This window comes from Photinus pyralis, unplaced genomic scaffold (genome assembly GCF_008802855.1).
Source record: "Photinus pyralis isolate 1611_PpyrPB1 unplaced genomic scaffold, Ppyr1.3 Ppyr1.4_LG10, whole genome shotgun sequence".
In the NCBI taxonomy this organism is placed as follows: domain Eukaryota; kingdom Metazoa; phylum Arthropoda; class Insecta; order Coleoptera; family Lampyridae; genus Photinus; species Photinus pyralis.
Window position 1 is genome coordinate 10,165,391 of NW_022170250.1, and position 139,389 is coordinate 10,304,779.

Below are 139,389 nucleotides of genomic sequence, written 5' to 3' on the forward strand. Positions count from 1 at the left end.
GCGTGCCGCAAAATAACGTGTGGCGGGCATGCTCCTTGGAATTGTAGTACAAATTCGGAAGGTCGGGCAGAGGGGTTTTGGTGACGGGGACGCTCTCGCCTGAAACAAAAATGTTTGTTACAGGCGCGTACGTTTTCGGTTTTCCGTTACCGCGTGTAAATCGGTTTGGAAAAGCAAGACCGTTCTGCGCAAGCGCGCACTTCATCGTCGGATGTGAGGGATACATTCAAGCGCTTCGTATGCAGGACACTAGGAAAGGGAAACGAAATATTAGCAATAGGAAATCAAACTGGGCACGATGGGTTACGGAAACTGGAACCTGGAAACGTTGGGAACTGTGAACTGAACACGGAAAGTTGGAATCCAGAAGCTCTTTGGAAGCGGATAATTAAAAACTAGGTGCTGGAAGCAAGAACGTGGCACCGTAGGAACTGCGGACCTAGTGTGGTAGAATCTGGAAGCGGGAACCTGGAAACGAAATTGGAAATTGAGAACTAAACGCTCAAAAATGAACACTAGAAGTTAGAATCTGGAAGCTCTTTGGAAGCGGGTACTAAAAACTGGGTGCTGGAAGCAGGAAAGGGAAACCGGACATAGCGCGAAGAATCTGGAAGCTGGAACCTGGAACGAAGTTGAGAACTGTGAACTGAACGCTCAAAAATGAACACTGGAAGTTAGAATCTGGAAGCTCTTTGGAAGCGGGTACTAGAAACTGGGTGCTGGGAGCAGGAAAGTGAAACCGAACATAGCGCGATAGCATCTGGAAGCTGGAACCTGGAAACGAAGTTGAGAACTGTGAATTAAACGCTCAAAAATGAACACTAGAAGTTAGAATCTGGAAGCTCTTTGGAAGCGGGTACTAGAAACTGGGTGCTGGAAGTAGGAAAGTGAAACCGGACATAGCGCGATAGAATCTGGAAGCTGGAACCTGGAAACGAAGTTGAGAAATGTGAATTAAACGCTCAAAAATGAACACTAGAAGTTAGAATCTGGAAGCTCTTTGGAAGCGGGTACTAGAAACTGGGTGCTGGAAGAAGGAAATTGAAACCGGACATTGCGCGATAGAATCTGGAAGCTGGAACCTGGAAACGAAGTTGAGAACTGTGAACTGAACGCTCAAAAATGAACACTGGAAGTTAGAATCTGGAAGCTCTTTGGAAGCGGGTACTAGAAACTGGGTGCTGGAAGCAGGAAAGTGAAAGCGGACATAGCGCGATAGAATCTGGAAGCTGGAACTGGAAACGAAGTTGAGAACTGTGAACTGAACGCTCAAGAATGAACACTAGAAATTAGAATCTGGAAGCTCTTTGGAAGCGGGTACTAGAAACTGGGTGCTGGAAGCAGAAAAGTGAAACCGGACATAGCGCGATAGAATCTGGAAGCTGAAACCTGGAAAGGAAGTTGAGAACCGTGAACTGAACGCTCAAAAATGAATACTAGAAGTTAGAATCTGGAAGCTCTTTGGAAGCGGGAACTAGAAACTGGGTGCGGGAAGCAGGAAAGTGAAACCGGACATAGCGCGATAGAATCTGGAAGCTGGAACCTGGAAACGAAGTTGAGAACTGTGAACTGAACGCTCAAAAATGAACACTGGAAGTGAGAATCTGGAAGCTCTTTGGAAGCGGGTACTAGAAACTGGGTGCTGGAAGCAGGAAAGTGAAAGCGGACATAGCGCGATAGAATCTGGAAGCTGGAACCTGGAAACGAAGTTGAGAACTGTGAACTGAACGCTCAAAAATGAACACTGGAAGTTAGAATCTGGAAGCTCTTTGGAAGCGGGTACTAGAAACTGGGTGCTGGAAGCAGGAAAGTGAAAGCGGACATAGCGCGATAGAATCTGGAAGCTGGAACCTGGAAACGAAGTTGAGAACTGTGAACTGAACGCTCAAAAATGAACACTGGAAGTTAGAATCTGGAAGCTCTTTGGAAGCGGGTACTAGAAACTGGGTGCTGGAAGCAGGAAAGTGAAAGCGGACATAGCGCGATAGAATCTGAAAGCTGGAACCTGGAAACGAAGTTGAGAACTGTGAACTGAACGCTCAAAAATGAACACTGGAAGTTAGAATCTGGAAGCTCTTTGGAAGCGGGTACTAGAAACTGGGTGCTGGAAGCAGGAAAGTGAAACCGGACATAGTGCGATAGAATCTGGAAGCTGGAACCTGGGAACGAAGTTGAGAACTGTGAACTGAACGCTCAAAAATGAACACTGGAAGTTAGAATCTGGAAGCTCTTTGGAAGCGGGTACTAGAAACTGGGTGCTGGAAGCAGGAAAGTGAAACCGGACATAGCGCGATAGAATCTGGAACCTGGAAACGAAGTTGAGAACTGTGAACTGAACGCTCAAAAATGAACACTAGAAGTTAGAATCTGGAAGCTCTTTGGAAGCGGGTACTAGGAACTGGGTGCTGGGAGCAGGAAAGTGAAACCGGACATAGCGCGATAGAATCTGAAAGCTGGAACCTGGAAACGAAGTTGAGAACTGCGAACTGAACGCTCAAAAATGAACACTGGAAGTTAGAATCTGAAAGCTCTTTGGAAGCGGGTACTAGAAACTGGGTGCGGGAAGCAGGAAAGTGAAACCGGACATAGCGCGATAGAATCTGGAAGCTGGAACCTGGAAACGAAGTTGAGAACTGTGAACTGAACGCTCAAAAATGAACACTGGAAGTGAGAATCTGGAAGCTCTTTGGAAGCGGGTACTAGAAACTGGGTGCTGGAAGCAGGAAAGTGAAACCGGACATAGCGCGATAGAATCTGGAAGCTGGAACCTGGAAACGAAGTTGAGAACTGTGAATTAAACGCTCAAAAATGAACACTAGAAGTTAGAATCTGGAAGCTCTTTGGAAGCGGGTACTAGAAACTGGGTGCTGGGAGCAGAAAAGTGAAACCGGGCATAGTGCGATAGAATCTGGAAGCTGGAACCTGGAAACGAAGTTGAGAACTGTGAACTAAACGCTCAAAAATGAACACTAGAAGTTAGAATCTGGAAGCTCTTTGGAAGCGGGTACTAGAAACTGGGTGCTGGAAGCAGGAAAGTGAAACCGGACATAGCGCGACAGCATCTGGAAGCTGGAACCTGGAAACGAAGTTGAGAACTGTGAACTGAACGCTCAAAAATGAACACTAGAAGTTAGAATCTGGAAGCTCTTTGGAAGCGGGTACTAGAAACTGGGTGCTGGGAGCAGAAAAGTGAAACCGGACATAGGCGATAGAATCTGGAAGCTGGAACCTGGAAACGAAGTTGAGAACTGTGAATTAAACGCTCAAAAATGAACACTAGAAGTTAGAATCTGGAAGCTCTTTGGAAGCGGGTACTAGAACATGGGCGCTGGAAGCAGGAAAGTGAAACCGGACATTGCGCGATAGAATCTGGAAGCTGGAACCGGGAAACGAAGTTGAGAACTGTGAATTAAACGCTCAAAAATGAACACTAGACGTTAGCATCTGGAAACTCTTTGGAAGCGGGAACTAGAAACTGGGTGCTGGAAGCAGGAAAGTGAAACCGGACATTGCGCGATAGAATCTGGAAGCTGGAATCTGGAAACGAAGTTGAGAACTGTGAACTGAACGCTCAAAAATGAACACTCGAAGTTAGAATCTGGAAGCTCTATGGAAGCGGGTACTAAAAACTGGGTGCTGGAAGCAGGAACCTGGACAGGGAGTTAGAAATTGTGAACTGAACACGGAAAGTTACAATCTGAAAGCTCTTTGGAAGCTGGTAACTAGAAACTGGGTGCTGGACGCGGGAATAGGGAACCGGGAAAGTTGCGGTGAGGTAAAATCTGGAAGCTGGAACCTGGAAACGGATTTGGGAAGTGTGAACTGAACACTGAAAGTTACAATCTGGAATCTTCTTGGAAGCGGTAACTAGAAACTGGGTGCTGAAAGCGGGAATCGAGAGAACTGTGGACGTAAATTTAGATGTATGCCTTTTGCGCTAACGAACGCCCCCTCATGTTGGCGAACAATGGAATTACCTGTGAGCATAGATTCGTTCAGGATGCAGTTTCCGGTCAACAAAACGGCGTCGCAGTGCAAAATGCAACCGTGCGGCGGTATTTCGATGACATCGCCCGGCACCAGCAGCTCGGTCGAAATGACCTCGGTGACGACCTCGTCGTTCTCCGCGTGATCGTCCAGGGCGCTCTTCGGCTTTGAGCGCACGACGCTGATGACGTCCGAGCTGTGAACCGTCGACTTCAGGTTGCGCTGATTCTAAAAAAACCGGGACGCAATTAAAATGGCAACCGCGCGAAGGGATTAACCCACCCGTCGCGTCTGTATCACGGTCATCGTGATGCCGAACACCGACATGATCATGATGGCGGCGGCGTAGTAGTAGTAGCTGTCGGCGAACCAAAGGCAAAAACTGAAAAGCTGGAAGATGTAGAACGGATTCAGGACCTCCAGGAAAAGCAGCGTGACCACCGGCAGCTCCTTGACCGTAATCTCGTTCGACCCGTAGACCAACCTGCGCATGAACTGCTCCCCGATGCTCAGGCCTTTGCTTCTGTGCAGCGTCTCGCTGAGCACGTGCTGGTCGAGACCGCGCAGCTTCACGAACTCGGACACCTCGCGGTTCCAAATATACGTGACCTTCTTGCACGTAAATATCAGCAGCCTGTCCAGCTCCCGGAAGATGCCCTCGCCGAAGTGGACCGAGAGCAGAGAGTTCTCGAGCTGGGGCACGTAGTGATTGTGATGGTTGAGCCGATTGTCGTCGCTCTTCAGCTTTCGGACGCTTTCGGGCGTCAAGACGCGCAGCTGTTTCACATGGTAGATCTTGTGCTTTCCGTTGTAGAGCTCCTGAAATGTTTCCAAATAACTATGGTCGGAAATGGTTCGAAAGGGCTTACCGTTATCAGGAGCTGTTCGGCTTCGTTTACGGGGCACGGGACGCAGGTCGCGCGCAGGTACAAATGCGGAATCCAATGGAAGAGCAACCGTAGCAATCCGCACGTTAGCACAATAAAAAGGTACGTTACCGCCAAACGAAGTTTGCTAGGTTTGTAACCGCAAATTTCCATTTGGTCGTCCTTCCCCTTGTTGATGAACATTGTGTTGTCGGGCGCATTTATGGAGAGACCTAATAGAATGATGCGATGGGTTAGTGCAAGTGGTTTTTTCAAGTTTGATAAGAAAATTTTGCAATAGATAAGACGCCGGAACGGAGCGACAAGTCGCTGTCTGGGAACGCATAGAAGGTACCAATGTCGTCGTTTACCGTTCATGGAAATTCATGATACTGGCTGATAACCGTCGATTGCATAGGCTTTTACTAACGAGCAGCACGATAGCTTATCATCGAGTGCTGCCTATTGTTTTGTATACATCATACCCAAACACTCAAGGACTAAAAATTTCCGTTAGTGCCAAAAAACGTCGACTAATGGTTAACCGGCCTAAAAGTCACACTAATTTTTCCAAATGGGCACTTTGTGCCTGAATCCTATAGATCGATTTCAATTGCGCAATGGAAACATATTTCGGAAATGTCAAGCACAAAAATTTCTTTAGAAGGAACATAAATTGTAGGTAACTCTCGTGACGGAGGGTGGGGGGACCGATCGAGGGCTTATTTATTAAAATTATAAGTTTTCGAATTTTTTTAAAATATTTTTAGAATTTTCTAGATTGGTTTAGAATGCGCTAGAATTTTTTGAGAATGTTTTAGATTTTTTTTGATATTTTAGAATACGTTTAGAATTTTCTAAATTTGTTTAAAATGCCCAAGAATTTTTGTTTCTATTCTTGAATTTTCTAAACATTTTTCAAATTTTAGACATTTTCTAGATTTGTTTAGAATGTCCTAGAATTTTTTCAGAACTATTTTTAAATTTTTTCCAAATTTCTAAAATATTTTAAAATATTTTTAGAATTTCCTAGAATTGTTTAGAATGCTCTAGAATTTGTTTAAAACTATTCTTAAATTTTCTAGAATTTTTTCGAATTTTCTAGTATTTTTTTTAGATATTTTCTAGATTTGTTTAGAATCTCCTAGAATTTTTTTCGAACTATTTTTGAATTTTTTCCAAATTTCTAAAATTTCTTAAATATTTTAGAATATTTTTAGAATTTTCTAGATTTGTTTAGAATGCTCTAGAATGTTCTAGAACTTTTTAAATATTTTTAGAATTTCCTAGATTTGTTTAGAATGCTCTAGAATTTGTTTAAAACTATTCTTAAATTTTCTAGAATTTTTTCGAATTTTCTAGTATTTTTTTTAGATATTTTCTAGATTTGTTTAGAATCTCCTAGAATTTTTTTCGAACTATTTTTGAATTTTTTCCAAATTTCTAAAATTTCTTAAATATTTTAGAATATTTTTAGAATTTTCTAGATTTGTTTAGAATGCTCTCTAGAATTTGTTTGAAACTATTCTCAAATTTTCTAAAATTTTTTCGAATTTTCTAGAATTTTTTAGATATTTTCTAGATTTGTTTAGAATGCTCTAGAATTTTCTAAAACATTTTAAATATTTTAAAATATTTTTAGAATTTCCTAGATTTGTTTAGAATGCTCTAGAATTTGTTTAAAACTGTTCTTAAATTTTCTAGAATTTTTTCGAATTTTCTAGAATTTTTTAGATATTTTCTAGATTTGTTTAGAATGTCCTAGAATTTTTTTAGAACTATTTTTGAATTTTTTCCAAATTTCTAAAATTTTTTAAATATTTTAGAATATTTTTAGCATTTTCTAGATTGTTTAGAATGCTCTAGAATTCTCTAACTTTTTAAATATTTTAAAATATTTTTAGAATTTCCTAGATTTGTTTAGAATGCTCTAGAATTTGTTTAAAACTATTCTTAAATTTTCTAGAATTTTTTCGAATTTCTAGCGATTTTTTTAAGATATTTTCCGAATTTTTTTAGAATTCTAGATTTGTTTTAGAATGCGTTCTTGAGAACTATTCTTTGAAATTTCTAGAATTTTTTAGATCATCTTCTCCGAACACAAAGGACACATTAATCGTTTTATACAATTTTAGATTTTTATTTACAATTTTAGTGTACACAAAAATTTGAAGTTTGGGCTTTTAACTCCGAGGCGTAAAATCCGCTATAAGAGTTTTCGTGTCCACCACTAGGGCATCTTTGTTACTTGCAATAAATTGATAAACTTTCGATTTGTCAAATTTCAAGACGTTCTGTTGAAAGCCCCCCTCCCCCAAAAAAGCGATTTAGCCTTTTTTGGTGAACAAAAATACTAAAAATCGCACTGCAATCGACTTTGATGAAATTTGGGTGCATGCAGGTTTCGGTTCCCTTGCCATCTTTCAAAGGTTTTTGAAGGTGTCAAAGCCATAATGTTCATGTTTACAGTTGTGAGTTTCTTGGTTTTTGAGAAATTTTTGAATTGAAGAGTTAAACTAATTATTCTGTTTCTGGAAAATAAGCTCCCGACGGCACTATAGTAGTGCTGATTTGCGAGGTGATTTTGTGCCCAACACACCTTCGGCCATTGAATAGTTTGGTACTTATTTAACTGAAATGCACCCCCAACCAAAACAAATGGGTCATTAATATAGCGCCAGTTCTGACACTGAAGACTCGGCCGGCACTATGGTATTGACACTGCCAAGCGAGCCGCAGACGAGTTCGGCAGAAAACAGGACCAGTTATTGAAACTGAAGCTCGGCGGCACTAACAGATTTGTGCCGCGCAAGTAGTTGGCACTCATTTCGCTTGGATCTCGACTTGAATGTACCTCTAAACAACAAAAGGTGTCACTGTCGAGCGAGCCTCAGACGAGTTCGGCCCAAAAGAGGACCAGTTCCTGAAACAAACTCGACGGCACTATCTGATTTGTGCCGAGCGAGTCGTCGGTACTCATTTAGCTTGAATCAGGACTTGAATGTACCTCTGAACAGAACAAGATGACACTGCCAAGCGAGCCGCAGACGAGTTCGGCAGAAAACAGGACCAGTTATTGAAACTGAAGCTCGGCGGCACTAACAGATTTGTGCCGCGCAAGTAGTTGGCACTCATTTCGCTTGAATCTCGACTTGAAGGTACCTCTAAACGAAAAAAGGTGTCACTGTCGAGCGAGCCGCAGACGAGTTCGGCGCAAAATAGGACCAGGTCTTGAAACAAGCTCGACGGCACTATCTGATTTGTGCCGAGCGAGTCGTCGGTACTCATTTAACTTGAATCTGAACTTGAATGTACCTCTGAACAAAATAAGATGACACTGCCGAACGAACCGCAGGCGAGTTCGGCAGAAAATAGGACCAATTATTGAAACTGAAGCACGGCGGCACTATAGTATTGTGCTTTGTGCCGAACTCACCTTCGGCTCGCTCGACATTGGATGGTTTGCGACTTATTTAACCGAAATGCACATCCAACCAAAAAAAGAAAGAAAGCGAGTTCGCCCCAAAATAGGCCCAGTTCTTGAAACTGAAGCTCGGCGGCACTATCTGATTAGTGCTGAACAAATCTTCGGCTCGTTCAGCATTGAATGGTTTGATACTTATTTAACTGGAATGCACCCCCCAACCAAAAAAAGGTGTCAAAGGAGAGTTCGGTACAAAATAGGCCCAGTTCATGAAACTGAAGCTCGATGGCACTATCTGATTTGTGCCGAGCGAGTCGTTGGTACTCATTTAACTTGCATCTCGACTTGAATGTACCGCTAAACTAAAAAAAGGTGTCACTGCCGAGCGAGCCGCAGGCGAGTTCGGTACAAAATAGGGTCAGTTCTTGAAACTCAAACTTGGCGGCACTGAAACGCACCTGCAAAGATGTCATTACGGAAAGATACGAAGACGAGGCCGGTACAAAATAGGCCCGGTTCATTAAACGTCATTGCTGAGCGAGCCGCAGACACAAAATAGACACTGTTCTTGAAACGGAAACTCCAGAGCATTATAGTAGTCTGATTTGTGCCGAACTCCCCTTCGGCTCGCTCGGCATTGATTGGTTTCGTACTCGCATAACTTGAATTTATCTCAAACCAAAAAAAGGCGTCATTGCCGACCCATCCGCACGTAAGTTCGGTACAAAATAGGCTCCGTTTTTTAAACTGAAGGTCTACGGCACTATAGTATAGGCACAAAATAGACACAGTTCTTGAAACTGAAGGTTGACGGCACTATAGTACTTCGATTTGTTGTGATCGGTTTCGTACTCGCATAACATGAATCTACCTCAAACCAAAAAAAGGCGTTATTGTCGAGCGAGCCGCAGGCACAAAATAGGCACTGTTCTATTGACACTGAAACTCGACAGCAGTCTGTTTTGTGCCGAACTCACCTGCGGTTCGCTCGGCATTGGTTGGTTTCGTACTCGCATAACTTGAATCTACCTCAAGCCAAAAAAAGCGACAACTGAAGGTCTACGGCACTATAATAGTCCGATTTGTGCCGAACTCACATTCGGCTCGCTCGGCATTTGTTGGTTTGGTACTCGCTTAACTTGAATCTACCTCAAAAGTCACAGGCGAATGCGGCACAAAATAGGCTCAGTTCTTCAAACTGAAGCTTGACAGCACTACAGTAGTTCGATTTGTGTCGAGCTCGCTACGCATTGAATGGTTTGATAGTCATTTAACTGAAATGTACCTCCGAACAAAAAAAAAAGGTAATTGCCGAGCGAGCCGAAGGCGAGTTCGGCACAAAATAGGCCCAGTTCTTCAAAATGAAGCTCCACGGCACGATGGCAGTTCGGTATGTGAATGGTTTGGCACCGATTTTACTTATAGTACCTTCAACCAAATAAAGTTGACATAGATTCAGGTTCATTTATGCTGGCTGTTTCACGTAAACCGTTCACCTGAAAGTCTTCAGGTTCTATCATGATCGTTGCACTTCCGGTTTTACCGGATGTGGACTGCTTCCATATCTTCAAAGGACTACCCTCTATTTCGTTGCATTTTCGAAATCTACATGAAAATCTAGGGGGTTCGATACCGCATTTCCCTATACCCAGCATCGAAGATTTTGAAGTTATTCATGATTTTTGAAAATGTTGGCGGTCAAACGTCAAAATGGATTTTTTTGTTGGTGGCGGACGTTAAACGTTTTTTTTTGGTGGTGGTTTTTGGTGTAGCGGTAGTTGCGCGTAAAACCGGAAGTGAAACGATCATGATAGTATTTTCATTCGATAGATCACGAAAACTATGTTGATAGGGGGGGGGGGGGCGTACACTTACTTTTTGACTTATTCTTAATTTCTCAAGAACGTTACTGCCTTTGTGCCAGAATATTTAAAAAAACAATGTAGGGGAAACCCGAGGGGAAGGGGCGGGGATGGGGGGAGGGTTCTTACTTTTTAACATATTCTTAATTTCTCAAGAAGTTTACTGTCTTTGTGCCAGAATATTTAAAAAAAAAACATGTAGATACACCTGAAGGGAAGGGGCGGGAGTGGAGGTGGGGTCACGGGTTCGCTTTTTACAATTATTTTTCCCGTTTTTTTCTTGTGCGAGAACTTCCCAAAGGATTTCAATTGCGCAATGCAATTTTAATTCATCGAAGACTATGGTCCGAGTCGTAGCGGATTTTTTTGGCCTCGATCAAGACCTTTGAATTAATCGGCTTGTTTACGGATGTTTATTGCGTTTTTCGATCTATTACTAATTGTAGGGAATTTGGTGAGTGTTCTCACTCGCCAGGTAAACTTGTTTGCAAGGTGCGAATGAAATGGTACAATAATGAGAAATTAACCTTTTAAAAGGCCCGCCTGCTGCTCCGAATTGTTCTGGTCGCAATTTTTATTCCTCTGAAAGGAAAAATGGAAGTAACCTCTCCGCGGTTGATTACTCATTGTCACTAACGCAATTACTCACTGGTTTTACGTGTAAGAAACTAAATTATTATTAAACGTTAAAACAAACTCTCCTCCTCCTTGCTTTAAGTACCAAAATTACACTCAGAAGTTTTGTACCCTTTCTCTCAACACCACACCGTATTTTTCCACTACACACTGATTGATATCTTCGGCGTATTTCAATTTCAACAATTCGATCTGAAAAGTTAAATACTTACAATTAATTTGGGACGCTTAACGTCGCAGCGTCTTCGCGCCGAGGGTATCGTAACGCAATCCGTCGTTTCGCCCAATTTCTCCGCGAAAAAGGTGACCAAAACAAGCGATAAAATACCAAAATAAATTCGACGCAAACACTCGATATCGGTTACGTAAGAGATAATCAGCGAGTACAAAGGCTCAAAACCGCAAAACCTACCTCGACACTCGGTTCCCTCGATGACGCCGGAGTCGCGATGGCCCATGCTCTTCGTCGACCCGTCGTCGGTGACGCACTACGCGAAACGTCTCCAAGACATTTATCAGTCCAGGCGAAAAAGTGTTGACTAACCTCGCACCGCTGACCTACTCGATAAGACCGGTCATCGAAAGCGTGTTAATCCCCGAAGTTCGGACGCGAAGAAAACCCCCCCAATTCGGCGACGACGGTTTCGTGGGAGAAGTCGAACGGTCGGTTCGCCGTACGCAAAGTGCGACTTTTGAGGAGCAAGGGCCAAGGTCGACGTGCGAATCTGGGACGAGAGTCGTTCTCCCGGAACGGATCTATGCCAAGCGTTGCTTTGAAATAAGTGCATTGCAAAATCCAGGACCTTGAAGAAGCTTCTCACGAACGTCAATTAGAGCACATTGTGTTTATCAGAAGTGAAGCTTCAAACAATGTTTTTGAAAATGACCTCTAAAAAGGTCTCTGAGAGAGCCTTTGAATGCTCTGAAGATCACTTTGGAAAGCGACCGAAGGCTGTGCGAGGTAGTTTCCAAGTTTCCGAAGCTTGTCAACGCCTCCGTTCCAAACCTTTCGCATTATTACCAGCACACCCTAGGTCCCTTTTCCAAGCGTTGTAGGTACTTTCTAGAACTAGCAGCTCTAGCTCTAGACACGCTCGGGAAGTTCTGGAATGTTCCGGAAAAGGTTCAAAGGTCTATGGAAACCGACTTTGTGGTTCAATGGTAGAACGTTGGGCTATAAATCCGGAGGTCGCGTGTTCGAACCTGGGTTGAGGTTGAATTTTTCTTCTGTGGCACAGATGGGAATTACGTTAGACACGTAGATTTGTAAAATCTGTAAATCTCAGTGACGCGCTTCCAAAGCTTTCTAGCACTTTTCGGAGATTTTTTCCAAAAATTCCATATGCCTTTGGACACCTTTAAGGTCCTTTCAAGAGTTTTATAGAATATCATAGCCTATACAAGCCTCGAAAGGTCTAGAACAGTCAGAAAAGTTCCGTAAAAGGCCTAAACAGCTATAGAGCATCTTCGAGTGCTCCAGGCTATTATTAATTAATTGAGAATACTTAGAAGTAGATGCTATTTGTTCTGCTGGGATTATACAACTCTAAGACGCCGTCTCCAAATACCGAGCGAACCGAAGGCGAGTGCGGCATAAATAAAAAAGACACGTGATCTAGAATTATAGCAACAATTTCTCTGACGGATTTATGCCGAACTCGCCTTCGGCTCGCTCAGCATTCGTAGATACAGTCATAGATGACCTTATTTGGTCTAATAGAAGTATGGCCTTTAAAAATTGTGTCGACGAATGCCGAGCGAGCCGAAGGCGAGTTCGGCATAAATAAGAAAGACGCGTGATCTCCCTAGACGGGATAGCCGGATTTATGAGTCGTAGACGCAGCCTTAGATGACCTTATTTGGTCTATTTGAAGTATGGCTAGGGGGAAACAAGTACCATTTTTGGTGTACACCAAAAATTCAAATTCAAAATAATTCACCTAAATTCATGTTAATTCACGTTTATTCAAGTTAACTCACGCACGTAAATTCAAATTTATTCAGGTCAATTCAAATTAATTTACGTTAATTCAAATTGAATCATGTTAATTGACATTAATTCTCGTTAATTCTGATTAATTCACGTTAATTCTAATTAATTCACGTTAGTTCAAATTAACACAGAGGGGTGTTAGTACACCAAACATTCAAAGTTGTTTCCATCTGGAATTTATCCAAGGCAAATTTTTACCAGTACTACAGTTTGCGAGTAAAACATTTCAACGGCGGATTTTTTCTGGGGACAAATTTTTTACACAAGTATACCAGAGAAAAATTTCCCAAGAGCCATTTTTCCAATCTTAAATTTTCAAGACGAGAATTTTTCCATAGAGAATTTCCCCGGGGCGAATTTTTCGAAGACGAGATTTTAAGTGCCAAATATTCCAAGGCCTATTTTGTTGGAGGCTAAATTTTCCGTATGCGAATTTTCTGGAAATGAATTTTTCCACGACAAATATTCCCAAGGCGAATTTTGAGGGGACAATTTTTGTGAGTCAAATATTTCAAGGGTGATTTTTTTACGTTTCTGGAAACAAGTTTTTCACGCAAGTTTCCGGGGCGAGTTTTTTAAGCGAGCATTCCAGGGCATAAACTTCCAACGCAAATTTTTCTTTGACGATTTTTTGGGGACCAAATATTCGAAAGATGATTTCTGTAGACGAATTTCCTTTTCTGGACGAATGTTTCAAGGGCAGTTTTGGGAGCCTAGATTTTCCGTAGGTAAATTTTTCGGAAGAGAATTTTCCATAGCGAATTTTCCCAGAACAATTTTCCTTGTAGTTTTTGGGAGTCAAATATTCCAAGGACGACTTTATTCGGTAGGCGACTTTTTTAGGAAAGAAGTTTTCCAGGAAGAACCCTCCCGAAAATTGTTGGGGGTGAAATTTTCACGCAAATATTACGGGAGGAAAATTCTTAGAGGCGATTATGCCCTGAATGAATTTACGGGTTGAATCTTGCACGGAAGCATTTTAAAAAGATTTTTTCAGAGAGAATTTGTCTCGTATATTTTTTTCGGAGGACAAGTCTTTAGGGGTAAAATATTCCAGGGGCGATTTTTAGAGCGCATCAAATTTTCTGGAATTATTCACGCAAGTATTCTAGCGAAGGTAGATTTTTACGAGCTTTTTTTATGAGAGTGATTTTTCCTAGCGAATTTTCAGGAGATTTCTAAGGGCAATTTTTTACAGGAATCGGCGATTTGCGAAAAACGAATTTTCCAGGGCAAATTTTTACAGGACGAGTGTTAGTGGGTCAAATATTCCAACAGAGATTTTTTCGAGACTAATTTTCTGGAGGCAAATTTTTCACGCAAGTATTTCAGGGAAAAGTTTTCCAAGAACGATTTTTTCGTGTTTAAATTTTCAGGACAAGAATTTTTCCATAGCGAATTTTTCCAGGGCGAGACGTGTTTTTAATGTCAAATATTCCAAGGGCGATTTTTTCGTGGCTAAATTTCCAGGACAAAAATTTGTTGTTCCAGGAAAGAATTTTCCGGTGCGCATATCCCCAAGGCGATTTTTTCAAGCCTACATTTTCCGGGAACAAGTCCTTAAAGTGATTTTTTCGAGGCTACATTTTCAGGATGAGAATTTTTCTATAGCGAATATCTCCAGTGAGAAACTTTTCCGGGAACAAGCCTTTAGGGATGAAACATTCCAAGGGCGATTTTTTAAGCGCAACCAAATTTTCTTAAGCGAATTTTCTGGGGATTTATAAGGGCAATTTTTTCAGGAATCGATGATTTTTTAAAACGAATTTGTCTTGAGGGGAACAAGTACCATTTTTGGTGTACACCAAACATTCAAATTCAAATTAATTTACGAAAATTCATCTTAATTCCTGCTAATTCAAATTAATTCACGATAATTCAAATTAATTCACGTTAATTCAAAATAATTCACTTAAATTCATGTTAATTCACGTTTACTCAAGTTAATTCACATAAATTCAAATTTATTCAGATTAATTCAAATTAATTTAATTAATTCAAATTGAATCATGTTAATTGACATTAATTTTCGTTAATTCTAATTAATTCACGTTAGTTCAAATTAACACAGAGGGGTATACACCAAACATTCAAAGTTGTTTCAATCTAGAATTTTTCCAAGGCAAATTTTTACCAGGACTAGAATTTGCGAGTAAAATATTTCAACGGCTGATTTTTTCTGGGGTCAAATTTTTTACACAAGTATCCCAGGGAAAAAATTTGCAAGAGCAATTTTATCAATCTTAAATTTTCAAGACGAGAATTTTTCCATAGAGAATTTCCCCGGGGCGAATTTTTCGGAGACGAGATTTTAAGTGCCAAATATTCCAAGGCCTATTTTTTTGGAGGCTAAATTTTCCGTATGCGAATTTTCTAGAAATGAATGTTTCCACGACTAATATTCCCAAGGCGAATTTTGAGGGGACAATTTTTGTGGGTGAAATATTTCAAGCGTGATTTTTTTACGTTTCTGGAAACAAGTTTTCCACGCAAGTTTCCGCGGCGAGTTTTTTAAGAGAGCATTCCAGGGCATAAACGTCCAACGCAAATTTTTCTTTGACGATTGTTTGGGGACCAAATATTCGAAAGATGATTTTTTCAACATTTTCTGTAGACGAATTTCCTTTTCTGGACGAATGTTTCAAGGGCAGTTTTGGGAGCCTAGATTTTCCGTAGGTAAATTTTTCGGAAGAGAAATTTTCCATAGCGAATTTTCCCAGGACAATTTTCCTTGTAGTTTTTGGAAGACAAATATTCCAAGGACGATTTTATTCGGTAGGCGAATTTTTTAGGAAAGAAGTTTTCCAGGAAGAACCCTCCCGAAAATTGTTGGGGGTGAAATTTTCACCCAAATGTTACGGGAGGAAAATTCGTAGTAGAGGCGAATATTCCCCGTATGAATTTACGGGTTGAATCTTGCACGGAAGCATTTTAAAAAGGCGATTTTTTCATAGCGAATTTGTCTCGTATATTTTTTTCGGTGGACAAGTCTTTAGCGGTAAAATATTCCAGGGGCGATTTTTAGAGCGCATCAAATTTTCTGGAATTATTCACGCACGTATTCTAGCGAAGGTAGATTTTTACGAACCTTTTTTTATGAGGGCGATTTTTCCTAGCGAATTTTCAGGAGATTTCTAAGGGTAATTTTTTACAGGAATCGGCGATTTTCGAGAAACGAATTTTCCAGGGCAAATTTTGTCAGGGCGAGTGTTAGTGGGTCAAATATTCCAAAGGAGATTTTTTCGTGGCTAAATTTCCAGGACAAAAATTTGTTATACAATTATTCCAGGAAAGAATTTTCCGAGGAATTTTCGGTGCGCATATCCCCAAGGCCATTTTTTTCAAGCCTACATTTTCCGGAAGCGAATTTTTCCATGGGGAATTTTCCCAGAAGAAATTTTCCGGGAACAAGTCCTTGAAGATCAAACACAATAGTGATTTTTTCGAGGCTACATTTTCAGGATGAAAATTTTTCTATAGCGAATATCTCCAATGAGAAACTTTTCCGGGAACAAGTCTTTAGGGATGAAACGTTCCAAGGGCGATTTTTTAAGCGCAACCAAATTTTCTGAAGCGAATTTTCTGGGGATTTATAAGGGCAATTTTTTCAGGAATCGATGATTTTTTAGAAACGAATTTGTCTTAAGGGGAACAAGTACCATTTTTGGTGTACACCAAACATTCAAATTCAAATTAATTTACGTTAATTCATCTTAATTCCCGCTAATTCAAATTAAATCACGATAATTCAAATTAATTCACGTTAATTCACATTAATTGTAATTAATTCACGTTAATTCAAATTAATTCACGTTAATTCAAATTAATTCAGAGGGGTGTACACCAAAAATTCAAAGTTGTTTCCCCCTAGAAGTATAATCTTCTAAATTTGTGTCTACGAATACCGAGCGAACCGAAGGCTAGACAGGGGTTGTCGGATTTATGCCGAACTCTCCTTCGGCTCGCTCGGCATTCGTGGACGCAGACTTAGATGACATTTCATTCAAAAGACGGTCGAAAGTGAATTATTTTCAATAATGGAAAAATACAAGATCTAGGATTAAGGGATTAAGGGGTGGCCGGATTTATGCCGATCATACTCAGCGTGTGCACCCTTCAAAAATATGCGAAGATCGTCAGGGCCCCCTAACTGGCCCGTCACTATTCAATCTCCTTCACTATTTTCTCACAAAGTACGCAAACTTGGCAATAGTTCAAAATACGTATTCGTTTATATTTTTTTGGGAAACAAGGTCACTAACATTTGCAAACATTGCTTCTTTGTACACTGAATGATGTGCCACCAAAGGAATTTATACGCTCTTCAACGATTCTAATAAAATCAATTGTGTCCACTTGCCGTTGATTATTTCGGTACTATTTTGCACGCGTTTCCGTCACGAATTAATTTTTGATAGTCCCTCCGCCGTTGAATATAGAGAAGTGTCAAGGTCGGTATCTCATTTAGGATGCCTTTATTGTGCGACGCTCGCGCTATTTTAAACCGAGTTGTACTACTCACTTCTATATCGGGACGCCCAAACACGGTCGCGGATTCATTGAGCTGTGGTAACCCACATTTTCGCTCTCGAGATTTCCGTGACTTGTAGGAAAATAACCCTTTGCCGCTCCAAGTTATCGCGATAAAAACATTAACGGCCCTATTATTGATCCTTGAGGTACACTAAAAGTTAAATTCAGTCGAAAACTCGTAATGACTCATTTTTATTTCTCCAAAGACTTAATATTCGAAGGCGAGTACGGCATAAATCCGACAGCACCTGCCTAGTTTTGTAAATGTACGAATGCAGCTATGGAAAGCGCGCGGGTTTATTAGAAGGTCTGGGATGTAATAGAAGACCAAAAACTGTTGTAAATACAAGATTTTCGGCTCGGAATTTCAGATAAGCGGTATCTACGTCAATTGCTTTATAGATACATCAGATTACAGCTTTTGTCAGGATGTGCCTCTCATAGCAACGGCTAAACATTGTTGCCCCCTCCTGTCTAATTAAAAAAAATGCGTTTATTACATAATTTTATATAAAAATCTTGAACATGTGAAAGCGCCATCTAGCGACTAAAGCTTTCGGTACTCAGAAACGGCCTTACACTACTAGGTCGATGCATGGGTGTCATTGACCCAAGGGTTACAAAATTAATCTAACAGAACAAAAAAGTTACTTACCCATTGCTACCCAAAATCCAAGATAAAGAGAAACACTGCACAGCCAAACACCGCAGAATAACTAATTAAATCACGAATTGAGAAAAAAAACAAGATAATACAATTTATTGGTCCATTAAAGCCGCATTCATCAAACATGGAAAAACAGAGATCCTTCGAGCCTCTACGGAAAATTTAGAACCGGTTGACACAATTCCAAGTGAACGACGTAAGTGGTTGCGGCCGTGAGAATGTTCAGTTCTGATAAGGGCCTATTGATTGATAAGGAAAATTTGCGATCTCTGCAACAACTTTTGCCGATCCCCGATTGATAGAAGGATCGGCTGATACGTTCGAGCCGCCGGTTTATAGCAAGACCTTTCTGGTTCCTTTCCAAAACGTAAGAGGGCCCAGGTGGTTCTATAGAAGAAGATCTACAACGCTATGGAAGGGGGTTCTGAAGACACTAGGAGGCCGGACGCTACAATCCTAAACCATTTATCCTTCCAATGTATAGAAAGCACGAATTATTCCGAACTCGCCTTCGGCTCGCTCGGCATTGGTACAGACTTCAATATTGAAGTCAAAAAATTCAAACAGAGAAGATTTCTCGCCCCTGTCACATAGAAAACACGATTTATGTCAAATGGTGCTTTGTATAAGAAAGGGGAGAGCCGAATTTATGCCGAACTCACCTTCGGCTCGCTCGGCATTGGTACAGACTTTCGTCACAAAACAAAAAAGTTCAGGCAGAGAAGATTTGACCATTTATCACTGAGCCTACGAATGCCGAGCGAGCCGAAGTCGAGTTCGGCATAAATTCGGCTCGCCCCTGTCACATAGAAAACACGATTTATGTCAAATGGTGCTTTGTATATTGAAGGGGAGAGCCGAATTTATGCCGAACTCACCTTCGGCTCGCTCGGCATTGGTACAGACTTTTAATTATAAGACAAAAAAATTCAAGCAGAGAAGATTTGATGATTTATCACGGCGCCTACGAATGCCGAGCGAGCCGAAGGCGAGTTTGGCATAAATTCGGCTCGCCCCTGTGACAAAAAAACACGATTTATGTCGAATGGTGCTTTGTATATGGAAGGGGAGAGCCGAATTTATGCCGAACTCGCCTTCGGCTCGCTCGGCATTGGTACAGACTTTCGTCACAAAACAAAAAAGTTCAGGCAGAGAAGATTTGACCATTTATCACTGAGCCTACGAATGCCGAGCGAGCCGAAGGGTGAGTTTGGCATAAATTGGGCTCGCCCCTGTCACATAGAAAACACGATTTATGTCAAATGGTGCTTTGTATATGGAAGGGGAGAGCCGAATTTATGCCGAACTCGCCTTCGGCTCGCTCGGCATTGGTACAGACTTTCGTCACAAAACAAAAAAGTTCAGGCAGAGAAGATTTGACCATTTATCACTGAGCCTACGAATGCCGAGCGAGCCGAAGGGCGAGTTCGGCATAAATTCGGCTCGCCCCTGTCACATAGAAAACACGATTTATGTCAAATGGTGCTTTGTATATGGAAGGGGAGAGCCGAATTTATGCCGAACTCACCTTCGGCTCGCTCGGCATTGGTACAGACTTTAATTATAAGACAAAAAAAATTCAAGCAGAGAAGATTTGAGGATTTATGACGGCGCTTACGAATGCCGAGCGAGCCGAAGGGGAGTTTGGCATAAATTCGGCTCGCCCCTGTGACAAAAAAAACACGATTTATGTCGAATGGTGCTTTGTATATGGAAGGGGAGAGCCGAATTTATGCCGAACTCGCCTTCGGCTCGCTCGGCATTCGTAGGCGCCGTGATAAATTATCATATCTTCTCTGCTTGAATTTTTTTGTCTTATAATTAAAGTCTGTACCAACGAGTGTACCAATGCCGAGCGAGTCGAAGGGTGAGTTTGGCATAAATTGGGCTCGCCCCTGTCACATAGAAAACACGATTTATGTCAAATGGTGCTTTGTATATGGAAGGGGAGAGCCGAATTTATGCCGAACTCGCCTTCGGCTCGCTCGGCATTGGTGCAGACTTTCGTCACAAAACAAAAAAGTTCAGGCAGAGAAGATTTGACCATTTATCACTGAGCCTACGAATGCCGAGCGAGCCGAAGGGCGAGTTCGGCATAAATTCGGCTCGCCCCTGTCACATAGAAAACACGATTTATGTCAAATGGTGCTTTGTATATGGAAGGGGAGAGCCGAATTTATGCCGAACTCGCCTTCGGCTCGCTCGACATTGGTACAGACTTTCGTCACAAAACAAAAAAGTTCAGGCAGAGAAGATTTGACCATTTATCACTGAGCCTACGAATGCCGAGCGAGCCGAAGGCGAGTTCGGCATAAATTCGGCTCGCCCCTGTCACATAGAAAACACGATTTATGTCAAATGGTGCTTTGTATATGAAAGGGGAGAGCCGAATTTATGCCGAACTCACCTTCGGCTCGCTCGGCATTGGTACAGACTTTAATTATAAGACAAAAAAATTCAAGCAGAGAAGATTTGAGGATTTATGACGGCGCTTACGAATGCCGAGCGAGCCGAAGGGGAGTTTGGCATAAATTCGGCTCGCCCCTGTGACAAAAAAAACACGATTTATGTCGAATGGTGCTTTGTATATGGAAGGGGAGAGCCGAATTTATGCCGAACTCGCCTTCGGCTCGCTCGGCATTCGTAGGCGCCGTGATAAATTATCATATCTTCTCTGCTTGAATTTTTTTGTCTTATAATTAAAGTCTGTACCAACGAGTGTACCAATGCCGAGCGAGTCGAAGGGTGAGTTTGGCATAAATTGGGCTCGCCCCTGTCACATAGAAAACACGATTTATGTCAAATGGTGCTTTGTATATGAAAGGGGAGAGCCGAATTTATGCCGAACTCACCTTCGGCTCGCTCGGCATTGGTACAGACTTTAATTATAAGACAAAAAAAATTCAAGCAGAGAAGATTTGAGGATTTATGACGGCGCTTACGAATGCCGAGCGAGCCGAAGGGCGAGTTCGGCATAAATTCGGCTCGCCCCTGTCACATAGAAAACACGATTTATGTCAAATGGTGCTTTGTATATGGAAGGGGAGAGCCGAATTTATGCCGAACTCGCCTTCGGCTCGCTCGACATTGGTACAGACTTTCGTCACAAAACAAAAAAGTTCAGGCAGAGAAGATTTGACCATTTATCACTGAGCCTACGAATGCCGAGCGAGCCGAAGGCGAGTTCGGCATAAATTCGGCTCGCCCCTGTCACATAGAAAACACGATTTATGTCAAATGGTGCTTTGTATATGAAAGGGGAGAGCCGAATTTATACCGAACTCACCTTCGGCTCGCTCGGCATTGGTACAGACTTTAATTATAAGACAAAAAAATTCAAGCAGAGAAGATTTGAGGATTTATGACGGCGCTTACGAATGCCGAGCGAGCCGAAGGGGAGTTTGGCATAAATTCGGCTCGCCCCTGTGACACGATTTATGTCAAATGGTGCTTTGTATATGAAAGGGGAGAGCCGAATTTATGCCGAACTCGCCTTCGGCTCGCTCGGCATTCGTAGGCGCCGTGATAAATCATCAAATCTTCTCTGCTTGAATTTTTTTGTCTTACAATTAAAGTCTGTACCAATGCCGAGCGAGCCGAAGGGGAGTTTGGCATAAATTCGGCTCGCCCCTGTGACACGATTTATGTCGAATGGTGCTTTGTATATGGAAGGGGAGAGCCGAATTTATGCCGAACTCGCCTTCGGCTCGCTCGGCATTCGTAGGCGCCGTGATAAATCATCAAATCTTCTCTGCTTGAATTTTTTTGTCTTACAATTAAAGTCTGTACCAATGCCGAGCGAGCCGAAGGGGAGTTTGGCATAAATTCGGCTCGCCCCTGTCATATAGAAAACACGATTTATGTCGAATGGTGCTTTGTATATGGAAGGGGAGGGCCGAATTTGTGCCTATTAATTAAAATTTGAACAGAATTGCAGTTTGAGTTTGTATTTATAAAAATTTCTTTCTTGAACGACTGACTGCGCCATCTGGCGACCAATGCTTTTGAGGCTCAGAGCCATCTTTATATTGTGTCAAGGTAGCTCGACCTCTTGGTTACAATTCCAAGGTGTCAAAGACACGATTGTGGGCTGTGAGCCACCCCATCAGTTGCAAAATTATCTCGACACCGTAAAATAACAATGTTACTTACCCATAGCTACCCGAAATCCAAGAAACGGAGAGATCTTGCACATCGGCTCGCCATAGAAAAACTAATTAGATAACGAGCTGGGAAATAAAAATCAAGATAATAAAATTTATTGGTCTATTAAAGCCACATTCATCAAAGGTGGAAAAACAGAAGGCCAATTTTATTGTCAGATGCGAGGTCTCCTTTGAGAATTGTTCACGATAGGGGGACCGGTAGCAAAGTAAGAAGCCTTGAAATTCGGCATCTTAGCAGGAAGGAAATTGCGGTTCCTAGATTAGAGCCACGATTAAGTACCTTTCGTAAACAGTTCAGTACAATATTTGCTTTTAGCCGTAAAACCTACACCGATAAGATTGCGTTACGATACCCTCAGCTGAAAGACAAATACGCGCTACCTACGTACCTCAAAACCCTGGAAACCCTTCAACATCAAGTAAATGTCAGGGCAGCGAATGCATTGTGACAATTCTTGATAAATCGATGTCAGTCTCCAGGGTCGTTCTTTGCTCGATATCCTACTCTGGGCCGAGTGAAGACTGATTCTGCCTTGGACATCTTATTCGTGCACAGCGCGTTGATTTTATTAAGTCGTACAGCGGAAACGAAGGAATTGTAATTGAAACTTTCGATTGCAATCATATCGCAGGACTGAAAGAGTTTCGAGTCAAACACAACGGGTGGAATCTCGGGGAGGCTGTTCGGAGACACTTCCACTTTTTTTTAAAACGCTAAATGAGTCACAATTACACAAATTTGTTTAAATTAGTTTTGTTACACGAAAAATACCTTCGGGACTTCTAACAATCTGTAATAACGTCGACATTTTATAAATCTTCATTTTCGTGGCGAAATAATAATAATCTTTTAAGGGAGATGTCATACGATACCACCCCAATTTGACATACGATGCGCCTTTTTTTCGACCTGGATGCAGTTTGCGCGTAAACGGGGGCAAATTTCTTACGCCAAATTTGAGATTATCACGTTATTTAAAGAAAGACGAGGGGAGATTTTAAATGGAACAGCCACTGAAACGATAACACACTACACGAACGGAACACCAAGTGCGGACCTTCCGCTTTTAATTTTAAGTTATAGGAAGTGGGCTTGCGCAATGGAAATGTTCCAGAGCGGCGGCGTTGTCACGTTTACCTGGAAAGTGTGACACACGGCAATGATATGTGACGTCACGGTGGAACTTTCCACAGTACTCATTTCGGGCTAAAGTACTAGACAAAAAAAAATACCTCAATACGATACTAAAGTAAGTAGATAAATTGCGATAAACTAATTGTGAACAGTACGGAAAAGAGCAGGACCGAACTGAGCTGCCCAACTTTCATTCAAAGATCCTTAAGGAGTCCTAGAGTCAGTGCTTTAAGCACTCTTAAACGCTAAAATGCTCGTATATTTCAGGCATTTAAAGGACACTGAGGGCTTTCGAAAATGTACAAGCGCCAAAGGGGCGTTTAAGGGTTATGGGTGTTATTAAAGGATAGGTAGGTACTCAAAAGTTTTAAAACATTCTTGTAAACTTTTGGAAACCCTTATAGGTGTACGCAACGATTCTGAATGAAACGAAATAACTCCGAAGCTTTCTTCAAGGAATTAGGCGTTCGGGTCACTCGGCATTCGTAGGCGCAGCCTTAAGGTGCGTATCCACCTAACGAACGAGCATGCACGAACAATAAAATGAACAAACACGAACGAACCTGCAAGTCCGCTTTAGTTATACGCGTACCGTTACAACAATCTTAAAATGTATTAATTTATAACAGTAATTATTATTTATCACTTACTATTTATAACATAACTCAGGCGCATCGAAGTTGGAACTGACTGAAATACTCTACAATTTGCTTATGTAGTAAACGACAATTGTTCTAGAACGGAACGGAAAGATTAAGTTACATCCGATTTTGCTACTATCGCCGATAACTAATCTTTCATGGCGCCTCGATGTATATGGGACTTTCTAGAATGTTCGCTACATAACGTATTACCTACTTACCGGCTCGGCAACCACAGAATACAGCCACCTATTTTTCATCGCCCAGAGAATGCGATGAAGATCTGCACCCCTAATGATGTGAAACCTTCTTATTTTCCGCCAAAAGTAACACACACGATATTACCCCCCCCCCCCCAGGTAAAATAAGGTTTCGCCCTAAGGGGAGTAACTTTAGCGTATTTTCCATGCATTTATCAATATCTCCCAAAAGGCATGGCTATCTTGTTAAAATTTCAAAGAAATATCTCAATAAATAAGAATGTTGGCATTGCGCAATCTAGGCAGATGATAGGGGTTGATATGAGTCATTATAGTAAATTCGAAGTCCAAACTAACAAAAACCTGTGAAGGAGTCGCGCAAACCGTTTAAACTTTTCGTCGTAGTAAGATGATACTGGGAGAGAGGGTATAAGTACAAGTGAATTCGCCCTCAGAATTTAAGAGTTTCTCAGGCGGCGAACCTACGCTAGTTTGTTTCGCGCAACCAAATAGTGCGTTACCGAGCGAATCGTCTTCCTGGCGATATATAGAAGAACGAAAAGTATAAAGAGAACCAAATACCATCACCGTAGCGCCGTAGCAACGCCAGGAGAAAATTCCAACAGCATTTTTGGGAACGCGATACTCGAGAATTTGCACATCGGAAGACGACGAAACCATTCTATTAACGGTCCGTGCGAAATCTATCTGGGGCGATCCAATTTCATTCCCACATCGAATCAACAAACCACACCTACCGATTTGGCCGGTTAAAGCCGATTAAAACCCTTTTATGTCTAAGAATATGTGTACCAAATTTGGTTCCAATCGGTTCGGCCGTTTAGGCGGAAATGAGAGTGCAGACAGACAGACCGACAACGAGATTTTGTTTGATTCTGACCTGGTACTTCGAAACGTGTATTTCCGTAAAAAAGTGGGGGGTCTTTTTTACCCCCATGGGGTAGGGTGAGCCAGCCTACGGCGAGTTCAGCATAAATCGTGTTTAAACCAGAGTCGCTTATAAGTCTGGAAACGGTCGATAATTTACAAGGCATCAAAAAAAGTTTCATACAAAAGATTTGAGATTCTTTAATGTCTACTAGACAAAGGTAATTTGAATTATACAGGGCCGCTCTTAATGGCCTGGCACACCAATATTGCATTTTTTAATAGAACACCCTGTATATTATTCGATATTTTAATTTTTCCCTCAATTTTGAGCATAATTTGTAAGAAGCATTATGCCCAAATGCAAACGTTTTCAAAATAAAAGGTATAGCTTTAAAATGTATTGAACAAAGAACAATAATTAATGATATCACGAATTTCTTTTGAAAAAACTCTGGTTTTAGTGATCTCTCTGTAGATGAACATCAGGTATCTAGAAGCGTTTTATGTTGGGCGCTTCGTTACGAAAAGTGTTTAAAGTGCCGAAGGTATTTGTGCTGGTTCTAGACTTGATTTAATTATGTTTCAACCGCCGCTAGCGTAAACAAAAGCTGTAACTATTCCGCCGTTTGCAACCGTTCCCGTCAAGATATTTCAATTATTTTTGTTGCGTCCGAAAGCTCTTTTAGAAGATGAAAATTTAAGCCCGTTAGTTAATTATTACATGACTTTGATTTTCATTGTAGTATATGAAAACAAGCTTTAAACCAGTCGAGGCCGTGCAGCTTAGGTGTTTATCAGCCGGATATCGCCGACCCCGCCGGTTGATCCCAACATTTAAATAACTGTTAATTGGACTTCGGACTTTAGAAATTTCAATCCGGCCAATAAAGTAAATGTAATTAACTGTAGCGAATTAAACGTGTTGCATTAAACAACATCCGATTAAGTCGTGAGGAGTCCCTCTTAATTTTAATTTTAAGACCAATTACTGATTTTAGGACGTCATTAACCGATTACGCCGGCTCGGCCGAAATTCCCTGCGTTCGCTTTCCGCATTTGAACAAAGTTTATATAAGGTAAACGCTTCATTTAGAGGAGATGTTTAGCCTTTTGCATTTCGAAAGCGACGTCTTGTAAATACCGCAATTTTGAACTTTTCCGTCAATTATTTTATTAATTTATATATATTAATTACCCTTATTATGCTCTCTTGATTCCAAAGTGTCTGTGCAAAGGTCACAGAAACGTAATTAATTATTGAACTGTTAACGTAAACCTCCTCAAGATTACGTCATAAATCTTCTTATTTCAATACTGTATTAGGATCACAGAATCACTAACTATTCGACTTATATTCTAAATTCTCATAAAACGATTATACTATTTATTAAGATCAGTTTGTGTTGCTGTGATCCTGATATGCAAGCATAATATTTGGTATTAGGGGAACATAAGCTGAAACAGGATGGCTTATGCAATCAGGGCAGCATAACACCTGAATTTTCTATAATAATAATATATCAGATCAGGAGAACAATCCTACTTCTTCATTGAAATCTTTCTTGTCTGGTACATGTTTCATATAAGAGTAAAGAAAGAGAAAAGAAGCAATCTGTTACAGCAGAATAGAATATCTCAGCCCAATAAAAGTTTCTTTTTGCATCTTTTTCAGCCTTTTTAATGGATGTACTTAGTACAGATGCGATAACGCTTTAGATGAATATCTAATATCAGGAGAACATAATGAGTTTGGTTCTGGAAATTCTGCAGTGGCAACTTTGGTTTCATGAATGATGTGGTTTTTTTGAAAAAAATCTGTCCACATATCTATGACACAATGAGTAAGATATGGTTATTTACGGAAACGAAACTCGACTAATAATAGGTAACAAAAACTCGCACGTTTGTGTAACAGTCTAAACGCGTTTTAAACCAGAATTTCACGTTTCTTTTCCCAGTAGTAAAAAACGCGGAATTACCTGAGTGGAGATTTGCAATTATTTACAATTATGCTATAATTAAAAAAATATTTAAGGGCGAATTACCTCCGTAAAGACACAGAACACAACAACAACATAAACAAATGCGACTAAGTTTCTTGTTGATTCTAATAAGAGAAAGGAGGCACAAAAAACGAACGGATATTAAATATGCAATAATTACGCCTTCTTAATAATGTTACATAGTTATACACCCGCGGGAGATGGGTTCAAATCCGTTTCGCCTAACCTCACTTTTTCGCGATTCGCACCGGTAGGGGACGCCACTATTTTTTTTTTAAATCGCGCCGATTTCCTTCGAGAAGTTCGCGATCGGGGCCAACAACTACTTAAGAATAATTCCAAGAGTTGTTCGCATCATTATCTTTAATGCCCCCCATTAAAATCGGCAACGTCGCGAAAAGGTGGACGTGCGTCACAGATTATGCAAAGGCACGAAATTGGCCCCGAAGTGTGGGAATCGCGCCTACGTCACGAGTGTCTCGAATCGAGAAGCGAGATTGGGCAATCCTTTTATTTAATTGAGTCCCATGAAAAAAATTAGACATAAATTGGGTTTATTAATTTGTTGGCAAAATAAATTAGGCGTGCGGCGACGAGCTAATGACTCGAGGAAGTCTGCACTTTAGAGATGACCTTCACGCACAATCTCAGTAAATTGATCTATTTGCGGCTACGAGAAACTGGATCTCTGCATGGCCTTGAGGTAGCGCACTCTTTTTTTCTGGAAACTTATCCTCCATTAATACGAAAAATGTGAACCCACTGAAGCGGAAGAACAACATTCTAATGCCCTCAACCCTTCCACTCGATGATATATTAACTGTCACTTAGGCAACCAACATTCCACTACGACGACTACTAAAATAGAGGCAGTAATTAGTAGATGCACTCACGTAATTGGAGGGATTATAGGTAATCACCCCAGCTACTTACAATAAAATTGAATTAAAAATAGGGGTCCCCTCCTGGGGAATATGCTATTCACTCCAGACCCCCGGTGCTACTTTTTCCATCCAATCCAAAATGTTTCAGGTGAGTTTCGAGGGAGGGCCATCGAATTTTCGTCCTGTTTGCGCGGGAAGGGGGGAGGGATATTCAACACAACAGAAAGTAGTACCGAGGGAGCTGGTGGCTGTAGCATACCTTCCCCCTCCGGGCAAAGGAAAATTCAAGGACCTCTTAAAAATAAGGGTCCTCTTCTGAGGGTATATTCTACGCACTCCAGACCCCCGGTGTAGCGTTGGGCAAAAAAATCGATTAATCGATTATAATCAAACGATAATCGATAATCGGGTTTGATTATTCTATTAAATTAATCGATTAATCGATTATTTGATTAATCGATTATTTGATTCATCGATTATTTTTGATTAATCGGTTATTTGATTAATCGATTGTTTGATTAATCGATTATTTGATTAATAGGTTATTTGATTAATCGATTGTTTGATTAATCAATTAACGTCACTTTAAGCAGCTAAAATGAATTAAGATTGTATCATCAAAACTAAAGCACACCTCATCGGAGAGTAAGCTGCCTAATCATTTATTTTTATTTATTTATTTTTATTTTTGACCTTCATTTTCAAATGGGCAGGGTTTCAGCCAAGGCTGTTCTACCAACCAACCAACCCACTATGCATTTGCAAATATCCATGCCCGAACCCGGATTCGAACCAGGGACACTTTGTTGATTATTGATTAATCGATCTGCCTAGTAATGAACGATTTGATGAGTAATGGAATTATTTTTTTTTATTATTATTAAATAATTAACGTATTAATGCATACAAACAGATATTTATCACTCCTTGTATGTGACAATCGACTTTTGATTAAACGATTAGGTGATTAATCGATGATTTGATTAATCGATTATTTGATTAATCGATTATTTGATTAAACGATTATTTGATTAATCGATTATTTGATTAATCGATTATTTGATTAATCGATTTTTTTTGATTAATCGATTATTTGATTAATCGATTAATCAGTGTAATCGATTATTTTTCATAATCGATTATCGATTATTCAAACCCGTAATCGCCCAGCCCTACCCCGGTGCTACTTTTTCCATCCAAAATGTTTCAGGTGAGTTTCGAGGGAGGACCACCATCAAATCTTCGTCCTGTTTGCGCGGGAAGGGGGGAGGGATATTCAACAACAGAAAGTAGTACCGGGGGAGCGGGTGGCTGTGGCAGCATACCTCCCCCCTCCGGCAAAGGAAAATTCAATGACCTCTTAAAGATAAGGGTCCTCTTCTGGGGGAATATTCTACGCACTCCAGACCCCCGGTGCTACTTTTTGTTTCCAGCCAAAATATTCAACACAACAGAAAGTTTCAGTTTCAGGAGAGTTTCGAGGGAGGACCATCGAATCTTCGTCCTGTTTGCGCGGGAAGGGGGGAGGGATATTCAACACAACAGAAAGTAGTACCGGGGGAGCGGGTGGCTGTGGCACACCTCCCCCCTCAAGGCAAAGAAAAATTCAATGACCTCTTAAAAAATAAGGGTCCTCTTCTGGGGGAATATTCTACGCACTCCAGACCCCCGGTGCTACTTTTTCCAGCCAAAATGTTTCAGGAGAGTATTGAGGGAGGACCATCGAATCTTCGTCCTGTTTGCGCGGGAAGGGGGGAGGGATATTCAACAACAGAAAGTAGTACCGGGGGAGCGGGTGGCTGTAGCATACCTCCCCCCACCGGACAAAGGAAAATTCAATGACCTCTTAAAGATAAGGGTCCTCTTCTGGGGGAATATTCTACGCACTCCAGACCCCCGGTGCTACTTTTTCCAGCCAAAATGTTTCAGGAGAGTTTTGAGGGAGGACCATCGAATCTTCGTCCTGTTTGCGCGGGAAGGGAAGAGGGATATTCAACACAACAGAAAGTAGCACCGGGGGAGCTGGTGGCTGTAGCATACCTCCCCCCTCCGGACAAAGGAAAATTCAATGACCTCTTAAAGATAAGGGTCCTCTTCTGGGGGAATATTCTACGCACTCCAGACCCCCGGTGCTACTTTTTCCATCTAAAATGTTTCAGGAGAGTTTCGAGGGAGGACCATCGAATCTTCGTCCTGTTTGCGCCGGAAGGGGAGAGGGATATTCAACACAACAGAAAGTATACCGGGTGAGCTGGTGGATGTGGCATACCTCCCGCCTCCAGGCAAAGGAAAATTCAATGGCCTCTTAAGAATAAGGGTCCTCTTCTGGGGGAATATTCTACGCACTCCAGACTCCCGGTGCTACTTTTTCCATCCCAGACTTTTCGAGACCTCCTCACTTTCAGGGTAATTTCGGGGGAGGACCATTGAATCTTTGTTTTGTTTGCCTGGGGGTGGGGGTGTTCCATAATCGGAACTACCTTATCCGTAGCAATCTTTAGCGACCACAATACAACCGAAAGTAGTATCGAGGGGTCTGGGAGGAATGGAATACCCCACAGGCAAAAAAATTCGATGTCTTCTAAAAAATAAGGGTGGCTCTTCTGGAGAATATTTTATGCACTTTAGACCCCCCCTCTTCGCTCCGGTGCTACTTTTTCCATCGAAAATGATTTGAGAACTCATCTACTTTTATGAGAATGTCGAGAGAGCACCATCGAATCTTCGTATTCCATACCCTCCAGACCTCCCGGTAGTACTGCCTTATCTTTAGCAAGATCTGGCGACCACAACACAATACACAATAGTACACCCCCCCCCCCCCACCCCCCACAAAGGAAAATTCGATGGTCTCTTAAAAATATGGGCGCTCATCTGGCAAATATTCTACGCATCATTTCGAGAGGGGATCATGAAGTCTTCGCTACTGCTTTATCTTTAGCAATCTTTAGCGTCCGCAACACAACAGAAAGTAGTACCGGGGGGTCCGGTGGGTATGGCATACCCCCCACCCCCCTCCAGGCCAAGGAAAATTCAATGGCCTCTTAAAAATAAGGGTCGCTCTTCTGAGAAATATTGCACTTTGGACCCCCCCCCCCCTCCAGGCAAAGCAAATTCAATAGCCTCTTAAAAATAAGGGTAGCAATTAATTGCTTCCTTTGAAGCCTTTCATTAGAGTACCATATAGTTTGTGGACCTTTAATTAAAATACTATGACAGGTAAAAGCACCTTTGCCTCTCCCCCCCCTTCAGTCAGACGCTAATCTCGAAAATGAGTCGTGGAAGGCAGGTGTAGTTTGGAGAAACCAATTCTTTTCGATGAGACCTTTCATTAGAGTACTATGGAGAGTAGAGCGTGTATTTAGCCCCCCCCCCCCCCAATTTGCTTGGCACATAAGCAAACAGGAAACACGATTAATTTGGTACAGACTTCCATTAAATAACGAACAAATCAAGCGGAGAAAATTTGATCATTTATCCTTGCGTCTACGAAGCGAGTTCGGCATAAATTCGGCTCAACCCCCTCATTAAACATTTTAACATTAAAAGGCCGCCTGACATACATTCAAAATCCTCCGAGACTCTTCTGCAGATGTTTGCACTGAACGCTTTGACATCACCAATTGATATATTTTTTCCAGACGTCCCAATCGCCCTTTGTAAGTACCATCTTCCGACAATCCGTTCTGGGGAATATCACGATCACGAAATTTCTTTCGTTGAGACCTTTCGTTAGAGTACCATAAAGGATAAAACCAGCTACCCCCCCCCCCCTCTTTCCAACTCCCTCTTTTGATAAGGGGCCAGAAAGAAAGGCGGTAGAAAACGGTTCCTTTCGCTGGCTCCTTTAATTAGAATACCATGAAAGATGAAATGAATTTCAACCTCCTCCCCCTCCCCCCTCAGGCCGCATCACCCGCTGATCTCGAAAAAGAGTCGCACGGGAAAGTTATAGTTTGTACAAACCAATTTATTTCGATGAGACCTTTCATTAGAATACCATGAAGGGTAGAACATGCCCCATGCCCCCTCCATTTTCAAAAGTTTTACTTGCGGAATGCGTATGCAAAATCTGAGACCAACTGATTCTCGTATGTAAAAGTTATGCAATATTTACTTTCAAAAACAGCACCTCAGGAAATAATTCAACAATTCAATTCTTCAAAAAAAAGTGCTAAAAAATTCAGAGAAAATTTGACAATTGCGTCTACGAATGCCGAGCGAGCCGTAGGCCCTTGACTTTCTTAAACAAAAGCAGAATCAGCTTCAAAAAAATATGCCAGGGATGATAATCAAAAAAAGATTTGGGCGATTAAAAAAAATCAAAAAAGAGTGTTATTTTTTATAAAAAAGATTAAAATATACAGGGTGTTCCATTAAAAAAAATGAGGTTAGGTTCGATAGCTTTTTTTTTAAAAACGGCAGATTATTCAAAAATCATTATAAAGAAAGTTTTCTAATAAACGTTTTCCTGTATCTCTTTTAGCTAAGATAATATAGCGCCTAAGTTTTGTAGACCTTTCATACTTACGATATAAAATTTTGAGCTACCACAGGCGCCCTGGGCCTTTGTAGATTAAGTTTTGGACGTTTTAGGACAATCCTTGCAGTTTAAAGAATTTTTTCATGGTATATACCGACTGCATGTCGTAAGAGGCGACTAAACAACTGCTGATCGGCTGCAATACTGCGTGATTGAAGGGTGGAATGCGTCTCAATTTATATATTAGATTTCTTTATACATTAGTATATAAAAATATATATAATAATTATAATAACAAGTTATATAAAGGTAAAAATAACAATATATGACTAAGAAGTAGCACACAGCCCAGGTAAATTTTGAATTTGAATCATAATTTTCGCTGCATGTTTCACCTAAAACTAGAACAATAATTACGTATGTTTGTCATTTTGGTATATCGGAATTAGTGCGATAACAATCCTATTAGTAACTTATAATAACATTTTCATAGCCTCTTTTCTTAAAAGTACAATTTGGGTTAATTGACCGTTGTATGACTGTTTTCGTACGAAATCACCATCCCCTCTTGGTTCGGCTTGATTAGGTCGCTCTCCAGGTTGAGCTTCTGCTTGACGTCGGGCGTGAACGCTAGACTGCCGTGAGGTCCTCGGACTAGGTGGCCGATGTCGAGCCCGATGTGCTGCTTCTCGCCGAGGTGATGGTGGCCCTTGCCCGAAGGTTCCTGGCTGTCGAGCAGATTGATCTTGCTGCCACCCATTCCGAGGTGGTTAGCCTTAGCGTGGTGGTTGCCTTCGAGACCGAAAAGGTCGTTCTTGTTTAGGCTCTCGATATCGCGGTTGATGGCGAGATTGTTCTCTTGGCCCTGCTTCAGGCCCAGGCCGAAATTGCGGTGCTTCTCGAACAGGTCTTCGCTTTTCTTGAATTGGAGCAGCACGTCTTTGAGTCGCGTCAAGTCCAGCTCGAACTCCTCATTGTCGGAATTGACGAAGTTGACGAACTCGATGAGTTTCTTGTCGTTAATCGCGTGCTTACCGTCTTCGACCGTCTCGTAGAGCTCCCTCACCTGATCGCGATCGTACTCTGTTTCGTCCCCGATCTGAATACTCTTCAGCAAGTTGATTAGCTTGGAATTGAGCTTGAATTCCGCGTGGGGACCGGCCGGGTTCAGGTTCAATTCGGTCGGTTTCTTGGCCGGCCCAAATTCGAGCAGTTCGGGCACCTCCTCGGGAGGCAGGAGTTTGGTCTCGAAGGTCGCCTTGTTGATCGACTCTGGATGGAGTATTGAAAACAAGTCGCTGGGTAGCTCAGACGTCTCCCCTTCCTCCTCGCAGTCTTTGTTTTGAATTTTCTCGCACGAGGTGCATAGGCAGTTGGTGATTATCTGGATACGTTTTTTAATCGACTTTGGACCTTCCGTATTTTCGTTATCTGCGTTCAGGGTGACCTATCAGTGCAAGAGATCGTTTAAAAGCAGGTCAATTTGGGGATTATGAAGGAAATGGTGACCTTATTGCTCTCATTTTGAGTATTTTGGTTGCCATAATGTCAGAATCTTTCCAAAAAGCATAAAAGAGAACAAAAACTGTCCACTTCAAAATGACCTGACAAGGAAAGAAAATCAGGGATTGGAAGGTAAAAGAGTGAGTGGAAAGACATGAGAACAAGAAGAAAGAGGGCGAAGAAAAAAAGATGGAAACGGAAACGAGAAAAGAATGAGAGAAGGAAAAACATGGAAGGTGAGGTGGGCGTGGGAACAGAGGGAAGCGAAGCGGAAAGAAGGGAATAGGAAAGTGAAAGGACTTCAAAAGGTTGAGAAGTAGGAAAAGGCCACGCGGAAAAATATGAAGCGGAGAGAGATGAAGAGTACGCCACGAAAAAGAGGAAAAGAGGCGGGGGCAAAATATTAAAAAAGATGACAATTCACGCTCATTCAAATAAATTCGGTTTAATTCAAATTAATTCAAATTCACGTAAATACAAATCAATTCTAATTTATTCACGTTAATCCATGTTAATTCAAATTCAGGTAAATTCAAATTAGTTCACGTTAATTCAAAATCATTCTCGTAAATTGATGATAATTGACATTAACACACATTCATTCATTTTAATTAAAAATAATTCACCTTAATTCAAATTAATTCACGTTAATTTACATTAATTCTCATTAATTCTAATTAACTCGCGTTAATTCAAAATAATTCAAGTAAATTAATGTTAATTCATGTAAATTAATGTTAATTTACTTTAATTCCTGTTAATTCACGTTAATTCTAAATTTAAAAAAACCGGAAAAAATTAAAAAAACTGGAAAAACAAAGACAGACAAAGCAAAAAAGGAGAAAAATCAGAAACTGAAAACACAGAGAAACTAGTAGAAAGATATAGTGGAGAGAGAGGATTCTTCTAAAAAAGTTGAAAGAAAAGGAAATAATTTACTTAAATTCATGTGAATTTACGTTAAGTCAAGTTAACTGACAAATTCAAATTAATAAACGCTCATTCAAATAAATTTGGTTTAATTAAAATTAATTGAAATTAAGGTAAATACAAATTAATTCTAATTTATTATTCACGTTAATTCATGTTAATTCAAATTCAGGTAAATTCAAATTAGTTCACATTAATTTAAATTAATTCACGTTAATTTACAATAATTCTCATTAATTGTAATTACTTCGCGTTAACTCAAAATAATTCAAGTAAATTAATGTTAATTCATCTAAATTAATGTTAATTTATTTTAATTCCCGTTAATTCATGTTAATTTAAATTAATTCACGTTAATTCTAATTAGTTCGTGTTAATTCTAAATTTAAAAAACAGGAAAAAATAAAAAAAACTGGAAAAACAAAGACAGAAAAAGCAAGGAAAGGACAAAAATCAGAAATTGAGAACACAGAGAAACTAGTACAAAGATACAGTGGAGAGAGGATTCTTCTAAAAAAGAATCGAAAGAAAAGAAAATAATTTACGTAAATTCATGTTAATTTACGTTAAGTCAAGTTAACTGACGTAAATTCAAATTAATTCACGCTCATTCAAATAAATTCGGTTTAATTCAAATTAATTCAAATTCACGTAAATACAAATTAATTCTAATTTATTCACGTTAATTCATGTTAATTCAAATTCAGGTAAATTCAAATTAGTTCACATTAATTTAAATTAATTCACGTTAATTTACAATAATTCTCATTAATTGTGATTACTTCGCGTTAACTCAAAATAATTCAAGTAAATTAATGTTAATTCATCTAAATTAATGTTAATTCATGTAAATTAATGTTAATTTACTTTAATTCCCGTTAATTCACGTTAATTTAAATTAATTCACGTTAATTCTAATTAGTTCGTGTTAATTCTAAATTTAAAAAACAGGAAAAAATAAAAAAACTGGAAAAACAAAGACAGACAAAGCAAGGAAAGGAGAAAAATCAGAAATTGAGAACACAGAGAAACTAGTAGAAAGATATAGTGGAGAGAGGATTCTTCTAAAAAATAATCGAAAGAAAAGAAAATAATTTACGTAAATTCATGTTAATTTACGTTAAGTCAAGTTAACTGACGTAAATTCAAATTAATTCACGCTCATTCAAATAAATTCGGTTTAATTCAAATTAATTCAAATTCACGTAAATACAAATTAATTCTAATTTATTCACGTTAATTCATGTTAATTCAAATTCAGGTAAATTCAAATTAGTTCACATTAATTTAAATTAATTCACGTTAATTTACAATAATTCTCATTAATTGTGATTACTTCGCGTTAACTCAAAATAATTCAAGTAAATTAATGTTAATTCATCTAAATTAATGTTAATTTATTTTAATTCCCGTTAATTCACGTTAATTTAAATTAATTCACGTTAATTCTAATTAGTTCGTGTTAATTCTAAATTTAAAAAACAGGAAAAAATAAAAAAACTGGAAAAACAAAGACAGACAAAGCAAGGAAAGGAGAAAAATCAGAAATTGAGAACACAGAGAAACTAGTAGAAAGATATAGTGGAGAGAGGATTCTTCTAAAAAATAATCGAAAGAAAAGAAAATAATTTACGTAAATTCATGTTAATTTACGTTAAGTCAAGTTAACTGACGTAAATTCAAATTAATTCACGCTCATTCAAATAAATTCGGTTTAATTCAAATTAATTCAAATTCACGTAAATACAAATTAATTCTAATTTATTCACGTTAATTCATGTTAATTCAAATTCAGGTAAATTCAAATTAATTCACGTTAATTTACATTAATTCTCATTAATTCGCGTTAATTCAAAATAATTCAAATCAATTAATGTTAATTCATCTAAATTAATGCTAATTTACTTTAATTCCCGTTAATTCACGTTAATTTAAATTAATTCACGTTAATTCTAATTAGTTCATGTTAATTCTAAATTTAAAAAACCGGAAAAAATAAAAAAAACTGGAAAAACAAAGACAGACAAAGCAAAGAAAGGAGAAAAATCAGAAACTGATAACACAGAGCAACTAATAGAAAGATATAGTGGAGAGAGAGAGAGAGGATGCTTCTAAAAAAGAGTCGAAAGAAAAGGAAATAATTTACGTAAATTCATGTTAATTTACGTTAAGTCAAGTTAACTGACGTAAATTCAAATTAATTCACGCTCATTTAAATAAATTCGGTTTAATTCAAATTCATGTTAATTCATGTTAATTCAAATTCACGTAAATTCAAATTAGTTCACGTTTATTCAAAATAATTCGCATAAATTGATGATGATTGAGAAGTTAATTCATTTTAATTAAAAATAGTTCACGTTAATTCAAATTAATTCACGTTAATTGACATTAATTCTCATTAATTCTAATTATTTCGCGTTAATTCAAAATAATTCAAGTAAATTAATGTTAATTTACTTTAATTCCGGTTAATTCACGTTAATTCTAATTAATTCACGTTCATTCGAAATAATTCACGTAAATTAATGTTAATTCATATTAATTCAGGTTAATTAAAAAAAATTTTGAAGGGTGTACAACAAAAATTCGAAGTTGTGTCCCCCTAAGGGTACACCTAACTAGAGCGGTAACGAAAGTAGAATGTGAAGAGAAATGGATAAACAGAAAAAAAGAAGTAATAATTGTAAGGCAAAAGAAAATAAAGATGAAAGGGGCAAGTTAAGTTAAAGAAAAGGAATAAGATGGACAGAAATTTAAAAAAAGGGAAAAGAAAAGAAAGATGCATGGAAAAAAGAATGAAAATTAAGAAGATGGGAAGATGAAGAAGAATAAGAACCATAGAAAGATGATGCCGCCCAGAATGATTAGTAGCTCAAGGAAGAAAGAGGGGAGGGGTGCCTGAGGAGATAGCAACGGAAAACGAGTAGAAGAAAAAAGGAAGGGGAAAAGTAAATGACAAAGAAAAAGGTAAAAAAATAAAAGAAGAGAAGGGAGAGGGGAAAAGGTAAGGAAAGGGGGAGGTGGGAAAGTGCCGAGTAAAACAAACGAAGAGACAGTAGGGAAAGAGGATCATTATAAGGAAGAACAAGTGAAAGAGTGGAAGAAAAGAAAACAAAGATGAAGATATGGAAGCAGAATTCGTGATACAGATGAAATTGAAGAAGAAGATGAGGCACAGACAGATGATAAAGAGAAAAGAGGCAAAACTCTTCGTGGAACAGCTGTGAGACAGATAGAAATAAGAGGAGTTTAAAAAGTGGGGAGGAATCGACCAAACGAATAAAATAAGGCAGCCTAAGCAGAAAAAGGCAGAGAGCACCGGAGGCAACCAGGTGATAAAGGGGAAGCAAAATCAGAAAGAGATCGAGAAAATTTATGCAAAAAGTAGAGAAGTAGAAGACAAACAATTAGACACTGGGGATACACAGGAAGAAAATGAAGGTAAGAGGAGGAATCTTTGCAAGGAGGAGCAAAGGAACGGGAAGCATCAAAATATGAAGCTGAAAAAGGAGAGGAGATAAATCACAAGCAGATGATGCAGAAAAACCGAAGAAATTAAAAGAAGAAAAAGAAAAGGGAAGGGAAAAAGGGATACACACAGTAGGGTGAGAAGGAAAATAAAATTTAAAAAGAAATGAGATAAATAGGAAAAGCAAGGAAATGGGAAGACAGATAAATAGATCTAGAAGTAAAAAATGAGGTTAGTGAAAAGGAGTAGGGAAAGAAGGGGTAGGAAAAAGAAAGAGGAGAAGAAATAGAAAAGGAAAACCTAGGTGAGGGGAGAGAGGAAGTTAAAATTGGAGTTTAGAATAGGAAAAGAAGGAGACAGAATAGAAAAAGAGAAAGAATTAAATTCAACAGATGAGACGTAGGAGGGCGAAGAGAAGGGGCGCTCGGAAAGGAGCAAATAAAAAAATAGTAAGAGTGGTAAAAGCAAAAGAGAAGGAGAAGAGCAAGAAAGTAAGGAAAGAAAAAGGGCGAGACAAAGAAAGATTAAAGGTAAGGGAAACGGGGAAGGGAAAAGGAAAATGAAAAGAAGAAGGGGCGGAGAAATGGGAAAATCGAATGAAGAGAGATAAGAGATAAAAATGGCAGATACAGAGGAGGAGAGTGGAATTGAGATGGAATAGGGCTAGGAAGAGCAAAAGCGGGATGAAGGAAAAAGGTTGAAAAGAAAGAAAAATTAACATGAGAAAAAAGAATGGAAAACGAAAAAAAAAGAAAATGATAAGAGGAGGGGAAGGAATAAGATAAAGTAGAGGAACAAAGAGAACACCGTGAAACAAAACGAGATACAAGGAGACGAATTCGAGAAATATGAAGCAGAAGCAGAAGAAATTTATTTAATTTATTATTTAGAACAAGCAAAAGAGAAAAAACAAAATAGTGAAAGCGGAAGAAGAAGAGAAACTAACCTAAGAAATGGGAAAGTACAAAAGGCGAAGCAGAGGAAACTGAAGTAGAAGAGGATGAACAACAGGACGGAAGATCATGGGACAGTGACTGTGCGAAAAGGTGGTTACTTTGGGAAGCAACATCGTAGCCGATGCAGAAATTCTCATGGTGTTTTCTTACGAAAATCACGATCGCGCGCATCGCATTGAAATCCGAGATAAAAATAGAAGATAATTGTAATGGACGCGTTTGCGAACTAGAAAAAATTTAAACGCGTATTTTAGCCGAAGGTGAGTTCGACATGCACTTTTAGTGCCAAATTTTGCTCATTTTCGGCACGCTTACATGGTAACAGCGAGTCCTGGCCGGCTGACAGCTGTCGCAGTACGGCCTGATGAGCTCCCCCGGCTCCGCGGGTCTCGTTATCGGTATGCTGTAGCTGTAGCAGGCCCCCACGCAGACGTTGTTGTCGATGGTCACCGATTCGTAACCGGGCGACGCTACCACTTGCTTAATCGCCGTAGTTTTACACCAGGAGTACCTCTCGGGGTAGAGGACGATGTTGTGAATCTGTAATGAGGCGGTTTTTTTTTGTTTGACAACGAGAATGCCATTGAGAAATCGAACGGCTTACCTTATGCTCACGATCGCCCAAGGTTAACTGAATGGCCCCTAAAATTAAAGCAGCCTCCACAATCATCGCTTCGGGCAACTGAAATAAATACTTCCTTTTAATTTACATACGTTTTAAGGTAAAAGAAATTATTACGTCACTCACGAGATGAGTTTCGGTAGGTCGTTTGCCTTTCGGTTCTTTTTTTTTGGAGAGGACTTCAAAAATTTGATTCACGCGCCTTGGAAGGAAGATGTTAATTTAGCCTGATCATTCTTTGGGTTATCAAGGCGTACTTAAATACCGTTCTGGTGTAGGTGTCAATACTGGTTGTTATAGTGAAAGTTGAAGACTTCTCCGCTGTTTTACATTGATTGAATAATCATACAAACGAGACGTTTTTACGATAAAGTCAGAAACCAAACTTACAAAATTCATATTCTCCTGATACTAAAACTGATCTTTATCAGGAGCATTTGTGGTGAATAAGTGCCGATTAATACGATACCGTTTTCTTATACCAAAGCCTCATTCAATCATAATTGTGTTGGAAGCGCAGAAGTGGCACGATGTATGTTTATGTTCTCCTGATACCAAAACTAATTTTTATCACAAGCGAGGTTGCTGATAATGTGTTAACGCTCTCTCTAATGATCTCTAATGATAATCCTATTATGAGTATAAACGGACGAAATTTTCACGTGCTCCTGATACCAAACCATTTCCGAATCAAGAGCAAAAACAGTTTGCAGAATCATGTCGCCTTGATACTGAATCTCCTTCAATAATGATGGTGTCAGAAGGTATTTTCATACTCTCCTGATACTAGACCATACTCTCCTGATATCACACATTTTTTAAATCAGGAGCAAAACAAATCTATTTGTGACAAGGGGAACAATTCCCGAACAATGCTTTCACACCAAACTTCCCTCAATAATAGTTTTGTGGAGGGTGCCGAAGTGTCAGGAGGTATTTTCAAATTTAAGTGACAGGACGACATTTTGATGTGTTCTTGATATCACACCTTTTCTGAATCAAGATATAAAGGAGCAGAAAAATTTCGACAACACTTATTGATACTAAATCTTCTCCTGATATCAAAAAGTTTCATCAGAGAAATAGAGAGGGTGCGGTTGTGGTAAATCAGTTGAAGCTACCAATTAATGAATTACATTTTTCCAAATCCTCTCCATTGATAATCGTGTTAGGAGTGCAGAAATGGCAGAATGAAATGACAATACTCTCCTGATATCAAACCTTTTTTAAATCAAAGGCAACAAAAGTTGATTTGAATGCCGACCAATGCGTCTTCTTGACACCAAATCTTCTTTAATAGTAATTGTGTTACATGCGCAGAAGTGAGTGAGAAGGAGGTATTGTCATATTCTCCTGATACCAACACTAACCCGCATAAGGGACGTTCCATGGGTTGAAAAACCGGCGCAAAGTATCGATTAATGCGATTCGTTCTGTAATGTAAGGATGTATTGTCATATTCTTCTGATATCTAGCCTTTTTTTGTATCAGGAGCGCTAAATTTTGTATTGTCGTAAAAGTTTTGAAACTAGTGTCTCACGTCCTTATGAAACCAAATCTTTTTCTACAATAAATGAATTAGGAGCGCAGAAGTACCAGAACGTAGTTTCACATTATACTGGTACCAAAACAAAGTTGTATCAGGGGTAATCAAAGTTCTATTCGTGGTAAATTAGTTAACAGCGTTACGTTTCTCTAACACCAAAACCTTTCCAAAGACAGTTGTGTTAGGAATGCAGAAGTGATAGGAGAACCTTTTTGTATCAGGAGCGCAAAAGTTGTATTTGTGGTAAAAGAGTAGACAAATGCCGAGTCCGGAGTAGGTTTATTCTAAGATGGCTTAGTTAAGGGGTGCGCGAGTATCTCTAAACAAGTCTTTGACTAATTGGATGAATGGATGAATTTTTATTTGTGAGGAAAAAGGAGAAACATTCCGACTTCTTGATACGAAACTTTTCAGTTGTGTCAGGAGCGCAGAAGTATCACGACTTATTCTCATGTTATCCTGATACCAAAACTAATTTTTATCAAGGAAATTTGTGATCAATCGATAGAAAGTACCAATTAATGTGTTACATTTCTCTAATACCAAATACTCCTAACATAATTGTGTTGCGAATGCAGAAATGACAGGAGAACATTTTCATATTCTCTTGAGCTTTGAATCAGAAGCAACAATGTGTGGCTATGGTAAAAGTATGTCTCATATTTCCCTTTGATGCCAATATTAATATTGTGTTAGGAACGTAGAAGTGTCAGAAAGTATTTTCATATCCTCCTAATACCACAACTAAGTCGCATTTGGGGTAAATCACTAGAAAATGCTATACATTTTGATAATACCAAAACTTCTCAATGCTTAATGCTCTTGATGCCAAACCTTTGTTTAATAATAATAGTGTTAGGAGTCCAGAAGAGGCAACATTTGAAATCTCCTTTTTTAATTTAAAAATCCTCCTTGGAGTCGCTGTATCTGGCAGAACACACGGTAAAGTATCTCCTGGGTGTAGCGTAAGAGTATCAAAAAATTAACACCAATGTCTCATGTTCTCTTGATACCAATTATGTTTGAATAACAATTGTATTAGGAGCGCAGAAGTGTTCGTATTCTCCTAATACCAAAACTAAACCTTTTTAAGAGCATTAGAAGATTCATGCAGATCAGAAGATGCATTTGTGGTTACGTTTTTTTTAATACCAAAACGTCCCAAATGTTAGGAATGCAGAACTGACAAGTGAAAGTTATATTCACCTTTGCTGTATCAGAAGCATTTTTATTTGTGAGGAAAAAGTTGAAGGATTCCGACTTCTTGATACGAAATCCTTTTTAATGTGTCAGGAGCGCAGAAGTATCACGACTTATTCTCATGTTATCCTGATACCAAAACTAATTTTTATCAAGGAAATTTGTGATCAATCGATAGAAAGTACCAATTAATGTGTTACATTTCTCAAACGCAGAAGTGTCAGAAGTATTTTCATATTCTCCTAATACCACAACTAAGTTGCATTTGGGGTAAATCAGTAGAAAATGCTATACGTTTTGATAGTACCAAAACTTCTCAATGCTTAATGCTCTTGGTGCCAAACCTTTTTTTAATAATAATAGTGTTAGGAGTCCAGCAGACTAAATTAACACCAATGTCTCATGTTCTCTTGATACCAATTATGTTTGAATAACAATTGTATTAGGAGCGCAGAAGTGTTCGTATTCTCCTAATCCAAAACTAAACCTTTTTAAGAGCATTAGATTCATGCAGATCAGAAGATGCATTTGCGGTTACGTTTTTTTTAATACCGAAACGTCTCCAATGTTAGGAATGCAGAACTGACAAGCGAAAGTTTTATTCACCTTTGCTGTATCAAAAGCATACAATTTTTATTTGTGAGGAAAACGTAGAAAACATCCGACTTCTTGATACGAAATCCTTTGCAATTGTAACAGGAGCGCAGAAGTATCACGACTTGTTCTCATGTTATCCTGATACCAAAACTAATTTTTATCAAGGAAATTTGTGGTCAATCGATAGAAAGTAGCAATTAATGTGTTACATTTCTCTAATACCAAATACTCTCCTATCATAATTGTGTTGGGAATGCAGAAATGACAGGAGAACATTTTTATATTCTTTTGATCTTTGTATCAGAAGCAAAAATGTGTGGCTATGGTAAAAGTATGTCTCATGTCCGCTTGATACCAATTATTAATTGTGTTAGGAACGCAGAAGGTCAGAAGGTATTTTCATGTTCTCTTAATACCAAAACTAAGTTCCATTTGGGGGAAATCGGTAGAAAATGCTATACGTTTCTCTAATACCAAAACTTCTCAATGGTTAATGCTCTTGGTGCCAAACTTTATTTTAATAATAATTGTGTTAGGAGTCCAGAAGAGGCAAAATTTGAAATCTACTTTCTTTTTATTTAAAAATCCTCCTTGCGGTTGCTGTACCTGGCAGAACACTCGGTGAAGAATCTCCTGGCTGTAGCGTAAGAGAGTGTCAAAAAATTTTTCATTGTGATAACACCAATGTCTCATGTTCTCTTGATGCCAATTGTTTAAATAACAATTGTATTAGGAGCGCAGAAGTATCAGGATAAATTTTCGTATTCTCCTAATACCAAAACGAAACCTTTTTAGTAGCATTAGAAGATTCATGCAGATCAGAAGATGCATTTGCGGTTACGTTTTTTTTAATACCAAAACGTCTCCAATGTTAGGAATGCAGAACTGACAAGCGAAAGTTATATTCACCTTTGCTGTATTAGAAGCATAAAATTTTTAATTGTGAGGGAAAAGTAGAAAAATTCCGACTTCTTGATACGAAATCCTTTTCAATTGTATCAGGAGCGCAGAAGTATCACGGACTATTCTCATGTTATCCTGATACCAGAACTAATTTTTATCAAGGGAATTTGTGGTCAATCGATAGAAAGTACCAATTAATTTGTTACATTTCTCTAATACCAAATACCAAATCATAATTGTGTTGGGAATGCAGAAGTGTCAGAAGATATTTTCATGTTCTCCTAATACCAAAACTAAGCTCCATTTGGGGGAAATCGGCAGAAAATGCTATACGTTTTTCTAATACCAAAACTTCTCAATGTTTAATTCTCTTGGTGCCAAACCGTCTTTTAATAATAATAGTGTTAGGAGTCCAGAAGAGGCAAAAATTGAAAAATAATTTCAGAATATCAAAAAAAGTTCTTGCATTAATTAAAAAAAATTATTTTATTGGAGGCCGAAATTCCACATGCCGAACTAGTCATTCGGAAATCTAAAAAACCGATTTTCAATTCGAAATCTTGAAAGCGAAAATTTAAAAAAATTCAAAATTTCAAAAATTGGTAGTATACAGCCCATTTTTAATTGAAAGCTCGAACTTTTAGTTTGTATAACATTCGAAATTCGATACGCGATTCTAAAACAAAGAGATCGATATAAATGTTTAATCGAAATTCGCAAAAGTTCGCCAGTTTTTGAAATTTGGCTGAAAGGATAGTACCTACAATAGGGGGGTAAGAGTTGGGTAAAAGGGGGAGAAACAGTCCCATCCTTCAGTGGGCAAAACATAGATTTCAGTCAAAATAAAACTGCCTAAAGATCCGAGGAGTAGAGATCAATGATTTTAATATATTACAAGAGATCAATCAAACTATAGATCTCTTGGAGATCTCAACATAGATCTCGTCGCGGCTTTTGTTCGATACAAAGCCGTATATTATGTTGTAATGTTTCGTTTTGTTTTTTTTTGTCGTTCGTCATCAGATCGCGTCGGAAAATGAAAGTTATATTTTAGAGATCTCACCTTCCACATTTTCTGCCCACCTGCCGATTCGCGCGGCAACTTTTTTTGATCCACACGGCTATTATATGAAATTCGTATTTATTAAAATGAAGGACACATCCGGTTGGCAACGAAACGACACCAAAATTGCATATTTCCACACAACACAAAAATAAGGGGAACCTAATAGCCGTTTTCTACAACTGCGCTTAAATGTGTAATGGATAGTTCTACTTCACAACTAACCGAGAGAATTGTGTTGCATTTTCATTTTTATTTCAAATAACTAGTTTTAGTACGAGTTCTTCATTTTTGCGTTTACGGCTCGCGAGCGCCTTACTACTGTTTCGAAATTGTTTTAACGCCGCGATATTATTGTGTAGTAATTACCCGGAGAAAGCCTCTTGAAGCAATACCAGTTTACCTTCGATTTGTTCCATGCGGAGATATTTTCTGATATTTGCATATTAAACGAAGAAACTCTTTTTTCGAGTATAAGCGCCAAATTAGATCGACATTGCGATCGCCCATTAACACCACAACAGCAGCGCATTATATGCTATATATACAGACCTATTTCGAGAACGGAACAACGGCGAACCAAATTTTAAACTGCGCCCAAACGAAAACGTAACATTTCTGTAATTGCGCGAGACGGCATACAATCACTCGTAAAAGGTCACAGAACAACTGACGATCAACTTGTTCTTAGGTAACTTGATCATGAAACACACCTGGTTTGATTTATTAATTTAGCGCGGGCATTTCGAACTTTTGCCTCCTCCCGAAATTCGCTGACGTTCAAAAATCGTGGCCCAAATCGCAATTGCGAACCACGGGGCGGGGGAGGAGGGGGGGGCGGTTATATCACCGTCTGGGACGGATAACGGTTTGTAATATATAAGTGCGCAAATCTCTTGAACGGTCCGCTTAAAGGCTATAGCCGAAGGGGAGTAACGAATGGGAGAGATCCGTACGAGGAAATGGGGCCATAATTTAATTACCTTTGTCAGTCGGTTCTTTCGGCACCTACAAGGTGTATGGAGAGTTTCGTAGTGCAAACAAGAACAGAAGAAGACGAAAAGCGGCTTGCTTAAATACGCTGAACGTTTTAGATATTCTAAATTGCTGGATATAGTAAGAAAGATATTAAAGCTTCTGAAGATTCGCTGTTTTTTAGCGCATTTTTGCAAATTTATTTGTAAAAAGGTAGCTGTTAACCTCACTTCATCCGGCTGTCAGCAAATGAGGGTCCGTAGAAGAACGCTTGTAGAAAGACGAGGAGTATAGGTACATGTACCTAACGGAGGCCTGAAATTAAACCACTTTAGAGACATCTGGGCGCCATCTCTGAGCATGGTTTAGTAACGTGGTGATTTTCAATTTTTGTCCGTCTTCATCTACAGTTTTGGCCTAATTCCTAGGGGCGAAATATGATTGGTAGAAATTGATTCCATTCGTTGAGACCTTTCATTAGAGTACCGTGAAAGGTAAAATCGAACCCCCCCCCCCCCTCCACCCCCTTACCTACATATCTCGAAAGGAGTCGCGCATGAAAGTCATAGTTTGTAGAAACCAATTCGTTTCGATGAGACCGTTAATTAGAATACTATGAAGAGTAGAACGTGTGTTTCCCTCCGCCCCCTCCCCCCAATTTTCAAAAGTTTTAACTGTAACCACTAATAGGCATGTGTATCAATTGGTTGTCGAATGCAAAAGTTATGCCCTATTCACTTTCAAAAACAGCATATCAAGAATAATACATGATGGGGAGGGGGGGGGCTAATATAACCAAATGGGATTGCCATCCCCCCCCCCCCAAAACTCCAGGACTCCAGGACTATTCCTCATTTCCCCTAGAAGTATAGTTCTTCAAAATCGTAAAAGCGAATCCGGGTGGACAAAACGGAAACATGTTTTTTAATTCTTAAAATATACGCTTAAAAAAACTGGGCACCGAATTTACGCCGAACATTCGGCCGATCCTTCGGCTCCCTCGGCATATTCGTAGGCGAGGTCTTACATGACCACATCCTTTTGTTAGGATTTGGTATATAATAACGAAAAGCGTGTCGAAGGCGAGTTCGGCATAAATCATGCCTTCATCAGTTGAAAAATTTCACCCAGGATTCAACGATTTGAAATAGACGTACACGTATTTGCAGCGTAGACCATTGGGATCAGTTATAAGACTGAGCATGGTATTCGTTTTACCGCAATTCGACGGTTCACAGATTAAACATCTTACGCTGTTTGGAAGTAACTCGCCATGCGTTTTTTTGTGCTCCAAATTTTTAACATTAATTTATTTACACAAAAATACAAATCAGTTTCTTCACTTCCCCTCCAGATCCCCGGACCCAACTACCAAAATCATGCCCATTTTCTGATAGGGAATTTTTGCAATGAGATGTTCTATACGTCCGCATGCAAAAATTATGCACTATTACTACCAAATGGGGGGGGGGGGGGGGTAAGCCGAATTGATGCCGAACTCGCCTTCGGCTCGCTCGGCATTCGTAGACGCAGTGTTAAATTGACAAATTTTGGCTGCTGGAATTTTTTGCCATTTAACGAAAGTCACTGTACAAATAGCGAGCGGCCCGAAGGCGAGTTCGGCATAAATCAGGCTTCCCATATGGGAGGAGTGAGCCGAATTGATGCCGAACTCGCCTTCGGCTCGCTCGCCATTCATAGACGCAGTCAGAGCTGGGCAGTATTCGATTTTGTAAATACTTTTTAGTATTCTAATACTTTGTAATTAAATACTTTTATGGAAGCAGTATTTGTATTTGTAACTCAAATACTTTCACAAATATTTAGTATTCGAATACTTCGCATAATATTTGAATACTTAACCTTCCTTTTTTTTTTTTTACCAAAAATCGACTACTCCAAAATTTCCCGGGAAAACACTTTTTCTTATTTATTTTGGTGCGTAGAATCCAAAACAATTCATACATTTTCGATTAGACTTCTCAATCAAAAGTTATAGACTAGAAACCAATTTCGAAAAAAAATTCAAAGGGCTGTAACTTTTGAACTAATAGCCCAATCTTGGAACTGTTTGAAATTATGGATTCTACAGGCCACATTCTATAAGAAAATTTTTTTTTCCGGGTCGATCTGAGACAATTTTTTTTTCGGGGCTCAAAAAAAGGCAGTGTATAACCTTCCTTTTTTACCAAAAATCGACTGCACCAAAATTTCTCGGGAAAACACTTTTTCTTATTAATTTTGGTGCGTAGAATCCAAAACAATTCGTACTTTTTCGATCAGACTTCTCAATCAAAAGTTATAGACTAGAAACCAATTTCGAAAAAAAATTCAAAGGGCTGTAACTTTTGAACTAGTAGCCCAATCTTGGAACTGTTTGAAATTATGGATTCTACAGGCCACATTCTATAAGAAAATTTTTTTTCCGGATCGATCTGAGACAATTTTTTTTTCGCGGCTCAAAAAAAGGCAGTGTATAACCTTCTTTTTTACCAAAAATCGACTGCACCAAAATTTCTCGGGAAAACACTTTTTCTTATTAATTTTGGTGCGTAGAATCCAAAACAATTCGTACTTTTTCGATCAGACTTCTCAATCAAAAGTTATAGACTAGAAACCAATTTCGAAAGAAAATTCAAAGGGCTGTAACTTTTGAACTAGTAGCCCAATCTTGGAATTGTTTGAAATTATGGATTCTACAGGCCACATTCTATAAGAAAAATTTTTTTCCGGGTATCGATCTGAGACAATTTTTTTTTCGGGGCTCAAAAAAAGGCAGTGTATAACCTTCCTTTTTTACAAAAATCGACTGCACCAAAATTTCTCGGGAAAACACTTTTTCTTATTAATTTTGGTGCGTAGAATCCAAAACAATTCGTACTTTTTCGATCAGACTTCTCAATCAAAAGTTATAGACTAGAAACCAATTTCGAAAGAAAATTCAAAGGGCTGTAACTTTTGAACTAGTAGCCCAATCTTGGAACTGTTTGAAATTATGGATTCTACAGGCCACATTCTATAAGAAAATTTTTTTCCGGGTCGATCTGAGACAATTTTTTTTTCGGGGCTCAAAAAAAGGCAGTGTATAACCTTCCTTTTTTACCAAAAATCGACTGCACCAAAATTTCTCGGGAAAACACTTTTTCTTATTAATTTTGGTGCGTAGAATCCAAAACAATTCGTACTTTTTCGATCAGACTTCTCAATCAAAAGTTATAGACTAGAAACCAATTTCGAAGGAAAATTCAAAGGGCTGTAACTTTTGAACTAGTAACCCAATCTTGGAATTGTTTGAAAGTATGGATTCTACAGGCCACATTCTATAAGAAATTTTATTTTTCTGGATCGATCAGAGACAATTTTTTTTCGGGGCTCAAAAAAAGGCAATGTATAACCTTCCTTTTTTACAAAAAATTGACTGCACCAAAATTTCTCGGGAAAACACATTTCTTATTAATTTTGGTGCGTAGAATCCAAAACAAATCGTACTTTTTCGGTTAAACCTCTCAATCAAAAGTTATAGACTAGAAACCAATTTCGAAAAAAAATTCAAAGGGCTGTAACTTTTGAACTAGTAGCCCAATCTTGGAACTGTTTGAAATTATGGATTCTACAGGCCACATTCTATAAGAAAATTTTTTTCCGGGTCGATCTGAGACAATTTTTTTTCGGGCTCAAAAAAAGGCAGTGTATAACCTTCCTTTTTTACCAAAAATCGACTGCACCAAAATTTCTCGGGAAAACACTTTTTCTTATTTATTTTGGTGCGTAGAATCCAAAACAATTCGTACTTTTTCGATCAGACTTCTCAATCTAAAGTTATAGACTAGAAACCAATTTGGAAAAAAAATTCAAAGGGCTGTAACTTTTGAAAGAGTAGCCCAATTTTGGAACTGTTTGAAATTATGGATTCTACAGGCCACATTCTATAAGAACATTGTTTTTCCGGATCGATCACAGACAATTTTTTTTTGGGTCTCAAAAAAAGGCAGTGTATAACCTTTTTTACCAAAAATCGACTGCACCAAAATTTCTCGGGAAAACACTTTTTCTTATTATTTTTGGTGCGTAGAATCCAAAACAATTCATACTTTTTCGATCAGACTTCTCAATCAAAGGTTATAGACTAGAAACCAATTTCGAAAAAAAATGTAGAGAGCTGTAACTTTTGAACTAGTAGCCCAATCTTGGAACTGTTTGAAAGTATGGATTCTACAGGGCACATTCTATAAGAAATTTTTTTTTTCCGGATCGATCTGAGACAATTTTTTTTCGGGGCTCAAAAAAAGGCAGCGTATAACCTTCCTTTTTTACCAATAATCGACTGCACCAAAATTTCTCGCGAAAACACTTTTTCTTATTAATTTTGGTGCGTAGAATCCAAAACAATTCGTACTTTTTCGATCAGACTTCTCAATCAAAAGTTATATAGACCAATTTCGAAACAAAATTCAAAGGGCTGTAACTTTTGAACTAGTAGCCCAATCTTGGAACTGAAATGGTGAGGTAAAGTGCGTGAATAAAACGTTGAAAGAAACCTGAAAGAAATGGTGCAGGATTTAGCTTGTAAAGATCGCAAAGAGGTGTGAATGAAATATGAAGAAGAGGTAAAGGAATAGGAAGACTTAACAAATGTACACACGTACGATGTACTTTATATGGACGTACATATTAAGTCCATTTGTCACAACACTGTACCTATAGTGTATACGCACTATTTACGTCCAAAGTATGTACCTACTGTACGTAAATTGTACATGATTATATACACTGTACGCACATAAGAAGTACACGATAGTGAAAAAGTAACGTACATTGGACATATTTTGCATCTACTAATCAATATGAGATGTAGAATATTGACAGGAAGGATGGAAAGAAGTGTGAAAAATTTGGTACCCTTTCACATTTGCATATACATATATAGGTAACACATTGAACCATTTGTGTGCCCCATATCATATATGGTACAGAACTACATGCACGTATAAAACAGTACCATATACAGTTGGAAAAAAAACTATGCAATAAACGTATGCTAATCCATGACCATACAAAAGTCAATCCTTATTGAGTCTCTCATAAACAATCAAACAGAGAGATTGCCAATTTGTTTTAAAAAAGGTGAAATCATTACAACATAAAAAACTTTAGGTCTTTTAAGTTATAACAATCAAGACTGCACACCATATTCAACAGGGAAACCTTGTTCCTCATGTAACAATGTTCCCTTGTTGAATATGACAGACTCTTGGAAAATTAGAGAAATTCAAGTACATATATAATGGGAATAAACAAACAAAAAATTTAACAACAAACAGTACAAAAAAGCAAACATTTTTTGTGTATATTTATTACGATACCGATAATAAATTATATATAAATCTCATATAAAACAAGCAGAATAATCTTATACCTAATTATTTACAAGCATAATACAATAAAAACACGAGAAAGCTAAAAACGTTTCAAAAACTCCTCGGACACTATTCTCGCCCTCGCGTTAACGGCGAGTTTCATTTCGGAAATCTCCTTATCGATCTCCTCCATGAAGTGTATCACGAAATCGACGAGTTTATGTTTGTACATCTGCTCCGTGTGAAAATTGGTAATGAGAAAGCTAATATCGTAGCCCTCGACCGGTTTCCTCCTCAACACGATGAAGTTCTCCGCCCGCATCATCATGAATCGCATGAACTTCTTGCAGAGTATCTTCTCGATCTCGTCCGCCTGCTTGACGGCAATACTGATTCGTACGGAATTGACGGAGGCCTCGATGAAGACCTTCTCCTTTTCGTTTCGGGAGATGACGACGGGCGTCAGGAGGAGCTCCTTGCTCGATCTAACCTCAACTTCCGGCTTGTTGTGCCGCTCGACGACCTGCGACGAGAAGTTGTCGAGGCACATCGCGGCGGTTAACGTGTGCCGTACGGCGGTCAGGTACGGCCTTAATGTCGCCGACATTTTTGTACTTTTAATTTAATTTTCTACCTAAAATCGAAAAGGATAACCACACCTCGACTCCAGTCAACGATCGACGCCCTATCTAAAATTGACAGCGCTGTCATATTGACGCGGACGCATCACTGGAGATTGCCGTGTCATGAGCCACAGATGAGATGGTCTACAGGGTGTTTCCACAACATCGCAATTATATCATTACGAAATCCCGGAGCATCAAATAACAGTTCAGTCTTCTTCCATTTTGAATAACACCTCCTTAATTATGCATCTTGAATTTTGCGTTACTGAATCGTCTTGAATTATCTTATATTGAATTAAAGATCCTGAATGAAACTCACCGTCGCTTTTTAGTTCGTCGAAATTCCACCAGGAGCTTAAATGGCGCCACCGTCGCTTTTTAGTTCGTCGAGATTCCACCAGGGGCTTAAATGGCGCCACCGTCGCTTTTTAGTTCATCAAGATTCCACCAGGGGCTTAAATGGCGCCACCGTCGCTTTTTAGTTCGTCGAGATTCCACCAGGGTCTTAAATGGCGCCACCGTCGCTTTTTAGTTCATCGAGATTCCACCAGGGGCTTAAATGGCGCCACCGTCGCTTTTTAGTTCGTCGAGATTCCACCAGGGTCTTAAATGGCGCCACCCTCTCCCATCTTGTATTATTTTCAATCATCTTTTGGTAAATGAATTTTGAATATTAAACCTTAAATCATTGCCATTGGCGAATCATTATCTCTCACACTCTGTTGTGATTTTCTTGAAATCCACAATGAATACAGCTCTAAAGCAATTTAGGAGAGTTCTCGTAACCACTTGGACACAACTTAAGCGTCCCTTATAAACTTAAATGCTCTTAAAGATTCATGAAACCTCTTAAAGAATTGGATTCCTAAAGGCCCAAGGATCTAGGTGACCTGCATCTGAACGTCGAGAGCTCTTTCACACTGTTCTTAGACAGTTTTCATCGTCACAGGAGTGCCAAATAACTGTTGCTACATTAGTTACGACGCCTAATGCCGGGACTGACCTCGACTCTCAACTGTAGGCTTGAATTCTCTGAACGAAGGGCAAGTTACCTATTTCGGGGGTGAGATCCTGCTAACAAAAACTCTTCGGTTTAGAGTCTATGTGGTTAGTTTGATTTCACCAGCAAAGCCATGGAATTTTCCATCTTGCTTTTAACAGAAGTGTTTTATTGCACCAAAGGTGAGTCACCTGTTGCACAGCTATCTTGTTTCGATACCTGATTGTACCCCAACCACTTCTTTGTTTTGCAACTTGCTTTTATATCATGCTTTATTATATCAATAAATTGCAACAAATTATCATATACATTATAATAATAGTTTATTGAGCCTTACATTAACAAAATGACAATCAAGGAAACCAGTAAAGGCTAAATAAAGGTTTACATTATGGTAACCGTTTCACCATTGCTCATTCGATAATATTGACTATTAAAATAATTGATCAAAATACGAATTATACTATTACGCCATTATATTCTGCGTTCTGGCTAAATGTGAAGAACCCAATATCCTTCATCGGTTGAAGAATTTCACCCAGGAGCCCATATTTCTCCTTATTGAACGATTTGGAATAGATGTACACGTGTTTGAAGCGTAGACCAATAAGACTGAGCATGGTATTCGTTTTACCGCAATTGGACGGTCCACAGATTAAACATCTTACGCTGTTTGGAAGTAACTCGCCATGTTTTTTTTGTGTTCCATATTTTTAGCGCATTTCCACAAAAATAAAAAAAAATGCGCTATTGTGGCCACTTTGTCCGTCCGTCCGGCTGTCCGTCCGTCCGTCCGCTCGTTTTGCGACGCTACTAGTTCTTTATCTTAAGAGCTATTGTTCTACTTTTTTCGCCATTTGGTTCGTTATGGTGTCGAGTCTTGTACCAAGGAAGGAATTTTTTCTGTACCGCTTACAAAAAAAGTTATTGTAAAAAAAAACAAAAACCCGTTTTTTACATTTTCCATAATTTTACACTTTTGCCGTTTATTAACGATCCTAGAGATCGTTTATAATTTTGCATTGCTATCTGTCGCCTGCCGGTTGGTCTGTCCGTCTGTTCCTTTGTCTGTCTGTCCATCTATCTGTCCGTGTGAACGATAACTTTGTTTAGAAATGTTCGATCGCTTTTACATCTCCGTTAGTTATGAACTGAATTGCATGAAATTCAATATGGGCATAGCTTTAGCCATATAATACGCAATGCCAAAAGTTGAATCGAATCGATTCAAAATTCACAGTGCCCTTATCGCATCTCGACCATTTATAAACCGAATTGCAAAATTTTTTACTTATAATTGAATGAAATTTGATACATAGGCACTTGGAATAAAGGAAAATCAACTGCCAATTTCAAAATTTGGTTTTGCGCATGCGCAGTGCCAACTTTTTTATTTATGGAAAAATTTAAACGAAATTTGATACATAGGCACTTGGGATAAAGGAAAATCAAACGCCAATTTCAAAATTTGGTTTTGCGCATGCGCAGTGCCAACTTTTTTATTTATGGAAGAATTTAAATGAAATTTGATACATAGGCACTTGGAATAAAGGAAAATCTAGCGCCAGTTTCAAAATTTTATTTTGCGCATGCGCAGTGCCAACTTTTTTATCTATGGAAGCATTTAAGTGAAATTTGATATTTAGGCGCTTGGAACAAAGGAAAATCTAACATTAGTTTCAAAATTTAGGTTTGCGCATGCGCAGTTCCAACTTTCTTATTTAGAAAAGCATTGAAATGAAATTCTTCTCATAAACTGACATTGAAGTAGCACGACAAAAATGGATTGCCCATGTGCAACGCTATCTTTCATATTTGTGGCCGGATTTTTACGATTTTATAGAAGTTGCATCTTACAAATGGGAAATGAATGCAAGTGGAAATGCGCTTTATGTAAATCGTTTACGATTACTTTTTAACTTGTTATCATTAATTTTATTTATGCAAACATACAAATCAGTTTCTTCACTTACCTCCAGATCCCCGGACCCAAATATATGCCCATTCTGACAGGGAATTTTTGCAATGCGATGTTCTATACGTTATTTTGTTGCCTGGAATAGATTTTGTTTTGTTTTTTTTTTAATTCATCATAGCCTACTTGATTAAAATATAAAAACCCTTGATATAACTGGTATCTTATTTTCAATCTTATGCTATGATAGCTCGTTGAAAAGAGAATTAAAAAATCTATCAACTAATCTAAAAATCCAATATGGCACCTATTTAACTTTAGGAAGTTGGTAAATGTTCCTCAGAGGTAGCCATCTTGAATTTTTTTGACAACAATTCTAAATTAGGCGTATTAAACGCAGTAACTTTTATATAAAACTTTTTTTATCTCTTATGCTTTCGATGATATAGGACATTAAAGGAAATGGCCAATTTGAGTTTTTTTGCATTTACGTCGAACCTATTCGATATTTTGAATTTCCACAAGGAAATTTTAAATAAGCATCTAAAACTGCAAAACATTGTCCATTTAACAAATTCTCTATCTTTAATAATAAGAAAGTTACCCATGCAATCCCACCCGATCTGGGACACACTGTATACTTCGCAAATTCCTATACATTTATTTTCGAATGTATCACCAAGACAAATTGATGCCAATTACAGAAAACTATATTTCCGATTCTTGTAACACCAACACAACCTCACTAGGTGGCGCCACAATCGGAAATTCAAACCTACCGATACAAAATGACCAACAGTCGCAAATTCAAATATAACAACACAGAAACTAAATGCACGACCTACTGCCAGTCGTAACAAAATTTCACCATGTATATAAAACGTTCGCATCTCCCTATACATTTATTTTCAAATTTTACCGCGTAATCATGACATAGGGCAGAGCCAGAACAAAATGGCGGACCAATTAGGGCACTACGTCCACAACTCTCGCAATACCGTATACATTTATCACAAATTCAACTTGGTCAATATTCGCAAATTAAATTTACCGCCACAAAATGGGACAGCAATGACAGCGCAGCACGTATGACGTCATACAAAAGGGAGAAGGGATGGCCGCCGTATCATTACTCACGTGGATGTGCGATTCTAAGCGTAGGATGCCATGGAAAATGAGCAAGCACCCTTTATACATTAACAAAAAAAATACGTTACATACACAAGGATATGCCCTTCAGCCCCGAAAACAATACAATTTTTGTTTTCAAACGGCTATATTTAGAATGGAATTGCACCTGAGTACGTCACCTTGAACCCGAAACTCTTCAGGAAGGAATCGCGTGACCTTCAGTGCGTTTTTTGTTTAGACCACAACCACGATGACCTTCAGTTTAACTTTGAAATGAACTCCCTATACTTAATTACCATTTGCTAACGAAGCCCATTCGGATATTAGCTTCTAATAAAATCTGAAAACCAGTCACCTTTGTTGAAAAATAAAAACAAATTTGAGTGCACTTATTTATTACATACAATTAAAGTTAATAATAAAAATTTAATAAAAATATTAACAGTGTTTAAATATTTAACAATTTTTGGTAAAATTTCAAAGTGTCTCCGACCAAAAACTGATTATACGTATAACAAATATAAATAATAGAATTTCTAGACACAAAAATAATATAAAAAGTGTGGAATGTTAATTTTTTAAGTACAAATTCGAAAAGATCACGTTCATGGAGTCAAATTAAATTGGAAAAGTGCGTGGGGTGTTCAGATCGTCCCTTGTTTTATACAAAAATATAATGACGAAAACTTTAAAGATCCCTGACTTTGTAAAATGGAATTTTAGTACACTATCGCACCTACAAATATACACGTCTAATAGCTTGCGTACAAAAAATAGCGTCGACTTTATACATAACAAATACAGAGAGCACCTAAATCGGCGTCCGCAACTAACCAGGCAAGTTATATTCTTCAGAGAAACGAGATTAAATTAATCCACTATCACAGAATTAGTAATTTTGAAAAATCGAAAAAAAAAACGCGCAGCACCTACGTTTAGCAACTTCTCTTTTGGTACACGGGGTTACAGTAAACTTAGGCACTTTTACTGTCGATTTATCGAACGTTAAGAGTGAGAGAGTATTGCGTTACAATAATACTGATAATATATTCCCTAATGAGCAATTGGATTACGCGTCAACGTGTCATGTAAAACTGAACACACTCGTTTTCGGTACTTTCAAGCAATTGAGAGGTACTATACGGCGTGTTCCAAGATAAATTTGTCCAGTTCCAAGTTCTGTACTGCGTTTGTCGCATGCTTTTCAGTTATGTTCCGGTATCACTTCTATTTTTTTTTTAAAATACACAGTGGAACACGCCGTATATCGAATTTACCAGAAAATAGCAGCTATGGCACATCTCAGATTAGTTAATATGTACATTTATGTAACAGTAAAGCCCGATCACGACGAAGTCTTACAGTTTTGAGTTGTATGTAATACAAAATAATAATAATAATAATAATTTTCAATTATTTGGATTTTAATATTACACACAACTGAATTCTGCAAATAATTAATGGAGCTACTTATCAACAAACTGACAGTCTTATAACGCCGTAAACTCCTGCGGACTGCTACAACGTGCGGGAGAGTTGATATTAACTTTCGGATTACCTAGCACCTTCAAGGAGCCCCGACCGTACGTATTGCGACTTTTGAAGTCGAACCTACCGCTATCTCTATGATTTAAGGTCTGAATGATGTTCTTGACGATGCTGCTCGTTGGCTTAGGCAAATTTCGCGCACTCGCCGCTTCGGCTTCGCCCCCCTTGTTGACGGAGCTCTCCCTTCGCTGCACGAAGGAGACCGGTTTCGCCGCAGACGACGAACTGCCCGAGTCTCTGCCCAAACTGTTTTTGAAAATGTTTCGATTTATGCAAAAGCTCGAGGTGGCGTTTTTGCTCGCGTCACTCACTTTCGGACGGTTGAACGTCGACGACACAATATCCGGAATGCCGCAGAACTGAGGCGCACCGTCACTATTAGTCCGACCGGCGGCGTCCGCGTTATTGGCGACGCTTTTGACGTACTTCTGGGTGACGCTAGAGGGCGACAGGCTACCCGTTTTAATACTCATGCTTTCTAGACTTAGATTAGATAATTTCGGCTGGGTATTCACGACGGATTTCGGCTTATTTACTTCAAAGCAACTTTTTTTGCCCAAAAACTTTATGCGATCTTTCACGGAGATTACTGGCTCCTCCTCTTTTGAGACCTCGCCCAGTTGGTTGCGCGTAAAGTTCTTGGGCACTTGGCGCAGTTGCGGTAGAAGCTGTCCTTTGCTTGTGCTGTTATTCTCCTTGCCGGACGTTGCCGAACTCGCCACCTTCAAAGGCTCAACTCCTATGAATTTCTCTGTATCGCTAATGAAAGCCGCGTCGTTTCGCAAGAAGTTGATATTCTCGTACTCCGGCGACTTGTACGTCGACGGACCGAAGTCCTCGCAACTCTTCGTGCTCAGCACATCGCCGCGCGTGCTATCCGAATTGCGACTGCAGTTCTCGTAGCTCTTGCTCAAGCTCGCGTTCGTCGCGTTCTTCAAAATCGGCTTGACGTTCGACTTCCTGCCCGTAATCAGATTGTCCGCGCTCGACACCTTGATGATCGGCTTCAGATTGTCCGCGCTTAGCATGATCTTCGAATCCTTCGACGGCGCCGTTTTGCCCTCGCAGATCGGCTCGAGAATCGGGCTGCGGCAGCCGGACGGTATGCCCTCCGGAGTCGTGCTGCCCGAGGAGCTCGGACTCTGACCGCGGTAATGCTCGATGTCGAAAACTAAATCGGACGGCAGGTGAATACCGACCGATAGATGCATCGACAAAGATTCCAACCATACTTCGGTAACCTCAAATGGGGGCCTAAAAGTAAGCGGCGTGTTAGCACAATTTCTTCCTAGTTTTTTCGATGCGCCTGGTTTTTATGCCGGATAAGAAAAAAAAAAGATGTCGCTGAAACATCCCGTATATTTTAATTTAAAACGCTGTGTAAGTGTTCCACTTAAAAAAATGACGTTAGGTCTGAAAACTTTTTTACTGGACCCCGTATACTGGCAGTTTTAAATTTGGCCGGCTCCCGCTAACAATTTTATGCCCCCCGTTAAACATCAAGACAACAGTTACGTCACTGTTTTAGCGGAAATCAATTACACAAGGATGAAAGCTCGCCAATTATGATTATTGTTGTCGGCTTGTGCGATGAGACGAGGGTTTTTTCTTTTGAACTTGTTCTTGTTTCCTTCATTAATTAGTAATTGACGATTCGTTTATTGAAAGATACCATAATTGGTTTTGGGTAAACCCTGAGACCTCCTGGATATGATACTGACAAGGTATATGAATGAGAATCATTTCCTCTGATTCGAAGTGAGTTTCTTAAATGCGATTTTTTTCCCTCCGTTCGAAAATGTTAGTCGAAAGCCTCGCAAGGAGCTTCTAATCTTCTTGATTGAGGTCCCTTCCAAATTGCTTTGTTCTTTTATATTTGCACCACCCACCACCAGAACTCCCCCCCCCCCGCGCAAACAAAAAGCCCGGAGTGATACGCAGTACTCCAGTACATACATTTACACGGGTGCGCGACAGTGTATTACAGGACATACGATACACAATACCCTCCGTGCGGTAAGACGTCAATTGAGTGTTGGCTAATGGAAAATCAAGGCCCACCACCTGTTCGAGAGAAGTCCAAGCCGCCCTAGTCGCCCGGAAAATTTTCGCCGCCCAACTCAAAGGCGGAGGACGACTAACTCAACGGCCTGATCCAGAGAAACACCTTCGCTACAGGGGGAGCGCCTACCGCCAATCGCCACCACCACTGGCGGTACATACTATTGACCCTTCCACCGATCGGAGCGCCTCCGTACCGTTTGAACGCCGCCAAACAAATCCTCCAAGCAGAGTTGTCGCACATGCTGAACAACGACATACTAGAAGAGTGTGAATCCCCATGGGCTTAATCTGTGGTATGGGTGCCCAAGCCGGACGGATCCACCCACCTCGGGTGTCACAACCCCAGACAGCTACCCTCTGCCGCGCATCGATGACCTCCTCCACGCCGCCCATGCTCGAGACTAGTAATATATGGCCGATTCTAAATCTCACTAAATGAAAATCCCTAGAAAAGTCACTAGAATTGAGTGGTTCTGAACTGTGGTAGCGAGGTTTGCGCCTGTGCTAACGTCAAGGGGGTCGAGGTTTGCGCTCAAGATAAAGTATCGGAGGTTTGCGCCTGTGCTAACGTCAAGGTCAAGGGGTCGAGGTTTGCGCCTGTGCTAAGGTCAAGGGGGTCGAGGTTTGCGCTCGAGATAAAGTATCGGAGGTTTGTGTCCGAGCTAAAGTAGTTTGGTTTGCGTCGAGGGATTTGTCGATGGTAGTGTACGGCCGATTCTAATTCACAATTCTAAAAATGAATTTGAAGATGTGGTGGGGATTGACGCTTATATAAGCCTCTATATTTTCGTTACAAGGTGTCCATGTATTAAAGAAGTCGTGGATGGCATATGCTGAGGAATCATGGACCAAATCTGTCAGCACGTCAAGGTCGTCGAGGTTTGCGCTCGAGATAAAGTATCGGAGGTTTGCGTCCAAGCTAAAGTAATTTGGTTTGCGCCTGAGTCGAGAGTAATATATGACCGATTCTAAATCTCACTAGATGAAAATCCCTAGAACAGTCAATAGAATTGAGTGTGTGGCGATCCATGGGTGGATCTGGAACAGTTGTTTTTTAGTTTACATGGTGATAATTTGAATGTCATTTAATCAAATATAAAAATGTTATTAGTGTTATTTAATTCTATTCTAAACGCTGAATAGTGACCACACTACAAGTGGTTCTGAACTGTGCTAGCGAGGTTTGCTCCTGTGCTAACGTCAAGGTCAAGGGGGTCGTGCGCTCCAGATAAAGTATCGGAGGTTTGCGTCCGAGCTAAAGTAATTTGGTTTGCGCCTGAGTCGAGGGGTATTGTCGATGGCAGTGTACGGGTGATTCTAAATCACACTAAAATCCCCCTAGAAAAGTCACTAGGATTCAGTGGTTCTGAACTGCGCTAGCGAGGTTTGCGCCTGTGCTAACGTCAAGGTCAAGGAGTCGAGGTTTGTGCTCGAGATAAAGTATCGGAGGTTTGCGTCCGGGCTATTTGGGCCGGAGGTTTGTTGTCAGGTTACGGTGAAGTTTCAAGGTCGTTTAAGGCAATTTGATCGTGGTGGTTTACTTCCGGGGTAGGATAATTTGATCGGGGCCTTCAAGTAACTAGGTTTGTGTATGTGCTGCGTGGGTTCGAATGTTTTGCTTGTACGGTTCTGGACTGGGGTTTGTAAAACTAGTAAAGCTACTCTCGATAATGTAGGACTGAAATCACACCAAGTTGCTTTCGGGGTTTGCGTCCGGGCTAACAATTCTATCTCCTGTCAATCACCGTGCAGAAATCTATTACTGTAGATTTCAAGGCCACACTTTGGAAATATAAGGGTTTTTTCATTCAGTCCGATAGTGCTTTCCAAACAGTTAAAAAATGGATCTTAATGCGCTCAACAATGAAACATTCTGTAAAGCCGTCACGACCACTGACCGTCAGTAACTCCTACATCTTCAACCCATTCTGTGATCCCGATACGATTTAAAACTGATTGCATCAGAAGAACATAATGGTCCGACAAGAAATCTTGCAGTTTCTTGACCTTCTGTGATCCTGATACACCTATGTCGAAGCAAAAAATTGGTATTGAAAGACGAAAAGTCGTTTAACGGTTTTTGAAAATCACTGACCGTCAGTAACTCCTATATCTTCTACCCTTTTTGTGATCCCGATACGATTTAAAAATAAATGCATCAGGAGAACATAATGGTCTGACAAGAAATCTTGCAGTTTCTTGACCTTCTATGATCCTGATACACCTATGTCGAAGCAAAAAATTGGTATTGAAAGACGGAAAGTCGTTTAACGGTTTTTGAAAATCTCTGACCGTCAATAACATCTATATCTCCAACCCATTCTGTGATCCCGATACGATTTAGAACTGATTGCAACAGGAGAACATAATGGTCCGACAAGAAATCTTGCAGTGTCTTGACCTTCTGTGATCCTGATACACCTATGTCGAAGCAAAAAATTGGTATTGAAAGACGGAAAGTCGTTTAACGGTTTTTGAAAATCGCTGACCGTCAGTAACTCCTATATCTTCAACCCATTCTGTGATCCCGATACGATTTAAAACTGATTGCATCAGGAGAACATAATGGTCCGACAAGAAATCTTGCAGTTTCTTGACCTTCTGTGATCCTGATACACCTATGTCGAAGCAAAAAATTGGTATTGAAAGACGGAAAGTCGTTTAACGGTTTTTGAAAATCGCTGACCGTCAGTAACTCTATATCTTCCAACCCATTCTGTGATCCCGATACGATTTAAAACTGATTGCATCAGGAGAACATAATGGTCCGACAAGAAATCTTGCAGTTTCTTGACCTTCTGTGATCCTGATACACCTATGTCGAAGCAAAAAATTGGTATTGAAAGACGGAAAGTCGTTTAACGGTTTTTTTGAAAATCACTGTCCGTCAGTAACTCCTATATCTTCTCCCATTCTGTGATCCGATACGATTTAAAACTGATTGCATCAGGAGAACATAATGGTCTGGCAAGAAATCTTGCAGTTTCTTGACCTTCTGTGACCTTGATACACCTATGTTGAAGCAAAAAATTGGTATTGAAAGACGGAAAGTCGTTTAACGGTTTTTGAAAATCGCTGACCGTCAGTAACTCCTATATCTTCTACCCTTTTTGTAATCCCGATACGATTTAAAAATAATTGCATCAGGAGAACATAATGGTCTGACAAGAAATCTTGCAGTTTCTTGACCTTCTATGATCCTGATACACCTATGTCGAAGAAAAAATTGGTATTGAAAGACGGAAAGTCGTTTAACGGTTTTTGAAAATCACTGACCGTCGGTAACTCCTATATCTTCAACCCATTCAGTGATCCCGATACGATTGGAAACTGATTGCATCAGGAGAACATAAGGTCTGACAAGAAATCTTGCAGTTTCTTGACCTTCTGTGATCCTGATACACCTATGTCGAAGCAAAAAATTGGTATTGAAAGACAGGAAGTCGTTTAACGGTTTTTGATAATCACTGACCGTCAGTAACTCCTATATCTTCAACCCATTCTGCGATCCCGATACGATTTAAAAATGATTGCATCAGGAGAACATAGTGGTCTGACAAAAAATCGTACAGTTTCTTGACCTTCTGTGATCCTGATACACCTATGTCGAAGCAAAAAATGGGTATTGAAAGACGAAAAGTCGTTTAACGGTTTTTGAAAATCACTGACCGTCAGTAACTTCTATATCTTCAACCCATTCTGTGATCCCGATGCGATTTAAAACTGATTGCATCAGGAGAACATAATGGTCTGACAAGAAATCTTGCAGTTTCTTGACCTTCTGTGACCTTGATACACCTATGTTGAAGCAAAAAATTGGTATTGAAAGACGGAAAGTCGTTTAACGGTTTTTGAAAATCGCTGACCGTCAGTAACTCCTATATCTTCAACCCATTCTGTGATCCCGATACGATTTAAAACTGATTGCATCAGGAGAACATAATGGTCTGACAAGAAATCTTGCAGTTTCTTGACCTTCTGTGACCTTGATACACCTATGTTGAAGCAAAAAATTGGTATTGAAAGACGGAAAATCGTTTAACGGTTTTTGAAAATCGCTGACCGTCAGTAACTCCTATATCTTCAATAACCCATTCTGTGATCCCGTTACGATTTAAAACTGATTGCATCAGGAGAACATAATTGACAAGAAATCTTGCAGTTTTTTTACCTTCTGTGATCCTGATACACCTTATGTCGAAGCAAAAAATTGGTATTGAAAGACGGAAAGTCGTTTAACGGTTTTTGAAAATCTCTGACCGTCAGTAACTCCTATATCTCAAATCGACAGATTTGGTCCATGATTCCTCAGCATATGCCATCCACGACATCTTTAATACATGTACACCTTGTAACGAAAATATAGAGGCTTATATGTATAAGCGTCAATCCCCACCACATCTTCAAAGTCATATTTAGAATTGTGATTTAGAATCGGCCGTACACTACCATTGACAAACCCCTCGACGCAAACCAAACTACTTTAGCTCGGACACAAACCTCCGATACTTTATCTCGAGCGCAAACCTCGACCCCCTTGACCTCAGCACAGGCGCAAACCTCGACCCCTTGACCTTGACGTTAGCACAGGCGCAAACCTCCGATACTTTATCTTGAGCGCAAACCTCGACCCCCTTGACGTTAGCACAGGCGCAAACCTCGCTACCACAGTTCAGAACCACTCAATTCTAGTGACTTTTCTAGGGATTTTCATCTAGTGAGATTTAGAATCGGCTATATATTACTACTCTCGAGTAATGTCATCTATCGACCTACAGGCCGGCTATTGGCAAGTCGGCGCCGATCCTGCACCATTAAAAAAGATGCCATTTGGGCTACGGAATGCCCCATTCAACTTCCAGCGCCTCATAGATCACCTAACTCGTCTACGTCAGCGTGACCTGAAGGCCAGGCGAAAGAAGTGTTAGTTCGCAAGGGAGCAGATCCGGTACCTGGGACACGTCATCGCGGCCATCGCGGAATTTCCGGAACCCAGACGTGCTCTTGGTACAGACGATTTGTACCAGGCTTCGAACAGCAAGCGAAACGACTTACGGGACTGTTAAAGAAAGACGTAACATGGACACACAACTTTCGTTCGTTATCAAGACAGACGCCAGCCAGTACGCCATGGAAAGTACCGTACACCGGCCGAGTCTGCGTTTTACGTCCCACTTTAGAAAACAAAGTCGTGATACTTTGATTAAAACTTTGCGCACTAAAATTCTGAGATTCTAAAAAATTCTAGAACATTCACGAAAAGTTCTAAAAAAATTCTACAGTGATTTTTTCCTGAATTTACCTGCAATCCGGGTTCAGATCGGTACACAAAAACGCGATCTTGTAGAACGAGTCCGGACACGTCGAGCAAAACTTCTCCTTAAACGCCACCTGGTTCAATCCGAAATCGTTTGAGCGTGGAAGAAAGTCGGGATCGGCCTGCACGCGTCCGATGATCTAAAAGTAAATTACTCAGAACTGCCAAAAGACGCACGCGCGGCGCTTACCTCGCAAAGCACGATGCCGAAGCTGAAAATGTCGACCTTTTCGTCGTATTTATTCCCCTTCATCATTTCGGGCGCCATCCAGTAGGGATTGCCGACGACCGTGTAACGTTTCTTCCTCTCCTGCCGTCGGCCGCCGCCGATGCTGCCCCTAGGCGACGACCTTCTCACGCTGCTCGTGTCGTGCGACACAATACGGGCGAGACCGAAATCGGCAACTATCACAGTCTTGTCCTAAATTAAAAATCGTTTTAATCCGGCAGGCGAAAATGGGGCGCGTACTTCTCTAACTAAACAATTGTGCGAGTTAAGGTCTCGGTGTATGATGTTCATGGAATGTAGGTAGGCCATACCGGCCGCGATATCCTTCGCGAACGACACGCGTTGCTCCCACGGCAGCGGCTGAGACGAGTCGTGTATTAATTCCCTGAGAGTGCCTCCCGCTATGTACTCCGTGACGAGGTGCAGCCGCTGCTCTTTGTACAGTACGCCAATAAAGCGCAAAACGTTAATGTGATGCAAGCTTCTCAACACCGCCACCTACACAAAACTTATAGAAAGCCGATCAGGCCAGCAGCGACACTCACCTCCTTCAAAAAATTTTTCTGAGCCTCCTCGTCGACGCGGTACAGCTCCTTCACGACCATCACCTCGGAGGTATCCTTCGTCGTCACCTTGTAAACCTGCCCGAAGAACCCCTGGCCCAGTAGCTCCCCCTTCACGAGATCCGAGGCGCGAAACACGCGTTGCTGCGGCCTCGGCTCTAGAAACGAGTGCGCTCGCGACAAATCCGTGCATCGTTTCGAAATCGGTAACCTAAAACCCAATCACGTTAACTCCTAAAAAATCGCCGGCGACTTACTCGTCCAATAGCCGGCTCATCGACGAGCTCCTCTCCTTATCCAACGACTGTCCCACCTCCGAGACGTTATTCTTCCGCCTCAGCTGCCTCGACCTGGTCCCGCTCATGTAGCCCTCGTCGCGTCGTTTAAACAGTCTTTCTTTATCACCGGTACGTAGATTTTTAGCGCTTTTCGCATTATTGTCGATTATACTTTGGTCCGTTGGCGTCCGCTCGAAACTCTCGTTGTTGATCGACTCGGTCGAGCCGAAGTACGACGAGTCGATCGGTTTATTTTTTCGATTGGGAATGTTCGTATCGCTCGAGGTCGTGGTCAGCGGCAGGCTCGTCTTAGGCACGAGGAATGTTTGGCGACGTCTGGAGACGGCGTCGGGATCGTGCTCGATCGTCAACTGTTACATGCGTGTTAAGACGACGAACGAAAAGGTACAATTCAACAGATAACTAACTGACATGCTAAAGAGAGACACGACATTGCACCATAAAACAAGGTTACTCTTTAGTTACGTCACCTGAACATGGCGGTAAGGGTATGACACTGGTACAAAATGGAGCAGAAAACTAGCACAAAATGGCGGACAAGCGGCGAGAGTCATAAAATGGCGAACCCGTGGGCGGGGTACAAACAAAATGGCGGAAGTGGGAGCGGTCCGGGTTATCCACGCTTTGCTTAGAGGAAATTGGACAAAGACATCTTTTGGCGTGAAATTTATGAAATCGAATAAATAAGCTTGAGCACAATCATTGCCCAGGCACCACATACCCACCTCAGAACAGAGAAAAGAGAGAATGGAACAAATAATGGAAAAACTGATGGGAGAAAGAGTGGCAAGAGAAAATGAAAAAGATTAAGGGGAGGATTATGACGGAAATGAGGAGAAGGGAAGAAAGGCCAGGAAAACAAAAAAGAAAGACAAGGTGAAAATAAAGAATCAAAGGGAAGGTGAGGAAAGAACGTGATTTAAAGGAGATATAAAGAATATAAAGAAATCAGGCGAATCAAAACAGAAAAAGAAGAAAAAGTGAGGCAAATAGAAAAAGGGGATTGTAAGGTGCTATAAGAAAAAAAGAAGAGAGAAAATATTAGACAAATAGAAGAAAACGTATGAGATGAGAAGCCAAAGAAAAAGAAAAAATATGAAGAAAAGAAATTAAGAGGGAGGAAAGAGTGTAGAAGAGAGAAAAGGAAAAAAAAGGGGGGGGGTGAAGAGGAGCTATAGGAGAGGAGAGAGGAAAAGAAGAGAGGACAGAGAGAAAAGAGAAAGAATGAGAGAGGGAGAGAAAGAGATGAACTTCAAAAAACAAATTCTTACGGGAGCATATCACGCAAATTAAGCGCTGCTTAACAAAATTTCGCAGACAATGCCATGAATTTTAAAAATTAATTAATTATGGACCCACAGGACATTAATTAAGCGCTTGCTGACCAACATTTACACGCGATTGGAACAAATTTGAGCCGAGAGTCATGACTTTCAAAAATTAATTAATTATGAAGCCACAGGATACTAATTAAGCGCTTGCTGACCAACATTCATGCGCGATTGGAACAATTTTTCGCCGAGTCATGAATTTCAAAAATTAATTAATTATGGACCCATAGGACACTAATTAAGCGCCTGCTGATCAACATTTATGCGCGATTTGACCAAATTTCCGCCGACAGTGATGAATTTCAAAAATTAATTATTTACGAAACCATAGGACACTAATTAAGCGCTTGCTGACCAACATTTGTGCGCGATTGGAACAAATTTTTGCCGACAGTTATGAATTTCAAAAATTAATTAATTATGGACCCATACGACACTAATTAAGCGCTTGCTGACCAACATTTATGCGCGATTGGAACAAATTTTCGCCGACAATCATGAATTTCAAAAATTAATTAATTATGGACCCATAGGACACTAATTAAGCGCTGGCTGACCAACATTTATGCGCGATTGGAACAAATCTTCGTCGACAGTCATGAATTTCAAAAATTAATTAATTATGGACCCATAGGACAATAATTAGCGCTTGCTGACCAACATTTGTGCGCGATTGGAACAAATTTCGCGAGTCATGAATTTCAAAAATTAATTAATTATGGACCCATAGGACAATAATTAAGCGCTTGCTGACCAACATTTGTGCGCGATAGGAACAAATTTTCGCCGAGTCATGAATTTCAAAAATTAATTAATTATGGACCCATAGGACACTAATTAAGCGCTGGCTGACCAACATTTATGCGCGATTGGAACAAATTTCGTCGACAGTCATGAATTTCCGCGATTTGAATTTCAAAATTTCAAAAATTAATTAATTATGGACCCATAGGACACTAATTAAGCGCCTGCTGACCAACATTTATGCGCGATTGGACAAATTTCGCGACAGTCATGAATTTCAAAAATTAATTAATTACGAAACCATAGGACACTAATTAAGCGCTTGCTGACCAACATTTGTGCGCGATTGGAACAAATTTTTGCCGACAGTTATGAATTTCAAAAATTAATTAATTATGGACCCATACGACACTAATTAAGCGCTTGCTGACCAACATTTATGCGCGATTGGAACAAATTTTCGCCGACAATCATGAATTTCAAAAATTAATTAATTATGGACCCATAGGACACTAATTAAGCGCTGGCTGACCAACATTTATGCGCGATTGGAACAAATCTTCGTCGACAGTCATGAATTTCAAAAATTAATTAATTATGGACCCATAGGACAATAATTAGCGCTTGCTGACCAACATTTGTGCGCGATAGGAACAAATTTTCGCCGAGTCATGAATTTCAAAAATTAATTAATTATGGACCCATAGGACACTAATTAAGCGCTGGCTGACCAACATTTATGCGCGATTGGAACAAATCTTCGTCGACAGTCATGAATTTCAAAAATTAATTAATTATGGACCCATAGGACAATAATTAGCGCTTGCTGACCAACATTTGTGCGCGATAGGAACAAATTTTCGCCGAGTCATGAATTTCAAAAATTAATTAATTATGGACCCATACGACACTAATTAAGCGCTGGCTGACCAACATTTGTGCGCGATAGGAACAAATTTTCGCCGAGTCATGAATTTCAAAAATTAATTAATTATGGACCCATACGACACTAATTAAGCGCTTGCTGACCAACATTTATGCGTGATTAATTCGGAACCATTAACTTCAGAGAGAATAGTAATAGGACGCAGGGCGTTAAGCTACGCGAAGAGGGAGAGAGAAAGCGAACTGGTAGCGAAGGTGGAAATGTTGGAAACAAAAAGCAATGGATATCGATTGGGAGAGGTAGATGGAAACCCAAGCACAGAATTGGGCAGAACTACGTAATCAACAATAATAAAGGACAGAAGAACATTAAAATCATAGCGACTTGCAGATGTGAAAATAAGGGCTGGAGAGAAGAGAAAACGAAAAGTAGATTATGTGGTGAGAGAGAGGAACACATAGAGCATGTAATGTGGGAATGTAGAAAAACAGAACAAACAAAGATAAGCAGGAAATAAAAGAAAGAGGTATTATATGAAGATAAGTGAAACAAAGAAAAAAGAAGAGAGAGAGGGAGATAGGGACTCACTCTTTTCCACGTTCTTTTTTGAAAAGGTGCTGTATTGAAACACTTCATTACCACGTAAACAAAATGTTATCTAAACCCATTAACACATCTGTCCATTTTATACAAAAATGCCTAACAAATACATAATCTCTAAAGATAAAAAAATTTTACACAAAGAAACACCTGCAAATTGTGTTACAATAATAATTGATCAGACTTGCGGTTGCATTCAGTTAGCTATCTGCTGCAGTTACCCGACCAAAGATAGCCACTAACCTGTAAAACTGTGTCGGAGCATCGCAACAAATTCTCCACGTTCTCCAAAGGCGTCTCTTTCACGGGAATGCCGTTTATCTCCAAAATATTATCGCCAATGTGTAGGGACATAAGGTCATTGTTCATATCCAATCTGTCACAAACGTGGTATTAGTAGAAAAAGAGGGGTAAGCTACGAATGAGTCATGCAACCCGTTTTTAAGTAAAATTAATACCAACCTACCTATACGAGGGAATTAGGTAGCAGCAAAAGTTAAAAGCGGATGTTAAGAAGGCAAAAGCCAACTGCAGCAGTTTCCCTTGAAGCTTCCACACCATCCTGTACAACTGGTTAAAACTACCCGTAAAATTATTACGCGAAGGGTACTTACTGCGATATCGTCAGTCGATGCGATTTTCCGTGGAGCGAGTCGGAGTTAAGAAGGCAGCTTGATTCCACTCCTGTTGGTTAAAACTACCCGTAAAATTATTACGCGAAGGGTACTTACTGCGATATCGTCAGTCGATGCGATTTTCCGTGGAGCGAGTCGGAGGACAGCTTGATTCCCTTTTGCCCGCCGGGTATTTCGACTAGCCTGATCGAGTGCGGTTTGTGGGAGATGAAGGGAAATCGGGCCGTCTTCTCCAACGGCTGCATTTGGCGCTTATAACACTGGCCGCTATAAAAAATATGGCGCTGTAGTGTTAAGAATTGGCATTTTTTGAATTGAATGGCGCTGATGCTCTAAGGACTGTTTAACATCCTTTTGGATAAACTTTTTGGGGATTACAGATTTTGAGACTTTGGGAGAAGAGAATCTTTGATTTTTAATTTTTGAAATTTAAGATTTTGGGAATTCTGGAAATTTGTGGTTAGAGAATTCGAGTTTATAGAGATTTTAATTTTCAGGAATTTTTTTGTGGAATTCAAGATTTTGGAAAGAGATTTTTCAAATTTTGAGAATTTAAACTTTTCAATCTTGGTAGTTCTAAAATTCCTAGGATTCTGGAACTCTATTTTGGAAATCTTAAGATTCTGGAACTTGTTGAGACCATAACATTAAAATTTTGTAGTATTTTTAAATATTTTAGGTTTTAATTTTTTGAAACTATGGGAGCTTGGAGATTTTGGGATTTTTTCAATTTCGGGGGTTTACGATTTTCAAATTTTTCAAATTTGGGACTTGAATTAAGATTTTGGGGTGTCTTAAATTTTCGGATTTCTAGATTTTGGGACTTCGGGAGAAGAGAATCTTAGATTTTTAATTATTGACAATTAAGATTTTGGGAATTCTAGAAATTTGGGAATTTACGGTTTTGCGAATTCTAGGTAAAGGACATTTATTAAATTTCAGCAAAATAGTTGAAAAAATTCAAGATTTTGGGTTTTGAAAATTTTATAAATGTGAAACTCCGGAAATGAGAGTTTTGTTGCAAATTTCGCATTTTAAAATTTTGAGATTATAGGCATTTTAAATTTTGGTGATTCTAAAATTTTGGAAGGCTTAAAATTTATGATTTTGAGAATTCGATGTTATGGATGGTTCAGTAGAATTTTTTATGGAATTCAAGAAATTTAAGATTTTTGAAATTTTGGGATTTTGGACTTTTGAGAATCTGAATTTTTAAAATTTTGCAAATTTCATATTCCAGTGACTACTTTTTCCCTTGCGCTCCTTTTTTACCGTGGCGTATTATAGAAGTGGAAATCTTAAGATTCTAGAACGTAGAGAGATCTTAGGAGTTTTTTCAATTTCTAGGACTAAAAGATTTGGTTAAGTTGAGACCATAGAAATTTGAGGTTTTGGGAATTTCATGTTGTATTTTTAAGGATTTTAGATTTTGATTTTTTGAGATCATGGGAGTTTTGAGATTTTGGGAATTCAAAATTTTTGAAATTTCGGGAATTTAGACTTTTTAGAATTTGAGTTTTTGAGATTATAGGTAGACATTTTAAATTTTGGCAGTTCTAAAATTTTGGAAATCTTAAAAGATTCTGGAATTTACGTGATTTTGTAAAGTTGAGATACCATGGAAATTTGATATTTTGGGAATACGAGAGTTTAGAAATAGCGGGATTTGGATTTATAGAACTTAAGGTTTTAAAATGTTGCAAATTTCATATTCTGGGATTTTAAAATTTTGAGATTATAGAAATTTTAAATTTTGGTAGTTCTAACATTCTGGTAGTCTTAAGATTCTGGAACTTACAGATTTATCAAATTGATATAAATATAGACAAATTTTGCGAAGTTGATATTTTAGTATTTTTAAGAATTTTAGGAATTCGAGATTTTTGAAATTTTGCAAATCCCATATTTTGGAATGCTGGGGTTATAGACATTTTAAATTTTGGTAGTTTGAAAATGTTGGAAGTCTAAGATTCTGGAACTTACGTTGAGACCAGAAATTTGAGATTTTTGAAATTTCGGAAATATGAATGAGTTTTTGAAATTTTGCAAATTTCATATTTTGGGATTATGAAATTTTGAGATAATAGACATTACAAATTTTGATAGTTCTAAAATTTTTGAAGTCTTGATATTCTCGAAGTCTTAAGATTCTGGAACTTGGAAATTTTTTTACGTTGAGTTTTTGAAATTGAATGAATGAATATGAAATTTCATATTTTGGAATTTTAAGATTAGGTATTTATTTTTTTTTTATTTACCTTTATTTAATAAACATTTTAAATTTTGGTAGTTCTTAATTCATAAAATATTTTGTTTAGACCATAGAAAGTTGAAATGTTGAGAATTTGATATTATAATAGTTTTATGGATTTTGATTTTTTGAGATCATTGAGATTTTGAGAATTCACGATTTTTGAAACTTTGGGAATTTGAAATTTTAGGAACTATGATTTTAGAGATATATTGAGGTTTTGAAGTTTTTTAGATTCTTTGAATTTTGTAATTTTTTTTAATTCTTTCTTTTCCTGAATTTTTTAATTTGTATTTGAAGCAACGTTACATTTTGTTGTATACTTGCATTGAGTAATCTTTAGGATTTTTTAATGTTTTGTATTTGTGTATATTTTTAAAGATTTTAGATCGGGATTTTTAAAATTCAGGGAATTTGAACTTTTTAGAATTCGAGTATGTATTCATATTTTGGTTCCAATTTTTGGAACCCTATTTTGGAAGTCTTAAAATTATATATTGTCGTATTTTTTAAGGATTTCGATTTTTTGGGATCATAGGGGTTTTGAGATTTTGGGAATTCGAGATTTTTGAAATTTCGGGAATTACGAGTTCCTGAAATTTTGCAAACATTTTATGATTTTGAAAATTTAAGATTTTAATCTTTTAAATGTTGGTTGTTAGTACCCCCTTCCCCTTAAGAGCGGGTAACCCTATGTTGCAGGATCGATGATCCACCCGACCGTGCACCGCTCAAACCATGCGCGCCCCCAAATGTTTTGATAAAATCATCGATACCTCCCCTCCCCCATGTTTCAAGTTATCTCACCCCAATTTTATTTAAAAAAACAACTTTCCAGTATCCCAAAATGCATTTCAGGCTCTCCAGACCAATCGAATCGTTTCTTGATCCTTCTAAGTACTCACCCCCGCCTTTTCACAGCACTCTAATACTATCCAGAGATTGTAATTGCCAGGAAAAGAACTAGAAATCTCTAGAGGAGCTAAGGGCTCTCTCTACAACTTCTCATTGTCGTGGCAACTAGCCGACTTATCAAATTGTAACTTAAAAGAGAGGAACCTACCAATACAACTTGGAGCGTTCGACCAACGCGTACGAATCCCCGTCGCCGATAAACAGCCCGCACGATCCGCAACAGAAACATTCCGGATGGAACTTGTGATCGCCGGCGACCATCACCGGCCCCGTGATTATCTGACTGCACTGCTGGCAGCACTCGCCGTACCGCGTCCAGTAATCGTCGCGGCAGAACAGCAGTCCGTCCTTTTCGAAGTACCAATTCGAGAGGGACGCGTCGCACGCCGAGCACCTAAAAGTGAACTTTGTGCGTAAACGAAGCGAGGGCAAAAAATCCGGGTACAAACCTGAAGCATTCCAGATGCCATTCTTGACCCAGAGCGCATATAAATTCCTCATCGTCCAAAACATTTAAGCAGCCAGCACAAAAAGAGTCGGAATGTTGGTCGGTTTCAGCTGTAAAAAATAAGTGCGCCTGTGTAAATGGGACTTACAAACACTGTGACTTTAAAGGGTTATAAACAAACAATTCGGGACGTTTAGAACAAAATTGGGGAATAATCGGGCGAGCTCGTTGGAAAATTGAATTATTTTAAAGGGATTTTGGAGTTGGAGGTGTTGATGTAGGTGGATCACCCACGCACAAGTTTTTGTGTGGAAACGTTGCGAATTTCCCGAAGTTTTCCAATTTTTCTTTAGCTCACACTATTCCGTAAGGTTTCAGCTTGTTTACGTACCATTTTCTGCTTGTTGATACATTTTTTATACACTAAAACGAATAATTAACTCATCATGGATTCCTCTTAACACTAAGAAAAGCCAGGTTCAACACGACAAATTCCTAAGCGTGATTAATATGACAAATAAACAATGCTATACAGGGTGGACATCAGAAATAGTCCGATCTGACGGTTGAAATCTTAGACAAGGAAAGAGACGTTGAAACACAGAATTAGCGTCGCCGTAGCAGTAAAAAGGACATCCATTCTATGTATCTGTGCACAGGGTAGCCCTACCAGGCAGCACTTAGGCACACCAAAGGCCCATTGTAGGTTCCAAAGAGCTGATCCACAGGATCGTCACTATACCCACACCGACAATACCACATACCATTCCTTTCGTCACGATTAGAGCACCGATGACGGAATTTTTACTTATCCCTCCCCCACTTTTACAAATTAGCTCAAAACCAACAAAAAATTGGACAGACGGACAGCTGTCTGCCAATTCATAAAAACAGAGGTAAGGAATATTTATTTGTCAAACTAAATACACGTGAAGTTTATTACATGTATAGCTTGCTCGTTTTGCCATCCGAAACCACCTTCGAACCGCCATTTTGTTTTGGGTCCGAATCATGGTTCGGCTTTTGCTCGCCCCCTTGCCCTTTGGGTTTTTCGGTGTGATCAGGCTGTTTTTGGTCTTGGTGCTGATCCTTGCCTATCGACTGAACCATCTCGTTGAGTTTTTTCGCCACGTTTTCCACGACGTCCTTCACCTTCTGAAACATCGTTTTCAAAAGGGATTTTACGCTATCGTGGATGATGGATACGGTGTGCACAATTGCCTTGCCCAGGTCATCTTCAGCAAACGTCCCCTGCAAAACTAAGGTAACATAAAGTTCTCAATAGAGGTCTCTACCTGAGCGATTGTTAAGATCACGGCAGCAACCACAACTACGGCCCTCATTCTTCACTCTAACGATTGTGTAAACTTTTCAGTTTTGTATGGCAAATAAACAGAATTCATTAAATTGGGGCAATTATATTCGCGTTGTTGATCAAATTGTGTTTAATGGGCCAAATCCGTACATTGTGCACTGCCTGTGGTTGCTTTGTAAGTGGATAAATGGCCAAAAAAACTAAAATATGTTATGCAATACAATTGATTTTTCAATTTTTTGTCGAATGCGAGATATTGCTACGCAAAAATTTAGCAAGTCCCTTATTTTTGAGTTCATAGGAATAAAATTAATAAGAGAAAGAGCCCGGAGTGTAGTGTAGTGTAGTGTAGTGATGTAGTGTAGTGTAGTGGTGTAGTGTAGTGTAGTGGTGTAGTGTAGTGGTGTAGTGTAGTAGTGCAGTGTAGTGGCGTTCAAGGGAGAAAACCTTGAGGCTTTGTCTCATTCTAAAAGGTCTTCAAGAACCTAGCAGAGCCTTGAATGGTCTTTCTCGGAGAATTGAGAGGTTTTGAGAAATCTCTATGGGAAACTGATATAGTCTTTTAGAGTTTTAAGGGTCTTTTCAATACACTAAAAAGTCTTGAAAAACCTTAAAAAATGTAGCGGGATTTTAAAGATTTTTTTGGGGATTTGCGTAGTTTTTTCGAGGTTCCTAAGGGATAATAAGCTAAATGGTGCTGAAAGACCATAAAACATAATGCAGGGATTTGAACTGTGTCGTAACGGTTTTCTCACGGCACGAAAAGGTTTTGAGAAGCCTTTCTATGGTCTAGCAAATCTCTGAAGGGTCTTTTATAGTGAGACCTATATGACCTATAAAACCCGTGAGGGTCTTCTCAAAGCAATGAAAGACCTTGAAGGCCCATAAAAAAAGTTTAACGGAGCTTTGACGCGTCTTTTAGGAAATATACGTGTCGTGAAGGTCTTCCTAAGGCACTAAAAGGGTCCTGCAGACTCTTAAATACATTTAGAGGATCTGTGAAGAGTACCTTCGGGGGACCTATATAAGGGTCGTGAAGGTCATCTTAAGGTACTAAAAGGTCGTAAAGAACTTTAAAAATGTTTAACCGAGCCTTGAAGGGTCTGTTTAGAAAACTTGAGGGTCGTGAAGGTTTTCTCAAAGCACTGAAAGGTCTTGAAGAGCCTTAAAAAGGTGTAGAAGGTCGTTGACGGGTCGGTTTGGGAGACATAAGGTCAATAAGAGTCGTGAAAGCCTTCTCAAGCCACTGAAAGATCGTGCAGAGCCCTAAAAAAGTTTATCGGAGCTTTGAAGAGACTTTTGCGAGACTTATTTGGTCCATAACAGTCGTGAAGGTCTCCTAAAGGCATGAAAGGGTCTTGAAGCGTTTTGAAAAGGTTTAGAGGAGCCTTGAAGGAGACTTATATAATCAATAAGAGTCGTGAAGGTTTTCAAGGTGCAGAAAGGTGTTGAAGAGCCTTAAAAAAGTGTATCGGAGGCTTGAAGGGTCTTTTTGGAAAACTTATAGGGTCCATAACGCGTAGCGTAGCTTTGAAGGGCCTCTTTGAGAGACTATGACCTACTGGAGTCATGAAGGTCTTCTCAAACCACTGAAATGTCTTGAGCTTTAAAAAAGTGCAGCAGAGAAACTTATATGGCCCACATGAGTCGTGAAAGTCTTGTCAAGGCACTAAATGGTTTTGAAGAGCCTTAAAAAGGCTTAGCGAAGCTTTAAACGGCCCTTTTGGGAGACAACATATATGAAGAATTAGTGAAAAGGTCTTCTCAAGACACTTAAAGGCCTTTAAAAAGATTAACATTTAGCTTTGCAGGAAGAAACTTTGAGCTTTAAAAAAGTGCAGCTCTTATATGGCCCATTCTTGTGGCACTAAAAGAGCCTCTTCTCAAGACACTGAGACGCCTTTAAAAACCTTAAAAAGGCTTGCAGGCACTAAATGGTTTTGAAGAGCCTTAAATAGGTTTAGCGGAGCTTTGAAGGGTCTTTTTGGGAGACTTATATTGCCGTAACGGTTCCTGAAGGTCTTCTCAGAGCACTGCAAGGTTTTGAAGAGTTTTAAACAGGTTTAGCAGCTCTAAAGGGCCCTTTTGAGAGACATATGACTTATATGAGGAGTCGCGAAAGAAAGACAATAAAAGGAAGAACATTAAAAAGCTTGAGTGGAACTTTGAAGGGTTTTCTCGAGAAACTTATATAATCCATGAGTGAAAAGGTCTTCTCAAGACACTAAAACTCTTTTAAAAACCTTAAAAAGCCTTGGGGGAGCTTTGAAAGTTCTTTTTGAGAGACTTATTGAACTTTGAAGGGTTTTCTCGAGAAACTTATATAATCCATGAGTGAAAAGGTCTTCTCAAGACACTAAAACTCTTTTAAAAACCTTAAAAAGCCTTGGGGGAGCTTTGAAAGTTCTTTTTGAGAGACTTATTGATCTATAAAGGGTCGCAAAGGTCTTCTCAAGGCACTAAATTGTTTTGAAGATCCTTAAAAAGGTTTAGCGGAGCCTTGAAGGGTCTTTTTGGGAGACTTACATTGCCGATACTGTTCCTGAAGGTCTTCTCAGAGCACTGCAAGGTTTTGAAGAGTCTTAAACAGGTTTAGCGAACCTTTAAAGGTCCCTTTTGAAAGACATATGACTTATAAGAACAGTCGCGAAGGAAATACAATGAAACGAAGAACATTAAAAAGGTTGAGTGGAACTTTGAAGGGTCTTTTCGACAAACTTATATGGTCGATGAGCGAAAAGGTCTTCTCAAAACACTGAAACGCCTTTAAAAGCCTTAAAAAGGCTTGGAGGGGCTTTGAAGGTTCCTTTTGAGGGACTTATTGATCTATAAAGGGTCGCAAAGGTCTTCTCAAGGCACTAAATGGTTTTGAAGAGCTTTAAAAAGGCTTAGCGAAGCTTTGATGTATCTTATAAAGGTCCTCTCAAGACACGCCTTTAAAAACCTTAAAAATCCTTGGGGGAGCTTTGAAGGCTCATTTTGAGGGAGTTATTGATCTCTAAAGAGTCGTAAAGGTCTTCTCAAAGCACTAAATGCTTTTGAAGAGCCTTAAAAGATTTACCGGAGCTTTGAAGGGTCTTTTTGGGAGACTTATACAGCCGATACTGTTCCTGAAGGTCTTCTCAGAACACTGCAAGGTTTTGAAGAGTCTTAAACAGGTTTAGCGAAGCTTTAAAGGGTCGTTTTGAGAGACATATGACTTATATGAAGAGTCGCGAAGGAAAGACAATGAAAAGAAGAACATTAAAAAGTTTGAGAGGAACATTTGAAGGGTCTTTTCTAGAAACTTATATGGTCCATGAGCGAAAAGGTCTTCTCAAGACATTTAAACGTCTTTAAAAACCTTAAAAAGCCTTGGGGGCGCTTTGAAGTTTCCCTTTGAGAGACTTATTGATCTATCACGGTCCGCAAAGGTTTTCTCAAGGCACTAAATGGTTTCGAGAGCCTTAAAAAGCTTGAGCGGAACTTTGAAGGGTCTTTTCGAGAAACTTATATGGTCCATGAGTGAAAAAGTCTTCTCAAAACACTGAAACGCATTTAAAAACCTTAAAAGGCCTTGGGGGAGCTTTGAAGGTTCCTTTTGAGAGACTTATTGATCTATAAAGGGTCGTAAAGGTCTTCTCAAGGCACTAAATAGCTTTGAAGAGCTTTAAAAAGGGTTAGGTAAGCTTTGAAGGGTCTTTTTGGGAAACTTTATGTGGCCCATAAGTGAAAAGGTCTTCTCAAGATACTGAAACCCCTTTAAAAACCTTAAAAAGGCTTGCATGAGCTTTGAAGGTTCCCTTTGAGAGATATTGATCTACAAAAGGTCGTAAAGGTCTTCTCATAGCACTAAATGGTTTAAAAAGGCTTAAAAAGGTTTAGCGGAGTGAAGGGTCTTTTTGGGAGACTTATATTGTCGATATGGTTCCTTGAAGGTCTTCTCAGAGCAACGCAAGGTTTTGAAGAGTATTAAACAGGTTTAGCGAAGCTTTAAAAGGTCCTTTTGAGAGACATATGATTTATATAGCGTCGCGAAGGAAAGACAATGAGAGGAAGAACATTAAAAAGGCTGAGAGGAACTTTGAAGGGTCTTTTCGAAAAACTTATATGGCCCATGAGTGAAAAGGTCTTCTCAAGACACTGAAACTCCTTTAAAAACCTTAAAAAGGCTTTGAAGGTTCCTTCTGAGAGACTTATTTCTCTATAAATGGCCGTAAAGGTCTTCTCAAGGCACTAAATGGTTTTGAAGAGCCTTAGAAATTTGTAGCAGAGACTTGAAAGGTCTTTTTGGGAGACTTGTACGGCCTATAAGCGTCGTGAAGATCTTCTCAAGGCATTGAAAGGTCTTGAAAAACCTTTCAAAAGTTTAGCGGAGCTTTGAAGTGTCCTCCTAAAGAACCTATAAGGGTCACAAAGGCCGTCTCAAGTTACTAAAGAGTCTAGTAAAGGTTTCCGAGGACTCGAAAGGCATTAGAATTGATGATGAAGTTTTAAATGAAGTGATGAATTAATGTTATGTTATTTGAGGCTACGTTACGTTATGTGACCCTACATTACATGACATTACATTACGTTATATTACTGTAACGTGATTTATAAATTCGGGTTCGATTTATATCAATATTTATTAAACAAAACTAAAACACTATAAAAACTGTACAATTTATATCGACTATTTATATCACACTTCGCAATTTATATCAGATTTTCGCGCTCAATGTTTCGTCCGTACTCGATCTCGTTCGGTAGTAAACTGCCTGCGATGTTCGGTCCGCAACCATTTATACACGCAAGCAATGTAAGTCCAGAACACTCGCGTAATTACCAGATACGTCGCAACGTTCCCACTATCGCGCGTTAGAACGTTACATTACGTTACATTACGTTACATTACGTTACATTACGTTACATTACGTTACATTACGTTACATTACGTTACATTACGTTACATTACGTTACATTACGTTACATTACGTTACATTACGTTACATTACGTTACATTACGTTACATTACGTTACATTACGTTACATTACGTTACATTACGTTACATTACGTTACATTACGTTCCATCACGTTACATTACGTTACATTACGTTACATTACGTTACATTACGTTACATTACGTTACATTACGTTACATTACGTTACATTACGTTACATTACGTTCCATCACGTTACATCACGTTACATCACGTTACATCACGTTACATCACGTTACATTACGTTACATTACGTTCGTTACATTACGTTACATTACATTACATTATTCTCATACAGTCATATAATACAGTACAAAGGTGGATGGTGACTCCTCACCTTCTATTTTCTTCCCTTTCATTACCTACACCACTGTAAAGAATGATGTCAGCCAGTGACGTATAGGTAAATACGAAAAAATGGCAAAAATAGAGAAGACATTAAATGAAATTGGCACGTGTAAACAAATTCTGAATGGAGTGCGCGTCAGAGCTATTATTTCGTAACAAAGCAGAACATTTGTTTGCCAGAAATTATCTTGCGGGTACAAAGAGGAACAGTACAAAGTAAAAATTACGAGAAAATGACTTCATTTCAAACTAAAAGTATGGGATGATTTTCGAATGGTCCCGTTGTGTTCCAGACTCCAGTGATGAAAGTCGCACTACTTGTCGTACTCGCTACCACTTTGGTTCAAGCTAAAGTACACAGTTGGGTAAATTTAAAATCAAATCTAGTTCGGTATTTTACAGTCTCTGCAGGAGAATCAAGGAAGCGATGGCGGGGAAACGACGACTAGATATGATCGGAGTACCAGTACGACGGTCAATATGAGGGATGCGATGCAGGGAACTGGAAACAAGTTGAGGGACAAAATCAAATCCGTTACTATAGGGGATATTTGCACCGCAACCACGAAGCCTCTTAGACAGTAGATGCGGGAGAAGACAATGGAAATAAATGTTTTTTTGAAATGAACTTTGTTTAGTGTTCAGGAATCAAAATCCAAAGGTGGGGATGTTAATAACCGTAACAACACACCGTTACGTCACTCGCAAGGTGGCATACTTCGAACGCGGGACAAAGTACCTGTCCGAGGGATCGGATTCGGCTAGCAATCTGACTCTTTGTGTGCTAGATGAATGGTAACTAAGGTTTTTAGAACTCTCAAAGGCATACATGCCTTTTAAAGAGATGGGGGGGGGGGGGTTGTTAACGCTTCTTGGTGATTATTGGAGGTCTTTTGAAGCCCGTGAGCGCTATTGCAACCTATTTCCTGTTCAAGGCTATTAAAACCATTTTAAAACTAACAAAGGCTCATACTAATCTTCAAACACCTTTCAAGGCGAGTCTCTTGCATATAATCAAAGAGTGTGGGGTTTTTACAGCCGGTTAAGGACTTTTAATGCTCTTAAAGACTCATGTAGATTCCCAAGACCTCTCAAATACTCTCAAAAGGCCCTTAAGAGAATCTTAGGATCCGTTTATCTGCATAAATAAAAAGAATGTTTGCGTGGGTGTCTGCCTGTCTGTCTGTCTCTTATGCTTTCCGAAACCGTTTATCCGATTGCGATGAAACTTTGGGAAATGGTTCGACGTATTTTTAGTAGCCTTATGGACCTTTAACAGGCTTTAAAGAACTTTTCATAGTGTTTAATGTTCGAATTTGAAAGAACCTTTAAAAGTTTTAGGCTATCAAACCTTTTTTACAAGTTTTTGGGATCATGCATGAGAGATCCTAAAAAATTCCTCATTCCTATTTTTAAAAGCTGGCAAGGGCCTTTAAAACTTCTTAGGAATCTTTAATGGTGTTAAACAAAAGGATCATCAAGGTTCAGTTTTCAAGACTATCAATGACTAAGGCTCTTAAAGTCATTGGAGTGAAACTTAAAGGCACTTTTTGGCGATTCACGGAGGCTCTTTGACGTATTTCATAAAGGTCTTTGAAGAATGTTTGAGAAAAACCAAAAAGATTTTTTTCTGAACGACAATGAACTCAACTGGCGTCCCCTAACCACCGATAGAAAACCCGCACTTCCGTCACGTGCTTGGCTTTAAACAGAACGTAACGAAAATCTAAGATATCGTGGTAACCGCAAATACGTTTCTAGTTATCGCCAGACATACTTTCGTTCACGTTAGCTATTAAGCGGTACATGTGAAAATTGCCCTAGGTTGTCTAAAATACAAAGTCAAAACCAAGCGCAATTGTACGTTACCCTTTAATCAATCAGATCAATCTTCACGTACCGAATTCACAAAAAAGCAGTAGCCTCCGCAACAATAACGGGGTCGATTAGATTAAAAACTGTCTTCCATTGTTAACGCAACCTGCATCGCTAATGATCACATTGGAGTAAAAAATTAATATCCTCCATAACTGCATTCAATTTTTTTCCTTTCATAATTTATGTAACTGCACTGGGAATAACATGACCGGCATAATTGGGTCGCCTCCCGGTTATAAAATGCGTCGGTTTTGCAAGAATGGGACATTATTGTCGAGATGCGGTTCGTTATATTCCTACTTGCAGTTGCGCTCATTTTCGCAGTGGTGGAGGTAACGTCCAAAGGTTCGTTTCTTCCAATAATTATCGATTTTAGGCGCAAGCGATTGGGGATATAATAAAAGATGCCATGGGAGGAGGTGGCGTGTTATCCAAGGGTGTGAAGGAGAAGGTGCACGGTATGATAGATAAAGTGAAGGACATCATGTCGAGTGAAGGAGGAGTATCGGGTGCCCTAGAAAAGGTGATGAAGGAAGCGGGAGGAATTATGGGTAAATTTGGCGGAGGTATGGGCAAATCAAAGTTAGGGGATGTCGATGTCGGCGATCCTGTTACAGACTAATCACGACTAACCTGCACTAATAAACTGTTGTTCCTCTTAAACCACCAAAGGTCCTTTAATTTTGATCTCAGAATCCTGCATCTTAATTCCAGAGAGATTCCAGACTAGTAGAATTTTGAGTCTGGAGCCCTGAATGAAAAATTCGTATTGTAACACAAACCATTTGCCATGAGCCTTGAGCTGGTCCCTAAAAGACACATAAACCCTCAAGTCTTTGAGACCCTATAAATATAACAAACTGTCTCCAAAGGTGCCCCAAAGAGCATCCAATAATCGCCAGGAGACCTTTGGCGCCTTTACGATTCACTCTTCTTCTTCTGTTCTAAAGGTTCTGAAAAATTCTTGGAGCTCAAAGTTTCTTGTACAGGTCTGGGATGCACGTAGTCTTGAATGGGTTGAAATCGAGAACCCTTGAAAAGTACCTTAAAGGTTCTTAAAGGTCATTATTAAAACCTATTAAATGTAGGTACCTTTAAGGACTAATCAAGGCTCTAAAGGCTTGTAATTTATTAGTTTACTTCCTATGGGCTCAACTCCACTACTGATCGTTATGTATTAGCTCTAAAAGACCCTTAGACATCCTTAAGGATGCTCCCAAAGGCTATGCAAAATCTCGACGTCAAATGTCTATTTAGGCGTCTAAAGACCTCTCGACGACTTTTGAGTTTTTTTTTTGTTCCTTGATGGTTTTGAAAGCCGAACCATAGTGAGCCCTTTTTTGAAGGCGTTTAAAGATCCCTTAAAACTGTTAAAGGCCCTCAACGGCCTTTAAAAATTCTCCACTTTGATTATATTTAAGAGGCGCTCCTTGGAAGGCATTAAAACACTTAATTTTAACGGCCTTTAACAATGCCTTCCACCCCGTCCCCATTGCCTTTCCTCTCGCTTGTCCCTTGTCCTTCCACTCCCACTTCACAAGCCATTTTTCCTTTTTTCCTCCCCTATCTCTTTCGTTCTCATACCTTATTACTTCTCCTTTCCTTTTCCATTTCTCTCTTACTCTCCTTTTGCTTCTATTCGTCTGTTTTGTCTTCCTCTGCGTCTATTTTTAATATTTCCCCTGCTTTTTCTTATTTTGCCCCTTCTTCCTTTCTTTTCTTTCCTTTTACGCTAATTTGCTTCCTTTAGCGCTTTTTCTTAATCTTCGTAATTTCATATTTTTCTTTTTGTTATCTTTATATTAATCTTTCTCTTTTGTCTTATCTTCTTCAGATCATCCTCTGCGTCCAGTTCCTAATTTCTGCTTATCTGTTTCGATACATTTTGGTGTTTCCTTCTTACTCATTTTACATTTGTACTCTGCTGTTTCTATTCCCCTTCCTTTGATCCCTTGTTCCGTCGTATTTTCTATTGTAATCTCACTTTCCATATTTTATTATGATTTCTCTCTCTCTTTTTCCTCATTACATTCTTCTACTTTCTCCCTGACCTTCTCTATCTGTTTCTTTTTTCTCTACATACCAATTCCTTTGCCTTTCTTGTTTTTCCTGTTTCCCCTTCTTTTATCGCACCCTCCTTTGCTCCCAGTAATTTCTTCTGCATCGTTTATCTTCCTTTAGCGCCCCCTTCGCAATTTTTCTCCTCTTCATCTTCTTCTGCTGCGTAATCCTATGCTTCTTCTTCTTCTATCTCTTCATCTTCCACTTTATCTTCTTCTAATTACTTTTCTTAGCTCTCTACTTCGACTGCATCTGCTTTAGATTCATCTCTCGGCTCCTCTTCTTTACCCAATCTTCCTTTACCTTTTTATGTTTCATTTTCCGATTTTTCGTTACCCCCCCCCCCTTCCTTTTCCGGTTTCTTCATTTCCATACATCTTCCCCTGCTTCATCTTACACTTGTTCACATTTTCGTGATTGCTCCCCTTCTGATTCTTTGCCTCCTTGCTTTCCTCTGCCACATATTATTCTCCACCACCTTCCTACTCCCTTCCACCTCCATTTCCAGTCTCCTAATCTGTTATACCTTACGTCGTACACGCACCTCAACCTTCAATTCTTCTTTGACTTTTCTGTTTACTGTTACTGTTCCCTTACACCTTCTCCCTTTTTTTTTCTTTCCCCACGTCTTCATCTTTCTATGATTAGTACCCTTCTTCAGTACGTTATCTGCTTATGCTTCTTTATCTTTTGAATTTTAATTATGTTCTTTTTTTCTATTTATCTTTTTTTGTTCATATTCCTCTTTCCCTTTCTTTCCAATCCTATTTTTAATTTTCCATTCCCTTTCTCCCTTCAACTTTCTTTTCCCATGTTTTCGTAACTAGCTCTTTTCTCTTTTTTTCCATTTCCTTTTTTTCCTTCCGCTTTACCTTCCTCTTCTTTTCACTTTTTAGTGCCTCATCCTTTCTATCTTTTCTCTTGGTATACTTCCTGTGACACCTCTCTCCTCAGCCGTTTCCGCTTCATCTTCTTCTGCTTCCGCTATCTCTATTTCTGCACCGTCCTATACCTTTCTTGTTTATTTCTGTCCGTTTCCTATTCCTGTTTCACTTCCTTCCTTTAATGTTTTACCCCTTTTGCTTAACATCACCACGCATTTAACTTTCACGCTTCTTTTCCTCTTAGTCTCTTTTTCCCTCTCCCTCTTTACACCTGCGCTTCGTCTCGCCATTTTGCCCATTTCTTTTTCCTTTTCCCTTTCTCTTTCCCTTCCCATTCTATGTTTTCCTTTTTTGTACTCCCATTTCCTTTCATCTCGCATTTCCCTAGTTTTATTACCCTTCACCTTCATCTTACCAGTTCCTGTTTCTTTGTTTTCCCTTGTTTTACTCTCACCATTTCCCCACTAATTTTACATTCTCCTTCTTTTCACCTACTCTTTCTCTTTTCTAGCACTTATTTTTTTATTATTCTTATATACCTTTAGGCGTCTCGACTTTCGGATCTCTCCATATCCTTTTCCCTTGTCCCTTTCTCACTCTTCTTCTTCTACTCCTTCTTCTCTTCTACCTTCTACTTGCTCTCCTCTTCCCTATCTCTGTTTCCTTTTCACTACTTTACTAAATATTCTCTGTCCATGCCATTGCTCTTCCACCTCACCTAACTCCTCCCCATTTCCCTTTTTCTTTCCTCTTTACCTTTGTACCCCTTGCACCGGTTCCACTCACATTTTACAGCCCCTTCCTCTTCCTTTTTCCTTTAACTTTTTTCACCTTTCCTCTTCTCTGTTTACTTCTCTTTTCTTGTTCGATTTCTCTCCTTCTTCCTCTCCTTTTGCTTCTATGCGTCTGTCTATTCCCCTCTGCTTCCTTTTAAAGTATTCCTTTTTCTTTTCTTTTAAACTAATTTGTTTCTTTTGACACCTTTTACTAAATTTTCCTTATTTCATCTGTTTCGGTTTCTTATCCTTCTCTCTTCGTTTTCTATGCCATCCTGTGATTCCTTTTCATTTTTTCGATCCCCTTTCTCATTTTGGCTTTCCCTTGTTCTGTTTTCTTTTCCCTTTTGCTCTCTTGCTTTACTTAGAAGTTTTTTATGCTTTTTGTTTCCTTCTCCTCATTGTATTTCTTGACTTTTTTCTCATCAAATTCTTTTTCGTTCTCTCTCTCTCTCTCTCTCTCTCTCTCTCTCTCTCTCTCTCTCTCTCTCTCTTTGCTCTAGTTTTTATTCATTCATTTGCTCTTTTTAACTCCTTCTGCATCGTTTATCTTCCTTTAGCACCCACTTCTTCTTCTACCTATTTCTATGCTTCTTTTTTTCCTTCTATCTCTCTTCTTTTAATTACTTCCCTTAGCTCCTTTGCTTTGATTATCCTTTTTCGGGTCTCTACTTCGACTACATGTGCTTTAGATTCATCTCTTTCGGCTCCTCTTCCTTGCACAATTGCTTTGCTCCCATAACGTTCTTCCCTTCTTCCTTTTCTTAGCCTTTCTATGCCGTATCTTCACTTATCTTTTTTGTAGTTTCCTTTCGCTTTCCGCCTTTTCACTCCCCTCCCCAGCTTCTTTCATTTTCATACTTTTCCCCCTTCTTCATTATCTTACACTTGTTTCTATTTCTCTGATTGTTCTCCTTCTGACTTTTTGCTTCCTTCCTCGTCGCATTCTCATTCTCCTGTTTTTCCTTCCTCTGGCACTTTTTATTATTTGTTTCGGTTTCCTTTTTTAATTATCTTGTGTTTCCGTTTATATTCTTCTTTCTCGACCCTTTCTTGTTTTTCTTACGTCTTATGTTCCTTATTCCCATTCTCGTCTCAATTCCATTCTCTTTTCCTACTCCCTTCCACCTCTATTTCTCGTCACCTGACCTGTTGTTACTCTCACCCCACCTTCTGCCCCCACCACAACCTTCAATAATACTTTCTCTCTCTTCTAAATTTTAATTCTTTTGCATATTTCTCTTTCCCTTCCTCTCCAATCCAATTTTCCTTTAGTCCTTCCGCTTTCTTTGCCATGTTCTCGTTACTAGCTTCTTTTTTCGTTTTTTACTACGCCCCCCACCCCGTCCCCCTTTTTTCCCTCCTTCCTCGTTACCTTCCTCTTCCTTTTGCTTTTCCCTACCTCATTCTGCCTATCATTTTTTCTTGCTATACTTTCCTTCTTCCTCTTCCCTCTTTGAAGTTAATTGCCCGTCCTTCATCGTATTTATTTCTGTATTGCTACCTCTTCAAGGTGTGCCAAAAGGCCATCAAATGTCGGTGTCTTAATGGGGGGGACCCCACGAATTATTTTCTTAGGTGCTGTTTTTGAAAGTAAAACGTGCATAACTTTTACATGCGACAATTAATTGTTCTCAGATTTTTCATGCACATGCCTTTAGTGGTGCCAAGCAAAACTTTGGAAATTGGAGGAGGGGGGGGGGGTTGAAAACACGTTCTGCACTTCATGGTATTCTAATGAAAGGTCTCATCGAAATGAATTCCAAACTATAACTCTCCTGCGCGACCCTCTTTCGAGATCAAGGGCTGGAGAGGGTGGGGGAGGGGGTAAAAGTTCTTTGGATCTTTCATGGTATGGTATGGTAAGGAAATGTTTTCTACTGCCGCCCTTCTTTCTTACTCCTTATCAAAATAGGGGGTGGGGGAGGCACTGGTTTTATCATTCATGGTACTCTAATGAACTCTACCAACTACCGTCCTTCTTACTCACCCCTTATCAAAATGGGGGTAGAGGGCGGCGCTGGTTTTATCCTTCATCATACTCTAATGAAAGGTCTCATCGAAAGGAATTAATTTCTACCAAACATAGTCCTCCTCCTCGGCCCCTTATTGTAATCGGATGCAATTCCTTATATCTCAAGAGGGCATCGTCGGAGGAGGCTAGTTACAAAGGGCGATTGGGACGTATGGAAGAAATATACCCATTGATTGTTTAAATTGGACCAATTTCGTCACTGAATTGTGGTAGCCAATTAAATAATTAAATTCAATACTAAATAACTTGCTCGGTTTAAATTAATTGTAATTACTAAATTAAATTCCAAGAATAACAAACGAAATTCAGATAATTATAAGATAATTAAACAGCATTTTAGTAGGGATTAATTTATCTAATCGAAGATATTACTTAATTAGTCCATCCAATTATCAAATTTGGGTACATTTAACCACAATCTCAAAGAATCTTAAACTAATTATCAATTGCTTAATTAATTTAACAGAAAGAGAAAACCAATGCAGCAGCATGGTATTAGTTAATTAATCCATCAAATTATTGAATTTAATTAAGTTCAGTCGTAGATAAAATCGCAATCGGAATATCCATCGTTTTGGTGATTACCTTAGTTTAAATTAATTAAATTTCGTCATTTAATTATCTTAGCTAATTACATCACAAACCGATTATGCGTTTTTTTGGCGATTGCCTATTGCAGAGTCTTCCAAGGCGATCTTCCTTCGAAGACAACCTTGGCGATGCCGATTAATTGTTTCATTTTTATCAGACCGAACGTGAACTTGCGACGCACGCGCCGTCTCGACGCCGTGACGCAACTCAAAATCGATTCTCCCTTTTAATCAAATTCAGTTTGGGAAATATTCGAAGCACCTCTCGACAATGTTTCGCGACCTTTAGGCTATGCTCTGATTGCCGAACCATCCGCATAGCAAGCCAATACCTACGGATTATCGATCAGGTAAGGCGAAAATGGACGAATTTTGCACTGTTTGTCATGCACGTTTCTAATTTTATTTGTTTCCGTTGGTATCACATCCTATACACCTATCGGCTTAGAATGGGCATGTACAATCAGAGATTATCATTATTATTATTATGTTTTGTGATGTATTTGTATGCTTTTAGCTCCGCCGAATCGAATGAGCAGATCTGTTAAAGCATCATTCGCAGACAACATTAAATTAAACATACATTGGTACAGTAATTATTATTATTATCAGCATGATTGATGTTGGAGGGATGCTTATTAATAAATGTCGCATGTCTGTGCATGATTTCTTCAGCGACAAAAACCGAAAATTTGTCGCTACAAGCCAACAGATGCTTTAGGCATACAAGTATTGAACAAACGAAATCATGAGGGGCGCCATTTTGGTGCAAAGAAACTCGCGCGCGTTTCTGGCTAAAATTAGTTGCATTTTCATGATTATTGCTCTTGTACTGATTAAAATAAATAACAGCATGTGTGAAAGCATCAAATATGTGAATTAGGTAACTAGTGTTGCATCCACCAGCCCACCACCCACTTGTGGAGGTGATCAAAAGTGTGAAACGCTAAATCTACATAAAGTACTCTTCCGCCTTCGGGTTCATTAGGTGTAGCCTCCAAAATTGTTACAAGTCAAATGTATTAACACGTACATTTACAAATATGAAAAGTATCAAAGTTCAAAACTTTACTCGGCCTTGGTTGTCGCGTTTCGATTATTGTGAGCCATCCATATATCACTTTCCGCGGTAAATTTCGTCATTATTTAACCCCGCCGTAAATCTTTCTTGATTTTTGAGTATCGCCAAAAGATTACTTTTCAATTTGCAATCAAAAATTTATAAAGCAACGATGTTAAGCATTCCAGAATCCCCAAAATCGTAAGAATTTCAAAAACCTTGAGGATTTTAAGAATCTTTAAAATTTTATGAAGGTCAAGAAGTAAAGTATTTCCAGAGAATTTCAAGGTCATTTCAAAGGAATCTCGAAGAACATTCATAGAAAAGATTCAGCGAAAATAGATGATTTGAAGCATCAGACCCGGAAAATTAAAAAAAAAGAGAATTTTAAAAAGAATTTCGATTAAGGTGCTGAAGACTGGCGTATCGCGGATGGATCTATAGAATTTTACCAACCTTCGTCCTATTAAGAATTCCAGAGACATCTGAAATCTCGACAATTTCAAGAATCTCAAGAACATCAAGAGTTTCTCAAGAATATGATGAATCTCAAAAGTCAACAATATTAGAAATCTCAAGAACAACAAGAAACCTCCATAATTGGAGGAATCTCAGGAATTTCAAGTTTCCCAAAAATTGGGAGAATCTCGAGAATGTCAAGAATCTCAATAAATAATCACAAGAATATAAAAAAACTCATGAATTTTTAGAATTTTAAGAATTCCAAAAATTTGCGTAGAATCTCAAACATTTTAGGAATCGTAAACATCTCAATATTTGCAATCTCAACAATACCTACCGAGAATCTCAAGAATTTCAGGAATCTCTAGAATCTCAAGAATCTCCAAATCTCAAAAACACCCTCCAAAACAATCCCCAAAATAAAAAAAAATCTCAAGAATCTCGAGAATCTAAAAATCTCAAAATTTCACAAAAAAACCGAAAATGTCAAAAATAGCAAGAATCTCGAGAACCCCAAAACTCTCCAGATTCTCAAGAATATGAAGAATCACAGGAATCTCAACAATCTCACGAAACTCGAGATAATAGAGAATCTCGAGAATCTAAAGAATCTGAAGAGTCTTCAAGAATCTCAAAAATCTCACCACAGAGAAGGAGGAAACGATTCCTAGAATGACCCAAAAATAAAGTACCTCAAGACAATTTTAAAACATACCATAAGCTGCAAAGGGCTTTCAAGGTAATCTTGAATAATATTCATAGAAATGATCTAGAGAAAATGGAAGATGTGGAGAATTTGAACAGTGTTAAGGGTAAAAAGTCGCTGAAGCATTAGGAAGATCCGAAAAATATAAAAAAAGGAAATTTTTAAAGGAATTTCGGGAGGTTGAAGAGTGGGGTGGCGTTGATGAATCTGTAGACTCTTAACAACCACCGTCATATTAATTATATTTTAATAATTTCAATATCCTAAGTTTCAAGAATCTCAAAAGCATCTCAAAAAACTCGAAAATCTTAAAAATATCAAGAATCTCAAGAACCTCAAAAATATCAAGAAATGAAGAATTTCAGGAATTTCAAGAATATGAAGAATCTCACGAATCTTAAGAATGTCAAGGATCTCAACAATCTTGAGAATCTCAAAAACATCCAGGATCACAATCAGAATCTCAAGAAATTTAAGGATTTAGAGGATCTCAAATACTTTAAAGAATCTCAAAAACCTCAAGAATCTCGAGAATTTCAAAATCTCAAAAATCACGAAAATCGCAAAAGTCAAAAATATCAAAAAAAACCTCAAAAACATCAAGAAATCTACAATTTCAAGAATTGGAAGAATCCCTGAAAGAATGAAGAACCTCAGGAACCACAAGAATCTCAAAAATTTGAAGAATCTTGAAAATCTGAAGAATCTCAAAAATCACATGAACCTAAAAAATGTCAAGAATTCTCAGAATCTTTCAAGAATCTCAAAAATCTCAAGAAACTTAAGAATCTCGAGAATTCCGAGAATTTCACGAAACTTATGACCTCAAAAATCCCGAAAATATGAATATCAAGAAATTCAAAAACATCAAGAAACCCCGAAAATCTCAAGAATATGAAGACAATCACAGAAATATCAAGAAGCTCAAGAATCACAAAAACATGAAGAGTCTCAAGAATCTTGAGTATCTCAAGAAAATCAAGAATTCCAAGATCATAAAATTTTAAAATATCTCAAGAAACTCAAGAATCTCAATAATATGAAGAATCTTAAAAAAATCTCAAGAGCCGCAAGAATTTAAAGAATCTCGAGAATCTTAGGAATCCTCAGAGTCTCACGAACCCCAAAATCTCAAAAATCTGAAGAATCTCCAAAATCCAAAGAATATCAAGGACCTCAAAGATCCCAAGAATCTCAAGATTGTCTCAAAAATCTCAAGAATATCAAGAATGTCAAGAATCTCAAGAATCCCAAGAATCTCAAGCATCTCAAGGATCTCAAGAATGTCCATAAACTCCAGAATCTCGAGAATCTCCAGAATCTCAAGAATATGAACAATCTCAGGAATTTCAAGAATATTAAGAATCTCAATAATCACATAAGGATCTCAATAATCACAAAAATCTCAAAAACATCAAGAAACCTCCAGAGAATTTTAAGAATATAAATAATCAGGAATTTCAGAATATGAAGGAAGTCCAGGAATCTTAAGAAACTTACAAAGTGTCAAGAATATTAAAAATTTCAGGAACATAAACAATCTCAAGAATCTAAATAATCACAAAGATCTCAAGAATCTCAAAAATCTCAAGATTCTCAAATCTCAAGGATCTCAAGAATCTCCAGAATTCAAATAATATCAAGGACCTCAAGAATTTCAGGATTGTCAAGAATCTCCATAATCCAAAGAATATCAAGGACCTCAAGGATCTCAAGAAGCTCAGGATTGTCAAGAATCTCGAGAATCCTAAGAATCTCAAGCATCTCAAGGATCTCAAGAATGTCCAAGAACTCCAGAATCTCGAGAATCTCCAGAATCTCGAGAATCTCCAGAATCTCAAGAATATGAAGAATCTAAGGAATTTCAAGAATATTAGGAATCTATTGACATTCCATAATCACATAAGAATCTCAATAATCACAAAAATCTCAAAAACATCAAGAAACCTCCAGCGAGAATCTCAAGAATATAAATAATCACGAATTCCAAGAGAAGAAGAAGAATACGAATAATATTAAGAATTTCAGGAACATAAACAATCTCAAGCATCTAAATAATCACAACGATCTCGAGAATCTCAAAAATTCAAAGAATATCAAGGACCTCAAGGATCTCAAGAATCTCAGGATTGTCAAGAATCTCAAAAATCTCAAGAATCTTAAGAATCTCAAAGCATCTAAAGGATCTCAAGAATGTCTAAAACTCCAGAATTTCGAGAATCTCCAGGATCTCAAAAATATGAAGAATCTCAGGAATTTCGAGAATATAAAGAATCTCAATAATCACATAAAAATCTCAATAATCACATAAGAAAGTCAATAATCACAAAAATATCAAAAACATCAAGAAATCTCCAGAGAATCTCAAGAATATAAATAATCAGGAATTTCAGAATATGAAGAATTTCAGGAAGCTCAAGGATCTCAAGAAACCTACAGAGTGTCAAGAATACGAATAATATTAAGAATTTCAGGAACATAAACAATTTCAAAAATCTCAAGAATCTCAAAAATCTCAAGAATCTCAAGGATGTCAAGCATCTCAAGAATCTCAAAAATGTCCAAAAACTCCAGAATCTTGGGAATCTCAAGAATCTCTAGAATTTCAAAGGATATGAAGGGTCTCATGAATTTCAAGAATATTAATCTCAATAATCACAAGAATCTCAATAATCACAAAAATCTCAAGAATCTCAAAAACATTAAGAAACCTCCAGAGAATCTCAAGAATATAAATTAGCAAGAATTTCAGAATATGAAGAATCGCAGGAAGCTCAAGAATCATAAGAAACCTACAGAGTGTCAAGAATGCGAATAATATTAAGAATTTCCGCAACATAAACAGTCTCAAGAATCTCAAAAATCTCAAGAATCTCAATAATTTCAAGATTCTCAAATCTCGAGAATCCAAAGAATATCAAGGATCTCAAGAATCTCAAGATTGTCAAGAATCTCAAGAATCTCAAGCTTCTCAAGGATCTCAAGGATCTCAAGAATCTCAAGAATTTCAAGAATCTCCAAAATCCAAAGAATATCAAGGATCTCAAGGATGTCCAAAAACTCCAGAATCTCAAGAATATGAAGAATCTCAGGAATTTCAAGAATATTAAGAATCTGAATAATCACATAAAAATATCAATAATCACAAAAATCTCAAAAACATCAAGAAACCTCCAGAGAATCTCAAGAATATAAATAATCAGGAATTTCAGAGCATGAAGAATCTCAGAAAGGTTGTCGAAAAATATTGCACTAATTTTGTTTTTATTTTTAGAATGTTAGTCTCTATCGATTTCGGACTTTATTTCTCGTCCATCATCAGGCGATACGTCGGAATGGCTAAACGAATCATGAAATGTGGTGAAAGTATGTATTTACTGAATGTTATTTTGAAATTATTTTGGATCTGTATAATTTATGTGACGAAGGATAGACATTCTAAAAATAAAAACAAAATTAGTGCAATATTTTTCGACAACCATAGACCACACACTAATTCTATATGGAGACATTCATCAACAATCTCAGAAAGCTCAAGAATGTCAAGAAACTTACAGAGTGTCAAGAATACGAATAAGTATTAGGAATTTCAGGAATATAAGCGATCTCACTGATTTTTTCGCTTTTACAGGAAAAACCTTCTTAGAAGACTTTTTTCTCTTCTCTCTGCTTGATTTTTGTCATTTGACCGAAGTCAAGCTCCCGAGCGATGCCGAATGCGAGAAGGAATCTTGCAGAAGAAATTCCTCCGGAGGCCCGTCCTAAGATCATGATATTGCCTCCGCAAGCGTTTCAAAATTGTGACCGTGTCATCCGGAAGCCAGTACAGCACGGCCATCACCTAGTGTTACTCAAGGACGTTTGTCTGAGTCTCCGGGCTTGATAAGGTCAGTCTAAGGTGTTCTCATTCGGCCACAATGGCAACCTGTTGATTCTGGTGGAACCCTGTCATCTGATGAAAGGGCATCTTCTATCGCGTAACTACTGCTCTGTCCTGAACGTCGGGGTGCCCCCCCCCCTCCACGAGCTAGTGACCTAGACACCGCCGACGCGTGCTATTTTCACATAAACGGGTTGAGGATAATTATCTTAAGCTTAATAAATGAATTGACTTTGGCTTTGGCTAAAAATAGGGACTGTACACAAGTTCTTGTCACTGACCTAACAGACCGACAGACATACAGAACGACCGACATCATCGAGATTTTGTTTGATTCGGGCTCCTGGTGCTGAAAATGTGTATATCCGTCAAAAAAGTGGGGGGGGGGCATTTTTTCCCCAGTGCATACCTCCCTTACTACACGTGCGGGTGGTGAACAGCGATAGAGTACTTAGGTACTGTAACACTCAGAAAAGGCTTCACCAGTTAAATGGCTCAGTTGATTATGTGATGCTCACGGCTGCTCCAGTGACGCTCCGTCTCAGGACCTGATAAGATTAATCTGAGGTATAGGTACTGATCCTCCCATTCGGCTACAATGGCTACTGATTCTAGTCGAAGAAAGGGTTCTGTCTGTTCATCTCAGACTGTGACACCGGAACAATGATCACCTTGAGCCCCGCGCTCCGCCGAAGCAATTTGTCCATAAGTTCGTTTCAGCACCGGCAAATTTGAGTACCTACTCCAGAAAGCTTGGGCTTCTTCTCAGACTGATGACCTGAACCAGGCCCCGGAATGCTCCCTGCTCCCTTCTGACCTGTGACGCTTGATCCCTAAGTAGAAACCAATTTCGAAAGAAAATTCAAAGGGCTGTAACTTTTGAACTAGTAGCCCAATCTTGAAACTGTTTGAAATTATGGATTCTACAGCCCACATTCTATAAGAAAATTTTTTTCCGGGTCGATCTGAGACAATTTTTTTTGAGGGCCTCAAAAAAAGGCAGTGTATAACCTTCCTTTTTTACCAAAAATCGACTGCACCAAAATTTCTGAGGAAAACACCTTTTCTTATTAATTTTGGTGCGTAGAATCCGAAACAATTCGTACTTTTTCAATCAGACTTCTCAATCAAAAGTTATAGACTACAAACCAATTTCGAAAGAAAATTCAAAGGGCTGTAACTTTTGAACTAGTAGCCCAATCTTGGAACTGTTTGAAATTATGGATTCTACAGGCCACATTCTATTAGAAAAATTTTTTTCCGGGTCGATCTGAGACAATTTTTTTTTCGGGTCGATCTGTAACAATTTTTTATGAGGGCCTCAAAAAAAGGCAGTGTACAACCTTCCTTTTTTTAGCAAAAATCGACTGCACCAAAATTTCTCGGGAAAACACTTTTTCTTATTAATTTTGGTGCGTAGAATCCAAAACAATTCGTACTTTTTCGATCAGACTTCTCAATCAAAAGTTATAGACTAGAAACCAATTTCGAAAGAAAATTCAAAGGGCTGTAACTTTTGAACTAGTAGCCCAATCTTGAAACTGTTTGAAATTATGGATTCTACAGGCCACATTCTATAAGAAACATTTTTTTCCGGGTCGATCTGAGACATTTTTTTTGAGGGCCTCAAAAAAAGACAGTGTGTAACTTTCCTTTTTTACCAAACATCGACTGTACCAAAATTTCTCGGAAAAACACTTTTTCTTATTAATTTTGGTGCGTAGAATCCAAAACAATTCGTACTTTTTCGATCAGACTTCTCAATCAAAAGTTATAGACTAGAAACCAATTTCGAAAGAAAATTCAAAGGGCTGTCACTTTTGAACTAGTAGCCCAATCTTGAAACTGTTTGAAATTACGGATTCAACAGGCCACATTCTATAAGAAAAATTTTTTTCCGGGTCGATCTGAGACAATTTCTTTTGAGGGCCTCAAAAAAAGGCAGTGTATAACCTTCCTCTCTTACCAAAAATCGACTGCACCAAAATTTCTCGGAAAAACACTTTTTCTTATTAATTTTGGTGCGTAGAATCCAAAATAATTCGTACTTTTTCGATCAGACTTCTCAATCAAAAGTTATAGACTAGAAACCAATATCGAAAAAAAATTCAAAGGGCTGTAACTTTTGAACTAATAGCCCAATCTTGGAACTGTTTGAAATTATGGACTCTATAGGCCACATTCTATAAGAACATTGTTTTTCCGGATCGATCAGAGACAATTTTTTTTTCGGGTCTCAAAAAAGGCAGTGTATAACCTTCCTTTTTTACCAAAAATCAACTGCACCAAAATATCTCGGGAAAACACTTTTTCTTATTAATTTTGGTGCGTAGAATCCAAAACAATTCGTACTTTTTCGATCACACTTCTCAATAAAAAGTTATAGACTCCTAACGCCCCCTGGCCATCGCTTATTCTGGTGGTCCACAATCAGTCGCTTGATTTTGTGTCTCCACCACACGGGGTTGTATTTCTTTGCTTTGGGGAAGGTAAAATCGGAAAGCTGATTCTTAGCAACCCGTTGTTGATGGTTGTTAGAAGACGAGGTATATAGAGCCGCTTACTTTTACACGCGAGGCACGTGGCGCAATGGATGCTCTCACCGATGCTATTCGGAAGGTTGTGGGTTCGAATCCCGCTGCCGACTGCTCTGTCTGGGGTTTTGTCAGGGGGTTTTCCTCAGACATACGTAGCTTCGCATAATGCTAGCATTATGTTGAAATCTACGAGGCGAATGCTGGAGCAGTACTCTCCCCCTCAGCACCCTAACTCCGTTCCTTCCGTTCCAATCCCTAACTTTACCCATCCTTACAATCCCGTTCTCTGGCTGAAGAGGGCCAGGAAGCCCTGAGCAGCCCGCCTCCGGTATTCCTGTAGTCCGGAGTGCCGGAGGAATGAAACACGTTGGCCTTTTTCCTTTTTTTTTACACGCGGATTCAGTACAATTTGACTTTAGGAAAGGGTATTGTGCCTTTAGCCAAAAATAGGGACTGTATACACAAGTTCTTGTGACGGACCTATCGGTCACCTTTTTCCATTCGAAAAAATGAAACGCGGGAAAACGGCCCTTTTACCTACGTATCGTGCGTAACTTAGAAACTGGAATTGCGTTACATTCAAGTTCACTTACCTCCGAATACGACGAACATTGTTTAAAAATGCATATTAATTAGTAGCGATACTGAAAGTACGCGACCCTGTATGGATTACTTTACTTTGAAAAAATTCAATAAAGCCGGCACTGGTAGCGAAAGCGGGCTGCGCGCGTCGCATGCCAGAAACCTCGGCCAGACGCCTCTAAGTGTCGTCCAATGAAATAATTGCATTATTTAATTCTAGAATCCGGGAAGGATCGAGGGTGGCAAACAGTTGAAAATTTTTGGCAAAAAAAAGCAAGACTTTTCGATAAATAAAAAACAAAGTTCCGTTCGTCGCGTTTAGTGTAAACTTCCGAAAAATTTAACGTAAGTCTCTCTTTCCCCCCAATTCGTTTTGCATAAATTTGCATGGTCTTCCACGAGACAGATAATCAATCGTAGATTTATTTCGCATAATTTCCTTTAAAAAATTTGATTGGGTTGTATTGACAAAACCGTGGCATGGGGTAGGGTCGTGCCAGTAGTATGAGCGAGCTTATTGCCCATGCGACTGTTCGTATCCGAGACCTAAAGTGCTCGTTATCCGGACCAGTGTGAGGAATTCATTTTGTGTCTGTTGCAGGTCGCACTCTCCTAACGAAAGCAAGATGACCGATCGCAAAGCAGTGATTAAAAACGCCGACATGAGCGAGGATATGCAACAGGACGCCGTCGACTGCGCGACCCAGGCCATTGAGAAGTACAACATCGAGAAGGTACCGTGTTCTTTGCGTGTCTTCGCGATTTAATCCAAGCCGTTTCAGGATATCGCCGCTTTTATCAAAAAGGAATTCGACAAGAAATACAACCCGACATGGCACTGCATCGTAGGTCGCAACTTCGGATCGTACGTCACCCACGAAACGCGCCACTTCATATACTTCTACCTGGGACAGGTGGCAATATTGCTATTCAAAAGCGGCTAAATTTTTAACACAAAAAGTCATTCCCTCAGTATTCCAAATTCGGTTTAATTAACTTAGAGCACAGCTTCCTCCCTGATTGATTTAATTTTAAATCGTCCAAACTCATTTTCTAACAATCGCAGAGATCGCTTAGGAAATGTAACGAAATCGATAGTTTTATAATTGGAATAAATATAATTTTTTCTCTCTGTTCACCCACTCATCGTGTTTTTCTTTTTGCGCAACGAACGCTCTTGACCATATAACATTCGGGTTAATTTTCGCCATTTTCAGTGATAAACGCAACTGCCATCATCGGGACTCTTTATGTGATATAGGTGATCATGTTTGTACATAAATTAGGTTGCGAGAGAGTCGACCTTTATTTAATTTTAGAGCGGGGGAGAGAGAGAGCGGCATGGGGATTATATGGTCAAAATACGTTTTCGTTCATTTGTACATAAGAAGTTTAAATATAGTGCTAAAAATTATGTAAATGTTTACCTTGTTATTCCTTCAAATTCTTAAATAAAATGGGAACGTTGTAACAATTCCTCGTAATCAAAGGAGGTCGATTATGTTTGGGGGTCTTTTCTTACTCGTAGTGTTTAATCGTTAATATGTAGAGGTATGTTAGGGGGAAAGGCGCGCGGTGATGGATTTGGTTCTTCTAAAAGGATGACTAATTTAGTCGATAGAAAAATAAAAAAAAAAAGCTGCCTTCTACCGGTCAGCAATTTGGAAGAATTAAGTTTCAGAATCGCGTGGGTATTTGGTTGTGGATGACCGATAGGTAATTTTTTGCACAAATTGTTAACCCGGAGGCTTGTTTAATTTTGTCACCTTTACGGAGTACGTTAGGTTTCAAGAATTTAAAGGATATTCGTGGCCGCTTCGAGACGTCCATAATTTTTAATTTGTATATTGTATGTTTATACATTACATATATTTTATCATTTAAATCTTGGAGAAGAGTACACTAAAAGATTCTTTCCGTACTATATACATTTAATATTCTCTTAATATATTATATACAAGCTAGCGTGTTATTATTTCATCCTTTTTCTGTCTTGACACCCAGCTATGGAATGACTTATTGTTCAGAAAGTTATAAATCAATTGTTTCGAGCTTCCGTTATATGCTACTAAGAAGTAGACAAGAAATTATGTGTACTGTATTTTCCCATGTCTACTTTAAAATATCAATATCTTCTGAAAGACGCCTAATTTTATGCAACCAAAATAACTTCTTAAAACAAAGATATTGACTGCCCCATTAATTAATTTTAATATTGCCGGTAACAGTTTGAGAGGTTCCACCCTGTATATACGACGATGCACACATTTTTGAGAGTTGGCAACCACGCAATTTTTAGGAGGGGTTAACAGGTCAAAGGGAAAACGATTTGCGCCATCTGGAAAGCACTAACGTGGGTCAAGTTTGGGATCTTGTCTTGACTGGCAGTCGTGAACGCGTCGCTCCATAAATGTTTGTTGTTATTTTGTGTTATTTACTGCAGGTAGTAATTTTTGCATTTCTTTATATCGTATTTGTGATTTGTATGCCGCATTTTATATTTTTTGTTTGTTTCAATTTTTTTTTTTGAAATTTACTTGATTTAACCGCAATGGAGAATGACATGTTTAATACCGTTATCCTTTTGTTTGTAATCGTTTACGTTTTTGGTGTAATGTTTGCTTAATTTTTGTTTATGTGTTGATTACTTAGTCATGTGCGAAAAGTAATAGTATATAAATAATAGCATATAAATTATTATTTTAATATGTGGAAATTATACCGATTCGTTTGATGTATTGTGATAATTCACCCTTATGGTTAGGCAACATACCGCTACCTGTAAAGCACAAAAAGTCTTCTAAAGTGCCTCAAAAATCATAGTATATTTTTAACGAAAAAAGTTTAACAATTATTTAAAAAATGATTCGCCGTTATCAGTTTTATTAACAAAGTAAAAAGAGTCGTCCCCTAGGTCGACAAATTCCTCAGCCTCGCAAATCCCGCGGGATCCCGCTCAATTAATGTGCGGGATTAATCTCGCAAAAATGCTGCGGGATCCCGGTATTGCATTCCCTAGTTTCTAGTCTATAACTTTTTATTGAGAAATCTGATCGAAAAAATATGAATTGTTTTGGATTCTACGCACCAAAATTAATAAGAAAAAGTGTTTTCTCGAGAAATTTTTGTGCAGTCGATTTTTGGTAAAACAGAAGGTTATACACTGCCTTTTTTTGAGGCCCTCAAAAAAAATTGTCTCAGATCGACCCGGAAAAAGATTTTTCTTATAGAATCTGACCTGTAGAATCCATAATTTCAAACAGTCCCTAGATTGGGTTACTAGTTCAAAAGTTACAGCCCTTTGAATTTTCTTTCGAAATTGGTTTCTAGTCTATAACTTTTGAGTGTTTTCCCGAGAAATTTTGGTGCAGTCGATTTTTGGTAAAAAAGGAAGGTTATAAGGTTATACACTGCCTTTTTTTGGGGCCCTCAAAGAAAATTGTTCCAGATCGACCCGGAAAAAAATTTTTCTTATAGAATGTGACCTGTAGAATCCATAATTTTAAACAGTTCCAAGATTGGGCTACTAGTTCAAAAGTTACAGCCCTTTGAATTTTTTTTCGAAATTGGTTTCTAGTCTATAACCTTTGATTGAGAAGTCCGATCGAAAAAGTACGAATTGTTTTGGATTCTACGCACCAAAATTAATAAGAAAAAGTGTTTTCCCGAGAAATTTTGGTGTAGTCGATTTTTGGTAAAAAAGGAAGGTTATACACTGCCTTTTTTGGGGCCCGAAAAAAAATTGTCTCAGATCGACCCGGAAAAAAATTTTCTTATAGAATGTGGTCTGTAGAATCCATAATTTCAAACAGTTCCAAGATTGGGCTACTAGTTCAAAAGTTACAGCCCTTTGAATTTTCTTTCGAAATTGGTTTCTAGTCCATAACTTTTGATTGAGAAGTCTGATCGAAAAAGTACGAATTGTTTTGGATTCTACGCACCAAATTTAATAAGAAAAAGTGTTTTCCCGAGAAATTTTGGTGCAGTCGATTTTTTGTAAAAAAGGAAGGTCATACACTGCCATTTTTTGAGGCCCTCAAAAAAAATTGTTCCAGGTCGACCCGGAAAAAAATTTCTTATAGAATGTGACCTGTAGAATCCATAATTTCAAACAGTTCCAAGATTGGGCTACTAGTTCAAAAGTTACAGCCCTTTTTTGCGAGATTAATCCCGCACATGGAGCGGGGTCCCGGTATTTCGGGATCCCGCAATCCCTAGTGACAGACCACATCTCCGTAGTTTCATCTACCCCGCCACAGAACCTGCACGTGAGCTCTCCTACAATAGTATACTATTGTAGGAGAGCCCAATATCTTGTGCCGGTGATCTTCCTAATCTGGCTTCTATTCAGTTTTAAAAGCTTAGAAGATTCAGCTTGGCCAAGGGGCCCTGTGAAAAATGCCCTGAACTGTCTGCGACTCCGGTCCTGGTCACCCAGTCTTTAATTCTAACCCTAACAACGGGGGGAGCAATTCCTAGAGTGACGAAGACCTCACTGCAGGCTCATCTGGCTTCTTCCCGAGCTAGCTCGTCCGCCCGTTCGTTGCCCGACCCTTTTCTGCAGTGTGCTGGCGCATAATTTATCTAAAGTTCGCCTGCAATCAAGCGCCGCCGTAGCCGATCGGAACCTCTATTTGCTGACAGGGCCTTAGGCTGCATATGTATATATGCTTATTACGGTCATTTCTGCGGAGGTTCTCCTGTGCACAAGTCACGAGAAGGAGAAAGCAATATATACAGCGAAAAATCGGAACTGTATGAGGTATTCTAATGAACCTAGGGGTCTATCAAGCCAACACTGAAAACGTTGACTTGCCCTATAATTATCGATGGCAACTCTGGGAAAAAACTACGAGCAAAGGCACCTACCTTTCAAGTCGATATGGGTTGCACGAATGAACTCCTACGTTGTGTAATCGGTTCTTGTATGTGTTAGGACGTGAGACATAATCGGGAAGGGAATTAAATAAAAGACAGAACTTTTGTGCGTAAGCTAAATTACAAGAACAAATAAATATATTACGCACACAAGACCATACCAGGGAAACCTTCTACGGGACAAAAACCCCGGCACAAATACATGAAATAAATCACCTGCAGCAATGAAATGCAAGAGAAAATGCACATAAATAAAACATCTCAAATTGTATGATAAAAATCAGATAATCAAATCAAATGCTATTAAACAAGTTCATAAAAACAAAATATACAAGACATCATAAAAGCAGTGGAAAACCTGATAACTCAATTCAGTACAAAAACCCCTCAAAATACCTGTACGAGTAATTGAGATATATGCATACAAAACATAGGTAGGTATATCATATTTTGTTTCAGATCTAAAGGTGTCTTGCCCAACAATAAAGGTGGATTATCACAGTATTTCCTCCACGGAATAAACGGTTAGTTAAACATACAACTATTTCATATTTTACATATTCCTCAGTGCATGTATTTTCTATTTTCTTACCTAAACATGCTATAAATACGACCTACTTTGTATAATTTAAGCGAACACTGTTTTTGGTTGGTCAACCTGCTAGAGTTGGCAGAAATGTAACTAACCACGATTGTGTCTAATCTCCCCGTACTTTACCGGTCCAATAATAACAAATATCAATTTTATAAATAAATAATGTAATTTACCCTATAATTTGTTTTGAATTATCGATAAGAAATGCACAAAATCGTTATGGACTAAAGAGCCGCTGGAAATTAGCACCCTTAGGTATCCGAAACATGGAGGAAGCTGTCGACAACATTGAAAAACAGGTAGAGAATTTCCCTTTTCTCGCACCTACTTTTAACGAATGTAAACGCAGATGCAAAAGGCCGACGAGAGGCTCGACAGCTTAGCGGTGAAAGTGGTGAACGTCGAGCGCGACATTTTCGCCGACGACGGTACGGAGGTCGCCGTCAACAACCTACTCAAATCGGTGACGGACGTCAAGAACGACTACCAGAATCTGCGCAAGGACATCCACGAGGTGCAAGATCTACAAAAACAGTTAAGTAACTCGTTGCAATCGCAGCTTCAGCTTTTGCAAAGCAAGTACAACTTCTTGAAAGAGAAAATATCAGTGAATGTGCCTAGAAATTATCCGGGTGTGCCTAAAGTCATTGTAACCGACGCATCACCTGGCAAACCTAATTCGAAATAGCCGTTGTTTAAAAGAGACGCTACTTCGCTTTAGAAATGGCAAGAAAACCTTCCTATAACAAGATTATATTGCCATTTTTAGTGCAGCTGTGGCACTATTTTCTATAGGAATATTTTACTTAATTGTGAATGCTTTCGTTTTATTTAATGGTCAATACCGATTCCTATGTGTCAATTTTATAAGTGTAGCTAGCGGAGGTATTAATAATAATATGCAATATTTGTATAGGGATATATTCTAAATTTTTGACACATAAATTAGTCTGTGATGTGTTTGAAGTCTGCATGTTTTACCTATTTAGATTAACGAAGAAGAGTACAAACCGTTTCTTGTAGTTTTCACAATCTGCACCCAAGGCAGAGGGGATGTAAGTTGTATTTGCAGGTACTTGGCGGAGTGAGTATTTCGCACATTTTCGTCACCTTTTTTAAATTGGTTAATCTAACGTTGCATGACGTGCATCCTGTAGTTATCAATCGGCATGTGCTAAATGTGTACATGCATGTTATGAGTCAATTATTGTAGAAGCCGTAACGGAACTGAGTTATTACCACGATATCAAGCACAATATTCTAGACTACTGTAACCGTTTTATGTATTTTAATGCGAGTTGTATCTGGTGCAATAAAGTCTTATCTATCACTGTTTTTGAAATGAAAGGCAGATTTTGTCAAAGTTCTTTAATAACGCAGAATTAGCTTACTGAGAATATGAAGTGAGGAGATCGGCTGCTGACATTTCGCTATCTTTCTCCACCAGCGCCTTCGTTAATCCGACGTTATCTCTGCAGTTCACCAAACGTTGCCAGAGACTTGTACACTGGAAGTGCGAGAGCAGGATGTTGTAGTATAACTTCCGTAGTTCTTCAGAGGCGCTAAGGCTGTCGTTATGTAATTTTTCATAAAATTCGATCTGCTTTCTTTCCCCAGCGGATAAATTGGACACGTTTGCTTCGTTTGGGGGGCCCATTTTTCGAGTTGCTTTCTTTTAGAAATTCGACGATTTTCAAATTGTCAAACAAGATGGCTGCCAGTAGATGGCGACATAGTAAGTCAGGGCCGTACTCGACGTACTTTTAAAAACTGGGACTACAATAATTTACCTTCAATGCTTCTAAAATTGCATATGCATTAATGATGAGAAATACAACTGAAAATGAACTAATTCGCATATTATTAGAGGAGAAAAGTTAACATGGATAGCAACAATCTGCAAAAAACCTTTTTCCCACATTAATTGCCTATGATCAGTTTTGGAATATTCACCCGGTATCTTAAGGGTACGAAACAATCCTGTAAGGCAAATGGTTAAACCACATTCATCCACACAAACATACTCAAAACACTCAAATTGTGAAAAGTTTGTTTAATAATGATCGCAATTATTAAGATTGTGAAAGCTCGGAAATTTAAGTCGAAATAAATTACATTGGAAAAATAAACTTTGAAAATCATACTTCACCGAATAAAAATAGAAATATGCTGGAAAAAAATAACTTACCTACCAATAAAAAAACCAGCCGTAAAATTAATATTAAATTGTGTAGTAAAATTAATTGTTTGTAATGATGTGAATGCATAACATAAAATTATAACATCAAAAAAAGGTAGCAGGTAAACTTCAAGAGGTAATATATAGGTTAAAAACAAGTTTTTGGAATTATGGGTCAGGTAAGAAGGTACCAAGATTCTCAGAAAAAGCAAGATGGAAAATTACATGTTTTTGTAGGCAAATTAACTAAACACAAGATACGTGGAAATTAATGAATCGCCATTTAATCATTTAATTATCGCACATAGATTCTAAACTGAAGGGATTTGATTAGCGTAATCTCGCCCCCGCAAAATAGGTAGCGCCGCCCCTCGTTCGGAGTTTAACAACAGTTTAATGTCGAAGACAATCACGGAATTAGGTGTCGCAGCTCAATTTTGACTACAGTTTTTACCACCCCCGTGACTGCTTCATTCACGGAGAAAATTGTTAGTTACAAACAACAAATCAGTACATACATCAAACTTAGACTTATATGCATGTTACTTCAGGGACAAGACCAAGTAATCAACATCAATAAACATAAATTAAGCAAGCATTACACCAAAAACGTAAACAATTACAAACAATAGCATAACGGTATTTAACATATGCCATTCTGCATTGCGGTTAAAGCAAGTAAATTTCAAAAGCGAAGATTGAAACACAAAAATCTATGGAGCGACGCGTTCACGACCGCCATTCAAGACAAGATGCCAAACGTAACCCCCATCCGTGCTTTTTAGATGGCGCCGGCAGCTTTTCCCATCTAGAAATTGCAAAAATGTATGTATCGTCGTAAGTTCTATGTACAGAGTGGAACCTCTCAGAGTTAATTTATCTCTTGTTCTCCGGCGGGAGTCTGTAGGAATGCGGCTTATGCAGAATATTCTCCTGGAATTTCAATCAAATGCAACTAAGAATATTGAGTAAGCACTAAAAAGTCCTCCGCCAAGATTGGCTAAAGAAATTGGACTATGGTCCAATTGAATTGCGAAGACCAGTACCATTCTTCCAACATTTAAGGGAGACTAAAGATGGCGCCAAGAAAATATTTAAAAAAATCCAATTTAGACACCTGTCAAGTGTCAAGGTTTTTTAAAGACCACATCCATTATTTAAATAAAAGACTCAATTAAACAACAATTGAAGATCAATACAATACTTTCAACATTTAATGGAGGTTGAAAATGCCGCTAAGGAGGCATTAGAAAAATGTCAGTGTGACAACTGTCGAGTGTCAAAATTTTTTTGAAGTGGCAAAAACAATATAATCGAGCTTACAATACTTCCAGTATTAAATGTAAGTAATGAATACGTCATTAAGGTTTTTAGAGAAATAGATTGCCGTCAAAATAGTAGAGACACCATTTCAAATACCAAATTTGTACATACTATAAAAAACAGTATAAACTTTCTGTCAAGCGTCAATTGCATTATTAGGGGTCGACGTGCGTCATTCAGCTTTTATTGCACCTACCAACACAAGACTGCAGATTCAATGCAAGTACCTATACCGAAAATCCAGTCAAGAAGATACTATACAATAGTGTCAATTTTTGAGAGTTCTCAAGTGTCAAATTTAAGGGGAGAACAATTGTTCAAGTGACATTCAATCTCTTATTGCACCTACCAACATAAGACTGATGATTCAATGTAAGCACCGAAAATTACATCAAGAAGATATAACAAATGGTACACATTTTTGACAGCTGTCAAGTGTCTGACATTTAAGGAACTAACAGAAAAGTGTTCATGTGACACATTCAACTTCTTGGTGCACATATCAACACAAGACTTCCAAGATTTAATGTAAGTATTGAAAATCCCATCAAGAAAGTACTATAAAAGATAGTACACATTTTTGACAGCTGTCAAGTGTCAAATTTAAGAGGCAAACAATTGTTCAAGTGACATATTCAAGTTCTTATTGCACCTACCAACATGTGACTTTGAAGAATCAATTAAGTACTGAAAATCCCAACAAGAAGATATAACAAATACTATACATTTTTGACAGCTGTCAAATGTTAAATTTAAGTAACAAACAGAAATAGTTCATGTGATGCATTCGACTTCTTGGTGCACATACCAACACAAGACTTCCAAGATTTAATGTAAGTATTGAAAATCTCACCAAGAAAGTACTATAAAAGATAGTATACACTTTTGACAGCTGTCAAGTGTCCAATTTAAGAGGAAAACAATTGTTCAAGTGACATATTCAACTTCTTATTGCACCTACCAACATGTGATGGAGAAAATTGTTAGTTACAAACAACAAGTCAGTACATACATCAAACTTAAGACTTATATGCATGTTACTTCTCGGACAAGACCAAGTAATCAACATCAATAAACATAAATTAAGCAAGCATTACACCAAAAACGTAAACAATTACAAACAATAGGATAACGGTATTAAACATGTCATTGTGCATTGCGGTTAAAGCAAGCAAGTAAATTTCAAAAGCGAAGATTGAAACACAAAAATCTATGGAGCGACGCGTTCACGACCGCCATTCAAGACAAGATGCCAAACGGAACCCCCATCCCTGCTTTTTAGATGGCGCAGCCAACTTTTTCCCACCTAGAAATTGCATGGTTGCCAACTCTCAAAAATGTATGTATCGTCGTAAGTTGTATATACAGGATGGAACCTCTCAGAGTTAATTTATCTCTTGTTCTCCGGCGGGAGTCTGTAGGAATGCGTGAAAATCACTCGCAGCTTATGAGAATATTCTCCTGGAAATTCAATCATCAAATGCAACTAAGAATATTGAGTAAGCACTAAAAAGTCCTCCGCCAAGATTGGCTAAAGAAATTGGACTACGGTCTATGGGACGACCCCACGTCGCACGATACATTGGTCTAGGAAAACGATCACTCCCAGAGACCACGCCACTATCACTCCGAAAAACGTCCAACGCGGGTTCCCACCGCCGCGCCACTAATACCCCAGCTAGACAAGCTCCATCTACCACTCACCGAATTCGGCCGGCGACGTTAAGATACCCCCTTCAGAAGGCGAGTTCGGCTCAATCCGTGCTTCAAATTGATGAAACAGGCCATTATTTACGCCGAACTCGCTTTCGGATCGCTCGGCACCACCTGCTCAGCACAGGATGTTCTTCAATTTGAAGCATGACGTTAGCGTTAGCAAACAGAAATTCGAGTTGTCTAGGAGCGACTGAAAAATAAACATTCCCCAAATCCCGATAGGCATCGAGGCGATAAAGAACGAGAGCAAATGTGAAGCCATCTTTTCGGGAAATATGACGTGTTTGTTCGAGAACATTCTAGAACACCTGGGAGCGTTCGAGAACTTTCTAGAAAGCTGCGTGTTTGCTGTATAAGCAAATCGAATTGCGATTCAGTCTGTTCTAACAGCGTTGACGAAGTGAAATTTTCAATGATAATATAATAGTAGTAACAGGTGGCCCCTTTTATCGTTAAATTTACGAAATTACTGGTATGGGAAATTTTATACGTGTACCGCTTCTTTAGGAAAAGGAACAAACTTTTAGTGGAGATTGACATTGTCTTAAGATAAGAAACAAGTGTAAACGTTACAGTGTTGCCATGATCTCCCTTAAAAATTTGCATTGGGTCTCGCCGAGGTATTCAAGTAAAAATCTGGTGGGGGACAGGCATTCTTCAACGAGAAGTCGAGGTCGAGCTCTACGCGCGTATTGATTTTTAATCGAACCGTCGGTTTTGCTAAAAAAAAGGAGACACTACACCATATATTTCCCATTTTAGTAACAACAGATCCAGATAAAATTATTAATTACAATAAAAACTATAACTGGTAAAATGAGGATACTTTTCGTTTAACATGTCGCAATCATTTGAGGACAATTTGGAATGTCGCAAGAGAGCTCCTTGGAACAACCGCTTCGCGTGTTGCGATCTTCGAAGTAGTCAAACATGATGGGTTTGCGGCAAAAGGCGCACTCCTGAAATTAGAGATTAGAGCGAAGGGGTTAACCGACAAAGTTACCTTGGAACACTGCGGGCCGGTCAGTGGCAGCTCCAGTTCCCTCCAAACGACTTCCATGTCGTCGACCAAGACGTTTATGAGAGCTTCGGTGTGATGCGGCGTCGGCGCTAACCTCAGCTTTTCCTCCCCGCGCGCGACGGTCGGATAGTTGATCGCCTGCACGTAGTGGCCCTTTCTGAGGAGGCGGTCGGAGATCATTGTGCACTGGAAGGGATCGGCGACTTTGATCGGAATTATGTGACTAGGCGTGTGTTCCACGGGGAATCCACGGCTCAGAAGCGAGTTGCGTAGGTACTTCACGTTCTCCTGGTGACGCCTACGTAACTCGCGACCTTCATCCGAGGCGAGGATGTTAATTGCTTTGAGAGCACCCGATAGAACGGTCGGCGGCAGTGAAGTTGTAAATATAAAACCGGCGGCGTACGAGCGGATCATGTCGATCAGAATGGCATTGGCAGCAATGTAGCCTCCAACGTTGCCGAACGCCTTCCCCAAAGTGCCCGAGATCATATCCATCTTGCTCAGCTGCCCGTCGCGTTCCCCGATCCCCGCACCGTGATCACCATACAACCCCACTGCGTGCACCTCATCGACAAAAGTGAGCGCTCCGTAGTCATGCGCGACATCGCACAGCTCCTCCAATGGGCAAACGGCACCGGTCATGGAATGTACAGTTTCAAACGCGACAATTTTGGGCACATCGCGATCGACGGTCATCAGCAGCTGCTCCAAATGCCTCGGATCGTTATGCCTAAAAATATGTTTCGGCACCCCGCTGTTTCGTATCCCCTGTATCATGGAGGCGTGGTTGCCGGCATCCGAAAAAATATGGCAACCCGGCAGAGACTTCGCCAGCGTGAAGAGCGTCGAGTCGTTCGCGACGAAGCACGAGGTGAACAGCAGCGCCGCCTCCTTCTGGTGCAGCTTCGCCAGTCGCTCCTCCAGGCTTTCGTGCAGCATCGAGTTGCCGGAGATGTTTCTCGTACCGCCCGCTCCGGCGCCGAACTTGTCCAGCGCCTCGCTAAGTGCAGAGTGAACGGTTAGCACAATCGCCCCTTAACAGTTTCGAGAGCAAATTTACCGAACGGCGGTCTTCACTTCGGGATGACAGGACATGCCGAGGTAGTCGTTCGAACACCAGACGGTTATCGGCTTCTCGCCGGACGAGTACTCCATCGCGTTCGGAAACTGGCCGGGACCCGCCAGACGATTGACCTTTCGAAATATTCGATAGGAGTGATCCTTCTTCTTGCGCATTATTTGATCGTGGAAAAACTGGTCGTAGGAAAACGAGCCTAAAAGAGGAAGGGTATTTCCTGTCAGTGTCAATTTAGAAATATTAACTGTCAAATGGCATTGAGTGTCAATTGACACAAATGAATACCGAATGATCCTCGAGATCTTCACGCATCCATTACATTTATATCCTATGTCAATTTTCAAAGCGGTCGGACGTTTCTAAACAAAGTTATCGTGCACACGGACAGACAGACAATACAAATTTCTCAACGATCTCGAGGATCGTGAATAATTATCAAATGATCGAGACTAAGTGTCAATTTTGACAATTGAAGTTCCTTAAAAAAAGGATACTCTTAGTCATCTGTCAAATGACACTAGGCCATCGACAAATATCGATTTCCTTGAATTAACCGTCCGCACGGTATGTGGGGTAATAATTCTAAACGTTACCTTTCCCACACTTTTTAAAACCAAAATTGACACATGTCAATTTGACAGGTAGTGTCAACTGAGAGAGTTATCGACTGATAACTAAGTGACAATTCTCGCCATCAGTAAAATGTAACTAAATTCTGCGATTAAATGCCAATGAGTGTCAATTGATAAATGCTAATTGTCAATGATAGAAAGATAGGTGAATTGACAGATGGTAAATGTGAACTGACAAATGCCGCTTGAAAGTTTTCAATGTGCTTCCTTATTTTAACTAACAAACAGCAGTTGTCCATTGAGACTTACTCAATAATAACAAAATAAATATAGAGCGCCAATTGACAAGTGGCAAAATGGTAATAAATGTCAATAATTTAATTAAAAACTGGTCAGTGTCAATGGAAAGACAGTAGCTGTCAGCTCACAGAATGTCAGTTGACACCGTAGGAAATGAAAGGTACAAAATCGTATGAAATGAAAAAGTCCTGCGACTTACTCAAATAACAAGCAGAGTGCCAATTGACATAAGTGCCAAAATGACAACTGACAAAATATGAAGTTTTAATTAACAACTAAGTGTCAATGGAAGGATAGTGGCTGTGAACTCACAGATGTCAATTGACACTGTGGCAAATGAAATGACTTACAATCAATATCTGCAAATGTCAATTACAAAATAACAAATGACAGCAAAAAATGTCATCATCTGTCAATTGTTACTAAAGAAAGGAAATGTCAAAGATTCACTGTAGGTAGTGAAAATGTTACCAAGGAAATATTTTCTAAACAACTGCAATTTTTGATAGGTGTCAAATGTCAAAATGTTTGTTCAAGGGAGAGGAATCATTGTTCAAATGACAACACATTTCATTTTACATTGTATATACCAAACCAAGATTCACTGTAGGTATGTCTTCAACGAAATATTTTTGAAAATATTGTCAACTTTTGACAGCTGTCAATTGTCAAATTTGAATAAAACAATCAATTAGTAAGTAACAACAATTGCTAATATCAATCCAATTATTTCAACATTCAATGGATATTAAAAAATGTAATTGTGACACCTGTCAAGTGTCAAGATTTGTTAAAGATCGGACTCGTTATTGAAATATACAACTTTATTAGACAATTTAATAGCGAAGACAAGTACCATTCTTCCAATATTTAAGGGAGACTAAAGATGGCGCTAAGAAAACATTAAAAAAATCTAATTTAGACACCTGTCAAGTGTCAAGGTTTTTTAAAGACCACATCCATTATTTAAATAAAAGACTTAATTAAACAACAATTGAAGATCAATACAGTACTTCCAACATTTAATGGAGGCTAAAAATGCCGCCAAGCAGGCATTAGAAAAATGTCAGGGTGACAACTGTCAAGTGTCAACAATTTTTTTAAGTGACGGAAACCCATACAATACTTCCAGTATTAAATGGAAGTAATGAATATGTCATTATTAGAGAAATAGATTGCTGTCAAAATAGTAGAGACACTATTTCAACAAATTTGTACAGAAAAAAACTATAAACTTGCTGTCAAGTGTCAATTGCATATTTAAGGGGCGAAGTGATTCAGATTCAATGCAAGTACCTACCGAAAATCCCATCAAGATAATATAAAATATTGTCAATTTTTGACAGTTGTCAAGTGTCAAATTTAAGGAGAGAACAATTGTTCAAGTGACATTCAATTTCTTATTGCACCTACCAACATAAGACTGAAGATTCAATGTAAGCACCGAAAATTTCATCAAGAAGATATAAAAAATGGTACACATTTTTGACAGCTGTCAAGTGTCTGACATTTAAGGAACAAACAGACTTTGTTCATGTGACGCATTCAACTTCTTGGTGCACATACCAACACAAGACTTCCAAGATTTAATGTAAGTATTGAAAATCCCATCAAGAAAGTACTATAAAAGATAGTATACATTTTTGACAGCTGTCAAGTGTCAAATTTAAGAGATAAACAATTGTTCAAGTGACATATTCAACTTCTTATTGCACCTACCAACATGTGACTTTGAAGAATCAATTAAGTACTGAAAATCCCAACAAGAAGATATAACAAATACTATACATTTTTGACAGCTGTCAAGTGTTAAATTTAAGGAACAAACAGAAATTATTCGTGTGACGCATTCAACTTCTTGGTGCACATACCAACACAAGACTTCCAAGATTTAATTTAAGTATTGAAAATCCCATCAAGAAAGTACTACAAAAGATAGTATACATTTTTGACAGCTGTCAAGTGTCAAAAATTTAAGAGGCAAACAGGCGTGTGATTCAACATTTATTCAAGTATTGAAAATCTACTATATTTTTGACAGCTGTCAAGTGTCAAATTTAAGAGGATTGTTCAACTGACTCAACTTCTTATTGCACCTACTGTGACTTGAAGAATCAATGAAGTACTGAAAATCTCAACAAGAAGATATGACAAATACTATACATTTTCGACAGCTGTCAAGTGTTAAATTTAAGGAACAAACAGAAATTGTTCGTGTGACGCATTCAACTTCTTGGTGCACATACCAACACAAGACTTACAAGATTTAATGCAAGTATTGAAAATCCCACCAAGAAAGTACTATAAAAAAGATTTTTGACAGCTGTCAAGTGTCAAATTTAAGAGGAAAACAATTGTTCAACTGACTCAACTTCTTATTGCACCTACTGTGACTATGAAGAATCAATGTAAGGACTGAAAATCTCAACAAGAAGATATGACAAATACTATACATTTTCGACAGCTGTCAAGTGTTAAATTTAAGGAACAAACAGAAATTGTTCGTGTGACGCATTCAACTTCTTGGTGCACATACCAACACAAGACTTACAAGATTTAATGCAAGTATTGAAAATCCCACCAAGAAAGTACTATAAAAAAGATTTTTGACAGCTGTCAAGTGTCAAATTTAAGAGGAAAACAATTGTTCAACTGACTCAACTTCTTATTGCACCTACTGTGACTATGAAGAATCAATGTAAGGACTGAAAATCTCAACAAGAAGATATGACAAATACTATACATTTTCGACAGCTGTCAAGTGTTAAATTTAAGGAACAAACAGAAATTGTTCGTGTGACGCATTCAATTTCTTGGTGCACATACAACACAAGACTTCCAAGATTTAATGTAAGTATTGAAAATCCCATCAAGAAAGTACTATAAAAGATAGTATACACTTTTGACAGCTGTCAAGTGCCAATTTAAGAGGAAAACAATTGTTCGAGTGACATATTCAACTTCTTATTGCACCTACCAACATGTGACTTCGAAGAATCAATTAAGTACTCAAAATCCCAACAAGAAGATTAACAAATACTATACATTTTTGACAGTTGCGTTAAATTTAAGGAACAAACACAAATTGTTCGTGTGACGAATTCAACTTCTTGGTGCACATACCAACACAAGACTTCCAAGATTTAATGTAAGTATTGAAAATCCCATCAAGGAAGTACTATAAAAGATAGTATACATTTTTGACAGCTGTCAAGTGTCAAATTTAAGAGGCAAACAATTGTTCAAGTGACATATTCAACTTCATATTGCACCTACCAACATGTAACTTTGAAGAATCAATGTAAGTACCTACTGAAAATCCCAACAAGAAGATATAACAAATACTATACATTTTTGACAGCTGTCAAGTGTCAAATTTAAGGGGCGAATAATTGTTCAAGTGACACAGTCAACTTCTTACTGCACTTACCGGCACAAGACTGCCTGGATTAAAGTACCTAAAATCCCACCAAGAAGATAGCTATAAAAAATAATAACTACACGCTTTTGAGAGCTGTCAAATGTCAAAAATGTTTAATTAAAAGCGAGTAATCACCGATTGGGTATGCCTCGCAAAGATTTAATGGAGGTCTTGGAAATAGGATCAACAAAGTGTTTAAAAATGACAGCTGTCAACATAACCTACCTTTTGTTGAAGTTTGGTTAGTTACTTCGATCGTTTCATCTTGGTCAACTTTTGCTACTTTCACCTCGGACAAAAATGGACACTTGGTTTCTTGTTTGCTTTCGCTAATCGGTTCTGCAAAAGAATTGGGCAAACTTAAAATGAGCACCCTGTATTTTGTCAGATAAATTCCTTAAATGTTAGATTAACATTTGCCCTTGCTTCACGTACTCATTATATAAGAACGAGATTACGCAATCGCTCTCCTAACCCGTGTAATTCGTACAAAGACCGTATTTACCTGATTTCGGGGTCGTTTCCGACCCGAGCCAGCTGCTCAACGTCCGCGACATGACGGGGCAATGCTTCCCGTACATCTTCACCAATTCCGGTGCATAATTGTGCACGTAGTTCGAGCTGAGCTTCGCCAAAAACGGGCAGGGCATCTTGCCGTTAATCAAATTTGCACAACCTTCGGGGTGAGATGACAGATTAAAGGAGCGGCCCGAAGACCTTTCGCAATACTCACTTTGTACCTCGCGAAGACGTGGCAGCAGAAGACTCTTGGCGCGATTGCTCTAGAAATAATTCTCGCGATTACGACACTTTAATTTTCAATTAGGTCAACAGGTTAATTAATGTCAATTAAAGTGAACGGAACGTAACCTCAAACGTTCAAAGGGCGACTGACAACTACGAAAGGCAGCGTTCAATGACGACCACGTGACCACGTTCAACTTTCACTTTTTCGTTCTGGTGGGAAAACCCACTCTTGAGGTTTGCTTCGAAAAAACAATAGCCGAAACTGGTTAACAAAGTGATACGAGTTGTTTTTGGGTAATAAGTTAGTTTTTGTTTTCGTTTGTTGGGGAAATACGCGGTGCGACCGCAATGACCACATGGAAATCTGCACGAAAATGATCAAAACAAACAAATCCCAATTTCCCGAATTGTTTTTCATTGCAAAAGTTAAAGATTTCGTTTTTACTACGTCAATAAATAATTACAACAAGCAAGGCTCATATTTTCTGGCTGTCTGTCCGGAATTGTTACCTAATAAAATATTAATTGAACGCATGTTCTCTTTGGAAGTCCTCAATTTGTCAGGTGCCCTCATATTCGTTTTGTAATTCCCTTATAAGTTCTTCTCATCCTACAAGTCTGAACTCTCTTCAGAAAATTCCTGAAATTCTCCGCTCCGAATTTTCTAGAAAAATTCTCTCAATTCAATTTCACACCAACTCCTCTTAAGTTTCTCTCAATAAGGTCATCAAGTCTTCTCGAGTAAAGTTGTTCACAAGTTTTTCTCGATGTTCTCATCACCAATTTTCTCCAATTTCCTTTTCAGGAATTTCTATTCTTCTCAGAATCTCCATGTTCACTTAAGTTCGCAAGTTCCCCTCGAATTTTATTCAAGTGCTTCTCAATTTCTCTTCAGGTTTCCCCTTCTTCCAACTACATCTGTGTTTCGTAAGATCCTCTCTGGTTATTCTCGTGTGCCTTCGTGTCTTCTTAAGTTTCCATTAGGTTTTTTCCGGAATTTCCTATTTTGAACCGGAATTTCCTAGTTTAAACCGAAATTCTTCCGGTCGAGAACCGAAATTTTGGGATTCAAACCGAAATTTCTGATTTTGAGGCGGAATTTTCCACGCCTCGCGCACCTCTTAACGTACGTCGGCGCTAGTCTCAATTTAGGACAGTCAAGAATTCTATTTTTTTATTAGGCGCTTATTGGCTGGCTGACGAAGTAATTTTTGATAAATTCTACATTTCTGCCACTCTGTGTACTTATCATATAAATAATAATAAGAATTATGGTAGTTAGAGGAACTTTTCAGTCTCGCCTTTGTAAAATACACTGCCATATTTTTCATTGTTAAAGTCACAAAATAGCGTATAAGGTGGACGACTGGAAAATTATTGTCAACATCACTGTGGATTTCTGCCTTTGAGGATTTATATTTCAAAAAGTGTTTAAGAGAAAATTTATATAAATATATTTATTAATCGTAGTCCCATGGTGATGTTATTTATATAATAGGTAGATACTGGGTGAGACGGTAGTTTTATCCAAAAATTGTATGTACCTATTTTTCTACTCCGCAAGTTCTGTAAATTAGTTACTGTTTTAAGGGTAGTAAGCGTGTTAGACTTTGTTTTAATGAGGCATCCACAAGTATACGTGCATTTACCAATCTCTGCTTTTATTGAAAGAATGGTATTAAGTGTAATTCTATGGTGGTGGTACATAGGGTAGCGGATACGCATCACACTTCAATTATACGTAAAATCAACACGGCGTTTCACCCACGCGGGGCGAAACAATCATCCCCCACGACGAACTCGGGCTTTATAAGCCGAAGCGCATGCGTTAGATTTGAGTCTCTGCTTCGGTACGACCAGAGAACCATAACCCTAGGATAGAGAGTTTCTTAAAAAATGCAACATTTTAAAACGGGAAGATATTTTAACTTTAGGTGGTTATTAGGGGGTTGCATGGAGAATAAACATATTCTATAGTATTAAGTGAAATTCTATGGTGGCGGTACATATGGTAGCGGATACGCATCACACCTCAATTATACGTAAAATCAACAGGGCGTTTCCCCCACGTCGAACTCGGGCTTCATAAGCCGACGCGCATGCCGCTTCGATACGACCAGAGAACCATAACCCTAGGAGTAGGCAGATAGAGGTTTTGGGCAACAGCTGAGTAATAACTTCTCCAGTTTTTATTGAGCATCGCTGATAACGTCCTTATAACCTTTAAATGTTCTTAAAGCTCTTAAAGAGCCATACTTTAAAACAATTTGGGAGGCTCTTGGAGACACCTTGAGATTATTGGCGACTATTAATATGCAGCACTTTAAACGCTTAAATATGCTCTCAAGGCTCTTGGAGAATGTTTGAGACTATAGGCGATTTCTAAAGTTCCTTAAGGGTCTTAAAGGCTCATTAAGGTCAGCTTGCAAACGTTCGTAAAAACAGCGACCCTTAAGGCTCTTAAAGGGTTACTGTCTATTAATTGTTTACTGTAAAAGCTTTCAGGAGACCTTTAAAAATATTTGGAGGCTCTTTAAAGGTCCGCAGATGTTTTGAGCCTTAGATAGTCAAATGTATGCGGTTTTTTTCGCATTTTATAATGGCTATACCAATGCCGAGCGAACCGAATGCAAGTTCGGTGTAAATCGTGTTTTATGTATTAGAAATGTACCTACTTCGGGTAGGTCCTTTTAAAAGCCAAATTTATGCGGAACTCGCCATCGGCTCTCTCGGCATTCGTGAACGCAGCCTTAGATAGGCAAATTTGTGTTTCTTGAATTTATTGCCATTTAAAATAAGGCCGAGCGAGCTGAAGACGAGTTCGGCATAAATTCAGCCCTGTCTCATTTTCAAAATAAGATATCAGAATGAACACTTCCAATATATGACACGATTTATGCCGAACTCGCCTTCGGCTCACTCGGCAATTGTATATCCTTCAAAGAGCACACATTTGTCCATCTAAGGCTGCGTCCACAAATGCCGAACTCACCTTCGGCTCGCTCGGCATTGCCTTATATTGAATTTCAAAAAATTCAAACAGCACAGATTTGTTCACTTTATTGTCAATTAATATAAGGCTATACAATTAAATAAATTCAGCCCAGGTATCAGAATGTACACTTCCAAAATATATGACACGGTTCGTGCCGAGCGAGCCGAATTCGCCTTCGGCTCGCTCGGCATTGGTATAGCCTTCTATTAAATGACAACAAGTTCAAACAGCACAAATGCGGCCATCTAAGGTCTTAAAGCCCCCCCCCTGCATCTCAATTTTCAAAAATTTTACTTGGCGCCACTTGAGTGCTTACTCAAAATCTGAGACCAGTTAGTTGTCGCACGTAAAAGTTATGCAGGTTTTACTTTCAAAAACAAAATTCCAAAAAATAATTCATTGGAGGGGGGGGGGGGCCTTTAAGACAGCGAAATTTGATGACCGTCTGATACATTTCCAAGGTATAGGCTAATTGCAAAATCCAGAATTCTAGGACCATTCCCCTAAAAGTAGTCCAAAATCGCGGAAGTGGGTCCGGACGGTCAATCAGACGGACTGACAAAACGCAAAAAATTGAACATTTTATATGCGCAAAAAATCGAACGGGGGCGAGCCTAATTTATTCGTAGATGAAGCCTTAGATGGTAAAATTTTAGCTGTTCGAAATTTTAGCGCATTTTTGTAAGAATTAAAAAAAATGTGTCCTGCAATTTTTTGCAATAGGTGCCAGCCGGTCATTAAAAGAGAGAGAGGGGGGAGGCATGAATTATTTCTTGAGATGCAAATCTGAGACCAATTAGCTGTCATCGGATTTTGAATACGTAAAAATGTGATAATGGGTGGGGGGCGGGGGGTTAAAAACACGTTCTACCCTTCATGGAATTCTAATGAAAGGTCTCATCGAAACAAATTGGTTTGTGCAAACTATACCTTTCCCGCGCCACTCTCTTTCGAGATAAGTAGGTGACGAGGCGGGGGGGGGGGGGGGGGGGGAATTTTATGTTTCATGGTATTCTAATTAAAAGTCTCAACTAATCTACATGCAAAATCTGAGACCAATTAGTTGCCATTGGATTTTGATTACGTAAAAATGTGATAGTAGGGGGGGGGGGTATAGACACGTTCTACCCTTCATGGTACTCTAATGAAAGGTCTCAATGAAAGGAATTAATTTCTACCAAACATAGTCCTCCTCCTCGACCCCTTATCGTGATCGGATAAATTCCCCTATAACTCCAGAATGGATTGTGGGAAGAAGAGGGTACTCACAAATGGCGATTGGCAACGAAGTGTCGGAAGCGGGTACTTATAAAAGGCAAGTGGAACGTCAGAACGAGACATATCTCTTGGTGATGTCAAAGCTTTCAGTGCAAATATCAGCAGAATGGAGTGTCGGGAGATTTTGAATGTATGCTGGGCGGCCTTTAAACGCTTATGTGTAAAGATTCTCCTCATCATCTACCAAGAAAGTATTATGTTATCAAAAATCTCTAAACCTTCCCCATATAGTTTTATTCGTTGAAGTTTTTAAAAATAACAGCGACTATAGTTTCGGCGTACTGCCATCATCAGGCGACTAGAAGTGTATCACGATATATGGGGAAGGTTTAGAGATTTTTGATAACATAATATATTTCAACCCCCATTTCGGGGAACGATGGATCCAACTCAAAAAAAAAAAAATACCAAGAAAGTACTTAAACATCGATAGTATGCTACTACCTTATAATATAACCCAGTCATTTACTAAGCTAGAGAGAAGAAATCAGATATTTAATAATATACAGGGTGTTCCAATAAAAAAAATGCAAAACCTGTATAGTAGACTCAGATGGTTTTCACCAAACTTTCTTGGGAAGACTCATTAAAACTTTTAGAGACTTTTATAAAGATTCGATTGGAGGTTTCATCTGAATTGAAAGTTTCTGGGGAAATTTTCCCATACGATTTTTTGTTGTTGTGAGAAAATGTTTGATGAAATAGATGAATGGATTGTTTCTGTAATTGTAGATGACGGAACATACAATTAAAGTTTCCTGAAAACCTTTGATTTTATAGATCTTCGACCATTTATATGAGATTAATTAACTATGTAATCGTTGAATGTTAATAGGGTTTTGAAAGTAATAATGGGTGGGAAAAGGCACTTTCGTTTTCCATTCAGTTACCTTTTGATTTTTTAATGACGCAACTCCGTACGTACGTATTTTCAAATCTTTTTTTTTTAATGTTTGAGGGCAGATCTCACAGGTAAAAGGACGAGGTCATTTCGAACGCAAAACATGCAGTTTTTTTAATTAATGAGGAGTCTTATGGCCTATAGGTCCCAAAGATTTTTGTTGTTCTACTCTTTATGGAGTGTTTTAAGATCAAGCCATGACATTGCAGATTATACTTTTATCTTGCCATTCACAATTACGTAGCCTCTAAAAAAAAATCTCCACGGCGAAATTAAAAAATAAAATTCTACAAAACAAAAAGCATGGGTGATGTTAATATCGATATTCTAAATTACATTTCGAAATGACAAAAATTTTGTTTAATTACCGTTTCGTTAATGAATCAGTTATTATTAGGTCATTGCGATCGACTATGTAATTAAAATAAATGAAAGGGTCACTTACTGTCGATAGCATATTGTTCTTAAACGAGGGTTTCTTTGTAGGTATAGCACTGAACCGACTTTCACTGCAATTTGATAGCCACTACTAAACGAAACACGCCAAGTTGAATTAGAAGCGACACGAGCACGCGATTATACTAATGACGATAGTAGACACAATGTCGGTCAAGAGATAATTTAAATATCGCGAACAATTATAAAACGATAGCAGGTAAATTTCGATCGTACTTCCATCAAGAACGCTCACGCTTCCTTTAATTAATTATTTTGGGATCGAAGGGCAACTTATTTAGATGATCCAAAACGCACTCACCTTATGTAACAGGAGTACAGAGGCGAAAGTCTCGCTCAAAAAGTGGTTCTTCTTCAAATGAAGCAAAACATACTGTCCTAATTGCTGCCAGTAACAGGAGCACAGAAATAAAAGCTTCCTGATGGCAAAAAATGCATCAGGCGCATAGAACTGGAAACGTAAAATGACCCGTAAAAGCTTTCTGGAAGTAGTGTCCGATCAAAAAAAGAGTACCTTGTCCAGGTGACACAAAAGATTATTTCCTAATAGCTATTAATATCAGGGGTACAGAACTGACAACCTCTCGACGACAGAACATTGTATCAGGCGTATAAAGGTGTTCTCACTTTCTTCAGAAGGCGTACTTTCCTGTTAGTACCAGGAGAACAGATGTGAAAGCGTTTTGATGAGTAAAAATGGTGTCAGACGCATAAAAGTGAAAAAAGTCTTCTGACGCTGACGCGTAAAATTTTTCTACAGTTTATATTCTGGTCCAATAAATAGCGCCTTCTCCAGATGATAAGCAACATACCTCCTTAATAGCTCTCTTGATGACTACCTATAAATCAGGCGCATAGAAGAATGTGTAGTAACTGTAAAAAACGCACTTTATCCAAGTAAGACAAAAGACACTCTCCTAACAGCCGTTAGTAACATTAGCAGAGAGGTTAAATATTCTTGATGACAAAAACGTATCAGGCGTTTAAATAAAGAGCAACTTTTATGTAAAACAACATAGGCGAAGACAAAATGTTGTATCAGGCGCACAGAATTACAAAAAAGTTATAGAATGACTCGTAAAATCCTTTCGCCGGTCTTACAAAAATCACCTTCTCCAGGTAAAGAAATTCTTCTAATATCGGTTGGGCACAGATAGACAGAGACGAAAGTCTGATAAAAAAAATTTGTATTAGGCGCGCAGAAGAGAAACTCGTAAAATATTTTTACAGTTTACATTCCAGTCCAATAAAAAACACTTCCTCCAGGTAAAACGCCTCGGAAATGGTTTCAAGGAAAAGTATCAGGAGAATAAAATATATCGGAAAGCACTTTCTTATTGAATTCTGGCACCTTGTCATGACAATATTTAAAAGGGAAGTTTATACTACGACAATATAGTAATTTAAAATGCGCCAGTTATGATTATTTTACACTTTTCTTGGTTTCCGTCATCCTGTAACATTTTGAGAAAAAGTCAGAAAACGTAATACGTAGGAGAGCGTCTATAAATAATTCTTGCAATTTTTGAGTTTCGGATATCTTGACAATTATTATAGAAATTCTCTAAAAATCATTTTCAGAGACAGATTTCTTCTCACTATTATGCGGTCCTGGTATAATGTCCTGTAAATGTCCGTCTTACCTTCTCGAGTGGTATTTGGTACAGACTTTTCTTTTAAAAATCGACGCACTTATCATATCAGGAGCACAGGAACGCATGGTTTAAGTTTATGGACGAATGCGCACCTTTAATTTATGATAGAACCATCACCAAAGCAATTGGATAATTAATGAATTGGATCAGAATGTGAGATGAGTAACTGGTATCAGGAGCGTAGAAGTGCACGGACAAAAGAAAAATTAAAAACGTGAAGATGATTAAAAAACACCCAACAAAGGAAGACTCGACGAACATTTTCCCTTTACTCTCAGTCCCGTCTCATGGGGGTTTTCTGGAAATGGCAATTGAGCTTCTTACGGGGGGGGGGGGGGTCCTAGACCCCCTACAAAGTTTGTAGGCCTCAAGAATTGTATAATAGTTTTAATGATCAGATCCTCTTCTGCAAAATAGCATTCCATATGTCGCAGGACTTACGAGGCTTTAAGGTATAAAATGCCCCCCCCCCAGCAAGACTTCTTAAGAACGTGGGGATGATTTAGAACCACCCAACAAAGAGAGACGCTACGACCTTTTCCCCCTAACCCTCGGTACTGCGTCCTGAAGGTGTTCTAGAAATGACAATGAACCACTGTCCCCCCCCCCCCCCCCCTCCCTCCCTTGATAGTACTCCCCACCTACAACACACGTCTAGCCTTCATAAATTCCCTAATACTTTTTGGAAAAATTATCAGATCCTCTTCTGCAATACAATATTCCATCGGTCATAGGACCGGGAGGGGGAGCATCCATACCCCCAAGCAAAGGAAGATTCAAGAACGTGGTGATGATTTAAAAACACCAATCAAAGAAACACTTCACGACCCTTTCCCCCTAATCCTCACTACCATGTCACGAGGGCTTTCTGAAAATTATAGCGGAGCCACTGTATATAATGTAAGGGGGGGGGGGGTTATTCCAAACCCCTTGGTTACAAGATGTTTAGCCCTCAAGAATTCTGAAATAGTATTTGGGAAAAAGATCAGATCTTCTGCAAAAGAATATTCCATTGGACATAGGATCGTAGGGTCTGAAGGTATAACCCCCCCCCCTCCCCGCGCAAAGGAAGACTTAAGCACGTGGCTAAAAAAGACTCGACGACTCCTACCCCTCAATATTGTGTCGGAACCACTGTATGTAAGGTATTTAGTGGTAGTGCGTACCCCCCAGGCCTCCCGGTAACACCCTCCTTCCCGTTCTGTAAAGGTGCAAGGAGCGAAATTGGTTATTTATTTAATATATTCTCCTGGTACTACAGCGACTTTTTAAAAAATAGGTTTGGATTTCCTTTCCTCTAAATTTTCTAAATGTGTCAAGAGCGTACAGTTGCTAGAAGCTAAATTGGTTCTTTTTCTTGTATGCTCTCCTGATACCAAAGACTACCCTCCTGCTGATACTAAACTGAATAGATGATTTGGGTTTCCCTTTTGCTTTAATATTCTTTAACGTTAGGGTCGTAGAGAGGTTCAAGCGGTTACATCTCTTTTTCTTTTTATATGTTCTCCTGATACTAAAAAGATGTCTCCTGATACGAGCGATAAAGGTATAAAAAAATAGAAATGTGAAGAAGTGCGGTTACATCATCATCAAAGCAACTGAATAAATAATTGGAACAGGATGCGAGATCAGCGTAAAAGCTCATAATCCTTGAGTAACTGGTATCAGGAGCGTGCATTGGCAAAAGAACGCTGGAAAAGCAACTGATCTTTCCTCAATTTCAGAAATCTAAAACTTATTGTCATGCCTTTTACCAGGAGCGTCTGGTTTCTGAGAACTTTGTATCAGGAACACAGGACTATAATTACAAGGACTTCTATCAAAAACTCAAACCGGTGTATTTTATGTTCTTCTGATACGGAATTCGTCGATGTTTAGTGCTCGCTTTCTTGTGATGTGCAAAAATCCCCGGGAAGAACCTAATAAGACTTCAAAGGGATTTCCTCATTCAATGATAAGGGATTTTCTGCTTTATCTGCCACGATAAAGCACACCCACTACAATAAAACATGCTGAATTGTTTTCCCCAAGATTATTATTGGAACCACTAATGAAATCACCAATACATCGTTCGCTTGGGCAATTGGTATTTAATATGCAACCAACATTGCCCAAAAAAAAACTCCGTCTGCATGGTTTCCGATTGGAGCGTTTTCGCTAACTTTTCAAAAATAACTCGCTTAATTGACAAGCGTGACGCCTGTGGACTATTATTGTAAAGATCTGTGATTGACGTCACTATGAGTAAAAAGCGAAACTAAATATAAGAGTGCGGCAAAATCGAACCTTGGTTTGGGGAATGTTGGAACTTTCTCCATTTGCGTAATTTATCTAATTGTCAGAGAATGTCGGAAAATAGTAAGTAAAAAGATTTAATCCAAACATAATAGACCTTCTATCCTGGAGCGTAGACCCAAAATCCTAAAGCTTAAATGCCAGAAGCTCCAACATTAACGCGAAACAAAGCCCAAGGTTCAACATTTAAAACAATCCAAACCCCAAAGCACAAACCCGAAATGTAAAGAGTCAAGAACGTTACACTTTGAAATTCGAAACTAGGACACTTAAGGCTTGAGACCTTAAGCTTAACGTTGTAAGCTTGTTTTTTAAGGGCCTCAGAGACCTTTAGATTAAGATCAGAAGTTTGGATCTTTACAACCTCTAAGTTTATCACGAGATTATATTAAGTCAAAAGACGCACGTTGTAGAGGTGATAAGTGGAATTGAATTGCATGCGGAAACGAGAGGTGGCAGCATCAGTTTTTAAAGGCTTTTAATGACTTTCTAAGGCTTCTCTTAAAAACTTTAAACTACAAACCTTTAAGGGCCGGTTTTACAATTACACTTTTACGGAGAATAAGATATTCTTGGAATAACTGCCATAGCAACATGTATGCCATTGGTTGACAAAATGGTAACCAACGCAACCGTCGACATTTATTCTAGGTATAGCTTATTCTGGGTATATACCTTCATTGTAGAATCGGCCCTTAAAGTCGTAAACAGTTTTAAAAGTTTACCAGAGTTCGGAACAGTATTAAAGGCTCTTAAAGGTCGGCTTAAAGTTGCAAAAGTAATTCGAAGGCTGTGGAAACTTTGGGAGGTTTAGAAACTGTTGGTGGCTTCTAAAAGTTTCTTGGGGTTTCCAATATAAACCTGCCGAATAGAATCGTCCATATCTTCAGAGCCCCCGGTGCTACGTCCTCTCTCAAAACGTTTAACTAAAGGCTTTTTCGAAAAATTATGGTGCAAATGCTAAGGGCTCTAAACGTTTTGTGGTAAAACCGGGGGGTCGGGGAGAGGGGGGGATGGAATATCCACCAGGAAAAGAAATATGCAATTTTCATTTCTCTACTGTCATAAAATCTACGTATAGGGAGTGGTGGTGGTATTTTACTGGGGGCTTTTATTTATTTATTTATTTATTTATTTATTTATTTATTATCCCTCTCTTTTACATACTCCCAAGACCCTTCCCCCCAGTGCTACGTTCTCATTCAAAACGTTGAGCTATAAAGATTTATTATGGTCAGTTTTGTGGGCTCTAAACGTTTTGAGGGGGGTCGGGGCCGGGGGGGGGGGGGGTTCACTGACAGGTTCGCGTCACCTGGTGCGCTTTTGCGAAGTGAAAGCGAAATTGGTGTACCAAAATTTCCGAGATAAGTGTTGGGCCATCCGATTGTGGGAAAATCCTCTAGCTAGATCATGGCGCCCGAGGATTTTGAATGTACCTATGCCGAGTTACGTGGGAGGACCAGTTTAGATGGGCGATTGGGGGAACGTTTCTCCATGGTGCTGTGGTGGATTATCTTTGGTGGTCGGTAAAGAAATTCTAGAGAAATTCAGACGAACTTCTGTGTTCAGGCTACATATTTTCAAGGAAAAGCTGATCAAGTGTTTTGAGCTTTCAAAAAAATGTTCTAGGGTGAAATAGAGGACACTCAAGTAGAAGAAGACGAATCACAGGAAGATGATAAACAGAAAGGAATATTAAGGACATTTAGAAGATGTTTGGAATCGAGAAATGCATAGAATAAAGACAGACAAAGTAAAAAAAGACATAGAGAGCGCCGGAGGCGATAAAGGGGAGCAAATGAGAACGATTGGAAGAGAAGGAATGAAAACAGAAGGCAGAAAATCAGAAACTGAGAACACACAAGCGGTGCAGGAAAGACTTTTACATACTCCCAAGCCCCCCCCCCCCCCGTGCTACGTTTTCATTCAAAACGATTAGCTATAAATAATTATTATGGTCAAAGTTTTGTGGGCTCTAAACGTTTTGAGGAAGAATGTGGAATCGGGGGGTCGGGGGGTGCGGGGTAGGTGGTGGTGGGGAATACCCCCTTGAAAAAGACTGATAAAGGCCTTTTAAATATCTTTTTACGCACTTATCGGCTTTGATAGCTCGTGAAGGGTCTTTAACTAAATACGTTCGAAACCCTTAGAGGCCCTTACGGATCCTTATATTTTTGGGGAAACGCGTACGGAGTTGTTAAGGCCATTTGAAGGGCACGGAGACCACTGAAAGCGTTTCGGTAATTTAAGAACGTTCTAAAAATATTTACGGACGCAAAAAAATTCATTACAGCCTGGAAAACCATCCTAGGTCGCGCTTTCTACAAACGAATAAAGTTTATTAAGTTTGAAGCGACTTCAGGAACTCTCTACGCCACTAGAACTCCTGGCGTATCTCCTGAAAACCTATTAAATCTTGCAGAGATTCAAGCGTACAATTACCGCTCTCCCATCTCTCTCGCTATTTAAATCTCGCCCGTTAGAAGCTCTGAAACGAGACCTATTTTCCGAACGCAAATAGCCGGACTCGCGTACCTCTTTAAACGAATAGGAAACCCGTATTTCCGCCACGTGCTCGGCTTTTAGAAAAACGGAACGGAACTTTCAGGTCAGCAGAGACATTTATTGATCGCCAGACATACATTTGTTCACATTCGTTATCAAGCGGTACATAATTTTAAGGCGACCACCCGTTACAAAACCCTCAAATCTCGTAAAAAGTTTCCAAAAGTCTGTCAAGATTTCAATATTAGATACATTCAAAGATTGTTAAAAACCATTAAACACTGATAAAGGACAGTTCTTACGGAGAAGTCTGGGAAGACCATTGAAGCGTCTTGGTGAGAAAGCACGTTTTTGATCTTTTACGAACTTTGTAAGAGCTCCTGAAGGTTTCTCAAAGCGTGTGCTTTAAAATTCAATCCTAAATATAGGCTTTCAACATCTCTGGAACTTTTGACATAATCTAAGCCTCTTTCAACAGGCCCAATAGGTTGTTGGAGGCCTTTGGAGGCATGCCTCATAAGAAATCAAAAATACATTCCAAGTGGCATGCTCTCTAGTAAATGCATGTCGCAAAGTTTGGACTTTGAACGGTGAGCAAACTTTGAACGGTAATCAAACTTTGGACTGAACGGTGAGCGAACTTTGAACTTTACACTGACTTAATTTTGAGGATCACTACATCATTAACCTTAGGATCGTACAAGATACTCTTGAAATTCACCTTGACTGAATTCTCAAGGTCACGACCAGGTGATGGCGACCTTTGACCTTCACCTCCCTCAAAAATCGCCCAAAATTTGGAAGTTTATACCCAAACAATTGCCCAAATTCCTTGAAAATGAAAGTTTGACTGACCTTCACTAACCTTGAAAATGAAATGCAAAGGAAATACCCACATATATTAACGAAAGTAGATGAAGTGCAGAGAACGTACTTTTGCAAGGTCATTATTTGAAAGGAAAATGATGAACGACTCGCACTTTCAACTGGACACCTGAGGAAAAGAAAAGTTTTAGGACCGATCGACTCACTCGCCGAGGAGACAACGTGGCACCCGTGACCTTTGAGTTTCACCTTGCCCTATTTTCCAAGGTCACCGGCAGATGGAGCACAACCCTTGAACTTCACACCTTGGCTTTCTTTTCCAGGTCACCACCAAGAGGCGAGTGACCTTCAAACGTTGCGTTGGCTTATTTTCTAAGGCCACTACTAGGTGGCGAGCGTCCTTGAATTGGTCTGGAACCAGCTCTATATGGCTACTGAAGCTATTCGAGACCCTTAAAACCTTTGGTAATAATTTGTATTTCATTCAACGTAGGACACACTTATACCGCTTCATAGGGAACGTAAACAAAAGTATGTCGTGAGATAACCGCGGTAAATGTGCGCGTTTTGAGGAGAACGGTCCTCGATGGTTGGTGTACTAGGCTCATATTTTGAACCTTTAGCCTTAAGTGTCTAGTTCAACGCTTCAATTTCAAATTTCTTCAATAGAAGCTTCGCAAAAGCCTTAATGAAACACATTTGAAAATTGGCAGTCTTAAGGCTAAGGTTTTTAATCAGCAACCTGCATTAGTTCGAAGTTGAGCGAAAAGTAGCTTTGAGTAGCCAGATGGGTTATGGCAATTGGAGTAATGGAAGACCTTGTGCGGACCGCGAAAATGGATAACATCGCAAAGTGCATTAAGCAAAAAGAACGCTGCCAATTTTCGGCGCGTCCATTTCCCATTTACGAGACGTCTTTAATCGAGCACCAAGAATAAATTGATACAGCTTATCCTGCGCAAAAATAGATTCGCGAAGTAAAATTTTCAAAACGAAAGCGAATTGTATTTTTTTTTCTTCATTTCTTCTCTTCCCTTCGCCGCCGGCGCGCGTTCCGAATTTAGTTCGCCCGAATTTGCGATTTTATTGTGCCACGTCAATTCGTCACTAAAGGACGTCTCGTCTCACGACGAAGCTGATAAATGGAAATTTTCGTTTGCAAGTCGACACGTTGCGTAAGTATTCCGCTTTAAAAGTGTGCGTGATTTATTATTGGACCAATTGATACCTACTGCTATTGTATGTATTGGCGATTTCAATGGGCAATTGAATTGCTAATGGGGAAATTTATTAATATTAACGCGGTGACATCCTTGACTTTCTTGCATTTTGTATGCTTCTATTTACATTTTATTATTGCTTCTATTTTTATTTAAATTTACTAAGTGGTTGTATTCGCGTGCCAACTTTAGTGGTTTTTTTAATTTTTGTATAGATAATAATTAACTCAATTCTTTTTGTTAAAATTTCGCACAGATTTCAAAATAAACGCTTTCTTTCGATTGTGGGAGTTTACGATCAGATTTAGACATTTTTATTGCCGAAAAGTCGAAATAATAAAGTTGGCTTTAGCACATTGTACAATTCGCGTGGTACCAATGACAGTTTTATGTTGATTTGTTAAAAGATTAAAAGCGTTCTATTTTCAAGCGGTCTATTCTACCCAGTGACTATCTTATGATACTAAAAAGATGCACGCAAAAGTTACAAAAAAATGAGCTCGACCTCACCTTTCAGTACACAACTTTTGAAATGAGCCTTAATGAATGTTTTAATTTATGAGCTAGATTCAGCAAATCCCATGGCGAAAAGAACAATGAAGAGCCACGGTTTAAATTCAAATCAAAGTCCAATTCCGTTCCGTTAGGTTCTAATAACATTCAAATAAGTTTGTGCTGAGTTGTATTGTGACGGAAACACCCAAAATTAATTGATTTTGATACGATTACCCAACGATAACGGTTCCTTGATCCTTTTTAAATGCACTATTGCTTTTTTGCACTTCCTCTGTCTTTCCCCTTCTTTTTTTCAGTGGTACCCTCTTACTCTGAAATTTGACCCTCTACCTCTTCAATCACAGGGGAGTCCGACCAGGCAGCACACCAAACGCGCATTGTGCATCGGTCTTTTCCGGGATAACGGAGAGTGTACCGATCCCCCTGTTCAAGAGCCCCCCCCCTCGGCAGATATTCTCTTCTCCGGTCTGCACACGAGGCTGTAAGCATGTTGGAATTGATATAGTATATCTTCCGCGTGGAAGACTCAGTGTCCCCCCTCTTTTACCCGAGTCTTACGAAGTTTTTAGAACTCCAGGGAGACCCCCTATGTTACCACAGAAGATCCTCCATGATACTTCTGCTTCTGTGGTCCCAAAGCGACAACCCATCAGAAACTATCAAATTCGTGATCATCGATCGATCGATAACCTCCTACGTCCGCGCTGTGACAAAGTTGTAGGGGTTTCTTAATAACGAGGGACTGATTCCCCTCCGTGCAACAAAAGTGGGTTCTGCTGCTCCGGTAGAGAATCTAAAGAATCTCAGGAATCTCAAGAATCTCAAGAATCTCAGGAATCTCAAGAATCTCAAGAATCTCAGGAATCTCAGGAATCTCAGGAATCTCAGGAATCTCAGGAATCTCAAGAATCTCAGGAATTTCAGGAATCTCAGCAATCTCAAGAATCTCAAGAATCTCAAGAATTTCAAGAATCTCAAGAATCTTAGGAATCTCAGGAATCTCAGGAATCTGAAGAATCTCAGGAATTTCAGGAATCTCAGTAATCTCGAGAATCTCAAGAATCTCAAGAATCTCAGGAATCTCAAGAAGCTCAAGAATCTCAAGAATTTTCGAGATTCCCGAGAATTTCAAGAATCACGAGAACCTCAAGAAATTCAAGAATCTCGGATCTCGTGAATCTCGAGAATCTCAAAAATCTCAAGAATCTTAACAATCTGAGGGATCTCATGAATCTCAGGAATCTCATGAATCTCAAGAATCTCAAGAATCTAAAGAATCTCAGGAATCTCAAGAAGAATCTCAAGAATCTCAAGAATTTCAAGAATCTCAAGAATGAATCTCCTCAAATTTCTCAGGAATCTCAAGAATCTCAAGAATCTCAAGAATCTCAAGAATCTCAAGAATCAAGAATCTCAAGAATCTCAGGAATCTCAGGAGTCTCAGGAATCTCAGGAATCTCAAGAATCTCAGGAATTTCAGGAATCTCAATATCTCAAGAATCTCAAGAATCTCAAGGATCACAAGATTTTTCGAGAATCTCGAGAATTTCAAGAATCACGAGAATCTCAAGAAATTCAAGAATCTCGAATCTCGTGAATCGCGAGAATCTCAAGAATCTCAACAATCTCAGGGATCTCATGAATCTCAAGAAGCTCAAGAATCTCATGAATTCCAGAATTTCAGGAATCTCTGGAAGAATCTCAAGAATTTCAAGAATCTCAAGAATCTCAAGAATCTCAAGAATCTCAAGAATCTCAAGAATCTCAAGAATCTCAAGAATCTCAGGAATCTCAGGAGTCTCAGGAATCTCAGGAATCTCAAGAATCTCAGGAATTTCAGGAATCTCAATATTCTCAAGAATCTCAAGGATCACAAGATTTTTCGAGAATCTCGAGAATTTCAAGAATCACGAGAATCTCAAGAAATTCAAGAATCTCTAATCTCGTGAATCGCGAGAATCTCAAGAATCTCAACAATCTCAGGGATCTCATGAATCTCAGGAATCTCAAGAATCTCAAGAATCTCAAGTCTCAAGGATCACAAAAGTCTCAAGAATTTCAAGAATCTCAAGAAATTCAAGAATCGCGGATCTCGTGAATCTCGAGAATCTCAAAAATCTCAAGAATTAGGGAGAATTAATAACTCAACACCTTCCCCTAATTTCTTCGATGTCCACCTCATGTTGAGTTCGAGAAAACATGGATACCCTCAATTAATCTCAACAATCTCAGGAATCTCAGGGATCTCATGAATCTCAGGAATCTCAAGTCTCAACAATCTCGAGAATCTAAAAAAACTCAAGAATCTCAGGAATTTCAGGAATCTCAGGAATCTCAGGAATATCAGGAATCTCAAGAATCTCAAGAATATCAACAATCTCAAGAATCTCAAGAATCTCAAGAATCTCAAGAATCTCAAGAATCTCAAAAATCTGAAGAATTTCAATAATCTCAAGAAGCTCAAGAATCTCAAGAATATCAGAAATCTCAAGAATCTCAGGAATCTCAGGAATCACAAAGAAACTCAAGAATCTCAAGATTCTCGAGAACCTCAGGAATCTCAGTAATCTCAAGAATCTTAGGAATCTCAAGAATCTCAAAAATCCAAAGAATCTCAAGAATCTCAAAAATCTTAAGAATCTCCAGAATCTCAGGAATCTCAGTAATCTCAAGAATCTCAAGAATCTCAAAAATCTCAGGAATCTAAAGAATCTCAAGAATCTCAAGAATAACAAGAATCTCAAGAATCTAAAGAATCTCAGGAATCTCAGGAAGCGCAAGAATCTCAAGATTCTCGAGAATCTCAAGAATCTCCAGATTCTCAGGAACCTCAGGAATCTCAGGAATCACAAGAAACTCAAGAATCTCAGGAATCTCAAGCATCTAAAAAAATCTCAGGAATATGAAACATCTCAAGGATCTCAGGAATCTCAAGAATCTCAAGTCCTAAGAATTTCAAGAATCTTGACAATCTCAGGAATCTAAAAAAATTCTCAGGAATCTCAGGAGTATCAGGAATGCCAGGAATCTCAGAAATCTCAGCGGTTTCAAGAATCTCAAGTACACTCCTTTTAAGGACAATAAACGTTGGACGTGTATAAAGAAAGTGGAGGGGTAGTAAAGCCAGGCTTCGTGTGGTTGCATGGACACGCAATCGAGGTAAACCCTATTAGACTCCTCCCTGCCGAAGAAGGCTCGTGCTTCTGAACTTTCAGAGACCTCCAACCAGTCCAAGGTCCGCTCCTTCGGCATTCGGCCGCAATGGCAACCTGCGGATTCTGGCGGAACCCTGTCAGTCGAAGAAGCCCTTCCCCTCCGCTCCGAGCCAGAGCCTGGAGTATACTCCTTTCTCCCTTTCCCTTTCTATTTTCAACGCTTTCTTCTTCTTCGTCAACTTCATAATCCTATTCAAATTCCAGTTCTCCTCTTAATTCCCTCCCTTCCCTTGCCTTTCCACCTGGTAACTTTTCTTTATTTTCTAATTCTTTTCACCTTCCGCGATTTACTTTTACCTTTCCCTTTTTCTATTCTCTTTCAAGTTCCCCCCTACTTATCCTTCCAATCTTCTGTATCATAACTCTTTCCCCTCTCCTATTCATCATCTCACCGAGTGCCTCCTCTCCCTCTCCCCTGTTCCTCCTTGCGCGTTTTTTTCTATTTTATTTTCGCACCTTTCTCTCAATTTCTATTTCTCACTGTTTTTTCCTTGGCTTCATCTTCCTCTGCTTTCCCATCTTGAAAATTGTTTTTCTTTTCGCTTTCCTATTAACTCCTTTCCACTCCCTTCTTCTTGACTACTTTTTATTCCTGTTCATCTATCTCCTTTTTCATTTCTATTTCTATTTCCCTTCATAAATCTTTGCTTGTCCTCTTCCTTTTCCTATTCAAGTCCGACCGACATCTCTTCCCTCACCTCTCTTCCCTTTTGCCCAACCTTATCTCGCATTTATCTTTTCCATTGTCACCTCCCATTGCCCCACTCTTACAATTCCCTTCCCCTTCCGCTTCCTCTACCTACTCTATTCTTTTCCTGGGTATCCTTTTCTCTGTGATTCATATTCCTCCTTAAGATAATCTTCTCCACCTTCTGAATTATAATTCTTTTCTCTTACTTTCTTTATATGTTGCCCTATCTCTATCTAGAGCGTTTTTTTTTTGCAATTTTCTTTATATTTAGCGTTATCTTTCCTTTTCTCTTGTCCCTTCCTCACTCTTACATTTTCCATTTTTTACGCAATTTTCCATATCTCTTCCCCTTTTCTTTCTATATCTCCTTTTTGACTCTTTCTTTTCACTTACTTTCGCGCCCTACTCTCCTGCCTTATTTTCCTGTCCCTTCTGCTACTTTTTCCTTTCTCATGCCACTCCTCGCCCACCTCATCTTTCCGTTTGTCATCTTTTATCACCGGTTTCTCTTTTCATCTCTGCCTTCTTGTCTTTCTTTAACTCCTTTCCGTTCTCGTTTCTTTGTTCCTCTTACTCTGCTTTGCTGTTTCCGTTTCTCTTTCAACTGTATTCGTCTCTTCGTCTTACCTTTCTTCTATCCACTTGTTTTGTTTTCTTTTGCTTCCGCTGTTTTCCTTTTCCATCATCCTCATCTGCTTTCACCTCATTCGTTCATTCTTTGCGTATTTGATATTACTTCACAATGATCTTCCTATTCCGTTTACATTCAGTTTCCATTGCCTCATTCTTTCCTTCCCCATCATCTGCACCGTTTATCCGGTATCTTCTTATGCTTGCCCTCCATCCAATTTTTTTTGTTATGCGTTCCATCTACCTAATTTTCCATTCTTTTGCTTTCTCCTGCTTTTCCTCTCCCTCGCCGTTTCTCTTTCTCCGCTTTATTCTACACCACTGCTGCTTCTCTGTTTTCTTTTCCTCTGCTCATCTTTTCTCTTTTTTGGCATCCACTTCACATCATTCTTCAGCTTCCTCATCTCCCTCTTTTCTCTAGTACTCTGTCTTCCTTCTCTCACTTTTGATCACATTTTTCATTTTCTAAACTCCTTCTTTCTTCATCCTTGTATCCCTATTTCTTTCTTCTCGTGCACATTTTCTAATTTTCCGTCATTTTCACGCATCTCTTCCACCCAACACCCAACCTTGCCCTGCATTTCACTTTTCCATCTTTCTACTGCCCATTCTTGTCTTTTCCTTCATTCTTCTTCACTCCCTTCCTTCACACTCCCTTCCCAACACTTCAGCATCTGCCATCACCATACCTTCTATTATTCCTTCTTTATTTTGCTTCTACCTCCCTTTCTCTTGCTTTTCTTTTGTCATTCTCTTTCCCCTTTCTTCCTATCCTGGTTCGTCATCCCTTTCTAGTATGTGTTGCCCTTCGGCTCGCTCGGCTTTGATTGGCTTTAGTGCCCATTTATTTCGATTGTAGCGAGTATCTCAGACATCGGGGCGCCAGCAGGCTCCATCAAGTTGATAAAAAATCAGTCACCGGCGATATGGAATGAAAGCGGATCCGACGCATTCTCTCTTTGAAATGTGATACGCCTTCTAGACTCGAGAACGCTACATTATTTTTTCTAGAGACTTTCCGTTTGGTATATAAGCAAATTGAAGCATGTTTGAAGGCAGTTCCAACATCGATGCCGAAGTGATAATTAGTGAAGCTCTTTCACGAATCTCTCGTGCCATTGCACCTTCCTACCAAAGCTTGAACGGAATGGGTCTTGAACTGCGTGACCTTCGTGAAATGTTGAAAATTCTTGTTGGAGCATATTCGTTTCTATAATCTCGTCCTCAGACTTGAGTCCGTATTTGGAACAGTTCAAAATTAATCTCATTTAGCACGACTACAGTTTTATGTAATTTGGCAATTAGCTAAACGAATTAGAGCAAACTGGATCAATCCCGAAAACCAATAAAACGTAACCGGGCACCTTCCGCGAATTCACAAATTTCATTTTGGCACCCTTTCAGCGCGGTTCAATCATTATTTACGAGATAATTCATCTTTTTTGTAATCGCGCTGGCGCATTCGCGTTCATCTAATGAGCGCCGCGTGGGCGTTTTATTTTGAAATATTGTTTTTAATGATCGTTCTAAAAACAATACGCGCCGAATGTTTACGTTGGAAGTATAAATATTTTCGACCGTGAATTCGCATTTAGGACCCTTGACCAAATTACTCACATCTGGATTGGACCGAATGTCAAACATGTCTACAGCAATGAGGAAGTGTCCCGAGTAAAATAAATTAGTTGCTGATTTAGTTTCCTGCCGCCGCCGGTTTACGTAAGCGAGCAATCACTTTTTGGGATTTTCGCGAAAATTTATGGGTCTGCGGAAAGTAGGTAAAAACGCAAACACTTGGCAGAGACGATTGTTTACCTAAGAATCGAAAGTCTACGACCTAATATTGCTATTGTTATTTTCGTTGGCATAAATATAGATGTTTTCCGCATCCAAAGGACGGGCTTAACCTATTATTTTCGATAAACTGATTTTGTTGTGTTCCACCGAACTTCCCTCTGTTTCTTTATGAAGGCTTTTAAAGATCCGCATAGCCTTAAAAAGAAGAGAAACCTTAAAAAACCGCAAGGTTCAAAAACCTTTAAAGAAACTTGAGTTTGTAAAAGGCCTATGAATGTTCTTGAAGGCTCTTGGAAACCAATTGGAAACAAAATATTGAGAAAATAAACTTGCTTTTTTATGTATTGTATATTATGTGTAAACGCAATGAACGTTGCGCACCCTGGACCACAACGCTCTCGTAGTAAAATTTATCTAAACGCAATCCCCCTGAACCAATAACCCAACAAAACGCAAATGCTCGCTCGTTTTACTTGTAATGGCAACTCGCAGAGAATTTCACGTCACATACGTTGAATTTAGGACACAGTGTTTTTTTTATCCTCAACTTTCGCTTTATACGAATTCGTCTTGAAATTTTTAGTTGAAAATAAATGTTACACGATCTAGAATGCCGCGCTCAACTTACATAAAGTCGAACTCGAAACTTGAAAGTTCAGCAAAGAATCCTTCTCTCCCACCCAATTTTTCCGAACCGAGTCTCAATGCCGTAACGGCTCTTTTAGTTTTATCTGAAAGAGCTTCATTCTCTCGCACATGTCGTTTTGTTCTCTTTTACTATGGAGCGGTACACGTATAAAAATGCCTACACTGGCAAATTTTGAAATTGGAAACCAAATCTTTCTAAGCCTAAAGCGACCACCTGCAACAGTACATTGTACAGAACTCGTTTCTGTTCTGAGGCAATAACGTCTCCTTTTGGTGGAAGGTAGATCAAATTAAATAAATGAAAACCAACGGCACAAATCATGTCAAAGATGCTATTTTGTGACGAACTCGCTTGCGGCCCGCCTGACAAATACTGAAAGCAAGTTCGGCACAAATAAAAGCACAATTGTGCCTTCAAGTTTCATTTTAAATAAAGGGGCCCATTTGTGCTCATCTCGCCTGTGGTTCGATCGGCATAGGTTGGCTTCAGGCAATGACATTTCTTTTAAGTAGGAGCTACCCGACGCTAAATAAACACTAAGAGCTATGCCGAGCAAACCGAAGGCCAGTTCGGCACAAATCACACTATTATTGTGCCGTAGACCTTCATTATCAGCCGAAGGATGGATATTGTGCCGAACTCGCCTGCTGTTTCTTGGTAGGGGCATATCAAGTTGAATAAGTACCTACCAAATCAATCTATGGCGAGCGGGACGACAACGCGGCACAAATCAGGGTACCATTGTGCTGTTGGGCTTGATTTTATAGAGAGGGGGATACTTTGTGCCGAAGTCCCCTGCGCCTCGCCCGGCAATGCCATTTCATCTAAGTGGGAGGTGCATGAAGCTAAAGAAGCATCAAAATAATCCATGGCAATAGAGCCGAAAGCGAGTTGGGCACAAACCAGACGATTATAGTGCCGTCGAGTTTCACTTTAAACTTCAGGGCGTATTTTGTGCCGAATTCGCCCGCAGTTTTTTGGTAGGGCGTATATCAAGTAAAAAAAGGCAAATCTATGACGAGTAAGACGACAGCACAGCACAAATCAGGGCACTATTGTGCTGTTGAGCTTTATTTTAAAGAGACGGGGATGTCTTGTGCCGTACCCGCCTGCGGCTCGCTCGGTAATGAATTTCTTTTCACTGGACACATGACGCCAAACAATCACCAATCCAGCATATGCCGAGCAAGTCAAAGGCACTAACCAGACTACTATTGTGCCGTGGAGTTTACTTTACACTGAAGAACGTAAATTCCAGAAAATCACCACGAAAATCAACCGAACTATTATACAATTACTAAATAATAAATAATAAATGGTAAATGATAAATTCGATCAGACTTCTCAATAAAAAGTTATAGACTAGAAACCAATTTCGAAAGAAAATTCAAAGGGCTGTAACTTTTGAACTAGTAGCCCAATTTTGGAACTGTTTGAAATTATGGATTCTACAGGCCACATTCTATAAGAAAATTTTTTTTCCGGGTCGATCTGAGACAATTTTTTTTCGGGGCTCAAAAAAAGGCAGTGTATAACCTTCCTTTTTTACCAAAAATCGACTGCACCAAAATTTCTCGGGAAAACACTTTTTCTTATTAATTTTGGTGCGTAGAATTCAAAACAATTCGTACTTTTTCGATCAGACTTCTCAATCAAAAGTTATAGACTAGAAACCAATTTCGAAATAAATTTCAAAGGGCTGTAACTTTTGAACTAGTAGCCCAATCTTGGAACTGTTTGAAATTATGGATTCTACAGGCCACATTCTATAAGAAAATTTTTTTCCGTGTCGATCTGAGACAATTTTTTTTTCGGGGCTCAAAAAAAGGCAGTGTATAACCTTCCTTTTTTACCA

At 39.0% G+C, this 139,389-nt stretch overlaps 9 protein-coding genes and 1 long non-coding RNA gene across 19 annotated transcripts in view; 4 read left to right on the forward strand and 6 right to left on the reverse strand.

The window, feature by feature from the left end:
* The window catches only part of LOC116162064 (probable cation-transporting ATPase 13A3), a 280,669-nt gene extending 257,449 nt beyond the window's left edge, over positions 1-23,220 (reverse strand). Inside the window, exons 1-6 of one of the 4 annotated variants that reach the window (XM_031475588.1) lie at positions 22,524-23,220; positions 10,667-10,967; positions 4,857-5,086; positions 4,270-4,806; positions 3,978-4,215; positions 1-99 (exon numbers count right to left, since the gene is read on the reverse strand). The exon at positions 1-99 is cut by the window's left edge and continues 206 nt beyond it. In XM_031475588.1, the coding sequence (XP_031331448.1) occupies positions 1-99; positions 3,978-4,215; positions 4,270-4,806; positions 4,857-5,086; positions 10,667-10,766 (1,204 nt within the window). In that variant the 5' untranslated portion in view covers positions 10,767-10,967; positions 22,524-23,220. Of the gene's footprint in view, positions 100-3,977; positions 4,216-4,269; positions 4,807-4,856; positions 5,087-10,666; positions 10,968-10,987; positions 11,110-11,187; positions 11,465-22,523 lie in introns of those variants that run through there. The other 3 variants (XM_031475591.1, XM_031475589.1, XM_031475592.1) reach the window with 3 other exon arrangements.
* Positions 23,221-32,596: 9,376 nt separating this feature from the next.
* On the reverse strand, positions 32,597-45,886 carry LOC116161528. 2 transcript variants are annotated; one of them, XM_031474903.1, is made up of 4 exons: positions 45,716-45,886; positions 39,837-39,914; positions 39,548-39,772; positions 32,597-33,818 (listed from the first exon to the last, which is right to left on the reverse strand). In XM_031474903.1, exons 2-4 carry the CDS (start codon positions 39,900-39,902, stop codon positions 32,892-32,894), a joined length of 1,218 nt encoding a protein of 405 aa, XP_031330763.1. In that variant the 5' UTR covers positions 39,903-39,914; positions 45,716-45,886; the 3' UTR covers positions 32,597-32,891. The 2 variants fall into 2 exon arrangements, with proteins under 2 accessions (XP_031330763.1, XP_031330762.1); XM_031474902.1 differs by lacking the exon at positions 45,716-45,886 and adding an exon at positions 45,164-45,498.
* Positions 45,887-51,473: 5,587 nt separating this feature from the next.
* LOC116161599 (actin-related protein 2/3 complex subunit 4) lies at positions 51,474-52,196 on the reverse strand. Its single transcript, XM_031474998.1, has one exon. The coding sequence runs from the start codon at positions 52,100-52,102 to the stop codon at positions 51,596-51,598; it is 507 nt and encodes a 168-aa protein (XP_031330858.1). The 5' UTR covers positions 52,103-52,196; the 3' UTR covers positions 51,474-51,595.
* Positions 52,197-56,545: 4,349 nt separating this feature from the next.
* Positions 56,546-74,486, reverse strand: LOC116161119 (LIM domain kinase 1). 5 transcript variants are annotated; one of them, XM_031474343.1, is made up of 12 exons: positions 74,389-74,486; positions 73,999-74,107; positions 73,698-73,943; positions 70,480-70,650; positions 70,215-70,310; positions 69,992-70,124; positions 66,146-66,537; positions 65,871-66,099; positions 65,566-65,823; positions 65,287-65,517; positions 65,082-65,236; positions 56,546-58,969 (listed from the first exon to the last, which is right to left on the reverse strand). In XM_031474343.1, the coding sequence occupies exons 1-12, from the start codon at positions 74,408-74,410 to the stop codon at positions 57,658-57,660; spliced, it is 3,354 nt and encodes a 1,117-aa protein (XP_031330203.1). In that variant the 5' UTR covers positions 74,411-74,486; the 3' UTR covers positions 56,546-57,657. The 5 variants fall into 5 exon arrangements, with proteins under 5 accessions (XP_031330203.1, XP_031330204.1, XP_031330205.1 ...); XM_031474344.1 differs by lacking the exon at positions 70,215-70,310; XM_031474345.1 differs by lacking the exons at positions 70,480-70,650; positions 73,698-73,943; positions 73,999-74,107; positions 74,389-74,486 and adding an exon at positions 70,363-70,401.
* Positions 74,487-74,886: 400 nt separating this feature from the next.
* Positions 74,887-75,406, reverse strand: LOC116162539. Its single transcript, XM_031476174.1, has 2 exons — positions 75,293-75,406; positions 74,887-75,248 (listed from the first exon to the last, which is right to left on the reverse strand). The coding sequence occupies exons 1-2, from the start codon at positions 75,338-75,340 to the stop codon at positions 74,937-74,939; spliced, it is 360 nt and encodes a 119-aa protein (XP_031332034.1). The 5' UTR covers positions 75,341-75,406; the 3' UTR covers positions 74,887-74,936.
* Positions 75,407-80,901: 5,495 nt separating this feature from the next.
* Positions 80,902-81,250, forward strand: LOC116160954. Its single transcript, XR_004143357.1, has 2 exons — positions 80,902-80,975; positions 81,025-81,250. It is a non-coding gene; the product is annotated as an uncharacterized LOC116160954 (long non-coding RNA).
* Positions 81,251-89,060: 7,810 nt separating this feature from the next.
* On the forward strand, positions 89,061-100,037 carry LOC116161714 (dynein light chain 2, cytoplasmic). Of its 2 annotated transcripts, none has more exons than XM_031475167.1 (3): positions 89,061-89,196; positions 98,675-98,807; positions 98,856-100,037. In XM_031475167.1, exons 2-3 carry the CDS (start codon positions 98,700-98,702, stop codon positions 99,015-99,017), a joined length of 270 nt encoding a protein of 89 aa, XP_031331027.1. In that variant the 5' UTR covers positions 89,061-89,196; positions 98,675-98,699; the 3' UTR covers positions 99,018-100,037. The 2 variants fall into 2 exon arrangements, with proteins under 2 accessions (XP_031331027.1, XP_031331026.1); XM_031475166.1 differs by lacking the exon at positions 89,061-89,196 and adding an exon at positions 98,257-98,418.
* A 3,582-nt stretch (positions 100,038-103,619) lies between these two features.
* On the forward strand, positions 103,620-104,881 carry LOC116162055. The gene is made up of 2 exons (XM_031475577.1): positions 103,620-103,845; positions 103,896-104,881. Exons 1-2 carry the CDS (start codon positions 103,813-103,815, stop codon positions 104,232-104,234), a joined length of 372 nt encoding a protein of 123 aa, XP_031331437.1. The 5' UTR covers positions 103,620-103,812; the 3' UTR covers positions 104,235-104,881.
* A 4,614-nt stretch (positions 104,882-109,495) lies between these two features.
* LOC116161434 (5-aminolevulinate synthase, erythroid-specific, mitochondrial) lies at positions 109,496-121,675 on the reverse strand. Its single transcript, XM_031474771.1, has 7 exons — positions 121,526-121,675; positions 115,893-115,941; positions 115,665-115,835; positions 115,385-115,498; positions 110,849-111,062; positions 109,768-110,788; positions 109,496-109,723 (listed from the first exon to the last, which is right to left on the reverse strand). The coding sequence occupies exons 1-7, from the start codon at positions 121,535-121,537 to the stop codon at positions 109,598-109,600; spliced, it is 1,707 nt and encodes a 568-aa protein (XP_031330631.1). The 5' UTR covers positions 121,538-121,675; the 3' UTR covers positions 109,496-109,597.
* Positions 121,676-129,832: 8,157 nt separating this feature from the next.
* Positions 129,833-139,389, forward strand: part of LOC116162484 — a 40,893-nt gene continuing 31,336 nt past the window's right edge. Inside the window, exon 1 of the mRNA XM_031476108.1 lies at positions 129,833-129,991. The gene's annotated coding sequence lies outside the window, so the exon portion shown is untranslated. The remainder of the gene's footprint in view (positions 129,992-139,389) is intronic.

Excerpts from the sequence above, each read along its gene's own strand:
- LOC116161528 (XM_031474902.1), bottom strand. Across the intron at positions 39,773-39,836 it reads TGGGCGATCGTGAGCATAAG|ATTCACAACATCGTCCTCTA; the intron begins GTAAGCCGTTCG and ends GCCTCATTACAG. Across the intron at positions 33,819-39,547 it reads CCAGGACTCGCTGTTACCAT|GTCACCCTGAACGCAGATAA; the intron begins GTAAGCGTGCCG and ends TTGCACTGATAG.
- LOC116161599 (XM_031474998.1), bottom strand. The coding sequence starts at position 52,102 with ATGTCGGCGACATTAAGGCCGTACCTGACCGCCGTACGGCACACGTTA.
- LOC116161119 (XM_031474343.1), bottom strand. The coding sequence starts at position 74,410 with ATGTATCAACAAGCAGAAAATG. Across the intron at positions 70,125-70,214 it reads TACCTAATTCCCTCGTATAG|ATTGGATATGAACAATGACC; the intron begins GTAGGTTGGTAT and ends CGTTTGTGACAG. Across the intron at positions 65,518-65,565 it reads ACAATTGTTTAGTTAGAGAA|GACAAGACTGTGATAGTTGC; the intron begins GTACGCGCCCCA and ends TTTTTAATTTAG.
- LOC116162539 (XM_031476174.1), bottom strand. The coding sequence starts at position 75,340 with ATGAGGGCCGTAGTTGTGGTTGCTGCCGTGATCTTAACAATCGCTCAG. Across the intron at positions 75,249-75,292 it reads TGATCTTAACAATCGCTCAG|GGGACGTTTGCTGAAGATGA; the intron begins GTAGAGACCTCT and ends TTAGTTTTGCAG.
- LOC116161714 (XM_031475167.1), top strand. The coding sequence starts at position 98,700 with ATGACCGATCGCAAAGCAGTGATTAAAAACGCCGACATGAGCGAGGAT. Across the intron at positions 98,808-98,855 it reads AGAAGTACAACATCGAGAAG|GATATCGCCGCTTTTATCAA; the intron begins GTACCGTGTTCT and ends AAGCCGTTTCAG.
- LOC116162055 (XM_031475577.1), top strand. The coding sequence starts at position 103,813 with ATGGAGGAAGCTGTCGACAACATTGAAAAACAG. Across the intron at positions 103,846-103,895 it reads TCGACAACATTGAAAAACAG|ATGCAAAAGGCCGACGAGAG; the intron begins GTAGAGAATTTC and ends ATGTAAACGCAG.
- LOC116161434 (XM_031474771.1), bottom strand. Across the intron at positions 110,789-110,848 it reads GAAGTGAAGACCGCCGTTCG|CGAGGCGCTGGACAAGTTCG; the intron begins GTAAATTTGCTC and ends CTCTGCACTTAG. Across the intron at positions 109,724-109,767 it reads CCGGCCCGCAGTGTTCCAAG|GAGTGCGCCTTTTGCCGCAA; the intron begins GTAACTTTGTCG and ends CTCTAATTTCAG.